The sequence below is a fragment of the Culicoides brevitarsis genome, chromosome 3 (assembly GCF_036172545.1).
Source record: "Culicoides brevitarsis isolate CSIRO-B50_1 chromosome 3, AGI_CSIRO_Cbre_v1, whole genome shotgun sequence".
Classification (NCBI taxonomy): Eukaryota; Metazoa; Arthropoda; class Insecta; order Diptera; family Ceratopogonidae; genus Culicoides; species Culicoides brevitarsis.
This window is the reverse complement of record NC_087087.1, coordinates 4,317,356-4,428,456: the sequence shown is the minus strand read 5'-3', so window position 1 is coordinate 4,428,456 and position 111,101 is coordinate 4,317,356. Positions and strand designations below refer to the sequence as shown.

General features: G+C 24.7%; 13 protein-coding genes across 13 annotated transcripts; 7 read left to right on the top strand and 6 right to left on the bottom strand.

Annotated features, from left to right (window-relative positions):
• The first annotated feature begins 31,735 nt into the window (after positions 1–31,735).
• On the top strand, positions 31,736–35,493 carry LOC134835116 (ATP-dependent RNA helicase SUV3 homolog, mitochondrial). The gene is made up of 3 exons (XM_063849981.1): positions 31,736–32,097; positions 32,157–32,660; positions 33,917–35,493. The coding sequence occupies exons 1-3, from the start codon at positions 31,815–31,817 to the stop codon at positions 35,443–35,445; spliced, it is 2,316 nt and encodes a 771-aa protein (XP_063706051.1). The 5' UTR covers positions 31,736–31,814; the 3' UTR covers positions 35,446–35,493.
• Positions 35,494–36,946: 1,453 nt separating this feature from the next.
• On the bottom strand, positions 36,947–38,616 carry LOC134834328 (probable dolichyl pyrophosphate Glc1Man9GlcNAc2 alpha-1,3-glucosyltransferase). Its single transcript, XM_063848954.1, has 2 exons — positions 38,439–38,616; positions 36,947–38,384 (listed from the first exon to the last, which is right to left on the bottom strand). Exons 1-2 carry the CDS (start codon positions 38,495–38,497, stop codon positions 36,971–36,973), a joined length of 1,473 nt encoding a protein of 490 aa, XP_063705024.1. The 5' UTR covers positions 38,498–38,616; the 3' UTR covers positions 36,947–36,970.
• Positions 38,617–39,897: 1,281 nt separating this feature from the next.
• LOC134833773 (uncharacterized) lies at positions 39,898–40,346 on the top strand. The gene is made up of 2 exons (XM_063848215.1): positions 39,898–40,112; positions 40,185–40,346. The coding sequence occupies exons 1-2, from the start codon at positions 39,954–39,956 to the stop codon at positions 40,260–40,262; spliced, it is 237 nt and encodes a 78-aa protein (XP_063704285.1). The 5' UTR covers positions 39,898–39,953; the 3' UTR covers positions 40,263–40,346.
• Positions 40,347–40,445: 99 nt separating this feature from the next.
• LOC134833772 (transmembrane protein 208) lies at positions 40,446–41,193 on the top strand. Its single transcript, XM_063848213.1, has one exon. The coding sequence runs from the start codon at positions 40,544–40,546 to the stop codon at positions 41,069–41,071; it is 528 nt and encodes a 175-aa protein (XP_063704283.1). The 5' UTR covers positions 40,446–40,543; the 3' UTR covers positions 41,072–41,193.
• Positions 41,194–41,198: 5 nt separating this feature from the next.
• On the bottom strand, positions 41,199–44,549 carry LOC134833771 (protein VAC14 homolog). The gene is made up of 3 exons (XM_063848212.1): positions 44,375–44,549; positions 42,491–44,311; positions 41,199–41,349 (listed from the first exon to the last, which is right to left on the bottom strand). Exons 1-3 carry the CDS (start codon positions 44,470–44,472, stop codon positions 41,199–41,201), a joined length of 2,070 nt encoding a protein of 689 aa, XP_063704282.1. The 5' UTR covers positions 44,473–44,549.
• A 1,153-nt stretch (positions 44,550–45,702) lies between these two features.
• On the top strand, positions 45,703–47,809 carry LOC134833971 (twinfilin). The gene is made up of 5 exons (XM_063848480.1): positions 45,703–45,844; positions 45,916–45,993; positions 46,130–46,241; positions 46,299–46,962; positions 47,590–47,809. The coding sequence occupies exons 1-5, from the start codon at positions 45,820–45,822 to the stop codon at positions 47,740–47,742; spliced, it is 1,032 nt and encodes a 343-aa protein (XP_063704550.1). The 5' UTR covers positions 45,703–45,819; the 3' UTR covers positions 47,743–47,809.
• A 47-nt stretch (positions 47,810–47,856) lies between these two features.
• LOC134833972 (RPII140-upstream gene protein) lies at positions 47,857–49,050 on the bottom strand. The gene is made up of 3 exons (XM_063848481.1): positions 48,794–49,050; positions 48,482–48,736; positions 47,857–48,421 (listed from the first exon to the last, which is right to left on the bottom strand). Exons 1-3 carry the CDS (start codon positions 48,964–48,966, stop codon positions 48,004–48,006), a joined length of 846 nt encoding a protein of 281 aa, XP_063704551.1. The 5' UTR covers positions 48,967–49,050; the 3' UTR covers positions 47,857–48,003.
• Positions 49,051–50,326: 1,276 nt separating this feature from the next.
• Positions 50,327–53,050, top strand: LOC134833092 (mitochondrial-processing peptidase subunit beta). The gene is made up of 4 exons (XM_063847285.1): positions 50,327–50,465; positions 50,601–50,813; positions 50,884–51,885; positions 52,726–53,050. Exons 1-4 carry the CDS (start codon positions 50,397–50,399, stop codon positions 52,864–52,866), a joined length of 1,425 nt encoding a protein of 474 aa, XP_063703355.1. The 5' UTR covers positions 50,327–50,396; the 3' UTR covers positions 52,867–53,050.
• Positions 53,051–54,004: 954 nt separating this feature from the next.
• LOC134833973 (probable insulin-like peptide 7) lies at positions 54,005–54,864 on the bottom strand. The gene is made up of 2 exons (XM_063848482.1): positions 54,669–54,864; positions 54,005–54,604 (listed from the first exon to the last, which is right to left on the bottom strand). Exon 2 carries the CDS (start codon positions 54,596–54,598, stop codon positions 54,128–54,130), a length of 471 nt encoding a protein of 156 aa, XP_063704552.1. The 5' UTR covers positions 54,599–54,604; positions 54,669–54,864; the 3' UTR covers positions 54,005–54,127.
• Positions 54,865–57,233: 2,369 nt separating this feature from the next.
• Positions 57,234–69,541, top strand: LOC134833481 (BCL2/adenovirus E1B 19 kDa protein-interacting protein 3). Its single transcript, XM_063847801.1, has 5 exons — positions 57,234–57,876; positions 65,906–66,104; positions 66,967–67,051; positions 68,901–68,983; positions 69,041–69,541. The coding sequence occupies exons 1-5, from the start codon at positions 57,810–57,812 to the stop codon at positions 69,246–69,248; spliced, it is 642 nt and encodes a 213-aa protein (XP_063703871.1). The 5' UTR covers positions 57,234–57,809; the 3' UTR covers positions 69,249–69,541.
• An 890-nt stretch (positions 69,542–70,431) lies between these two features.
• On the bottom strand, positions 70,432–71,890 carry LOC134834517 (integrator complex subunit 12). The gene is made up of 2 exons (XM_063849230.1): positions 71,746–71,890; positions 70,432–71,678 (listed from the first exon to the last, which is right to left on the bottom strand). Exon 2 carries the CDS (start codon positions 71,650–71,652, stop codon positions 70,939–70,941), a length of 714 nt encoding a protein of 237 aa, XP_063705300.1. The 5' UTR covers positions 71,653–71,678; positions 71,746–71,890; the 3' UTR covers positions 70,432–70,938.
• A 1,802-nt stretch (positions 71,891–73,692) lies between these two features.
• Positions 73,693–79,848, top strand: LOC134834516 (acyl-CoA Delta-9 desaturase). The gene is made up of 5 exons (XM_063849228.1): positions 73,693–73,826; positions 77,349–77,638; positions 77,697–77,827; positions 79,049–79,254; positions 79,312–79,848. The coding sequence occupies exons 2-5, from the start codon at positions 77,359–77,361 to the stop codon at positions 79,838–79,840; spliced, it is 1,146 nt and encodes a 381-aa protein (XP_063705298.1). The 5' UTR covers positions 73,693–73,826; positions 77,349–77,358; the 3' UTR covers positions 79,841–79,848.
• Positions 79,849–80,727: 879 nt separating this feature from the next.
• Positions 80,728–110,825, bottom strand: LOC134833688 (protein lozenge-like). Its single transcript, XM_063848101.1, has 8 exons — positions 110,492–110,825; positions 107,456–107,695; positions 100,752–100,865; positions 94,089–94,169; positions 93,085–93,327; positions 81,820–81,948; positions 81,202–81,758; positions 80,728–80,763 (listed from the first exon to the last, which is right to left on the bottom strand). Exons 1-7 carry the CDS (start codon positions 110,823–110,825, stop codon positions 81,235–81,237), a joined length of 1,665 nt encoding a protein of 554 aa, XP_063704171.1. The 3' UTR covers positions 80,728–80,763; positions 81,202–81,234.
• Between the last annotated feature and the right edge of the window lie 276 nt (positions 110,826–111,101).

Sequence of the window (111,101 nt, the reverse complement as noted above, 5' to 3'; positions counted from 1 at the left end):
AAAAAAAAAATTAATCAAATTTTTATAGAAAAAACAATTATCAAATTTTTACAATATTTTTTGTTGTGAAGAAAACTTTTAAAAAAACTCACAAAGATGATCTAAATGAACAAAAATTTTTGTAAAAGAAAAATTAGGTACATGGTTAAAGTTTAAACCATCATTAAAGCAATTTTCCGAGAAAAGTTCTGTCGTTCAAAGAATTCATCAACAAAGTAATTCTTGGAATTTATCGAACTTTTTTGCTTTTCAACTCGAAATTCTTACAAAACTTTACTAAAAAAGAACAATTCCAAAGAATTTCCTTACCACAGTTGAATTTTTCTATAAAAAAATCCCAGTAAACAATCGAGAAAAATTTCGCGCCAAAATTGATAAACAAATCAAACTGATTTTAATTCGTGATAATTTCAAATCAATCCATTTTTTTGTGAATTGATGAAAATTTTCGATCATTTATGCCGAATCACATGCGAACGACGCGCGTTTTAATGAAAATTTATACCAAACAATGCGATAAATAACGAAGCGATACACGATCTCATTATAGAAATATTCCGCGCCATTTAATTCGTGGGTGCACAAATATTTTATGCTAAAATTTAAAGATAATGCGATTGGCATTCATTCACTTTGTTGTGCGCCCGCTCGTACTCAAAGGCAGTAGAAATTAATTAAACATTGTTTTGTGTTGGTCGCCAGCAACAACAATCTACTTCGCGCGCTGTGTGTATAAAAAGGTATTTAATTTTCGATGTAGCTACGTGATAAAAATTTCAAAGCATTTATTTTGAATTTCAACCGCAAGCTATACGTATAACCGAAACACACACTCGTTGTTTTCGTAATTCTTTTTTTTTTTTGTTGTTTTTCAGCGGTATCGAATTTTCTCCTCTATTTTATCCGCCGCAAATGTGAAACCAATCTGTGTGTGTGTGTTGCTTTTTTGAAAAAAGCATTCTCCCTCGGAAAAAACCCATGTAAGTGTATCCAAATTAAATTTGTGACAATGAAACCATTTCTCGCAATGAAACATGAGCATTTTTCGTTTGCGAATTTAAAGGATATCGTTGGCATCAAGCAGCTTCAAATACACACAAAAGTGAGCAAGAAAATTGGTTGTCATGATATGACGATTATATAAAGCATGAACAAATGTTAAATTTGAATTCTCGCGGTAGAGGCGGGTGCCCAATTACACTGCGATACAAGTTTAATGAAACCTTTTATTGCAACGGAGCTGAATTTACATCACAATCGACTTTTGCACAGGAACCGATTTTCAATGGAAAATCAGAATATAAATTGGAATTATAGCTTGGCGTACCTAAAAATAGACTTGAATGAATTTTAGACAGAAATTTTTACATATTTTATTCTTACCTTGTATCTTGAAAGGATAAAATTTCGTCAAACTTTCAAATTTAATGGTTGAATTCCAAAAATTGAAGTTAAAGTCAAAATTTGACCTTGATTTGACCTTTAACGTTTTTTTATGAAAACTACTTACCTTGAATGTCAATTTTTAACCCATTTTCATTTATTTTTTCATCACTTAAATTTTTTTTCTGATATTTTCATTCTTCTAACAAATTTTAAAGCACAAATCGTCAAGTCTCCTAAAAAGAAAAAAAAAATTTTAGAAAAAAAAATTTAAATTTAAAGAAAATCTCACATCAATTGACATTTAATCCAAAAATTCACAAATTTTTATCACCCAAAAATTCTTTGCTCTTTTATTTTTTTCATCATCAACATTCAAGCGATAAGCAAACACGATAAAATTTTCGGTAGATTTGCACTTGAAACACTTTTATCTGCCATTTTTGCAAGTCGAGGACATGATTTTGTCACACAAAACCACAACAAATAACATTTTTCCTTGCCATGAACCAAAATAAAATGTTTCGTCTTTGTTCTCCGACTCACAAAACATTCCTTGTTGCACTTTTTTTTTGTTGTTGTTTGGTCGAAGCTTCTATCCAACAAACAAGCAAGCAACAAAAAAAAATGAAAACAATAAAAAAAAAATGTACAAAATTGTCTTGTTCTCACATGCAGTTTCCGATTGTGTGTCGTTCTTTCTTTTTAAATTTTTTATTTTCATTCTGGATTCTCCTTTTATCCCTTTGTGCTTAGCTTAAAAATAAAATAAAATAAAATTGAAAAGTTTTTTAGGGGTGACCGACAAACGAAACGACACAAAACTTTAAATACATTTGAAATTATTGAAGAGGAGACCAACGAGACGACGAGCGACGACGACGACATCGAAGGATGATGATGATCATGTTAGTTTTTGTTACTTTGTTCTTGTATGTCGTTTTTGTGCAAATACAGGCACACACGCGCCATAAAAGATAAATGGAAAAGATATTTCTTCGATTCAGACACAACAACATGGAGAAAATACACACAATTGTGCAAAACGATATCAATTTCTTCGAGTTTGAGAGAGAGAAAAATATAATAATGCAGGAATAATCAATAGGCATGTTCTGTGGAGTCGTTGTCGATAGTTGGCTCGGTTGGTTGAAAAGAGAAGAATTTCACTCGATAGTGACTTAAATTGAACTTTAGGAGTTTTCAATTTTACTTCTAAAGTCAAATTTTAACTCTAAAGGTTTTCAATTTAAGCTTTGAAGCTTTTGATTCGAACCTTGAAGTTACAAATTTGAGTTTCATAGTTTCAAAATTGAGCCTCAAGGTTTTCAATTTGAACCTTGAAGTTACAAATTTGAACCTTGAAGTTACAAACTTGTGCTTCATAGTTTCAAAATTGAACCTCGAGGTTTTAAATGTGAACCTTGAAGTTACAAACTTGAACCTTGAAGTTACAAACTTGAGCTTCATAGTTTCAAAATTGAACCTCGAGGTTTTAAATGTGAACCTTGAAGTTACAAATTTGAACCTTGAAGTTACAAACTTGAACCTTGAAGTTACAAACTTGAGCTTCAAAGTTTTGAAATTGAACCTCAAAGTTTTAAATTTGAACCTTGAAGTTACAAACTTGAACCTTGAAGTTACAAACTTGAGCTTCATAGTTTCAAAATTGAACCTCGAGGTTTTAAATGTGAACCTTGAAGTTACAAACTTGAACCTTGAAGTTACAAACCTGAGCTTCAAAGTTTCAAAATTGAACCTCAAGGTTTTCAATTTGAACCTCAAAGCTTTAAATTTGACCCTTCAAGTATTAAATTCAACTCTTCAAAGAACCAAAAACCTCAAAAAATACATTTTCTTACCTCTGGGCATCCTCCTGCTTCCCTCACTTCATTTAAAAACTTCAACCATGCGTCTCCATCGCACATCATCCCGAAAACAAAACACAAATCGACGAGCAGAAATAGTTCTGTAACCGGTGCTTGTAAAAGGTTCATAAATAGGTTTTAATCAAATATTCCATGAACGTTTCTCGATACATTCCTCGTCTTTCGCATCGTCATCGACGTCTTTTGTGCAAAGCAGCAACTAAACAACGGCGGCGGCGACGGTGAAATAAAATTAAATGTATAATTTAAAATATCGAGAGAAATACAAAACAACACAAAAGGAAAGGAGTCCCACGAACATCATAGCGTGCGACATATTTATGATGAGCAGTGTACATTTTGCGGATAAAACTTTTGTAGTGTGTTCTTCAATAATGCGAGAGAAACTTTTTAATCTAATCGAGAAGAAAATAAAATATTTTGTATTCAGCTAAATTAAAATAGAAGCACATAACAGTCATTACAGGCAGTGACGGTACTTGATGTTTCTAAAAAATTAAAAAATCGAAAAATTATTAAAAATTGGTAAGAAAAAAATATATTTATTAAAAATATAAATTTGATGAAAATTTTAAAAATAGTTAAAGCCAAATAAAACAAAAAAGAAATAAAAATTAAAAAAAAATAAATTAATTAAAAAATTATTTTTTTATTTTTAATTTAAATTTCTTTATTTAATGAATTAGTTGAAATTTTTTTACCGCATTTTTTACATATATAAAATAAAAAAAAATTAAATTAATAAAAAAATAAATAAATATTTAAAAATTTATTAAATTCAAAAAATTATCAATCAAAAATAAAATTCATAAAAAAATAGTTTTTTTTAAAAATATTTAAAAAAAATAAATTCCAAATTTTTTATTTAAAAAATTTATAAATAATTATTAAATTAAAAAAAAATTCATAAAAAATAATTTTATAATTATTTAAATAAAATTTAAATCAAAATTTAATAAAAATTAAAAATAATAAAATTAATTAAAATAAAAAAATATTTTTTATATTTTTTATATATTTTAAATAACGTAATAAAAAATAAATTCAATTTTTAAAAAGAAATATATTTACAAAAATTTAAATAAAATAAAAAATTATTACTTAATTAAATAAAATTCATAAAAAAATATTTTTTTTAATTAAAAATTAATTAAATAAATTAATTAAAAAATTAATTTTATTTTATATTTTAAATAATTACAATTTATTAAAATTAATTAAATTAAATTAATATTTTTTCTAATTTCAGCTTTTTAAAATTTCTTACCCCTTTGATGCCCCTTGTTAAAAACTAAACAACCTCCATCCCAACTTTTGAAGAACTTTTAAAGGAAGAAATGAGTAGCAGAAATCTATACACTTAATCCCCATGTATTATATCATCATCATCATCTCCGTTCGCAAAACAAATAAATAAATAGATAAATACATGCTGTGAAGACGATGCGATACAATATTACCTTGGAAATTAATTCAGGCACGTAGCGACATGATACAGAACTTTTCTTGTTGTTTTTTTCACCTTTTTCTCCTTTCAGATAAGCGTCAGTTCATCGAAACCGTCATCATAATAATGAGGCACGAAAGATTTGCACAAAAGTTCGTCAAGTCATGTTTTTCGCTTCTTCTCGAGACACACCTCTTCTCGTCTCGAAGCCGCCATTTCAATTAAGAGTCAATCAAAATTAATCATCATCTCGAAAAAAAAAGTAGAAAAGAAGGACAAAAGACTCCCACACAAGAAGAAAAAAAAACAAAAGATCATGACATCAATTACATTTATTATTTTCGAAATAATCAAAAAGAATCCGGGTCATGAATGTCATGCCAAATCATTAACAACATTATATTGCTAATGATACGGAATTGGACACGACGCCAAGCCAAGCCGAGACTTGATAGAAACATCACGAGTGCCCGAGATGCAAAAAAAAAAAAAATAAAAATATTGGACGACGAAACTGTGGGTGAAAAGGAAAAAAACTAATCAATTATTTCCAAGCAATTTCATACAATAAAAATATTATCATTCATTTTCCATTCCATTGTTTTCTTGTGTATGCTATTTTTTTTTCTTCAATTTCTCCGAAGAAAAAGAAGAATTATAAATACACAAGATGTGAATGGAAAGGAATTGAATACTACAGAGAGAATACTTGATACAATTTATACATATTTTAAATACAACGGAATAATGTTGAATATAAAATATTTATGAATTTTTTTAAGGGGTGACTTGAAGAGGAGACTAAAGTGCTTTTTTATGTGAAAATTTTCTTACAAAAAAAAAATTAAAAAAAAATTAATTTTTAAAAATTATTTAAAAAAAATAACTAAACTTCAGCTTTTGAATTTTTCTATGAAAAAAAAAAATAAATTAATTTTTAATTATTTCTTTTTATTTAAATTTAATATTTAATTTAATTTTTAATTAATTTTTATTTTGTATTAATTTTATTTTAAATTTCAATTTTTCATGAAAATATTTTTTTTTTGTAAATTTTATTAAAATAAATAATAATAATTTAAAAAAAAATATATGATTTAAATTTCTTTGATTAAAAAAATTTTTTTCGTCTTAATATTTTCAGAATTTATTTGATTTTTTAAAGAAATCAATTGTTAATTATTTTTTTGAATTTTTCAAATAAAAAATTATGAATTTTAATTATTTATAATTTTTGCTAATATTTCAAAATAAATTAAAGATAAATAAATAAAAATAAAAAAATATCTGTTAAAAAATTACTTTAAAGTAAAATCTGAAAATATTAAAAAAAATTAAAATATTCTTAAAAATTTTAATAAATTTAAAAATAAATTGAAATAAAAATATTCATAATTTTAATTTTTTTAAATTTTATTTTAATTTAATAATTTAAATTTTTTTTATTTTTTATATTATTTATTTAAATTTATTAAATTTTATTTTAAAATCTTTTTTTAAAAACTTTTAAATTTTTTAAATCTTTTTTTATTTTATTTTATTTAATTAAAATTGAATTAAATAATTTTTAAAATGATTTTTTCAAATAATTAAATTAAATTAATTAGATTAAATTATATAATTAATAAATTAATTTAAAAAAAATAATTTTATTAAAATTTCTAATTAATTAAATTTTTTTAATTATTTTTTTTTATTTTATTTATTTAAATTTATTTTATTTTATTTTAATTTTTTTTATATTTTTTAAAATATTTTTTGTTTTTATTTATATTTAATTTTTTTATTTTTTTATTTTAATTTTTTTAATTTAATTGATTTAATTTAATTTTATTATTTTAATTAATTACTTTTTTTTACAGACAGACCTCATTCCAAAAATATCATCAATCAAAAGAATAATGCTCTTCACTGCTCCCCGCCATGTGTAAAAAAGCATATTTGCTGCTCTGTTTCCGGTGCCTGCCGATGCCTTGCTCTCTTGTTGTTGTCTTTTGAACATTAAATATAGGTAAATATTATTCATATAAAATGTATACCCCGAAAAAAATCTGTTTGTTTTATAAATTATTGTTTGTTCTGAAGCGCGCACGAGGAGAGCGCAAAAGAAAACGCGTACTTTTTTTTCAAACTTGTAAAATAATTTATGATGCCACCGTGACTTTGTCATCTTTTCATTTATTATAAGAAAACGTTAAAAGTTAATGTTGAAAAAAAAAAACAACAACAACAACAATAATGAAAATGAGTAAATTCTTATCTATTATGTAAATGTATTAACAATTTTTTTCTTCTTTTTTTAACTTTGTATTCTTCTTTCATTGTCATCATCACATTTATTATGCAAATGAGCATGCAGAGTACTTTTTTTTTCTTTTTTTTAAGCTTTCGTCTGACAGCAAATGACAAACTTTTGATGTTTGATGACAGAGACACGAAAGATGGAGGAGAATTCTGGTATTTTTTAAAAAAATATTTTTTTTTTCGAATTGAATTCAAATGAAGTGATGCATCGAAAAATGACACCCCAAAAAAATATTTGGAAATCGGAACATCTTTATCATGGAAGTTTACCATGTAACAGCAGAAAAAAGTGGTAACGGTGTTTGTGTGCGAAGATTTATGGGCACACATAAAAACAATAAGTAACGAATGGTTAGGATGATAATGTAATTTTTTATCAGATGAATTTTACGGGCGAGAATGGAAAAATATTTTCAGCATGTTCTTGTCTTTCCTGTTACACACGCTCTTTCGTTCGATGTCGTTTTGGTATAAGCTCTGCGGTGAAAAAAGGGAATAAATTTAAAAATATTTTTTTTTTAAAATTATTTTTATTTTTTTTATTTTTTAGAAAAAAGTTTAATTAATTTTATTCTGATTTTTTTTTTCATTTTTAATTGTTTCATTTTATTTTTTAAAATTAAATAAAATAAAAAAAATAAAATTTAATTTAATTTAATTTTAATTTATTTATTTTAATTCTTAAAATTTTTTTCAATAATTTTAAAAATATTATTAAGCTCTTACAAAATTTTTAATTAAATATTTTTTTATTTAAATTTTTTATTAAATTAAAATTAAATTTTATTTAAAAAATTTAAAAATTTTTTTTTTTAATTTTTAATTTTTATTTAAAATTTTAAATTTTTTTTTAATTTTTTTTTTTTTAGAAATTTTAAATAATTAAATTACTTCTAATTTTTTTTTTATTTTTATTACAAAAAAGTATTTATTTAAAAATAAATAAATTTAAAGCATAAATAAAATAAAATAAATTTAAAATTTAATTTAAAAAAATCGAATATTAAAAATTATTATTTAATTTTTTAGATTTAAAATATTATTTTTTTTTTAATTTTTTAAATTAAAAAATATTTATTTTTTTAAATTTTTTAAATTTATTTTATTAATTTTTTTTTATTTTACTTCAAATCAAATTTTTATTTAATATTAATTTTAATTAAATATTTATTTTTCAATTTTTTAAAAATATTTTTATTTTAATTTATTTTATATTAATAAATTCATTTTTTTATTTTTTAAAAATAAGAAAAAATTCAGAAGTAAAATTAATTAATTTTTTCCCGCAAGATCGAAGGAAACCAATCGTTTGTAGAATATAATGCAACATATTTATGTTGGTTATTCTCAATTTTTTTTTCGATTTAACTTATGTACTCTCAGCTACACACTTTATTTCAGTTCGACACCGTTTTCATGTTCAAAGCGGGCAAAAATTGCACGTGAGCATATTTTCTCTCTCTCCGTTCTCCGTTCAAAATTTAAACGGAAGACAAACTCATTTTTTTACATGGCAGACCTTGTAAAAAATTTCTGGTTATTAGGATTAGATTAGCTTTTTGAATTCTTTGCAATTTTTCACATCGTCTGTTTTATAGATGATCACATTTATTTTTTCTCCTCTCTTGCCTCGCTATTTACTCCGTTCGTTTGAGTTTAAGGTATGCCTCTATAAATTACAGTTTCCTTGATAATTTTTTGGGGCGCAAATTTAAAACGACATAAATTTGCGACACAATTGTGGCGGCAATGGCTCACTTAAAAAGGCACGGAGAGACGAGTGCAATTATAAGCCATAAAAGGACGAAAGTCATAAAAATGCTGCATTGACAATAAATATTTTGTGCAGGCTTTTAGATCTTAACAAACAGAGACATTAAAAAAATATTTTTATTTCTCCCTTTTTTTAAGAAGAAGGAAAAAGTCTTGAATGACAAAAAATAAATAAAAAAATAAAAATAAAATGGAATGAAAATTTATTTTAGCAGACAAACATTTAAAATTAAGTTAACCATTCAGACGTTAACAACATATTTTTATGCTTTAGCAAGCTTATTATTGGAGATGAGACGATAATAAGGCGCAACGAGGGATGCCAATTTTGTGAATTAAGTCTCGAAACATTAACAAGGGAAAATTTTTTAAATTTTAAGGATTTTTTTTATTTAAGGTAAGATATTAAGTTTTTGTTTAATTTTAATTTAAAAAAAAAATTTTAATTTTTATTTTTTGACAAATTTTTTTTTAATTTAAAAATTTATATAATTAATTTAATTTATTTAAATAAATTTTTAATTATTTGTTTAATTATTATTTTAAATTATTTAATTTAATTTTTTTCTAAATAAAATTAATTTAAATAATTAATAATTTTACTTTATAATTTTTAAATAATTTTATTTTTTAATTCATTTTTTAAAAATAATTTAAAAATATAATAAAAAAAAATTTTTAAAATTTAAAAAATTAAAATTAATTAATTAAATAAATTTATCAATAAATTTTTTTATTAAATTTTTACAAAAAATCATTTTTTTTAAATTAAAAAAATTATTTTTTAAAAATTACATTTTTAAAATTATTTTTTGATTTTTATAAATTTAAATAAAAATTATTTTTAAAAAATTAATTATAAAATTAATTAAAAATTAATTAAATAAAAAATATAAATGATTTAATTTAATTTAATATTAATTTTAAAATTAATTAATCAATTAAAATTCAAAAATTTTAAAAATAAATAAAAAAAAAATAAAATTTAAGAAAAAAAATTGTTTCTAAATATTCTAATTAAGCAAATTAAAAAAAAATATATTTCGTAATTTTAATTTTTTTTTTTCAAATATAAGTTTTAAAAATTATTCCAACAATTTCTAAAAAAAAATTCAATTTTAGTAAAAATATTAAATTTTTTTTAAAGAATTTTTTACTTTAAAAAATGGCTCGTTTTTGAGTCTTCCAAAAATTTTCAATCCCGTCAACCTTTAAAAATACTATTAAAAACACATATAATATGACACAAAATCTAAAAAAAATACTTCTTCTCTCTTGTATTTTCAAAAATCCACACAAAACGACGACGACATGAAACATGTCTCTTTATTATTATTATTACGTTAATAATGCAATAATTTTCTGTTGAAACCAGAATTTTTCTCGTTATTCTCGTCGCTCCTCCGCATGTCTGGAATTTCGTTCGCAAACGCTTAGCTCGACAAAAATATAATTATTATCATGATTATCGTTCTCTGTATATGATGTTGCGAGCTATTTATTTAAAGAGCAGGAATTTTCAAAGATATTTAAAGGATTAGATTTTAAACGAAGAACGACACAACGCACAAATTAGCAACTTTTGTGTCTCTCTCGAGAGATATTTAGCGGCAACAGCAGTCAATTATCGCCATTTATCGTGGAAAAGAGACAAAATTATTCATTTTTCAGCATGTGTTGCACTTTCAAAACTTTTTTTGGTTCATTTTTATTCCATTACAGATTTTTTTTTGTGCAGCGAGAAACTTTTCATGGAATTTCTCTCTCAAGTACGACGAAATATTATCAAATTATATTGTTTGTTTGTGTGTTTCTTGGCTTCTTTTTTCTGCGTTTCGTCGTAAAATGTAATTTTTTTTAACATCCACACACGACGAGCGACGCCATTGAGCACACATAAACTTTTATTAACTCCACACTTTTTCGCCTTGCGAAGTTATTGGCACACACACAAACACACTTTTTGTCTCGAGAAACGAGGAAAAAAAATTTTTTAAACGATTTTTAAGAAAGTTTGTGCTCTTCGTACTTCATAAATATTTCGCGTATGGCAGTTTGTCTTCATTACTGACTTATATTTGGCTTTTATTTTACATTTCGACTGAAGTTTTAAAGTTGCGAGGAAAGAAAAGTTTTTTTGAATAATAATTTTCGTTGCAAGTTGTGACTTGTTCGAATGTGATTCGTCAATTAAGATGAACCAAAGTTGAGTTTTTAGGGAAATTAGGTGATGAAAATGAATTGTAAGGCTTCTGAGAACGTAGGAGTTCTGAAATTTTTGATGAATTGTTGATTTTTTTACGTAGGAGAATTGGGAAACCTAAAAAATTACAAAAAATGTGTTACAAAAATGTTACCAAATGAGATTTTTGATGACGTAGAATTAAGGTTTCTAAGGAAGTGTCGTCATTTTCGATGAATTTTCTGGTTTGACGAACAACTCAAGAATTTTTATGACGTAAAAGTAAAAATTTTCACCTTTTAATTTAATTAAATTAATCCAGTCTTCATTTAAATTTATTTTTTAAATTTTTTTTTTTTAAATTAAAATTAAAATTAAATTGTAAAAATTATTATTTTAATTTTGAAATGATTTTTTTTATTTTTCAAATTAAAATTTATTAAAAATTTATTTTAATTTTAAATATTTTTCAATTAATTTCTTTTTTTAAATTTATAATTATAATTATAAAATTTTTTAAAAATTAAATTTTTTATTTTTTTATTATTTTTTTTATAATTATTTTTTTTTCAAATCAAAAATAAATTATAAAAAAATTTAGGTTTTTAAAAATTTTTTAATTTTCATAGAAATTTTAACTAATTTTAATTTTTTTTAATTATTCAAATTATTTTTTTTTTAAAAATTCAAAAATAATAATTAAAAAAAAATTTAAAAAAAAATATAATTGTAGAATTTTTATTTCATTTTTAAAAAATATTTTTTATTATTTTTTTTTTATTAATTTTTTTTAATAAATTTTAATTAAAAAAAAAATAATAAAAATTTTAATTTTTTTTTTTAAATTTATTTATTTAAAAATAAAATTTAATTTATTAAAATTAAATTTATTAAAATTAAATTTATTAATTAAAATTGTAAAAAAAATTATATTAAATTTTTAATTTTTATTTTTTTTTAATTAATAAGAACCTCAGAATTTTAATGAATTTTTGCACAACAAAATTAAAAATTAATCAATTTCAAATCAAAATTTGACCCAAAATTTGTATATTTTGATAAAAAACTGCAACAATCAATACCAAACCCATAAAATTCTAAATGAATTTCCGATAAACGTTTCATTGGCGTCAACAATCGTCGCTTTTTCAAACAAAAATATCACATAACACTATTATTAACTACCAAACAAGAACCGCCCAAGATGCTTCTCATCAGTTCAGTTATCTGTAAACGCCTTTTATTCTCATTTTTTTCACTCTGCTCGCTTTTTGTCCCCCAAAATTTCAAATACCCAAAAAAAAAATCCTTAAAAAGATAATTTTCCATTAAAACGACAAACTAATAATAATATCTAATATTTGCATGAACGGTTCGCTCCGATTTTCGTACAATAACTAGAATTTAATTAAGATCATATGAGAAGATAATGATCGTAAAATGTATATTTATGACAAAAATTTTCCTCGTTGTACGGAGAGCAAAATGGCACCAATTTTATCGAAATATGAGAACTCAATCATAAATGACCTTATATAATTTATTAAGCCAATCTAGGAGCCTTTAAATTATTATTGCATGTTCCATTTTTAATGACACACAACACAATACGATAAATATTGGCTTCATATTATTTTTTACGACTCGAAACGAAAAATATGATTTTTTTTGTGTTTGTTGGTGCCATGTATCGGAAAAAAAAGGAATGCTCGATGCTCATTTAATCGTTTATGAATAATTTATCTATTCTTTTGCATGAATAAATAACAGACGGAGCATAAATATTTTTGTTGTAAGTTTTCTTCGCTCTTCACTGCTCCTCTTCAGACATTCATCATGCGAGCGATTTTGCTCTTTTTTTGTATCAGGCGAGTCAGAAAGTCAGTAAGCGTCGAGTGCAGTGTTGAATTTTTCGGGTTTTTTTAAGATTTTATGCTTGGTTTGGATTAAAAAGTATTTTTTATGCTTGGTTTGGATTAATTGAAATAATTTTTTTTCAAATTCTTCCAAAAAAGTCTTTGTTGAATAGCTTCAGGGCTCATTTTTGATGAATTTCGCTCTACAAAAGCTTCTTGATGATCAGTCCCTGTTCGAGAGTCTCCCTGAAACAAACGATATGTAATTTAATGATGTTCGTAAATGTGTGTAGTTTTTTTTCTCTCTTTCATACCCGGCACAATTTCTGCCGCTGCTAATACAAATGTAACACAAAAGTGATTTATTATGTAGATTTTAGATGTTGGGCGCCTGTCTTTTATTTTATAGCTTGGCATCTTTTCCATGTCTATTCTGAAATTGAAATTGTATGCGATTATGATAAACTGCTTCCGATTTAGTCTATTTCCTCTTACTGCTCTTTGCTCTCTGTGAATGTGTGTATCTGAAACATGAGAATGAAATTAGTTTAAAATTTTAGAATGGTTTTGTTTGTTTGCAAAGTCTTGTATGTGTGTTTTTGTCGCATTTGAAAAGATATAGAAAAGTCAAAGGGGGCTTTGATTATTTGTCATTAATTATGAGAGATTTGTGGCAATTTAAAGCTTTGTGTCATGGGAAATGACATAAAAATTAGATTTTTGGTTAATTTTGAAGAGATTGTTTCATGGCAAAAATTGTCAGAGGTATAATGGAAATTTTTTCTTCTTATAAATTGCTTGAAAAAAAAATGATTAATTAGAGATTTGAAATTGTTTTAAGGACTAAATTTAATAAAAATAAAATTAAGAAAAAAATATAAAATTAAAAATAATATAAATAAAATAAAAAATAAAATAAAAATAATTTAAAAAAAAATAAAAAATGTGATTAAATAATTAAATATTTTTGCGTTTAATAAAATAAATTTAAATTGATTAAAAAAAATAATAAAAATTTGAGAATAAATTATAATTAATTATTTTAAATACATAAATTCAAAAAGTATTAAATTTTAAATAATTATTTTTAATTTGAAAAAAAATATTAAAAAATTAAAAAAATAAACAAATATATTATAATAAATAAAATTATATTAAATTTAACAAATTTAAAAAAAAAAAACAAAAATTAAAAAATAATTTAATTTAAATAAAAAAATAATAAAATAAAAAATTAAAATAATTTAAAAAAGAATTTATAAAAAAAAATTAAAAAAAATTAATTTTTAAAATTAAAAAAAAAAATTTAAAAATAAAAATAAAAAAAAATATTTTAAAAATTTAAAAATTTAAATTTAAAAATATTAAAAATTAAATAAATTATTAAAAAATTAAAGATCAAACAAATTGAAAAGAAATAATAAAATAATTTTCTTACAAATTAAGCAAAAAAAAAAATAATAAAATTAAAAAAATAATATAAAAATTTATAAAATTAATAAATAAATAAAAAAAATAATAAAAAATTATTTAATATTAAAAAAATAATAAAATTTAAAAATCCAAAATAAAACAAAAAAATTAAATAAAAATCAATTCTATAAAAATTTAAAAATAATAATTTTTAAATAAAAAAAATAAAATAAAAATAAATTTTTAAAATTAATTAAAAAAAAACTAAAAAAAAATTAAATAATAAAAAATTCTTTAAAAGCATTTAAACCATTAAAAAATCCATTTCAGTAACTTACCATTTCCAATTTGATCTAAACTGATGTAAATCTCTTACATGTTATCCTTGCCAATTAAGTCCTTTGCACAAACACTATAATTAAAAATTATTTGCTTTCATTGACTAAACTTTGATAAACACTTTTGTCATATCCTTCAAAAACAAAACACGTTTCAATTATGTCTTTTCAATCGTGTGTCTCTTCAAAAAACAAAAAAGAAACAAAACAAGTCCCATTTCCCAATGGAATCAAATCGACACAAAAAATATTTTTATTGTGAATGCATTTCTTCGAGGCAATTGAATGGCATCTCTTAAGGTTTTTTTTGTTCTTTGTAACTCGAACAAAAGTACGTGATGTATTGGCGAGCAAGGATAGCAGCTCAGGCAATATTTTATCATGATGACAGAAGTAAGAGAAGGAATTGAAGAGCATTGGTGATATAATTTGAACACCTAATTGCATGACTTTTTATAAAGACAGAGAGAGAGAGAGAATTGTACAATTGGTGAACATAACAACAATAGATTGCCTACCTCAACATCACACATGATTTAATTTTATTGTTTTTTATCGTCGTTGTATTTATAAAAACATTCACACAATTTTGCTCGAAAACTATTGGATCGAGTGAGTGAGTGAATGTGCTTGTTTTATTTTATTTTTCAATTAATTGCAATCAATTTGGTGTTGTTTAATTGGAAAACTTTGCTATTATTTTATTTTTCTAGTTTTGCTCAGCTCGAAATACTTTGTTTATTTGCAATTTATTTTTCGAACAAACATAGTTATGGTATTTACTGGATGTGTCTACAACGAAAAAAAAAGTTAGAAATTAGTGCGCTTTGGATGCTGACTAATCTCTGTTCTCCTTTTTTGTACATTTCAAAAAAAAAACTGAATGTGTGTGCTCTCATCCATTAGAATCAGGTGCTGGCTCTAATTTAATTACATATTTTTATTGTCTGCTCCAAAGCATTCCACTAAACTAATAAAAGGGAATGCAAGAGAATGGAAGTCAGTTTAAACTTATACAAACATGAGATAAATTGTAGAAACTAAGTGAAATATATGGGAAGCATGTGTGTAGGAGAGTGTTTCTCTGTAAATATGGCAGACATAAAAAATAATTGTGAGCTGCAGATTTTAAGGGCATTTTAACAAATTTTGTGAAAATCTTTTTTTTTTGCAGGAGGAATTGGGTCTGTCTGTATTTGAATTTCGAAAAATTTATTAAAAACTGGATTTTAAGTTTAAAAAAAAAATCAAAGTTATTTTTTAAGGTTTTTAAAATATATTTTAAATTTTACTTTAATTTAATTAATTAATTTTAATTTATTTTTTTTGAAAAAAAATTAAATTAAAAAAATTTATTAAAATTAAAATTAATTTCTTCACAAAAAAATTAATTTGAATATTTTTATTAATTTTTTCTTCACAATAAATTGAAAAAAAATTAATTTAAATATTTTTGATAATTTTTCTTCGCAAAAAAAATAATTAAAAAAATAATTTGAATATTTTTCTTAATTTTTTCTTTATAAAAATTTTTTAAAAAAAATTAATTTTAATATTTTTGTTAATTTTTTCTTTACAAAAAAATTTAAAAAAAAATAATTTGAATATTTTTGTTAATTTTTTTCTTTACAAATAATTTAAAAAAAAATAATTTAAATATTTTTGTTAATTTTTTCTTCACAAAAAATTTAAAAAAAATTAATTTAAATATTTTTGTTAATTTTTTCTTCACAAAAAAATTTAAAAAAAATAATTTGAATATTTTTGATACTTTTTCTTCACAAAAAAATTTAAAAAAAAATTAATTTAAATATTTTTGTTATATTTATTTAAAAATATTTAAAAAAAATTATTTTTGAATAAATAATTTAATTAATTTTTTTTGATAATTTTTTTTTACGAAAAATAAAAAAAAAATTTTTTAATATTTTTTGCCGATAAAAAAAAATTAAAACTTACTTGATCCAAAATACGCTTTCACCCAAATCATGAAAGAACCTTCATTTTTTTTTTTAATTCTTGTGGTAAATTGTGTAAAAAGACAACTATCGACCATGGATTTTGCTACTAATTCGCACAATTTTTCTCAATCTCGTCGCAAACAATAAAGCTGTTAATGGAGGTTATGCGGCGTCTTTTTGTCGTCGTCGCAATCATAATTGTTCGTTCGTTCCTTGAAAGTCCTCCCATAACAGCTATCCATAGTAATAACATTAAAATTATTATTTCTCGCTCACACACCTGCCAGTCAGTGAGTTAATTAACCACAGCGGATCAGAATATGAGGCAATATGGAAAAAGATATAATTTTATTAAAATAAAAAAAAACTCACCGCATTCCGGGTGAAATGTTTTAAATGAATTTAATGGAGATGGCAAAAATAGTAAATGGCGCCTTTGCGTTTTCTAACGACTTTTTTGCCATTTTTTATTTTTTTTCGTAATGAGAAAAAATATTTTCACACTTCCTCGCGTTATTATTTGTAACATTTCGCAAACAAAAAAAAATTAAAACAAAAAAAAATTCTTATCTTCGCCTGATAATGGTCTCTTGAGTCACATTTCGTTGTTTATGGACTGGATGCTCGGGATGTTATCTATTTCTCGTAATGCTTCGTCGTCGTCGTCTACCGGAAACACATTTTCCTCCCTTTTCATCGTGATATTTTTGTCAGCAATCTGGCGCTTGTCACACACACCTTTTGTGCTCGTCTACATGCCGCACACTGACAAGCGACAACAAAAATAACACCTTTTGTATCACAGGCGCTGGCAACTTTTTTTTCTTTTTCATTGCCTAAGGTGTTACAGATTGCTGATGTAGCGTGAGAGAATTTCGAGGAACACAAGCAACGAAAAAAAAACGTCAACGATAAATGTCTCGCTTAAAGACTTTTGAACTCGAAATGTTTTAATTTATGTCTACAATTTCTTTTCTTGTTGTTCGTGTTATAATGTTATTATTAATAACGAAGACGTCGCACGAAAGACACTGAAAAAAGGGACAAGGACTAATAGGACGACATTGAGGGGAGAGAAATGTCTTTAAAGCTGCAAAAGAAAAATGAGGAGAAACGAGCGAAGACGATAAATATTATTTATAAAAAGTTTACTGTCCTACGTAAATATTGGTTGAGTTTCTTTGATGTCTACGTTTTTTTTTTCTTAAGAGATGATTTACAGCGATTTAACTCGTTTTACACGTTTAGTGAGAATTTCTTACCAATTTTGATGATTTCTTGTTGTTTTTAAAAAATTTTTGAATTCTGAAACAATAAAAAGATTAAAATTTGTTAAAAAAATTATTTTTGATAACAATTTTAAAATAAATAAAAATTTTAAATAATTTTTTAATTATTTTAATTTTAATAATTCCTTAAATTTTTGATATTAAAAAAATTTAAAAAAAATATTTTTAATTTATTTTACAATATTATTAATTATTATTATTTTTTTTAAATAAATTTTTCTTATAATCCTTTATTTAATGAATTAATAAATTTTAATTTAAAATATTAAGTCATTCAATTAATTTATTTATATTTAATTTTATTCATTTAATTATTTTTATTAATTTACGTTTATTAAGAGAAAAAAATATAAAATATTTTAAAAAATTTTGAGTCAAAAGAATTATTTAAATATTTTTCTTTAATTATTTTAAAATTTTGATTCATTAATTTTAATTAAAATTTTTCTTAATAATTTTTTATTAATAATTTTTTTAATTGAAAAATTAATATACTGAAAAAAAAGTATAAAAATAATTAAAAAACTTAAAATATTAATTTAATATTTTTTTAAAATTTTTGTTTAGAAATTAATGAAAAAAAAAATTAAAATACTGAAGAAAAAATAAAATAATTTTAGAATATTAATTAAAATTTAATTTAATTTTTTCTTAGATGATTTTTAAAGAAAATTAATAAAAAAAATTTGAAAATTTTAATTTTAAAATTTTAAAAATAATATTAATTTAAATTTTAATTAATGTTTTAACTGAAAAAAGTTTCACAAAAAATGCAAAAAAAATATTTGATTTTTTTTTCAGTTTTTTATAATTTAAAAAAAATAATTAAATAATTTCTTAAAATAATTTAAACAAATTTTTAAATAAATAAATTCTGTTGATTCAAAAAATTTTAAAATATTTAAAATATTAAAAATATTGAAAATTTTATTTCAAAACAAAAAAAATTACCAAATTTTAGACGAAATATATTTTTTAATTTTTTCATGAATTTTCTTAATTTCATTAATTTTTTAAATTTTAATTTTTTTTTTATTTTATAATTTTTTTTTTAAATTATTAAAAAATGATCTTCCTACTTACCATAAACCTCCCCAATTATCCTCTAAATAAATTTGAACGACAGCAATTCCATTTATCGCTCATCTTTTTATTGCCATTGCAGCTTTACCGCATCTCAAAACGTGCAAATGATATCTCGGGACTAACAGCACCTTTTCACAATTACCGACAATTTGAAAAGAAAAAAAAAAGATAATGAAAGGATCAAGTTTCTCAAATGTTTTAATTGTATTTTCTTCATCGTCCAATTACAAAAACGGAATTCTCATTAAATTGCACCGAAACTCATTTAATTTTCTTCGTCGTCGTCGTCGTTCATTCATCGAGGCATCGAGCCTTTATTTAAACTTATGACATTTTAATGCAATAATGGAGTGACTGGGAGCCAATTGTGAGTTAGTTGCTCGCTGAATTGAATTGACATAATATAATTAAGACATTTCGTGTTCTGCTGTGCGTTTCCTCTACTTTTCTCAGTTAACTACATAAATTATTATTTCGATTCACTCGACGAAGGAGGAAATTTCCTAAACCAACTTTAATAATAATAATAATAACTTTATCATCATTACATTAGTCTATTATTGTTACTTTGGCGTCTTGTGCTTCGTGCGACGTGCGAGAACGATTCCAATTATATTTTATGTTCCATTGTTAAATTACAATTTATTGGTGTGGTATTGCAAAAACACACACGAGACGTACGAAGGGAAAATTTAAATTGAATAACTGTCGTCAACGTTGCTACTTGCTACTTGCCATCTCATTGTCATTTATATCAGAATCCTATCACAATTTTGAGAATTTCCTTCCTTCCTTTATTAATTATCCAATATTCCATAAATGTTCTCGTTGTTCGTGTGGGTGTGTGTGTGTTATCTTGATTTGCTTTATTTATAGTTAGAATTGCTCGAGAATTCATTAGAAGTCACAGTGTTGCTAAAATAAAAAAAATATTTATTTAAAAAAAATTATTTTTTAATTTAATTTAATTAAAAAAAAATTATTTTATTTAATTTGAAGAAATTAATTTAATTAAAAAAAATTAATATTAAAAATTAAAATTTTTTTAATTTTATTATGAATTAATATATAAAATTAATTTAATTTAATTTTAAAATTAAATAATACTGCAATAAAATTTTTCAAAAAAATAAATTTAAGTTTTTAATATTAAAAAAAAAATTAAATAAAAAACTATTAAAAAATAACTAAAATTAACAAATTATTTTTAAATAGTTTAAAATTTATTTAAATAAAAAATAAATTTATTAAAAAATAATAAAAATTTTTTTTTAAAAAATAAAAAAAAATTAAGAAAATTTTTGAACCAAAAAATTTTCAAAAAAAAAAAAAAATAAATTAATTAAATTAATATTTAATAAAATATATAAAAATAAATTTTTCGCAATTTTTTAAATTTTTTAGTTTTCAGTTATGTTAAATATAAAATTTTTAAATGCTTCAATATTATTTTTTTATAATATCTGAAAATTTTTAATTTTTAAATTGAATTTAATTCAATTCAAAATTTAATTCAATTTAAAAAATTTTTATTTTAATTGATTTAAAAATTTTAAAATAAAAATTTTTTTTTAAATTAAATAAAAAAAATAAAAAATTGAACTTTTTAATTTTTTTAAATAAATTTTTAATATTTATATTAAATTATTAATATTTATGTTAAATTATTAATATTTTCAATTTTCTTAAAAAATTTCATACAAAAAAAAATCAACAAAATTTTCTTTTATAATTTCTAAAAATTTCATATTAAAAAATTTTTTTCTATTTATTTTTTAAAATAATAAACAAGTTTTAATTTATAATCAATTAAATTTAAATTTAATTATTTTTTATTTATTTTAGGTCTGAATAAATTTTTTGAATAACACTGTATCAAGGAAAATCAAATATTGATGAGAAGAGAGGCAGTATTGGACAGTTTTGAATTAAACCGAACGTAATTTCGAAGAAATTTTTGATTCATTTGATAAAGTTGTTCCTTTGAGTAATTTGAATGGTAATCACAGGTATGATTTTGATTAAAATTCGTAAGGTTTTCAATCGATTTTTAGTCTTTAGGGTTTGAAATCATCTTCTGTTCATGAGATTTTCTTTAAAATGTCAAATTTTCATACATTTTGAGGGAATTTTTTAATTAAATTTAAATTTTTCTTTTGAAATTGCCCAAAAGAAAGTAAAAAAATAAACTTTTTGTCATAAAACGAAAGAAAAAATAATTTCTTCAAAGAAACTAAAGATGTCAATTCACAACTTTCGAGTCAATGAAGGCAAAAATCTTAATTTTCCCATTAAAACAGCACTTTAAGCTCTAAACAAGTCACTTGAAAACCACTCATAAATGACTTTCAGCACATAAACATCTCGAGTACAATCCAAAACACTTATTTAATCAACTCTTTCAACAACCTAATCCTCACAAACATGCATCCGAGACACACATTTGATGCCTTTTCTGACACTCTGACATCTCTTTTTGTGCATTCCTTCGTCGTCGTTTGCAATTGCAGAAGGAAAATTGCCATTATTGAGAGCAAACACAAGAATTTATTAAACAATTTCTGTTTATTGTGTCTGTGTGAATTTGTTGACAAGTTGCAACTTTAATCAAACATCTTTACAGAGACGAATTTCCCCGAAAAGGCGTCGAATCAACACACGGAAACAAAAATAATGGGACGCCACAACCGCCAATAACAACAAAAACATTGCCGAATTTTAATTTTATCGTTGCGGACACACAAAACTCGGTCGACATCATCATCATAAAACTTTGCGCGCTGCATTTTCCATCAAATTTTACGTTTTTTTTTCTCGTAGCTCCTGGATAAATTATCGCGGTGTGCGTTTCGGAGGCAGTACCTGATGGTAAATATATCGTCGTCGTGCCTGTGTGGGATATTCAAATATTTGTGATGAATTTTCAATTTATTTGATGCAAAATAATAATAATGGTGATTGAATTTTCAATATGTGATGATGTGAAACTTCTCTCTCTCTCTCTCTGCCATTCTCTCAAATTGGCGACGAGCGATGAACAACAGAAAAAAACCTGCGAGAGGAAAAAATGCTTTGTAAATATTAAATAACGTTGGATGCGGAGGCAAAATATTGGCGGATTAGTGTGAAAGATCTAAAAGTGCATGGCGGCATGATGGAGTTTTTAGTGTTATTTTTATGAGATAGACTTGTTGCCAATGCACAATGGATAAGCTCGTTATGAATGTTGTAAGCTCTTGTTTCGTGTCTGTTTGTTGTTTGATGAAAAAGTATTGAATGAAATGAAAAATTGTAGACAAAACAAAAATTCGTTTGAAGTTTGAAATTTGGATGTTATTTGAAATTTTTCTTTTTTTTAAAGCAGAAAAAAATATTTTAATTTTTTTTAAATTTTATAAAGCTTGAAGCTTAATTTTTAAAATTAAAACATAAAAAATTATCTTTAAAAATTAAAAAAAAAAATCAATTTAAATAAAAATGTAAATTTTCTAAAAGCTTAAAAAGAATGATTTTTTTTTTTTTAAATTAATTATTAATTTAAATTTTTTATTAATTTAAAAATTAATTATTAAAATTTAAAAAAAAATAAATTGAATTGAATGAGTATTTTTTTAAATAATTTTTTTTAATTTTAATTTTTAAAAAAATTAATTAATTTAATTAAATACAAAAAATAAAAAAAAAAAATTTTAAATTAATTAATTATTTTTAATAATTTTATAAAATATTTATATTTAATTTTTTATAATTTTGAAAAAAATATATAATTTTTTTTTTATTTTTTAATGATTTTAAAAAAATATTAAAATAATTAATTAATTATTATTTTTTATTTTTTTAAATAATATTTGAATTAAAATTTACTAAAAGCTTAAAAAAGTAAGAAAATATTTTAAAGATTTTTTAACCGGTTTTTTTAATAATATTTTGTTCAAAATCATTCGAAAATATTTAAATTTTGGAAATCCAATATGATAATTTTAAGAAAAAAGAAGATATCCAAACATTTTTAGAAATGATATTGAAATAACTTTGCATTTTGTTAAATAAATAGATTTTGAAGAAAAATTTTCCTTTTTTAGAAAAAAAAATTGTAAATTTTTTGCTTGGTTTGAATTAATTGGAATGAATTTATGTTATTAAAAGTATTGCACAAAATTTTAACAGCTTGTTGTTCGTTAAATATTTTTTTAAGTTTTATTTATATCTGAAATATTTAATAAATTTTAAAACTTTATTTTTTTTTATTTAATTTTTTTTTTAATTAATTAATTGAATAATTTTATGCACTAAAAATTTCTTACCTTTTTAATTAATTTTATTGATAAAATACCAAAAATTAATCAATTAACCTGAAAAAACATCACATAACCTCAAAATTATACTAACGCCATTTTTCCCGCCTTTTTTCACGATAAAAGTTATTTTGACATATTTCTTCGAATTTTCGTACATTTCCGTAAATATTGAATGTTTATAATTTTTTTATAACTTTTTTCACATCACATCGACACAACAAAAAAAAGTTACAATAATATTTTAATGAGAAAACTTTCGCAATAAATGAGAATGTTTTTTTTCCGCCTGTTGCAAATCAAAATCTGAATATTAGCTAAACTTTTAATGAGACCAATATTCATCGTCCAAAAAGCGTTTTTTTTCTCCGCAAACTGAATAAATATTTGATCGCGTTAATTATTTCCTGTAACCGCAATAATTTTCTATTGATTAGTGTCACATGCGGGTTTGCCATCGAAGAAGCACTTAAGTGCGAAATTTACACCTTCGGATTTTGTTCCGTTCCGTTTCTGTGGCAGGATTTATAGCAGATGCGGTTTCGGATAAATTAAAATAAATTTACGTGCTTATGAATATTGAAAATGTAATAAAATTGAGCAGTAAAATGTGTGTTTGTTTGCTCTTCGACGTCGTAAATGCCTAATGAGAAGATATGAAAGTAATTCGAGAGCTTTTATTCCCACTTTTAATGGTCGAATGAAGAAATTAAACATTTATAAGGTAGGAATCTACTCAATTAAGCGATATCTAATATGGGATGATTCCTTGTCTTCCTGCCACGAAACGAGAAAAAAAGATAAGATAAATAACTGCCTTTTTATCCCGCGTGGCGCGCATATTTATTCGCATTCATTATAATCAGCACAATGTCAAATACTATTATCGTGACCATAAATAACGTTTTACGGGTGCGTAGTAAAGCCTCCGTTTGACACAGACACGACGCGTTGTTTTGGTTTTTCTGTTTTTGTGCCGAATTTGCCGTTGTAGCAGCTGAGAGAATAGAAGGAACTGCCATAGATAATTTTAACACATTTACTAATTTTCCGCACAATATTTCACGAGATATATCAAAAAGGATTACATGCATTAAATCAGGTCAGGCAGATTGTTAAATTAAATTTAGGTCATTACTCAATAGATGCCCTGCGTTAGTTTTGTACAGAGAAAAACGTGATTTGAGAAATTTTCTATGAATGGGAACAAATTTTAGTTTATGGAAAATGAAAAATGGAAAGTTTTGTGGAATTATTTGAGATTTTTTGATATTTTTCATTTAAAATATTATTAAAATAATTTTTTATTTGATAAAATTAACTTTTTAGTCTTAAATAAGATTTTAACAAAAAACATTTAACAATTTGAGGTTATGTTTAATAAGTCAATGCTCCAAAAATTTTTTAAAGAAATAATTCAAAAAAATATTTTGCAAAATAAGGTTATGTATACGACTTAATTTGATTCGTTTTAAAAGCTTGAGGTCGAAAAATTTAAATTTCGACATAAAATTTTTTCCCGCCCTTTTCTTAATAAAATTTTTAAAATGTTTATTTTTTGTTATTTTTGGATAAATGTTTACTAAAATTAATAATTTTAAAACTTTTAACTTAAAATTTAAGAAAAACTCATAAAACTTAAGCTTCAGCTTGAATAAAATTGCTCTATAATATTTGAGGTTATGTTTCAATAAGTCATTTTCTCGATCTTTTTTTGAAGAAGACAATTAAAAATTTTTGAAAATTCAAACAAATTTTGCAAAATAAGTTTTTGTATACCACTTCATTTGACTTATTCTTCAGCTTTTAAGTCAAAAACTTTTGAATTTCAACTTAAATTTTTTTCCCGCGCTTTTTTATTTATATATTACATATGTATTATTATTAATATTTTGACTTTAGCTAATAAGTAAATTTTAAGAAAATTTTTATTATTATTTTTAAAAATTATGGAAGTTAGGTTTTTATATTTGACTTTATATCCAATAAAAGTTTAAAAAACTTAACCAAAAAAATTTTTTAACCTAAAAAATTTTCCCGCCATTTTTTTAATAACTTCCTTCCATTTCTTAAATTGAGAAATGAAATTACAAAATGTTTCATAATACTCACGAACATTTATAAAATATCATTAAAACAAATAATTTCAATAATATTGAGCCGTTTCAAAACCAAATATAATAATAATGATGATGTTTAGATAATTATGATTGTAATTTTAGTATATATTTTGAAAATAAACAGAGCCTCGAGTAATTTTTTCTCATTTCTCGAATATTATTATTATTAGAAGTTCATCGTTTATGACCCGAAAATGAACTTTCCTCACGCGCCGCTGTAATGATCTACAATGTATTACATTACAAACAACGCTAAGTTTGCATTATTATCAAGTTCTAATTAATGCAAAGTATGTAACTAACAAAACAAAGCATTGTTGTGATATAATGGCTTTTGTTATTGAAATCTATTAAATAGAGAAACAATCGTGCCTACTGGTTGTAAATGTTAAATCATTTCCCCTTCTCTCTCTCTCTCTACCAAAATTGTCATGTTTTGATTCTAAATTTATTATAAACATTTAATAGTTTACCGATACAACAATCAACACCTCGAACAGTTTTTTGGAAATTGGAATGAGAAAGAAGCTGCTGGCGGAATAAATTTACATGGAAAATTTCGAGATAAAAGACAACAAGCCAGAAAAATGTTTTATCGCAGTCAGTAAATATTTAACTGAACAAGTGAAAAAATATTGTGTATGGCACTAAAAACAGCAGGACAGAAATACATCATGGCAGAAATATTTGCAAAAAAATAAGTTTGCAAGGACTCATCAAGGAAACTTATTCAAATTAGTGAGGTAAGCGTATTTTTTATCTTTTATTATTAAAGATCATTCAAAGTTTGGTTAAGATTTTTTTTTAAATTTTGAAAATTTTAAGTTTAAAAAAAATATTTTTTTCTTTAAGTTTTCTTAATTTAAATAAAAATTTAATTTTTACAATTTTTTTTTTTAATATTTAAAAATCTTAAAGTTTAAAGAAAAAATATTTTTTTTAAGTCAAAATTTTTACTTAATTTAAAATTTAATTTGTACAAAAATTTATTTTCTCTTAAATTTATTTAATTTTTTTATTAATTAAATTTTTAATTAAGTAAATAAATATTAATTAAATTTCATTTTTATTATTTATTTAACAATTAATTTTTATTCTTGCTTGATTTAAAAATAAAAGATTTCATGAAAAAAATTATTTTTTTCTTTATTTATTTATTTTTTTTTTTAATTAATTTTTGTAATTTGACCTTAATTTGACTTTGACTTATGAAAAAATTTCTAAAAAATAAGTTTTTATGTTTTATGGACCTTGATAAAAATTACCCTAAAAAAAAAATTTTCTTAATAGTTTTTAATTTATACTTACCAAAAGTATCCACGGAAAAACCAAAGCCTCCAAAGTACATTTTTTCTCGTCATTACTCAAATGCCAACCATATATTAATTCCGATACAAACCCACACAGCTTTTCATATAAATATATTTTTCATCTCGATATAAACAGTAATAACTGTCACAAACATTTCTTTTATTATTATGGCATAAAGAAAAAAGCAGTAGCACAAAAAAAATCATCATAGTGAAATGTCACTAAATTTTGCTTGAATAATCATATTTTCCAGTTGTTTGCATAAAAATAAAAATCATGAACACTTAGACAGTCATCGTACCATCATCAAGATATTGTCGACAGACAGTTTATTGTTTGCCTCTCAGCTATATTTAGGTCACAACGTTACAATAATGGAAGATATCGTTGATGATAACAATTTTAAACGAACACGTGGATGCAAATAACTTCTATGGCGATATGAGGCAATTCGTTATTAAAACCGGAAAGTCATATATTTTAGACAAATTATGTTGATAGTAAGTATAAATTTGATTTTTGATTGAAAAAAAGTTTTCGACTTGTTAATTTAACTGAATAACTTGATTCGGAAAAAAACTGATCAAAAGATCGATGATCAATTAACTTCGAGATCGAATCGAAAAAGAAATATCATTTAATCGAATCGAAATTTTTTAAATTTTGACAGTTTTTTAAATGAGGCGTATTAAAATGTGAAAATCAACTTTTAAAGATTTTCTCATTTTAATACGCCTCATTTAAAAACTGTCAAAATTTACAAGATATCGATCAAAAGAAAAAATAACTTATCCCATATTCAGCATGGATAATTGCATCATTGGATTCGTAGATTTGACTTGGGCATTCAACTCAATGTCAAAAAGTTTCTTTTTCGAAGCTGTATCAAACATTTTGGCATAAAAAATAAAATCTCCCGCCGGAACGATATTCGGGAGAACATTTTGCTTAACCTTGTCGATCTCGAAATTCATGTAATTTCCCTTGCCATTCACTGAGAATTGAAAAGCCATTAATTTATTTTTTTTTTGTTTTCCAAAAAAAATCTTACATGGACATCCATTCATAATTGCCGTGTCATACTTGTTGAAGAGATTCAGGAAGAGCTTTATCGCGAACGATTGCACATCCAAATTCCCCGAGTTAATTTTGCAGTAATCCACGGTGATGTCAACGAAGTAATTCATGTAGCGCCCGTTGGAGTTGCGATAAAAAAGTTGATATGTTGTCGAGAGACGCGGGATATTGTTGTATGTGAATGCGACGTCAAGTACACCTTGATGGCCGCGAACAGCACGAAGTCTGCAAGTGACGTTTGTGAAGGCAACTGGATCGATATTGGAGCATTTTATTCCGCGGATCTTTACGGAATAAAGTTCGTCCTTTTCTGTGTGATTTCCGCCGGGAATGCGACGATTATTGAACAAAGTTTGATTTTTTGTCTTCTCACAGATGGAGATAAAAGGAAAAATTAGGAGAACGGAAAAAACAAAACAGGTAAGTTTCATTTTTGACTGAATACTAAATTACGTCTCTTTGTAAAAAAATGTGTTAAGCGTGTCAAAAGATCGTTCAGACTGATAATTTTCATTCGCGCTAATTTATAAAAAGCGATAAATAATGATTTTAAAATTCTGTAGTAATTTTTTCATTGATTAATGATAAAATGCACGTGATTCAAAATCAAATTTTGAGTATAAACAAAACCTGTTTGAACTTTTAAAAATGAAAATTTTATCAAAATTTCATTTTAATGAAGATTAAAAGAAATTTTTTAAACTTTTTGATATTTTTTTATTTTTAATAGATTCAAAAATTGATGAAATTAAGAAAAAATTTCCACAAAAGTCATTTTTTGTTGATTTTTATTACAAAATTTTCACAAATTTATCAAAAACAGAAAAACTTCCATTTCTACTACAGAAAATTTTTAAGAGATAACCTTCGCCAAAACGAACCATAAAATATTCAACAAGATTATCCTACTTATAGTCGCCCCGAATTCGGATATTAGCATATTATTGATTCTCCGAAGCAAACCAATTGGAACACATGGTATATTAAAATAATCCATGGGTCGGTTTTGTTAGACAATGTATTCGAATTTGACCCAAAAATAGCTTCAAGCTCTTTTTTCACACGAAAACCTTGAAGCTGACTTTGTGCAATATGAAATTTTAAATCTAATTTCATATAAAGAACTCTCGAAAAATCTCATTTAACGTGAGATGCTGTGCACTTAATTTTGTCTTAAACTCGTAATTTTATATTACAAAGAAAATTACATGTCGAGACACAAGAACCAAAAACTCATTAAAATTTGTCTTTCCCCAAAAATTACAAAAGATTTTTTTTTTTCAAGAAATAAATAGTAATAATGTACGAGCTTAACAACTACTAACGGTAGTGTAATTTATAATTAATTAGCTCTTTTCATTATATTTTCTTTCTTTTCTCTATTGTTTTAAGGTTTTCACATAACACATACCTGAAGAGAGTCGCACGTCATGTAAATTTTTTTAATTAATTTATGGCAGAAATATATTCATGCCTTGGGTCTAATAAAAATCTTTTTCGGGGAAAAAAGTTTTACCGCGTCTTCGTCTTATGGAGATGTTGCGTTATGGAGATGCCAGGTGAGTTATTTACGAAGAAGAAATTGAAAGTTGTCGTGAAATGAATTAGGTACTTGAGCGTATTTTAATTTTTTTGGATACATTAATTTTTTTTAAATTTTTTTTTCAGGAATATCGAGGTTTAACTTAAAATACGATTAAAAGATATTCAAGGATCAACTAAATTAAAAAAAACGGAAGGATTTGATAAAGAAGCTTCAGCATACTTTCGATGTATCAAAAAAAATCTATTTCTATTAAAAAAAAAAAAGAATATACCTTGAAAGAAACTGTCACTAATGAAAATGATCCCGACATTATGAAACTATTCATTGGGATAAAACTAAGAAGGATCGATGAGGGGTATATCTGACGATGAGACTTCAATCTCGTAAACTAAAGTGTACTGTGATAGAGGCAAACGCAAAAAGGCACATTAGAGAAGATTGGAAAGACAATAATCAATTTTTTTTTCAGATTACATCAAGTACAAAAACAAAAACATGCTTCTATTTCTATATCGCAACCAACAAAAAATTGCTCAGTAACATAGAAAAGTAATATTTTTCAGTAAAGAGGACCTTAATTGACATCTTTCACAAGTATAACCATTTTCCATTCTAAAGTGAATTCGCTCAGTTCAAATGATTTTCAACAGAATTCATTCGGTCTTTAATATTTTTCAAAAAAAAAAAAAAATAATTTGAAATTTCGAAATATTTAATATTGAAGAAAAATTCTCTCCATATTTTAAAAATTTATTAAAACCTCGATTATATCTTTGTTATAATTAAAAATAATTTAATGTTTAATTAAATAATTTATTAAATTTTGCAAAAAAATTTTAAGATTTTGTTTCAAAATGCGCTTTTGTAAAAAATCCTCATCAGACAGACAGGAACAAAAACGCATTTTTTATCACATAAATATCTTCAAAATGCATTAGATAAAAAAAAACGAAGCATTCAAAAAAGTTTTCTTTCGTGAATAAATAAAATGATATAATAAAAATAATAGCAATATGAGAAAGAAGAAAAAGAGCTCCGAAGAAACATTTGACAATGTCAAAAGTGTATCATTTGTGTGAAAGTGTCAAGGAAAAAATAATAATAATCATCATCATAAAATAAAAGAAAAAAGTCAGAGTACGGGAAAAAACTTTTGTTTGCATCATTTTCCTCACACTCATGAAAGTTTTACATTACAAAGACAGTGACTTTACTCCGGGAAACCATAACTATAAGCAGAAGTTGCATGAGATGAGAGACAAAAGACATTTTCTATAAAAGTTTAAAAAGACAAAAGCAAACAACATTACTTCGCTGTTGTTGCTACTGCTGCTGCTGCAGATCCAGAATGGAAATCTTCATGCAACTTTTCACAGAATTACACTCGCAAGAACTTTTTTTTCTGTTGTGCAAAATTACTTTAGAAAGAAAATTTTTTGTTTCGTTACATTGACAGACACACATTGTTTCCTGCAATTACGATTTGCATCATGTGTATGGCTCGTTGTTGCGAGGAAATGACAATTTAGAAGAAAAAAAAGTAATTTTTCTCTTATTCAAAAAGAAAGTCTCAATAAAAGCGCATTCTTTGGTCTTTTTGTATGAGGAAATGTGTGAAAAATGACAAAAATTGAGAAGAAATGTGGAAAATTAGAACAGGATGATCTTCACTAAACATTTATTTGTTCTTTAAAATTATATTTGAGTTTGAACGATTCTTGTTTGCAATACAAGTGAAGCAAATGACAAAAAGTGAATCAAAAAATCGACAAAAATTGCATTTTTAATGAGTTTTCATGAACTTTCAATGAAAAGTTAAGATTTTTTGTAGTTTATTACATATTTTTTATCCTTAGTTTTTTAAATTTTTTTAATAAAAATAAATAATAAGTTTTTTAAAGTCTGAAAATAAAAAAAAATAAATTAATAATTTTTTCAATTAATTTTAAAAAAAAAATTAAAAATTAAATTTAAACAAAAAAATTTTTTAAAATTTTAAAGAAATAATTTAAAAACAAAATATTTGATAAATAAAAAAAATAAATTAAATTAAAAAAAAATTAATTAATAATTATTTTTAACTTAATTAAAAAATTAGAAAATTAAATTTAGGCAAGAAAAAAAATTTTAAATAAATTAAAAATAAAATAAATAATTACGTTAAATGAAAAATAAATTAAAGTTAAATTAAAAATTAAAAATAAAATAAATTAAAATTTTTTTAAATAAATTAAAAATAAAATAAATAAAAAATAATTAAATTAAATCAAAAAATAAATTAAATAAAATAAAAAATTATTTTTTAAATAAAATAAAAATCAATGCGGCGAGAATTGAAACTAATTTTGAGTCGTATAAAATTGATAAACAGAATTTCTGTCTCTGAATCAGCAAAAAAGCGAATTTCTTTGCTTTTGAGACGAATGAAATTGATATCAGTCATCATGCTGATTTGTTTACATGCACTTTCCAAAAATAAATTTCCTTAAATTTTACGTAATTTAAGTCGCAATAACCAAAGTTCGAGTGCAAAGCGCATCCAAAATGATCCGTCGACCCCAATCTCTTGCTAATTTGTGCAAATCACTGACAAACCTCCGTGTTTCACGCCAATTTCAGCCATTCCTCGTTCACACAAGAGGCAAAAAGAACAAAGTCGACCTCTCGCAACTTGTGACTCCCGTTCCCATCAAACCATCGCCCGATGACATCAACGTTGGCGCCGAACTATCGGGAAAAATCGACAAAACTGCCCTTCTGAAGATCCTGAATCAGTTTACGCATCAAAAGGAAATCCGGAATTTGTGCTTGGAAAATGCTCTTGATGGTAAATTTTTAAAATTTTCCTTAAAAAATTATTTTTTTATGATTTTTCGTAAATTTTAGAGAGTTTTCAACAAACCGCCTTCATGAGTTTCCGCAAATATTGCATGGAAATGGAATCCCTGCCCGTCGATTTGCACATCACAATTAGTGACATCCTTCAAGGCGCCGGTCATCCAACGGATCTCTTTCCGTACTTTCTGCGACACGCGAAGCAAATTTTTCCGCATCTCGATTGCATGGATGACTTGAAGAAAATCTCGGATTTGCGTGAACCCGCAAATTGGTATCCGAGTGCGAGAGCGATAAATCGGAAAATTATTTTTCATTCGGGACCCACGAATTCGGGAAAGACGTATCATGCGATGCAGCGATTCGCAAAGGCGAAATCCGGGGTTTATTGCGGACCATTGAAGTTGTTGGCGCAAGAAGTTTATCACAAAATCAATGCAAGCGGGACGGATTGCGATTTAGTGACGGGAGAAGAGAGAAAATTTGCACAAGGAGAGGGAAATCCGTCGCCGCATGTTTCGTGTACTGTGGAAATGACGTCGGTTAATACTCCATGTAAGTTTTAAAAATTGAATTTTGATGAGAAATTTTTCATTTTTTGAAAAAAATTATTTTTTATGTGCATTTTTTTGTAACGAAAAATTTTAATTTTATAAAATTTTGATAAAAAAATTAAATTTCTTAATGAAGTAATTTTATGATTTTTTTTTCATTTTTTAAAAAAATTTTCTTTAGATTCAAAATTTAATGATTTTTTTATTTTTTAAATTTCATATTTTTCAAAAATATTTTTTTTAATTAAATTTTTTTCCAAGATTTAAAAAAAAATTTAAATTAATTTCATTTTTTGATATTTTTATGAGAAAAATAAATTTGTGTAATGAAACTTTCAATATTTGTAAAAAAGTTTTTAAGATTTTATGAAAAAACTTTTAAACTTAAAGATAAATTTTATTTTTAAAAATAAAAATTTTAAAAAATTTTTTATGAAAAATTAATTTTTAAAAATAATTTTTATTAAATAAAAGTTCATTTTCAAGAAGAAAAAAAACAATTTCTATATAAAAATATTTGATTTTGAAGATAAATTTAATTTTTTAAATTTTCTATAAGAAAATTTGATTTCTGAAAAGAAATTTTTAATTTTTATTTTTTTTTATTTTGTTTAAAAATTTTCACTTTTAAAGATAATTTTTATTTTTAAGACAAAAATTTATTTTTTTCATAAATAGAATTTCTAAAATTTAATAGAAATAAATTTTTTTATGATTTTTATTATTTAATTCATTATTAACTATTTTATTCAAAAGAAAAATCTTAATTTTTAAAGAAAAAATAAATATATTAAAAAAATGCATCAATTTTCATTTTTTGAAGAAAAAAAATATTTTTTTCTGAAATGTTCAAGTCTTGAGTAAATTTTTAACGCTTTAAAATTGAACCTAAATAATTTTTTTTAATTCTTTTAAAAATTTATAAATAATCTGAAAATAATTTTGACAAAAATTCAATTTAAAATTCAATTTAAATTTTAAAAAATAATAAAAAAAATTAAAAAAATTTTTAGAGGATTTAAAAAAAAATATTTTTTTATTATCTTTAAATATTTAATGAAGAAATTTTTTTTTTTCAATTTTTTATTGTTCTAATTTTTTTTCTTAAATTGAGTTTTTTATTTTATAATAAAAAAAATTATTTATTAAAGTAAAAATATTTTTTAAAATAATAAATATTTTTTTTTACATGAAAAAATTAAAAAAAAAATTAATTAAAATTTTTTATTTAAATTAAATTTAATTTTATTTTTTTAGACGAAGTAGCTGTAATCGATGAAATCCAACAAATAAAAGACCCAGGACGAGGATGGGCCTGGACTCGTGCCTTTCTCGGCTTAATTGCTGACGAAATCCACGTTTGTGGCGAACCCGGAACAGCTCAATTGCTCCAACGTTTATGCGACATAACCGGCGAAACTCTCGAAATTCGTCATTACAAACGCCTCACAAGTCTCACAATCGAAAAAACCGCTCTTGGCTCCTTAAACAACGTTCAACCCGGCGATTGTATCGTGTGTTTCAGCAAAAACGACATTTACTCCGTGTCGCGACAAATCGAAGCAAGCGGCAAAGAAGTTGCTGTAATTTACGGAAGTCTCCCCCCGAACACTAAAATCGCTCAATCCGCGAAATTTAATGATGTGAACAACAGTTGCAAAGTCATGGTAGCTACCGACGCAATCGGGATGGGTCTCAATTTGAGCATTCGTCGCGTCATTTTTTACTCTTTAATCAAGCCGATGGTCAACGAAAAGGGCGAAAAGGAGATGGATACGATTTCGGTGTCGCAAGCCTTGCAAATCGCAGGTCGAGCGGGCAGATATGGGACTCAATGGGAACACGGGTATGTCACAACTTACAAACACGAAGATTTGCCGACGTTAAATAAGCTTCTGGCAAGCCCGACGGAGCCAATTACGCAAGCAGGACTTCATCCGACGGCAGATCAGATCGAATTGTACGCTTTTCATTTGCCAAACTCGTCGTTGAGTAATTTGATCGATATTTTTATCACACTTTCGACTGTCGACGACTCGCTTTATTTCATGTGCAACATTGACGACTTCAAATTTCTCGCGGAAATGATCCAACATGTCCCGTTGCCGCTTCGTGCTCGTTATGTTTTCTGTTGTGCGCCAATAAATCGCAAAATGCCGCTCGTTTGTTCGATGTTTTTGAAATACGCGCGTCAATATAGCAAAAATGAGCCCGTGACGTTCGATTGGTTATCGACCCACGTCGCTTGGCCATGGAGCATGCCAAAAACCATCGTCGATTTAGTCAATTTGGAAGCTGTTTTCGACACTTTGGACTTGTATTTGTGGCTCAGTTACCGATTTATGGATATTTTCCCCGACGCGAAACTCGTTAGAGACATGCAAAAGGAACTCGACCAAATAATCCAACAAGGCGTCTTCCAAATTACGAAACTTTTGAAGAATTCCGAGACCCCGATCTCGTCAAATACTCCCGATGAGGATAGTTTTGCCTTAAGTACGCGGAAAAATCAGTACAACAGAAATACGGTTAATGTCACGAAAAGTCTCTTTGAAGACGGGTTCTTCTCAGATGATGAAAAGATGCAAAGAAGAGGGAAGGAAATGTCGAAAAGTCCGTTGAAATATGGGAAGTTGTCGAAAAAACTCATTGAACAGGGTTTGTTGACGCCTGAGATGTTGGAAATGTTGAAGAAAGAATGGAGTGCGAATGAGAATAATTCAAATAATGACGACGATGGGCCCTTTCATGTTGGCGGAAGCGGGAGAAGAGGGAGGAAAAAGTAGAGTTTAGGATTTTTTTTAGGGTAATAAAGTAGATGACAATTATTCAATTATAAATTTTGTCTTTTTTGAGAATTTTCAGAAAAAAAAATTTAAGAGAAGTATCAAAATTTAAAAAAAAAAAAAAGAAATTTAAATTATTTTATAAAAAAAATATTAGAGAAAATTTTAATTTTTTTTGTAAAATATTATTTTAAATTAATTGATTAATTTTAACTTTTTTTTAAATATTTTTTTGCCTTTCTTTTTTTTAATTTAAAAATTATTTTTTTTTATTTTTAATTTTTTTTTTTATTTTTCTTGAAATACCTCTTTGGATTATCGTGAAAATAAAATATAAAAAAATGAATTTTTCTTCAAAAAAATTTAATATACAAATGAAATATTTTAATTTTCAAAGAAGCTTTCAGTTTTTAATTATTTTCGTTAAAAAATTCACAAAAAAAAATTTCTCATCACAGAAAATTAAAAAAAAAAATTAAAATCTTCTTCCAAATATCAAATATTTTATATATGTAAATTCAATTTTTTTTAAGAATTTTTTTTACAAAGATAAAAAAATTTAAAAAAATAACAAATTTTTTGAGATTATTTTTTTTTTCATTAAAAATTTTCATTTGATAAAAATAATAAAAAAAGTTTAAATAAAGTTCAATTAAAATTTTTTTTTAAATTTTAAAATTTCTAAAAAATTAAAAAATATTTTTTATTTTATAAAACTTTAGATTAATTTTTAATTTTTTTTTATTTTATTAATTTTTTTTATTTTTTAAATTATTTTTTTGTATGAAAATTTATTATACTTTTTTTTTAATTTTTATTCATAATTTTTTTTTCGTCACAATCCAAAAAGAAAATTTCAAAAGAAATACATAAAAATATAAAATTTTTCATTGAGATTAATTTTAAATTTGTTAATTTTCAATTGAAAAAAACAAATTAAATTTGATAAAATATCGATATATTGATATAAAAATTCTTCAAAAATTAATTTGTTTATTTTTTTATTTTAAATATTTAATATTTTTTATTTTAAATTGTTTTTAATTAATTAAAATATTTAATTATTTTATTTTTTAATTTAAATAATTTTTAAATTTAACTTCTAATTTTAATTATTTTTTTTTTTTTAATTATTTTTTTTATTTTAATTTTTTAATTTAATTAATTTTTTTTTGCTCTGTTAAAATTTTTAATAAAATTTAATTTTTTTTTTTTTTTTGATATGATATATTTTTTTAATCAAAAGGTAAATAAATTCATTTGATTTTTTATTCAAGTTTAAACTTTTCTTTAATAAATTTTTTGATATTTTTAAAAATTGTAATAACTTTTTATTTTTTAAATTTTTAATTTTTTCCAACTAAAAATTGATTAAATAAATTAAATTAAATTTAAAATAAATTTTTAAATAAAATTAATTAAAAAAATATTTTTTTTTCTTAAAAATTATTCAATTTTGCAGAAATTTATGAGAGAACAAAACGATAAAATTAAAAACAAATTTTTTATATTTATAAAATTAACTTTATTTCGTCTTAACTTTAATTTCAGAACTACTCAACCTCAAAAAATCCACGTAATAAATCAGCCAAAAGTACAGCACTCCTACCGCGCAATAAACGCTCGTCAACATCAACGGCAAAAACGGAAAAACTAAATTAAATTTCAACAAATAATGGAAGAAATTTTCATAAACGAACAATCCCAAAAGTCCCATCAGGTACAGCACCTCATGATGCCTCAAAAGACATTTTTTATTAAAAATCCCTTGAAAAGCAATCACCGTAAGCGCCGTATAAGCTCCAAACAACCCAATTTTGATGAAAATTAAATTCGTCTTGAACAAAAGTGGAAAAAGCGAATAATATCCGACAGTCCCAAGGAACAAACTCATCCGTGCATCGAATTTCTCGACAACGGAAAGCAACGAAAGCGGAATCAGCACCAATAAAATCGCTTTTTCGTGCACATGCCATCCGAAAAGGAACGAAGTGCAAGCACACAAGGTCACTGCTTTGATGAAAATTCGAGGCGAGGCGTTTTTAACGAAAAATAATTTCACAATGATCGGCAACATGGCGAGAAATGTGATCAAAAAAGTCATTAAAGGCGAAATTTGTGGCAAAATTTGATGTTCGTACGTTTTAACGAGTCCTCCGGTGCCTGCGGCGACATCTCCTTTCCTTTTCATGAGAATTGCGGCGAATTTATCGATGAAATTGTACACAGCCCAGAAGTTGGGAGCCCAATAAGCGTGCGACAAGCCTCGTTTAAACGGAAAAAGTCGCGCCACGAGTTGCGGAATGTGATTTACGAAAGGTCCCAACGAGATTGCCGTCACCGAAACAACTACAAGGCCCAATTTCGTCAAATTTAGGAAGAAATTTCCTCTTTTTCCGAGACAATAGACCTTAAAAAGGTAAATTCCGTATACCGGAGCGATATAAATGTAAATATGCTTCATATGGAGCAAATAAGCGAAGTAAAAAGCAGCTTGCAAATATTTTTCCTGCAAAATTCGCGCGATACTCAGCAACATAATCCCAAATAAGAGTCCATTGTACTGAAAATGCACGTGATCGACCATCAACAAGCCGATATTTCCCAATAAAAGTCCCGCTCCGATGAGTTTTTTCGATTTTTCCAAGTTCATGGCATCCAAACAGGCTTTCACGCCGAGCGCGTAAACGACATCCGTGACAATTACACTCAATCTTTGGAAAATTACAGTCATCGGCGAAGCGTAATCCAAATTTTCCACGTCAAGCATCGCCGGGTCGAAGAAAAATGCGATTTGCGAGAGCATCCATTCGAAATATGCGAAGAGCGGGGGATAGTCAAGGGTCCAAATGCTGGTTGCTTCGTAATACCATTTGCTCAGAGGTAGGGAATGTGTCAGTGCGAGCCAATTTCGGTGAACTTCAAAGTCGGTTGAGAAGCTAAAAAGAGAATTTTATGTGAAGAATGTTGAAATTTTGGTGAAATTTACTTACTAAGCCGGCATTAAGAGGAGTTTCAAGCCCGTAATAGCGCCAAATATCGTCCAAAACATCTTGAAACGGGAAATTAGATGTGAAATTAATGGATTTGATGATTTTTTGTGATGGTTGAAAAGTAACGTCAGCAATATTTGGATGAAATTTTTACAAACAAATGTTTTGATAAGGCATTTTTATGAATGAAACGTCGAATTAGGGGGATGCAAGTTGATTTTTTGTCTCCAATGTTTCGTTGAATTGTCTTTTTAAATTTATTTCTGTAAAAAAAAATAATTTTAAAATTTATTTTAGTAATTATTTAATTAAAATTTGATTTTTTTAATTTTTTATGATTTTTTAAAATTTGATTTTTTTAATTTTTAAGAAAATTTTTAAAATTATAGGTTAAAAATTTTATTTTTTTTTTCCTCAAAAAAATTATATAATGAGTAATTTTTGATTATTTCTCAATTTATTATAAAATTACGTTTAAAAATTTTTTCTGATATTTTTACTATTTTTTATTTTTCTTATTCTATTAAATTTTATTAAATTTAATTAATTTAAATGAATTTTAATAAAATTATTTTTTTAAAAAAATTTCAACGTTTTAAGTTTAATTAAATTTTTTATCATTTATTTTTTTATAAATTTTTTTTTTAATTTTTTTAATATTCATATAATTTTTTTATTTTTCATTTTTAATTAATTTATTTTTTTTATTTAATTTAATTTTTTTATTAAAATTATTTTTCATTAGTTAAAAATTTTAAATTTTTATTGTTTTTTTTTTTGACAAATTTCAGTATTTTCAAAAATTAATTTTTATTTAAATATTTATTTTATTTTTTTTAAATATTAAAAAAATTTAAAAATTATCTCTCAATTTATTAAAAATTAATTTTTTAAGATTCCTTTTCATTCTAATTCTATTAAATTTTATTTTAATTAAAATATTTAAAATTTTTTTTTAAAGTTAAAATTTTTTTAAATTTTGTTAAAATTTTAAATTTTTTTAAATTATTATTTTTTTTTAAATTTTTTAAAATTTTTTCAATTTTAATTGAATTTAATTAAAGAATTAATAATAACAAAAAAAATTAATTCATTTTGTTTTATTTTTTTTTATTAAAATTATTTTTTATTTTTAAAAAATTTTAATTTCAGTATTTTCTTGAATTATTTTTTATTTAAATTGATTTAATTTCTAATTTTAATTAATTTTTATTGAAAAATAATATATTTTTTAAATTTTTTTAAAAAACTTTATTAGGTATTTTTATTTTTTTTTTAAATTAAATTTATTTTCAAAAAATTAAATTAAAAAAAAATTTTTTTCAATTTCATAAAAAATTTTCAAAAATTATTTTTTTAAAAAAATCAAAATTATTAAATTTTAGCATTAAAGTTTGAAGTTTAGCTAAAAAAGTAACAAAATTCTCACTTGTATCATCCTTTTCACCGCTCAGCTGTTTCTTGTTTACATTTTTATTCGCTCTGCACGCAAAAAATTCAAATTTCTTTAAAAAAATGGATAACACTCCGAAACAATCTTTCTTCAAGAGAAATCTCGTCGCCATCGTGATGATCCCGTTCGTCATTTGTGCTCACATCGGTTGGCAACGAATGCAGTACGTCGAAGAATTGGTTCCTGCTCACGAACGAAAGATCGTCAATGTCGCTGTTGAGGTAAAAATTTCCTTTTGATTCGATAAAAACAGAAAAATATAAATTTTTAATCAATTTTTCGATAATTTTTAGGCTCCAAAGAAGGTTATCGGGAGAGTTTTGCACACAATATTTCCGAGCGATGAGACCGAAAAACCTGAGAAAAAATAATTTTAAGAAATTTCAAACAAAATTTGAGCTAAAATCGATTTTTGAGACAATTGTAAATAAATTGTAGATTATTTTAGGAATTAATTTTTCAATTTTTTCCTTAAAAATTTTCAATTTCAAAGCAAATTTTAAAAATTTTTAATTTCATGCATGACACTTCCATGGGAATTCCTCATGATTTTTTCACAGTGTCGAATTTTGACAGTTCGTTACGTGTCAATTTTTCCAAAACACTCAAAATTTTTTGGATTTCTTTCGGATTTTTTTAAATTCTCAGCGTCATGGAGTCGAAAAAGCCCGGAAAGCAAGGCACGAAGGGCGCCAAACAAATTGTCGAAGAAAATAAAGCCACACTAAAGTTCTATCTTTACATGATTTCGGGATCTGCCGTCGCTTACTTCTTGTTGCAGTTGATTTTCGGCTCGTTATCATCATGGGGCACGATAACGCTGACAGTAATTTCACTTTTAGCTCAAATCGCGTCCTACAAATTCATGGAAATGATGTCTCGACCGAACATTACGGAAACTGGGCAAGTTTTGGATGCCGGCACGGATCTCAATATGGAAGGAGGCATCGCAGAACACGTTAAAGATGTCATAATTCTCACGTCAGGCACGATGCTGCTCTCGATTTTCTCGCATTACTTTTGGTGGGCTTTGCTCTTTGCGCCGTTGAGAGCTCTTTACATGCTTTGGGGCAGCGTCATTCAACCTTGGTTGCAGCAAAAAGACGAAAAACCCGAACAAGTTGACGATAAAAAGCAGAAAAAACTTGAACGGAGGATGAAACGAACGAACGTTCGATAAAAAAAATTAAAAAAAAATTTTAATAGAAAAATTGTGTGGCTGCTGGGAATGTTAAATTTTTATATTTTTTTGCATTTTATTTTTTTTTTCTGTTAATAAAATTCAGTTTTGACTCTTAAATTTTTTACTACTTGCTGCGTTCCCATAATTGAATGTTTAGTTTTCTTTGTTCCTGTTTGTGAGTTCGATGCAAGGCTTGAACTTTTTTGAAGTGTTCCAATAAGTCGTCAAAGTTGATGTATTTGTGACTCGCTTCGGATGCTTGATTTTTTGAAGCGCTAAAAAAATTTAAAAAATTGATTAATTATTTTTTAATTTTTTTTTTTTTTTGACAAAAATTATTTTTGGATATTTTAAAAATTTATTTTTATTTTATTTTATTTTATTTTATTTATTTTATTTTTAATTTCAGTATTTTCTATTTTAGGTAAATTTTTTTTTAAATATTTTCATGTAAAAAATTTTTGATTAAAATTTTTAAATAAAAATATTATCATTAAAGTTCTTTTTATAAAAAAAAAATTTCGAAAAATTTCCAAAAAAAAAAAATAAAAAAAAAATTAACTCCCAAAAATTGAAGAAAATATACAAAAGCTTTTTAAAATTATTTTGTTCATTTTTGTTTCTTAAAAATTTTTTCATACATTTTCTTCAATTTTTGAGAAACAGAATTTTTTATAATTTTTTTTAAATTAAAAAAAATTTTTTTTTTATTAATTATTTAAAACATTTTCAAAAAATAAAATTAAAAATAAACATAAATATAATTAAAAATAAAATAATAAAATAAAAAATTTTTTCATTCTCATTTTTCATGTTTTATGAAAATTTTCATTAAATTCATCAAGTTTAAAAAATTTAAAATTATAAAATATTTTTTTTTTAATTTCTTTGAAAATTGTTTTACTTTAAAATTTTAAAAATTTTATCTTGATTTTTTTTTAATTTAATTAAAATTATTTTTTTCTAAATATTTTTAATTTTTTTAACGTTTGATTTTCATTAATTTTAATATATATTTTTTTTTAAAATTAATTTTGTATTTATACAAAATTTGTAAAATAATTTCAAATACAAAAATTTTAATATTTAATTTTTTTTAAGTTTAAAAAATTAAAAAACTTCAAAAAAATTTTTTTAAATGAAAATATAAAAAAAAATATTTAAATTTAAATTATAAAAAAAAATTTCAGTTTAAATTTTTTTTTTTTTTGAATTTATTTTTTTTTAAATAGTTAAAAAATTAAAAAAAGTAAAAATTTAAATGTTAAAAATTTTATTTTTTAAATGTTTTTATTTTTTTATTTTTGTTAACTTTAAATATTTTTTAATTTTTTTTTTTCAATTTTTAACGTCAAATTTTAATTAATTTTTATTAATTTTTTTTTTTTTATTTTAAAAAACAATTTAAAAACTCACCTTGCTTGTCCCCAATAATTCGGCACACACTGCAACCGATTCTTCAGCAAATGAAACGCCTCCGTTTGCGGCAACAGCATCAATATCCCGTACAACGCTTGAGCCAAATATTGCGCATCGGCTTGATTCTCGTGCGAAACCAACGTTAGTCTCAACGTTGCAAAAATCGGCGATTCTAACAATTGCACCAATTTATCAACTTCTTCCAACAAATCAACCGTTATCTCAATTTCACTGAAAATCCCAACGAGTTGCGAAACGTGCAAATAAGCATGTCCCAAAATGCAAAGCGCCAACGTACTAACGGGACAATTCGCCCACGAACGATAAAGGCAAACGAAGAGTTTCGAACTGGCTTCGTCATTTTTGGTGTCTTTCAGGGAAGTTCGTAGCTCGTAGAGTTCAGGCGAGGTCAAGAGGATGGAATTTAACGTTCGAACCATCGTCGAACTAAAATGCAAATTCGTGACTTCTTCTTGAAGAATTTCCGAGAAAGTTTGGTAGATTTTTTTCGCATTCAAAAGGACACAAAGTTGACGAATTATGAGATTTCCGCGTTTTTCAAGAAGATTTTTCTCCTTTTTGAAGCAAGTTAAAAGATTTACGAGGAAATTTCGATATTGGGCACGATGAACATCATCTCCTTTGGATTTCGTGCTATTTACGATTTCCGCGAGGACAATTAAGCTCTCGAGAACTACGTCGTCTGATGAATCCGAAGATAAGACATCTAACAAAGCAGGACTCAGATTATTCGCATGTTCTGACATTTCATCGTGAATTTCCGTGAAAAGATGATGAATCCATCGAAGAACTGCAACTTTTGTATTAACGCTACTATTGACTAAATATTGCCCCAAAACTTGCATCACTTCGTTCAAATTCAAATTTTTCAAGTTTTCCTCTTTTTCCTCCTTTTTCGTTACTAATTCAAGCAAAGCGGTGTTCACGGCGATCGCTGATTCGCGAATATGTTTCCTGGCGTCGTCATCATAAGCTAAACACGGAAGAATCGCTTGAAAAATCCCACTTGAGAATTTAAGCATCTTTGGTCCAGATAACGTCACGAACTCTCGAAGCCACGTAATTGCCGTAAACTGAATTAATTCGTGTTGCGATTGGGCATGAGCGATCAAAATGTTCGTCATACTCGGAATATCAGCGGAATTGGGATCATTTCGAACGTTTCTCAAAAATTGCATGAGAAGCGTTTCATTCATTCGTTGAATTTCTGTCGCTGTGTCATCCAACATTTGAAATAAACCATCCAAAATTTCAGGTAAATGCACTACCATATTAATTTCGGGCACAGCATTCAACACGGAAATCCACGAAATAATAAATTGTCGCGCAAAATTATTTTTCGTATAAATTCTTTCACGAATCAGAGGTAAAAAAGTGTTCAAATCGAACTTTTGATAGGATTCCGTGACGACATCTTTCAGTAAACGATCCAATAATTCACTTCCATTTTTCACCGAAATATCCGGGTCTGATGATAATTTCGCTAACGACGAAAAAATCTCAGGAAAAACTTTTAAAACGCTCGTTCTTGCGATTTTAACGACATTGTACAAAGATTCTGTTGCTGAATATCGAACTTTGGCATCGCCATCCATGCAGCAATTTAACACGGGAAATACAATTTCATTCAGATATTTTTCGCAATCTTTTCCTAATCCGATGGCAATTGAAGCCATTGCGATTAATCCGCCCTTTTTCTTGTTCGGATCTCGGTTCGAGCAAAATTCAGTTTTTACGACATTTAAAAGGGTTTTGATTTGATTGAAATTTTTGCTGGCATTGAAATCGATTACCATTCTAAAAAAAAATTGATGAAAGATAAAATTGCAAATTTCTTGCGAAAAAAGAGATAAGACTCACTTTTCTATTTCACTACTTGCTATTTTACGTTTTTCGTAAGTTTTGTCGCCTAATGCCTTGGCACAGGAATCACTCAAAGGCTCGTAAATGCTCTGCATTGTGTGAACCTGATTTATAGTTATTTGTAATTTGCGAAAATCTGACGAAAAATGATGATGATGATAAAAACTTTGGGTTGTTGTTTACTTTTAGGGCATTCCGTAAAAAAAATAAATGCTACTATGAATGTTTTTGGTCTGTCAGTTTATCATAAATTTAAAAAATTATTTTATTATAGTTTTTTTTATGTTAATTTAAGAAAAATTAATTTTTTTCTGAATTTTAAGAAATTTTTTCATCTTGGTTGCATTTTTGTTTCAGAAATTATATTTAAAGATTTTGACTTGAAAGAATTTGTCTCGTGTTCACTTGAAAAAAAAAATAAAATGTTGACCATAAAAAAATTTCTTATTCCTTTTTAACCTCGCCAGCATATTATTTTTTGAAAGCAATAAACATCTGCTTTTGATCATCAAATCTTTTCCTTATTTCAATTAGATTTTTAAATTGTGATCATGTAAATGTACTATAACCGAAGCATCTTCTACTATCAAACAAACATATCGGCAGAAAAAGTGTATTACTTCGATTGGTTGAGAATTTCGTTTAAGAGTTAAATAACGTTGCGTATTTTTTGATTTTAAGAAATTTCCTTGTTCAAATGTTGTTTTAAAATTAAAATTTTACGATTTTGGCAAAATTTTAGAAATTTTAGATTTAGGAAGACGCAAAATGTCTTCTTCCATGTTTCGGATGTCACATCGGATAAGACAAATATTATTTACTGAACTTTGACGAAGGATGTTTCTGCAAATGAAATACCAACGTCATACTATTAAATACTTCAGCTTTTTTAGTTATAGCTTGTTTCGTTTTTTTTTTATCTCAAGCTGGTTAGAATTCAGTTTATCTTACTTGAAAGAATACTAAAGTAAGGATAATCTTTTGTTTTTTGATCATCAAGCAATTTTTTTGAATCCAATAGGTATGAAATATCGAGCCTGTAAGTTCCTGAAAAAATAGCATTAGGTAATTCTTCAGTTTTTTTTTCATTAATTGTGTTGAATATTCTTTAAAAAAAATTATTTAAATTTTTTTAATTCTGAAAATTCAAAAAATCTTTTAATTTTTTTTATATTCAAGTTTTTCTAAAATCAACTTTAAATTACCTGCCTTACTGAAAATCAAAAAGCGCTCTCGTCATTTACAACTTTTTTCATTGATGAGTCATTCCAATTTGACACTTCAAATAATTTACGAATGACAGTCACTATCCGCTTTTGCCGCAGACAAGACGTCGATCTGCAATAAAAAAAATTATTTATCATTAAATCAAAGTCCCTCTGAAATAAAATCCTAAATTATAAGTTCACTGCCTGCTCAATTCCTGTTAAACTTGCCAAATTATGTCCCACCAAACCGGAATTAAATGTAAGTCTTATCTCTTGTTCTTCAGAAATTTTTATCTCAACTTTCTCTCTTGTTGATTTTTTTTCCAAAAGCCAATCCTGAGTTGATAAAATTCTTCAGCAAATGCAAAGATGGCAAAGTGCGCGTCGCAAAGATCTCCATTGAAAACGGTAAGAGGTCAAATGTCGATGCATTCGAGCGTAACGTGATTCTGAATGGAGGCGGATGCTATTTTTACGCTCGAATGATTCATCCATTCATTCATTGAAGTTTATTAACACTATTTTTATCAATGTATACTTACAGAGGAGTTGACACTCGTTGATCACAAACAGGTGCAAAAAACATGGTCTTCGGACTACGATACTTTTATGAAACCCCTGATAAAGCCAGATACTCCATGTTACATCTTATATCGGTATGATTTCACTGATTTTCACTAAAAATCCGAATTTTTAATAACTTACGTTTTTAGTTTGGATGAGAAGACACCATTAGGTTACGCTTGGCTTCTCCTGAGTTGGGTACCTGATACAGCGGCAATTCGCGATAAAATGCTTTACGCCTCGACAAAAGCCACGTTAAAGACGGAATTTGGTTCGGCGCATATCAAAGAGGAATTCCATGCGACACAACTCGATGAAACAACCTTCGACGGATATCAGAAACACAAAAAGGCATTCGCAGCTCCAGCTCCCTTGACGAGTCGCGAAGAAGAATTGGAAGAGATGCGAAAGCACGAAGTTAAAACTGACATCAGTGTCGATAGTAAGCAGCAAACTTTAGGCGGCGTTTTGTTCCCCATCACGGAAGCTGCGAGTAAAGCGATGCGCGATATGGTCCGTGGCTCGTACAGTTATTTGCAATTCCGCATAGATCTTGCGGAGGAAAAAATTCATCTTGTTAAGGCGGGAAATGTCGAAGTTTCGAAATTGGCAAAAGAAGTCCCCGAAGACAGTGGGAGATATCACTTGTTTTTGTTCAAACATACACACGAAGGAGATTATCAGGAAGCATTTGTGTTTATTTATACCATGCCGGGGTACTCGTGCAGCGTGAAAGAGCGCATGATGTATTCGAGTTGCAAGGGACCCTTTTTGGAGACAATTCAGGAGCATGGCATCACATTAACTAAAAAAGTAAGTTTAAAATCTCATATTTTCGAAAATTTGTTTCTGAAGCTTCTCATATTTTCGAAAAATTTGTTTCTGAAGCTTCTCATATTTTCGAAAAATTTGTTTCTGAAGCTTCTCATATTTTCGAAAAATTTGTATCTGAAGCTTCTCATATTTTCGAAAAATTTGTATCTGAAGCTTCTTATATTTTCGAAAAATTTTTATCTGAAGCTTCTCATATTTTCGAAAATTTTGAATTTAAAGCTTCTTATATTTTCGAAAAATTTTTATCTGAAGCTTCTCATATTTTCGAAAAATTTGTATCTGAAGCTTTTCATATTTTCGAAAAATTTGTATCTGAAGCTTCTCATATTTTCGAAAAATTTGTTTCTTAAGCTTTTCATATTTTCGAAAAATTTGTATCTGAAGCTTCTCATATTTTCGAAAAATTTGTATCTGAAGCTTCTCATATTTTCGAAAAATTTGTATCTGAAGCTTCTCATATTTTTTTTCGAAGCTTCTCATATTTTCGAAAAAAAAAATTTTCGAAAAGCTTCTCATATTTTTTTTCTGAAGCTTCTTATATTTTCGAAAAATTTGTTTCTAAAGCTTTTTAGTTTTTCGAAAACTCAATAAAAATTTATTTTTCAGATCGAAGTCGATTCGGGAAGCGAATTAACCGAAGAATTCTTGCAAGAGGAGATCCATCCGAAGAAAATTTTGCATCGTCCTGCATTTGCCAAACCCAAAGGTCCCGCAAATCGGGGTCCCAAGAGACTGACGAAGCCCACAACGCCCGAATAATGCGTTTTTATCACATTTTCAAAATTTTGTGTGCGTTTAAAATTTATTCACTATGCTTCCTATGTAAAACGCGAAAATCAAAAAAAAAATTATAAGCAGGGACTTGTTAACGCGCGGTTTCTTTATAAAAAATTGAATTCTTTTTTGACGTATTTTTGCAGATTCAGGTATTTATAATATATTACAAGTTAGATTTGTATTTCTACTAAAAAAAAAAATAAAATATTTAATAAACGAGCAATCACAATTTACTCTAAAAGCCTATTTCGTATCACTTTTTGTCGATTTTTCTTCGGCTTTTTGGAGTTGTTTGTCGAGCTCGTCGAGCACATCGAGCGACAATTTGTCTTCGCCGACGCGTAAAGTGTGATTCATCTCGAGCGGCGTCGGTTGATAATTCATATCAACAGCTGCAGCTTCTCTCGTGATCTTCAAACGACTCAATTGCATCCGGTGTTGCCAATATTGCACGTCTTCGACGGTATGTCCGCTGAGTTTGAGCAATCCAAGCGTCAATAAACCGGCAATTCCTCCCATAGCGAGACCCGCAGCGCCTCCCGCTGTCATTCCCTTGAGTCCCATGTTGACTTTGTAGATGGCGCCTGTCAATCCGCCGGCTGCGAGATATTCCCAAACTGAGGATTTGCCGCGATATGAAGCGATTGTCGTTGAAATTGCCCTAAAAACGTAAAAAAATGTCGAAAAATTTAAATTTTTCATTAAAAATTTCAAAACTCACGTATACGAAGTCGTGAAAAGTGCAACTCTCCATCCCCATTTCATCGCGCCGCGCACAAATCCGGTCGTCACGTTGTTCTGAAGCATCTTTTTCGCTTCGAAATGATTATCGAAAGCCGTCGCTTGATTCCGCTCCATGAAATTCATGTAAGAAATGCGCGAATCAACGAAGCCTCCGTACATGATACCGACAAAACCTCCAAAGAGACATGCCTGGCGGATGGAATTCAGTTCGGGAGATAATTCGCCAAATTCACTAAAAAAAAAGAAATTTTTATAAAAATTTCGGAAAAATTGAATTTCAGTAATTTACCTGATGGAATAAATTGCCCTCAAACGTTCCATCGGCGATTGTTGTGCCCGGAGTTCTTGAAATTTCGCCAATTCTGTCTTGTCGGGTATGATGAGGTCTTTGTCATCGATGTTAAAGTCGAAGCCCAAAAAGGCCATTGACACGGGAATTGTCTTTGATGCCGTTCGCAACATGATGATTTCGATAATTTACGGCAAAATAGAAATTAAAGAAATTTTTTGTTGCACAATTTTTTGGTCATAACAATCGAGTCGAGTAAGGACAATACAATTTTAAAATTTTCATCCCTTTTAAACATTTTTTTTATAATTTTTAGGTTAAAAAATTAAAACAAATAAAAAATACGTAAAAATTACGTAAAAATACGTAAAAAATACGTAATTTTTATTTTGAAAGCCCATTTGATAATTTTTAAGCTCCAAATTGATCAAAAATTTTTTTTTAATTTTTAAGGTTTCAAAAATTATGAAAATTTGAATGTCTTTTTGAAGGTTCTGAAGCTTGAATATTGACAAATAAAAAATACGTAAAAATTACGTAAAAATACGTAAAAAATACGTAATTTTTACTTTGGAGGTATATTTGATAATTTTTAAGCTTGAAATTGATCAAAAGTTATGAAAATTTCATTTGAATGTCTTTTTGAAGGTTCTGAAGCTTGAATATTGATAAATAAAAAATACGTAAAAATTACGTAAAAATACGTAAAAAATACGTAATTTTTACTTTGGAGGTATATTTGATAATTCTTAAGCTTGAAATTGATCAAAAATTATGAAAATTTCATTTGAATGTCTTTTTGAAGGTTCTGAAGCTTGAATATTGATAAATAAAAAATACGTAAAAATTACGTAAAAATACGTAAAAAATACGTAATTTTTAAAAATACGATAATTTTTAAGCTCCAAATTAAAAAATACGTAATTTTTAGGTTTTTGAAATTGCCCATTTGATAATTTTTAAGCTCCAAATTGATCAAAAATAACAAAAAGTGTCTTTGGAAGTCTTTTCGAAGGTTCTGAAGCTTGAATATTGACAAATAAAAAATACGTAAAAATTACGTAAAAATACGTAAAAAATACGTAATTTTTATTTTGAAAGCCCATTTGATAATTTTTAAGCTCCAAATTGATCAAAAATAACAAAAAGTGTCTTTGGAAGTCTTTTCGAAGGTTCTGAAGCTTGAATATTGACAAATAAAAAATACGTAAAAAAATACGTAAAAATTACGTAAATAATACGTAATTTTTATTTTGAAAGCCCATTTGATGATTTTTAAACTTGAAATCGATCAAAAATTACAAAAAATTTTGAAATTGAATTCGAAGTGAAATTTTTCGATCTCGAAATGAATTTAATGAAAATAATTTTTTTATAAAATCTCGAAACCTAAAAAATCTTCAAAAATTGCATTAGCCTTATTTTTTCGATCTCGAAAAGTCATAAAAAACTTCAAATTTCGTCATGGGACCTTCTTGAGTCGAATGAAATTGATAAAAAATCATCCCAAATGCCATTTAGGCTCAATTTTTTATCAATTTCATGCGTCTCACTCTCATCCGTGTTGCGAGAGGAAAAAAACTTTACAGAAAAAATCGCAAGAATGGCATCAAATATCCTTAAATTAACATCGACATTGCGTCTTGCGAATCGCGGAGCTGGTTTGATCAAGGTAAATATCAAAAATTAACCAAATTCTCTTCAATTCAACAAAAAATCAAGACTTTCAGAATTTGTAATTACGTAATTTACTGTGTTGGTTATTTTTCCTTGTGAGAAATTTAATTTTTTATAATTTTTTTCGCAGCGAACTGCATCCTCGCACGCTTCTGACTACAAACATGCCCTTTTGAATGTCCCCGCAACGCAAGTTACGACTTTGGACAATGGATTGCGTGTCGCAAGCGAAGATTCCGGAGCTGCAACTGCCACTGTTGGTTTGTGGATCGATGCTGGATCGCGTTATGAGACCGCTGCGAATAACGGAGTTGCTCACTTTTTGGAGCACATGGCTTTCAAGGTAAGAAATTTTCATGAAAAATGGTAAAAAATGTAAAAAATTGAAAATTTTAATTTTTTTTTTCAAAAAGGGAACCGCAAAACGCAGTCAAACCGACTTGGAATTGGAAGTTGAGAATTTGGGAGCTCATTTGAATGCGTACACGTCGCGGGAGCAAACTGTCTTTTACGCCAAATGTTTGTCCAAAGATGTCCCCAAGGCAGTCGAAATCCTCGCCGACATCGTTCAAAACAGCAAATTGGGCGAAGCTGAGATCGAACGCGAACGTGGCGTGATTTTGCGCGAAATGCAAGAAGTTGAGAGCAATTTGCAAGAAGTTGTCTTCGATCATTTGCATGCGACAGCGTATCAAGGCACCCCGCTTGGCAACACAATTCTCGGCCCAACCAAGAACATCAAGTCGATCGGCAAAAAGGACTTGAAGGACTACATTGAGCAACATTACAAGAGTCCTCGGATCGTTTTGGCGGGCGCTGGGGGCGTTTCGCACTCCGAACTCGTCAAATTGGCGGAAAAAGAGTTGAAAGGCGTCACAAACACCTTCGACGGAAAATCGCCGCAACTCGAGCCATGCCGTTTCACCGGTTCGGAAGTTCGTGTACGTGACGATAGCATCCCCTTGGCTCATGTTGCCATCGCTGTCGAAGGATGCGGATGGGCTGATGCCGATAATGTCCCCTTGATGGTCGCCAATACTTTGATTGGAACGTGGGATCGTTCGCAAGGCGGCGGCGTCAATAATGCGAGCAACTTGGCGCGTCATTGTGCCGAAGATCAAATGTGTCACAGCTTCCAGTCGTTCAACACCTGCTACAAAGACACCGGATTGTGGGGAATTTATTTCGTTTGTGACCCAATGTCGATCGACGACATGATGTTCAATTTGCAAGGCGAATGGATGCGTTTGTGCACGCAAGTTACGGAGGCGGAAGTTAATCGCGCAAAGAATTTGTTGAAGACAAACATGTTGCTGCAATTGGATGGAACAACGCCCATTTGCGAGGATATTGGACGGCAACTTTTGTGCTACAATCGTCGCATTCCATTGCACGAATTGGAAAAGAGAATCGATGTAAGTACCTGAAAAATTGAAAAAAAATTAATTAAAAAATTTTTAAAAATAATTCAAATTTAATTTAATTATTAATTTTTTACTGACTAGTTTTTTTTTATTTAATTTTAAACTTAAAAATATTTAAAATTTAACTTAATTATCAATGTTTTAAATGACTTTTTTTTATTTTAATTTTATTAAAAAAAATTATTTAATTTTATTTTGAATTTTTTTTTTCTAATTTTAAAAAATATTAAAATTTTATTTAATTTTTATTTTTTATTGACTTTAATTTTTTAATTAAATTTATTTAATTTAATTTTGTTTATTGAATAAATTTAATTAAAAAATGAAAAGGTAATAAAAATAATAATTAAATTATGTTTATTATTTTTTAAATTAAAATAAAATTAATTGAAAACAAAACTATTTATTAAAATTCAAATAAAAAAATTAAATGATCAAAAAAAATTAAAATTTAATTTAAAATTGAAAAAAAAATAATTTATTTAATTTGAAATTTAAAAAATAGAAAAAAATTAATAAAAATAATTAATTTATTTTTGAATTTAATTGTAATGATTTTTAAAATTAATTAAATATTTTTATCTTATTTAATTTTTTAAATATATTTTTATATGATTTTTCTTTATTAATATTTCTAATTTAAATTTTATTTTTTTTTTATTTAATTCAATGAAAATTTTAATAATAAAATTATTTATTAATTTTATAAATTCATTTAAAAAAATTATTTATTAATTATTTTTTTTTTTAATTAAATTTAAAAAAATAAATTTAATTAAAATAAAATTTTAATAAAATAATTTAATGTTTTCATTTTTTTTCTAATTTTAGGCTGTTGACGCTGCAAACATCCGCGATGTCTGCATGAAGTACATTTACGATCGTTGCCCCGCAGTTGCTGCTGTAGGACCTATTGAAAATCTCCCCGACTACAACCGTGTCCGAAGCGGCATGTACTGGGTTAGATTGTAAACGACAGACAGATCGAGTGTGAACGAAAACTAAAACTTACAAACAAAAATTAGAAAAATTTTAATTTCATTTTCGATGCAAAACTTACCTACCAATTACTAAATAAAAAAAAAACAGAACATGAGAGATGTAAAAAAGTAAAAAACTTCAAATAAATTATGATGAGCGACAAATAAACGACAAATCTTGTTTTTTTTACTTTTTTGAGTAAAATGGAGAAATTTTATTAAAAACAGGTAAGAATTTAAATTTTTTATTTAAAAAAATAATAAAATAAAAAAATTTTAAATAAAAAAATAAAAATAAATAAAATTTGATTTTTTAAAAATTTTATTGAATAAATCTAATAAAAATATTTTTTAACCTAAAAAAAGGATAAAAAAATATTTTTTTAATTTTTGAAAAAAAAAATTAATTTTAATTGTTATTTTAATAATTTAATTTTTAACTTTTTAATTTTTTTTGAAAGTTTTTATTCAAAACAAATTTTTTTAATTAAAAAAAATTCAAAAAATATTTTTTTTTTCGATTAAAAAAAATCGGCAATCATGAAATAACATTTTCAAACATATGTTTCGTAATTGTAGAGATTTTGCAACATTTTGAGATGTTTGAAATGAAAAAGCAGAATATAATTTTTTACATAAAACTTTTTGATTTTTTTTTACATATCTTAGTTTTAAAAAACGAAAAATTCAAATAAAAAATAGAATTTTTTTCAGTGAAAAAAATTTTTTAACCTTCAAAAAAAATTATTTTTTTTCTTGAATCTTTATTATCGAGCATATGGTTGCGATTTTTGACATATTCTTTAACATAAAAATATTTTTTTAAAATTTTTTAGTTTTTTTATTGTGACTTTAATTTAAATTTAATTTAATTTTAATTATTTTATTTAATTTTTCTCAATATTTAATCTCAATTTTTTAATTTTTGCAGAATTTAAAAAAAAATAATTTTAAAAAATTTTTTTGAGTTTTCAATTGTAAACCAATTTTTTTTTTCAATTTAATTTTTTTTTTGTAATTTTTAAAAATTAATATTTTAATTAATTTTTTTTTATTAAAAAAAAATTTAAGCCTTCATTTATTTTTAATTTATTTTTTTATTTTTGAGACTCAAAAGACATTTTTTTTTATAAGAGCAACAGATTTTATTTCCAAAAAAATTTTCATTTAAAACCCAAAATTCACGACAAAGGAGACAAAGACGAGAAAGAGAAAGAAATCGACGAGAAACCCTCCGAATCATCATCCGCAGCTTAAAATTGATTCAATCGCTTGTTCGACGGACAATATTCCGCGTATTCTTCCCACGTGCAACCGACACGCGTGCAACATTCCTGCGTTATTGATCCCGTTGGTTTCGCATTTCGTCTCGTCCGCAGCATGAGATGTGCCTCTTCGGGCGTCAACCACGGATATTCGAGCATCCCGCGTTCCCTCGACATCGCCGGAGCAGCAGATCGCTTCGAAACCGTTTCATCGGCCTTAATTCCGCCATTTCTGCGTGTCAAGCGATAAATATCCTTCTCGCAGGCCCAATAAAGATGCCGAATGAGCCGCTCACGACATCGCGAATGGTTTTCTGTGTGCCAAACTTTCGCCCAATCGTCGGGAGAACGCGACACGAAGAGCGATTCCAAGGCGTCTTCGCTTCGGGCACCGACATTTGCCTCCGTTAGATCCAGCAGCAAACATATGGTTGTGATTGCGGAGATTTGGAGCCACATTTTGAGCTGTTTGAAGGAAAAAATTATTTTTTTCTTATTTTTTTCACTTGAATTTTTTTAATTTTCTTACATTTTTTTTAAATTTTAATTTTTTTTTTTAATTTTAAATTTTTTTTAATAATTTTTTTTAGTTCATTTTTTCACTTTTTTGACGATTTTTTGCTAAAATCTCACAAAATCCGGTAATTTTCTTGACAAATCCATGGAAATTTTTGCACTTTTAAAAATTTTCAACCGCCAACGACAATTTCTTCGACCAAAATGAGTCTCTTTCACAGACAGGCGCCAACTTTTATACCATAAAAAGACCAAATTGCACCCACATGTCACGCCGAGCTACATGGCAATTCTGTAACGAGAAAAACAAATAAAGGTGATCAGGACAACGACGAGGCGCAATAACAAAACACATTGTTTGTTTGTTTATTTGTTAATTCAGAGTCGTTCGTTCGTTGTGTGAAAAATCTAATAAAAGTTAAGTGTTGACACAAAGTGTTTCGTGTTAATTTAATTCGTTAAAATTGTACGAGGAGCGAACGTGAGAAGGACGACGACGACGACAATGCGCGACAAAATGACCAATCGTCGAGATAATTTGCGGAAAAAAAAACGGGAAGAAAGGTGAAAAATAGCGCAATTGATGAATGGAAATTGATTTACGTCAGAAGGAAAATAAGAAATTTATTGTGAAGACGTCATCGAGAATGGTTCTGTTGATCTTTTTACTGTTGGAGATAAAAATTTTTCTTTTATTACTTTGAACTGAGTGAAGGAAATTTTTATTATGAGGAATATTCGTTAAATTGTATTATGTAAGAAATATTTTTAAAAAAAAAGGTAATTAAATATGAATTTTATTAGTTAATTAAATTATATATGAAAATTACTGAAAATTAATATTCAAAAATAAATATTTAAAAATAAATTTGGTAAAAATTGAGCGAAAAATACAAATTATTGAAAAATAAAAGCTTCAAAAATTTAAAACAAATAAAAAAATAAAATAAAAAAAAATAAAAAGAAAAAAATTAAAAAATAAAAAAATAATTTAAAAAGAAAAATAGTTACAAAAAAAATTTTCTTTATATTAAATTTTAATTTTTTTCAAACCTTTAATTTTATTTATTTTTAAATTAATTTTGAGCATTAAAAAAAATAAATTAATTTAAAATGAAGAATAAAAATTTATTTATTTTTTTTTAATTGTTTTAATTTTTTTTTTAAATAAAAATATTTATTTTGTCATAAAATCATTTATTTAAATTATTTATTTTGTTTAATTTTTTAAAAATTTATTAATTCTTTTTTCATTTCAATTCTTCTTTCAGCTAAGCTATTCACTTTTTGCAATTTTTTTTCATTTTTGAAAGCTTTTCATATTTTTTTATTTTTAATATTTTAGAAATCGATTAATTTTTTACTTTTTTTAATTTATTAAATTTAACTTTTTACTTTATAATTAAAACAATTTTTTTGAACTCATTATTCTAAAAAAATTAATTCAAGCAAAATTTTCTGTTTTTTCTAATTTAAATATTTATTTTTAATTTTTATTTTAATTTTCATTAAAGTTAAACATTTTTATTATTTTTTCTTATTTTTTAACATTTAATTTAATTTTTCTTTATTCATTATTTTTCATATTAAAATATTTTTTAAGGTGAATATTTAAAAAAAATAAATTAAACAAAATTTTCTTCTTTTTCTAATTTGATAAAAAAAATATTTTTTTTTACTTTTATTTATTCTAATTTTTTTTATAAATTAATATTTTTTTCAATTTAAAAATTCAAAATAATTTTATTTAATCAAATAATACCCTTAATTTATGAAAAACAATTAAAATTCAAGAAAAAAATAATTTTAAATATTTTTTTTATTTACTTATTTATTTTAAATATTTTTTTATTATTTTAACCTTTTTTTAATTTTAAAATGAAAAATTATTTTTTTTATTCAATTTCATTTTTCTTTATTCATTATTTTTCATATTATGTAAAATATTTTTTTAAAGCTCAATATTGGAAAAAAATTAAATTTTCTTCTTTTTTTAATTCAATTAAAAATTTTTTTTTTAAATTGTATTTTTTTTTTCAATTCAAAATAATTTTGTTTATTCAAAAAATACCCTAAATTTATGAAAAAAATCAAATTTTAAGAAAAAGATTAATTAAATTTAATAAATAATTATTTTTAATTTTTATTTTATTAAAAAATCATAAAAAAAATATTGAAAAAAAATAAAATTAAACAATTTCCGTTAAATCAAGCAATCATAAGCGGCAAAAAACTGAACTAAAACGACACTCATTGGTAACTCACAGTCACTCAAAAAACTCACGTCACGTCACTCAACCCCAATGCAAAAAAAAATAATTTCGGACCAGCTCACAATCAAATGTCGGTACGTGACCCAGCTCACAGAAAATGATTTTGTACATTTCCCAGCTCACAGAAAAAAATTCTGTACAAACACTATGCTCACATACGGGTTTCTGTAGCGACGTACAGACATCATCGTACCGTGTATGTGTGTGTCGTACAGCCATGATATTGGAATAATGGAAGCGCCATTGGAAAAATGGAAAAATTATTGGAAATCTTGGAACCATCCGTCAGTTGAGTTTGATCCATCGACCAGAAAGCATTGATTTCGCGACAAAATCCCTCAAAAAGTAAAAAAAATTCACAAAAAATTCAACGGAAAATCCCAAAAAATAAATTATTTCATCCCGAGAATGTTCTAAGTGTTCCTCGGATTTTCCGAAAAATTCACTTTTTCATAGAGAAAAGTTCTTTGTTTTGATTTTCATCAGACTCCATCAACAAACGGTGTATCGATAGGCGTGTACGAGTCATACGCGCAGTTCAAAAAAAAAAAAAAATAAACAACAACAAACGCAAAAAAAATAAAAATTTTACAGAACTTCCTTTGTTCGTATCGCCTGAAAATCCGAAGAAATTCAAGTAAAAAAGAATTTTTCGCAGTTTAACGGAGAAATTCGGAGAGAAAGGAAGGAATTTCATTCAGAAATTGAGGAAAAAAATTCAACTCTCAACTTAGTCGAGATATTTTTACGACGCAATTCAACGATTAGCGATACGTGTGTGCGTTCGTAGCAATTTTACGAGCTTTTGTTCCTCATATTTTACCTCAGACGCGTAAAATACACACGAGAGCGAAGCCAAAAGCATCAAGGCACAAGCAAAGATGTCCAACACACCCCCAATTATCGTCAGCAGATCCGGCAAAGGCTCTCTCGCGGATTTAATTGGAGGTAAGTTGAAGATTTTTTCAAAAATTATTTTTTAAAAATTCAAAAAAATCGCCTTTCCATATGTTACTCGTCTGGAATTGCTCATTTTTTGACGTTATCAACGACGTTATTGACGCAAATCCCATTAAAACTCGCCTATTTTTGTTTACTCAACACTTTGGCGACGCGACTTTGTTGTTAAATAATAATTTCGTGGCTTCCCTCAACTCTTCTAATCACCTTTCGTTCAACTAACTTATTACGACTCGCAAAAAAAAATCACAAACAAAAAATTTGTCGATAGAAAGTCACGTAGACCGTTCGTTGCCTCGTTTCGCGTGTCTGTCTTTGATTTTCGGAGGAGCTTCATATACGCATTCTCGGAAATTTTTTGTTTATATTTTTTTCCTTCTCTTTTTAAAAATTATAGGGGGGAAATAGGGATTTGATGACATGAAATAAAAAATAATTATGAGTCATCGTCATAGTTTGGATCAAAACAAACTTGAAGATTTTTATCACTTTTTGTGTACTTGTTGCTTATCGTGTTTTTTTTTATAAAAGCAGATGTTTCGACGTCGACGACAGACGTTTGTTTGTGTGAATAATAATAATTTCAGGTTGAATGGAAGGAAAAAGTTGATGGCCTTCAGAGTAGTTGAAGTTATCGTCAGATGGATTACTGAACTTTTAAGGTTTTGAGGGGTTTTTTTGACAATAGATGGCGCTTTAAAATATTTTTTTTGATTTTTAAAGAAATTTTTAATCATTAAAATTTTTTAAAAATATTTCTTTTATTTTTTGTGATTTTTTTTAAGAAAAAATCATTTTAAAAATAAAGCTTCGAATATTTTTTTGACAATAGATGGCGCTTTATGATTAATTTGTGTCATTTTAAGGGAATTTTTTATCATTAATATTTTTTTCAATTTTTTTTGTGAATTTAAAATTATTTAAATAAAAAATTTTTAATTTTTTTAAATTTTATTTCTAGACAAATTTATTTAAAAATGAAATTTTGAAGAATTTTTGACGTTAGATGGCGCTTTATAATTTAATTTTGTTATTTTAAAACATTTTTTAGCATAAAAATTTTTTGAAAATATTTTTTTAAATTTTTTGTGAATTATTTGAAGATTCTTAAGAATAATAATTCTTTTAAAAATGAAAGTTATTTTTTTTTTGACATTAGATGGCGCTTCATTCTTAATTTTAATTAATTTTTTAATAATTTGCTTCAAATTTTTCGTAAAATTTAAAATTTGTTTAAAAATTTGAAAAATTAAACAAAAAACCTGAAAATCATGAGAAAAAATGTTATGTTTGACTTGACAAAATTTGAATTTTCGATGATAGATGGCGCTTTGAAATTATTTTCATTTTTTATAATTTTTCTTTTTAAAAATATTTATTTTTTTTAACTTTTATATTTTATTTAAATAGTGAAATTGCATGAAAATTTTTAACAAAATATTTTTTTATGCAATAGATGGCGCTTTTAGTTTAACTTTTAATTCAATTCATTTAACTCAATTTTTAATATATTTTTTTTATATTTTATGAAAAATTTTAATTAAAATTTATCCGAATTACAGAAATATTTTTTTTTTAATTTTATTCAAATTTTAAATAAATAAATTTTTGCCATCAGATGTCGCTTTAATTTTTTTTTTAATCTAAAAAATACTTTCGAATTTTTTTTTCAAATCAATCGAACAAAGAAAGACGCTACAAATGTATCCAAATCCATCTTTTTTTTCTGCACAAAATTTTATAAAATATTCATTTTAAAAACAAACAACTTGAACACACATTTGCAGCAATAACCTCCGCTCGTTACATGGTCACCTACACTGCTGCGGAACAGACCAAAAAATAGTTGAAATAGTCGAGTTTTGCATAAATAAATTAGTAATAAAATAAAACGTTGCGTTGTGTGGTTCGAACAAAGCATTTCGTAATTCGAGAGAGCGAGAGATTGTAAACAAAAGTGCGGTTTTCGTAGATCAACTAACATCTTTTCTTGCGGTGCTTGGGGTAGAAAAAAAAACTCAAAACGAAATATTAACAAAATTTAATACAAAACAGAAAATGACTCAACAACAGATGGCGCTGTCAAACGAGAACTTCAAGATTGGCGAGAAACGGTAACGGAAGACATGAGAAGTCGATTCATACGAAATTTAGCACAAGTAATGACGTCTTTCGATCCGGAGATGAACGCGAAACGGATTGAAAGTCAATTGTATGAAAAAGCGACATCTAGGAGCGAGTATTATCAATTCATAGCGGAGAAAATCTACAAAATTCGAGAGGATTTGGAGAAAAGTGAAGAAATGCAAGTAGATGAAACAGCAATTGATGCAGCGAATCCTCTTAAAAGGGCGAAAATTCAATAATTTTAAGTTTAAAGCGCCATCTAACGTCAATTTTTTAAAGTTTTAATTTTAAAAATTTTTGTTAAAATGTTAATTTTTCGTACTTTTAAGTGTCAAGTGAATAAAAAAATGTAAACAAAAGCTGTCTAACAACAATTTATGCGAATTGTTCCGCTTTGGCACCCACTTCTACTGTAATTGTATTACTTTTGCACGTAAAGTTGCTTTGTTATGCTGCCTTTATGATTGCCACAGACCAACATTTGCGCGTTAAAAATAAGCCGTTATGCGTCAATGCGCTAATTTGAGCAACAAAAGCCATTTTTTAGTGACAAAAAGTTCGTAAGGTCATTTTGAAAGACAATGAAACTCATCTCCGGGGAGTCATAATCTCATTAAAAATATTTTTTGTTTCAGGATTTCATTAAAAAATTTATAGATCCGCAAATTTTGATACTAAAAAAACTTTTAAAGGTCAAAAATTCAATACTTGACGTTCGATAATGAAACCAAATTACTCCCAATTAAAGATCCGATCAAAGATTCGAACGTAAAACGGTCAATTTTCTTCAATGACTTTCATTTTCTCGGCACAAGTGACAGTAAAAAAAATGTTTCAGACAATCATTGAAGGTGTATCAACCCGTTTTGTAGCTAATTCTTGACTAATACTCGTTCATTCATTTCGAGTCACAGGGTATTAAGCCTGATAATCTAGATTGCAATTCATTGCATTTATATTGTTCCTTTGTTATCCCTCTCTTTCTCGATGTGTCTCTTTATCGCTATTTATTTATTTTTAGTCGTCTCTAGAAAGGCAGTTATTGTTGTTTTGTTATCAGGGAACGCTATAAACCCCGTTTGTTTGATAATGAGGTAGAAATGTGACTCAACTTGCGTTATTTTGTGAAATTGTAACATTTTTTTCTATTTATTTAACCTATAAAATGTAACAAATTACTTTTTATAAAATTTTACATTCAAAATTTAAAAAAATAATTTTTATGTAATAGATGGCGCTTTATTTTGAAAAATTTACTTTAGCGAATAATTTTTAAATATCAAAATAATTTTAGAAAAACAATTTTTATTAATTTTTTATACTGAAAAAATCTCATAAAAATTATTTTTTTATTTAAATATTTACAGAATAGATGGCGCTTTTTTAAATTTTTATTCCCAAAAATGAGCAAAATTTTATATTTTATAAAAGAATTTCCCACAATTTGAGATTTTGCATTAGGTACTCAAAAAAAATTATTTTTCGAAAATTTTCTTAAAGTCTTTGAATAATTGTCTCTTAATGAAATTTTGAACAAATTTTATACGTTAGAGGGCGTTATTTTAACGAAACACTCTTAAATATTTTTAAAAAGAATTTTTATTAATTTTTCAGAAAAATTCATGTCATACTGAAGAAAATTTTTTGAAAATTAAATTTTTTATTTTTATATTTGATTAATAGATGGCGCTTTTTATTTTTATTTACAAAAATGAGCACATTTTTATATTTTTGACAATAATACGTTAGAATTTGAAATTTTGCATTTCTGAAGAAGTTAATTTTCTGAAAAATTTTCTTACACTTAATGAGAAATTTTCTTAAAATCAATTTTTTAATTAACTTTACACGTCAGATGGCGCTTTATATAAAAAAAAAACTCTTCAAAATAAATAGTTTTTTAATTGTTAAAAAAAGATATTTTGTTGGAAACTTTCTTAAAAATCTTTTTTTAAAGTAATTTTTATTTTTTTAAATTTTCAAACTAAATTTGAACAAAAATTAAAATTCTTATGAATTTTTATACGTTAGAGGGCGCTTTAATTTTAATTAATTTTTTAAATTTCTCACAAAATTTGATAAAAATAATTTTTTTTTCTGAAGAAAAAATTTTATGATTTTTTTCTGAATTAAAAAGCAAGATTGAACCTAAAATCAACTATTGCAAAAAAAAAAATATACAGTAGATGGCGCTTTAAATTAAAAAAAATTAAAAAATATCAAATTAAATTTTAATTAAAATGTTTTAAAATAAATAATTTTTTAATAAAAAAAAATTAAATAAAAATTTTCAATAATTTTCAAAGTTCATTGACCTTTATACGAAAAAATATTTTAAAAAAATATCAATTTGGTCAAAAATACTCAAAATACGTAAAATAACGACCCATGATGTCTATTTGGCGATACCAAGTAGAGCGTAACATGAATAATATTTGAAGTTATTGTAACACTCGACTGCAATTTAACGATTATTTTAGGTGCAGCACGTTAAAAACACACAAAAACTCTAACAAAAGGTCTCGTACAGGGCGAATAACACACGAAAAAAGTTCAAAAGTGAAAGTGAAACTCACAAAAATCAAAGATTTTACTCGCCGAAGCCCTTTCTAAGCAACAAAAACGAGTAAAAGTTGCATCGCGACACCTCGTCACTCAATTATCTCCCCTTGCTGCGCTATTTATTTACTTTTTGATTAATTTTTCCCTCGCAAACAGCCTTAAAAGCCGCTTTTATTTGCATTTCCTGCCATTTTGCCTCAACTCATTCACAGTTTTACGCGATTTTTTTATTGTTTCATCAAATAAGTGGTCAAAAGTTGAATGAACGCGTAAAATCTCGATCGTTAATTAGCGCGTTGCGTGCAAATTAAACTTTTTCCGAATGTCTAAGACCGATTTGAGTAACCTTGAAATACTTTTTTGTCGTTTTCTTCCTTTCTTATCGTGCGAACGTGCCGTGCGACAGACAAAATTATCGATTTTCCAGCGTTGCAGGTTAATTTTAGCAGCAAAAACGTACGAAAATAGGCAAGTGCATGTGCTCCGGGTACACGGCATCGTGAATAATGAGGGTCAAGTTGGAGTGCGGATGTCAATGAATTGATAATGTGACTCACAAAATGCGCAGTTAAGACATTTTTTGCTGCGTTCAAAACGATTGTTTTGACATTATTTCAGCGGGAACATGCAAAAAACCCGAAGATTAAGCGGATTTTTAATGAAAACGAAAGATTTTTCACAACAAAACACTCGCCGACTGCATGATAATCGCGTTTCAGTTTCATTTTAATTGAATCTTTTTATAGTTTTACGTAATCTCGCGCGAGTAATTTGTCTTGTAAGAGTGTTTTTCTGTAAGATTTTAATGAACAATGAAGTAAAAAATGGAAAAAAAACGAGCGGGTCAAACGATGTTTACGTTGTCGAGAACGTTTTTTAAACTGTTTGTAATAAATTGTGACAGAAATGAATGATTTTCACTTAAAAAGTGATTTCACGGAGCGCGTGGATGCGAGAAAAATAGACAAATTGTAAATATTTTTCGAGAGTTTTTTGACTTTTGGAATTATTTTTGGTTGTTTTTAATGAAAATTTATTAAATTTTGATTTTTTATACTCCGTAAATGGAAATTTTAGTTAAAATTTGGCTAAAAATTTTACAGAATCAAAGAAAAAAAATTAAATTTTTAAAATAATTCCAAAAGTCGAAAAACTAAAAGTCTAAAAATTAATTAAATTAATTTTTAATTAATTTTAATTTTTTAAAAATTTAATTTAATTTTTAAAAATTAATTTTTTAAATTAAATTTTAATTAAAAAAATTAAATAAATGAAATTTTAATTTTCGATAATTTTAAAATAAAAAAATTAATTAAAATAATTAAAAAATTAAATTAAATTAATTAATTTTTTTTATTAAATTTTAAAAAAAATAATTTTAAATTATTTTAGAAATTTTTTTATAATTAATTTTTAAACAATAATAATTTTTTAATTAATTTAATAATATTTTAAATTAATTTATTTTTTTTTTAAATTTATAAAAAATAATTTATAAATTAATTTAACCAATTTTATAAAAATATTTATTTTAAAAAAATTAATTTAATTAATAAAAATAATAAATTTAAAATTAAATTAATTTTTTTTTAAATTTTATAGAATCAAAGAAAAAAAAATTAAAATTTCATCAATTTAACAAAATCTGAAATTTAATTTTAAAAACATTTAAAGGAAAAAAAAATAAATTCTGAATTAAAAAATTTTAATTTTTCATTAAAAAATTACAATTTCGATCATTTTTCTGTTAAAAAATTTCGTAACTTGATAAAATCAAGCAATTCAGGTCTCAAGTTTTGATATATTTTGTTCTTTAAGACTAATTTTTGGCTCATCGATGGGATGTTAAGTCCTTTGGAGTAAAAATCCTTATAAAAATTTTCAAATTTATCCTTGGTTTGGATTAAAAAGTACAATTTTGATGATTTTTATGCCTTTTTAGAATATTTTTCTTCAATTTGAATCCTAAATTTTCGATTTTTATCATTTTTAGTACCAAAATTTTTCAAAAAAATCTTCAATTGTTCCTAAAAATTAAATTTTTATGATAAATTTATCAATTTTTTTTCTCAAAAAAATTTTTTACCTCGAAAATGACTTTAAAGCAGCAATTTTCTTCATCATGAGGCCCGAAATCGTCTTTAAATCATCTCAGCTGATCCTGAAATTGAAAATTTTATTAATTTATAGGCTTTCAAAGAAAATTTTACCTTAACTGGGTCCTTAAATTGCTAATTGACATCGCCTTGAGCACCAAAGTCGTCTAAAAATCGCATCAAAAGATCCTGAAATCGTAATTTTAGTTCATAATTTACTCTTAAAATCTCTTCAAATCCGCAAAACCTTCAAAAAATTGCAACTTTCCATCAAATCCTTGCTCCTTACTCGCAAAATGTCATAAAAAGCACTTAAAATGTCACACAGCAAGCATTGACCATGACATTCATGCAATTATTCAACCATACTACTCGACGTACTCCAAGCAAAAAGACAAATTGCAGCAATTTAATTCATTCATTCGCGCGCCGGCTTCTTATTTCCGTCACAAAACTGGTCCGGGGAACGTCGTCATCCGATCTGCGCATACAATTTTTATCTATTTACGCTTTTATTTATCGTTTTGAACAAAAATAAACACTGCATTCGCGTTGTAAATGCATATCATGCTGCTCGTTGTTCGACTAGAAGTCTCGTAATTGCGTATTTAGCACCCAAGTTAGTCACTGACGACGTCTGGATTTATTTTTAATACAAAGAATTGTTGAATGTATGTTAATTTTTTAATTACTTTGATTGCCCGTCACTCGAATTTGCTTCCTTATGACCGATTTTTACTCAATTTCTCTCGTTTTTGTTCGTTTTCGGTGCATTCGAGTTCAAATTTTTCTATTTTTAGCACTTTTTATTGGGTTGATGGATGAATTATGGAAAATTTGTTTCACTGCTGGAAGGTCAATGACCTCCAAATCTCCCAAAATGTCGAAAAAATGCGCAGTTTAGCATCTCAGACATCGTAACAAGTTCAAAAAGTTGTTATTTGTTGACTTTCTTGTGTCAATTCTCGACAAAACTGTTCAAATATTTTGCGACTTCTTATCGCTGAGCAAACTCTCATCGCCTCGACTTGAAAAATCTAAAAAAAAAGTTAATTATTAGAAATTAGTTTTGTTTTGTCGGTCTCATTGAGATTCTTACGTCATTTTTCGGGCGTCAAAAGTAGGTCAGAAACGAGATTCAGTCTTATCTTATCATCGATTTTAATGAACAAAATTTCAAAAACAAAGGAATATTTTTAGTAATTTGAGATTTTTTCTTCTTTTTTTTGCAGAATCATGGATTGAAGTTCGACCGGAAGCCACAAGCACAATCCCAAAGTCGCCAGATCGCGTAACGCCTCTTCCATTTTCCGCGGGTCCATATTCCAATGGAGAGTTTATAAGACTGCTGGGCGAGGCACAAAAGGAATCCAATCAGTCGAGCAGAGTTGTGTCGCTTTGCAACTCGAGACGTGACTCGCCAAAAGGAAGGTAAGTTACGGGGAAATTTTTCTGAAAATAGAAAAATTATGAAATTAATTAATTTTTTTAAATTAAAGAAAAATTAAATTTTATTAAAAATTTATTTAAATTAAAATTTATTTTTTTTTTAAAATTTATTTTTTTGAAAAAATTTAATAAAAATAATTTTAATTAAATTTAATTAATTAATTTTTTTTTTTTAATTAAATAAAATTAATAATTAATTTAAAAAATGATTTAAAATTAAAAAAAATATTTTTAAAAAAAAAAAAAATTTAAAAAATTTTACTTAAAAAATTTTACAATTAATTAATTAATTTTTTAAATAAATTTAAAAAAAATAAATAAAAAAAAATATTTTTTTTTTTAAATTAAATAAAAAAATTAAATTTAAATAAAATAAAATTGATTAATTTATAAAATTTAAAAATTGAAAATTTTTTAAAAAAAAAAAAAAATATTTAATTTGAAAAATTTTTAAAAATTTTAAAAATTAATTTAAATTATTAAAAAATTAATTAAATTTAAAAAAATATATTTTTTTTATTTTTATTTTTATTTATTTAATTTTTTTTTTAAATGATTTTTATAATTTTTTTAATTTTAAAAAATATTTTTTAATTAAATTAAATTTTAATTAAAAATTTACCAAAAAATTATGAATATTTAATTTAAATTTTTTTTTTAATAATTGAAGTATTGAATCTTTTTTTAATTTATAAAATTATTATAAAAATTTTATTTAATTTAATAATAAATAATTTCATTTAAAATTCATTTAATAAAATTATTAATTAAAATTTTTATTTTTAAGTTAAAAAATTAAATAAATTTTAACTAATTAAAATTTAAATATTTTTTTTTATTTTAGCCCAAAATCCCCACCAAACAGCCCAAACAATGAATTATGCAGCGAAGATGCGTTCAAAGGGATTTACATCAACTATTCAAGCAAGGTACTTTTCTTTGTTCAAAACGTTTTTCTTGACGTCATATTTTCCATAATAAATAAATCTGATTTCTCAATCGGAATTAATGAAAAAACCAGATGTGTCGTGTCTTTGCTCGTCTTCTGCGCGACATTCATAAAGTTTTTATTTTTATTGAGGAACATAATGAAGCAAAAGCCTTGAAAATATCGGATTCGCATTCAGTTAATGAACAATTTGTACGCCATTTAATGCATTCAATCGGAAAGAATAACAACAAGAACGAAGAATAATTGCGAGATTGCATTTAAAGTGCATCTTATTGAAGCTGAGACTGAGAAGTGTAAAATTAAATTACGAGAATCGCGGTTAAGAGGGATTTTTCATGAAAAATTGATTTTTGTGCATTTTTTAAATATTTTTATTGAAAAATTTTTAAAATTTAATTTTTTTGCTATTTTAAAATTTTTTTTTAGTTCAGAAAAAAATTTTAAAGCTCATAAAGTGAACAAATTTCATTTAAAAATAAAATTTCTGAATTTTTCATTATTTTTTTCTTGCAAAAAATTTAAATAATTCAAATTCTTGTTCAAAAATTCATAAAAATATTAAAATTTGTTTTTTTTCTAATTTTTTTTAATTTTTAATTAGAAAAAAATTTAAATCAATTTTTTTTTATAATTTTCAATAAATAATTTATTTATTAATAAAAAAAATATTTAATTAAATTTAATAATTTTTAAAATAAATTATTTATTTGAGAGACAAAATTAAAATTAATTAAAAAATTTTAAAATTTAATTTTTAATTTAATTTAATTAATTTAATTTAAATTTAATTAAAAAATTTTTTTTAAAAATTTTTTTTAAATTAAAAAAAAATAATTTTTTTTATATTAAAAAAATTTTTTTTGACTTTCTGAAGACATTTTTATCTTAAAAAAAAGAAATAATTTTAATTTTTTTCATAAAATAAATAAAAATTTTTCAAAATATTTTTTAAAAAATCACACAAAAGACAAAAACTCCCTTGAAATCGTTCATTCCTACCTCCAATGAAACAAAAAATTCTATTTTATACAAGAAACATGCATTTTTTATGCACATATTTGAGTAACAAAGCGTGACTTTGTGCAACACAACGCCTCATATTACTCTAACAACGCGTACAAATGCAATAAACTTCTTTTTTTCGAGACGTATTTAGCATTTGCACGAGAATTCTTCGAATGAATCTCCTTTGTTTCAGCTCAATAAATTTTCTTTATGCTAAAATTGGCTCAAATTGAAGCTCAAAGTAAATTTTTTCAATAAAAATTTAACGAAAACAGGAAGAAATTTAAAAAATCGTCTCAAAAACGAAAAAAAATTCACTTGAAACTTGAAAAATTCAAGTAAGACAAGAATTTTTGCGACAAAAAAACTGATTAGATAGCAAAATCTCGTAAATTAAAATTTTTTTAATTAAATTAAAACGCAGTTTGCTTCCGCATTCGATTTCTTGGCAAACGATTCGTACGTAAATCGCATGAAATCTTTTAATTCTTGCAATTTTTCATGCCTTTTGTGACATTTTGTGGTTTTTTGAATTTCTTAACTACGCATGAAATTTTTTTGAGTGAAGATTTCGTTGAGATTTCGAGAATCAGGTCATGGCTAAGCGCCAAAAAAAGTCGTTAAAATCGCAAATGCGGCGTTTTTTGTGATAATTTTGCCGGTTTGACGAGTTCAAGTTCAATATTTTTATCGTAAACGGGTGTAATTTACTCGAGCAACGATGTGTGATGGATGGATTGTTTGTGATACGAGAGATTATTTCCTGTTTTTATGATAAAAAAATAAAAAAAATTAAATTTCTTCATTTTTTTGTGTTTTAGGAAGGAGATCTCGGCAGTTCAAGCGGCGATACCGGAGACTGGGTATGGGATTGGAGCTCTCGTCCCGATCAAAATCCACCAAAGTAAGAAATTTTCTTAATTTTTCTTGAAAAATTCCTTAAAATTTGATTTTTCAACAGAGACTGGAAATTCGAGCATCCCAAACAGCGTGACAACAAACCCGGTTACTCGATCCGCTTAGCTCGCGTCGGCAAAAATTCCTTATTTTCGCGCGAAGTGATCTACTCGTTGCTCCTCACGAACGTGATATCGGCAATTTTGGGCGTCGGCATCGGCGTTTGGCTCACACGGAAAGGATATGTGTTGACACGTCTTGCTGCTGAGTAAATTTCCGCCCGCTCGCCATTCAGGAAAGAAGTTTCAAGAAATGAAAATTCATCATAATCAAGAAATTATGACTAAACTTTTTTTATATCATAAATATTATAATATTAAAAGCTAAAATAAATAAAAAAAAATATTGAAATATTTTAAGATAAAAGCAAAATAGGTCAAAAATGGACTCAGGAAGGGAAATATTTTTGTAAATGGCAAAAATACAAAAAAAAAAAAAAATAAATGTTTTTTTTTGTTAGTTGAGTTCCATTTGATTTTTTGTTTGCAATTATTTAAGGTTTTAAGTTTATAAAATAATTTTGATATAGTTAAAAATTTAAAAAAAAATATCACAAAATTTCAATTTTTGATTGAAAATGTAATTTTAAATATTTTTTTAGCTAAAGTTTTAATTTTTTACTTAATTCTGAATTTAGAAGAATTATTTCAACAAAAAAAAAAATTAAAAATCGTTTCTAAAAATTGAAAAACATTTTTATTAAATCGATTTAAATTAAAATAAATTTGTTATTCATTTTTTATATTTTTATTAAAAAAATATTTTTATTAATTTTATATAAAACTTATTAAAAAAATATTTATAAATTTTTTTTTATAAAAAAATATTTTTTTTTTAATAATTCATTAAATAATTTTTTTTCTTAAATAATCATTTTTTAATAAAAATTAAATATAAAAATAATTATTTTTAGAAAAAAATTATTTTTAGAATAAAAATAAGTTTAATAATTTTTTAAATAAAATACCTTTGAAGATGGAAAAATTGAAATAAAATTCTATTAAAATTATTTAAAAATTCTTCTTTAGTGAAAATTAAAAATTTTCACATTAATTGTTGATTATTTTTTTTTTCGTTTGATAAAATATTATAAATTATCAAAATATTTAAAAAAAAATTAATATTTAAAAAAAATTAAAATAAATAATTTTTTTATCAATTTCATTTTAAATTTTAAAATTAATAAAAATATTAATGAAAAAAAAAATAATGAATTTTATTAATAATATAAAAATTATTAAATATTTTAATAAATGTAATTTAATATTTTTTAAAATATTTATTAATAAAATTTTTAAATTTTTCAAAAAAAAAATATTTTACAAATATCAAAATTATTTTATAAACTTACCCATAATTATTATTAATTAATTAAATATTATAAAAATAATAAAAAAAAAATAAATTTTGTTTACAGAAGAAACGTCCAGTTCAAAAAAAAAATTAAATATGAATCCCAAAAAATAGACGAATAATGTCTGAACAAAAAAAACAGACACAAAACAATTTTTTTTATTTATTTGACCAAAAATCGTCTGAAAAAAAATATCCATAATTTTTTTTTTAATAAATTTAAATATTTTTATTATAATAATTTTTTTTTACAAATTTTCGTGTCTTTAAAAAAATATTTAATAATAATAATTAAAAGTTTTGTAAAATTTTTAAACATTAAAAAAATTAAAAACAAGAGTAGAATTAAGTAATTTTTACATTTTTTCACGCTCTACTCCTCCTCCTCATCAATCATTCAAATCAATTTATTACAAAAATAATAAATAGAATCAATAAGGAAAATTTTGATATGTCTCGTGTGATGTGAAAGAGTCACGACAAAATATTCACAAAAAAAAAAAAAAAAAATATTAAAATAATAAAAATTTCTATCCGAAAAAATTACTATCATTTGTGTTTTCGTTGCGCTGCCTTCTTTTTCATGTTCTGGATGCGTTTGTCGGCACTCACGATATTGATGCTCGGGGTAGTTGTGCTTCCGCTTGAAGTTGTTGTCGCCACAACTGCGGGCGGAATGACTTTTTCTTTGCTTTTTTTGCTGCTCGACGACGAGGACTCGTAATTTTTCGTGTACGAACTGCTTGTGCTCGAACTCGAACTGGATTTGGCAGGCGAGGAATTTGTCGACGAAGCCTTCGAAATCGCTTTTTCCTTGCACGTGAAGCAATACCAAGAATTTTCCTGATCATTTGCATCCGTTTCGCTGATCGGCGGTTGATGACATTCCTGATGATACAACGAATGGCAGTCCGAGCACTCGACGAGACGATTTCTCGCACTCACATCCATGCGTTTGCAATTTTTGCAGAACAAGTCTTCGAGTTCTTTCAAATGATCATCTTCCACAGATTCGACACTTTCCTCCAGCTCTCGAGGTTTTTTCTCGATTTTTGGTCTTTTGACGGCAACCAAGTTGCTGCCGACAGCGTTTGATTCTTCATTTAAATATTTTTTCGACAAAATTGACGAAAGCAGCTTCGAGGGACCGTATTTTTGTGAAATAATGTCATCGATGGCAAGACGCAACTTTTCGGCACTTGTATTGTCGTTCGAATGCAGCAACTTTAGGCCGTTCTTCAAAACTGGATCTAATTCCATCATCTTGTTGTGTGAGAATTTTTTTTCCTCTACAAAGAATTTAATACAAAGAATGAATGCAAAAATTCTCAAGGTTTCCAAAAAAATTTTACTTACAAAAATTAATCTAATTCCGTTGAAATAAAACCCAAAAAGGCGAAATTTAGGGGAGATTAAAAGCTCGTTGTGCAATTTTTGCAGTAAAAAGAACCGTACTTGGCTAAAAATTCAATTAAAATGTCGCTAAATTGAACTTCTTTGCAATAACAAATCTAATTCATGAGGAATTCAGCATGAATTACACGTGAATATGGCAGTGAAGAGAGACAGAATGAACGTACGACTTTGAGGCGAAATTTGAATCACGTGTGGCGGTTATTTTTTATTTCGTTGATGTGAAGTTCATTGCATACTTTGTGATTTATTACCGTATTTCGGGGAAAAAATGTGGTTATGTTTTGAATTTTTATGATTTTATTTAATTTTTCACAGAATTTATCCGTAAAAAAATTTTTATTGTAAAATTAATAAATTTGAATAATTTTCAAAGTTTTCAAAAAAAATTTCTTTCAGTAATGTGAAAATTTTTAATTTGTGTTGAAAATTCTTTAAAAACTATTCAATCAAAATATTAACATTTTTTGAAATTAAATTAAAATTTAAAAAAAATATTTTTTTTTTATTTTTTATTTGCAAAAATACAATTTTTAACTAATTTTTTTAAATTGGTCAAAAATTTTTTGTTAAAATTATATTTTTTTAAAATCCAACTTACTTGATAACTTTTAATTTAAAATTAATTTTTTTAAATATTATTAAAAAAAATTATTGAATTAAAATTTAAAAAAATATATAAAATTAACAAAATTTTCAGTTCAACAAGTATTTTTTTTTATTTATTTCAAATATTTAAATTTTTAATTAAAAAAAATATTAAATAAATAAAATTCTCAAAATTAATGAAAAAATTAATAAATTAATTTTAATTAAGTATAAAATTTAATTTTTTTTTAATTTAAGATATTTTAATTATTAAATTTAAATAAAAAGAATTAAATTTAATTAATTTTATTAAATTTATTTTTTTAAGAGAATTTAAAAAATTTAAACTTAAATTTATTTAAAAAAAAAATTAATTTTATTAAATTTTGAATTATTAAGATAATTTAAAGAATCAAAAAAAATATGTTAAAAAATTATAAAAAAAAATAGAATTTTTTTTTTCTAAAATTTTGGAGAATTTTTAAAATAATAAATTTTTATGTTATACTTTTAAAAATTAAATAATTATTTTGAACCAATTTTTGAATAAAATTTAAAAAATTTTCTTTAATATTAAATTGAAAAATTTAAAATAATAAATTAAATTAAAAAAATTTTAAAAATATATTATTAATATAAAAAAATTAATTAAATAAATTAAAAATTTAAATTAAATTTAATAATTTAATTAAATTAATTAAATAATATAATAATTTAAATAATTAATTTTAGAATTTTTTTTTCAATAATTATTTTTAAAAAATCAAAATTTATTATCAACAATAAACAAAATCCAGATTCGATCTAAATTCCATCCTCTTTGTGGTTTTTCCAACATAAAAAACCCATTGAACATGCAGAAAACATAAAAATATAAAAAATAATTGATTGACATAAAAAATGCATGTCATAAACTTTTAATCAAACACGTAAATAACTAAAGTGTAATCGTGTAATAAAAATACAAAAAGAAAAAAAATACCAGACTATTTACTATTTTTTTTACTGCACACTATTGGACTGTATTGTCGTCGTCGGCGGTTTCGTTATGAATGAACTCGATATTTTTCTAACGTGAAAATTCGTGAATTAACGTTTGCCGCCGTCAAAAACCGACACGAAACAACAATAGAGCAGCTTATCGCATTTTTCCATCGCTCCAAACAAATGGCTACTACTTAACTTATAATATTCCATCAAAATGTATCTATTTCAACCAACACACGCATGGCTTATATTGCATAGTGTGCCAAGTAATGCGCCTACTAACGTTACACAGTTGAAATTGTTGCTCAGTTTGACAGAGAACTTGCGTGAAGTAACATCGCCAGACGTCGAAAAGGAAAAGTTTTAATGAAAAAAACTATTTTTAGTCGAAAATAACGAAAAAATTCTCGGAATTCGTCATAAAAATATCAACGAAATACCAAAGCAAGGTAAGTTATTGAACGAAATTGCTATTAAATTGGTTCTGATTTCGCTTTCGAATAAATTTCAATTTCTATTAATGAGAAGTGAGTGAAAAGACATTCTTATCTTCATCGAAACAAAGTGCCGTCATTGCTTAGTCTGTGGATGATGAGTCGCGAGAAATGCCGGTTAATTGTAGTTTTATCTTAATTGAGTGTTTGCAAACACACAAAAAAAATGTTTTAATAATAAAGACAAAATGCGATAAGATTTAATGAGAGATTAGGTAATTTTCCGACAAATTGACGTTTTTGTGAAGAAATTCTTATCAATTTTATGTGAAAAAAAATTATTGCACGTGAAATAATCATTAATTAAGGACTAAAATTAATTTTTTGATACATTTTGTATGGTCACGTGGTTAAATTTTTCAAAATGTGCATTGGGGTTAAATTTGAAAAGTTGCTCAGGGGCAAGAATTTTAACTTATACTGAAAATTTTGAGGTAAAATTGAATTTTAATAAGAATTTCGAATGTATTATGGGCAAAAAATTCAAATTATCTCTTGTGTAGACATTTTAAAATATGCATCGGTTAAAAATTTTAAAAGTATTCAAAATGTATAATGGGTTTAAATTTAAAAAATTTCAAATTTTTTTCAATATTAATATAAAACTTAAAAACATCAAAAATTAAATGTACATTGGGCAAAGACTTAAAATAATTTTAAATTGTGCATTAGGTTAAAATTTAAAAATTTGCTTAAGGGCTACATTTTTTAAAATTTAATATAAAACTATTAAAAGAAATTAAAAATCGGAAAAAAAATGTAAAAATTAATGAAAGTTTTAAATATGCATTGGGTAAAAATTAAAAAAAAAATCAAAATGTGCATTGGGGTTCAATTTAAAAATTTGCTCAGAGGTAATTTTTTTTAAATTTTAATATAAAACTTTTAAAATAAATCAAAAATCGAAAAAAAAATGTAAAAAAATTAATAAAAATTTAAAATGTGCATTGGGAAAAAATTTGAAATAAATATTTTAAAATGTGCATTGGGTTTAAAATTATGTCACGTGGTTAAAAATCAACTTTTTATATTTTTTGTTAGAAAAAATAATGGAAAAATATAAAAATTTATATCGATTTTAAATAATTGCCCCAATGCACATTTTAAAATGTCTACACAATAAATATTTTGAAATTTTTGCCCATGTCACATTTTAAATTCTTTTTCAAATTCAATTTTATCTCAAAATTTTCAATAAAACTTTAAAATCTTGTCCTAAAGTTAATTTTTAAAAATTTACCCCAATGCACATTTTGAAAATTTTAACCACGTGACTTATTAAAACTTATCAAAAATCGTAAATTTGTTAATTTTTTATGCTTGGTTTGAATTAATTGAGTAAATTTTTGTACAATTTTGTTCTACAAGACGTTCGTAACTTCAAGTTTCGCTATAATTTCGTTCAATATTTCCTCCAAACGACCTTGAAACAGCTTGTCATCGAATTTGATTTCCTTCTAATTATGTGTCAGTGCCGCTTTTCGTTGATTTATGTCTGAAAATACTATTAAGGACTCATTAATTCGTCATTAGAAGTCATGTAACGTGAGTCACTGAATTTCCCGAACGAAACCAAAACCAAAGTCTGAATGAATTTCAGCTATCAAAAATTTTATTGGGCATTGTCTCTAATTTATCATCGCGTGCGACATTTTTAATTTAAGGGAACTCCCTCGATACCTTCCTCGATTAATAATCACTTTCTACTCCAATTGTATCAACCAGCTGTCAAAATCAACGATCACGTGCTGTCTAAACTAAACATGCGATTAATTATTATTCTGTCCCTTAATTCGTTTCGCGTAAATAAAATTGTGACACGAAATTGCAAATTATTCAAAACTTTCACTGATTTTGCTGAAGCTTCTTTGGAAATTTTTATTGTTACGCAATAAAATCGCGTGGAATTGCAAATGAAAATGACTCACACATGAGATAATGAGCTTCGTTGCAGTTTAGTTCAAGGTCATGTTTGTTATGATTTTCAATTTGTAGCTGGTTTTATTGTGAATTGTTGTTGGAGTGAGTTAGAAGATGACGACATTGCCGGTCAAAAGCAACCTACGAGTTTTTTTTTTGTCTGAAAGAATAGAAATAGAAGTGATTTTTATCGCGTGAAATACTATTTTAAGGTAAAATATTACTCATTTTTGCTAAATTTAGTTAAAAGACGGCAGAATTGAGTCAGAAATGGAAAAAAAAAACTTATCTGAGTTGCTATTTTATGAAAAAATTCACAAAATTAAAAATAAATAATTAAAATTAAATTAAAAATAAATAACATTAAATTAAATTTTTAAAAATAATTTATTAATATTAATTAATTAAAACATTTTTTTCATTTATGTGATACAAAAAACTTATGATCGCTACTGTATATAAAATTTTAAATAATTTTTTTTGTTTTAAAAAATTTATATTTTTAATAAAATATGTATCTAACTTTTATTTTTTTTAATTAAAAAAATTTTTTTTAAATTTAAATTAAAAAAATTAATTTTTTAAAAAATTTAATTTAATAAAAAAAAATTAAATTTTAAAAAATATGATTTTAAATAGAAAAATAAATAATTTCTAAAATATAAAAAAAAAAATAAATAAATAAAATAAAAATTTTATAAATAAAAATTTTTTAAATGTTATTTTAATTAAATTAAATTTTTTATTTAAAAATATTTTATGTATTTTCTAAGAATTTTTTGAAAAATCTTAAAATTTAATTATTTATTTTATTTAATTTTTATTTATCTTAAAAATCATATTTTTTATTACTTAAATTTTATACTTTTAATTTAAATTAAATTTTTAATAAAATAAAATAAATATTAAAAAAATAATTTCAATTAAAAAAAATAAAATTAGATAAATTTTTTAATAAAAATATTTTTTTAAAAATTTTAATTTAAAAATATAATTTTAAAATAGAGCAAAGATTGTCATTTTGCGAGAAAAATTCTTTCTTAAATATTCATAAAAAAAAAAATAATAATAATTTTTCTAAAAATATTTTTATAATTTTTTTTTAATTTAATTAAATTATTTTTTGCAAAATTTTAATTTTTTTTTTATAACAAATTTAAAAAAAAACAATATTTTTTTTTATTTTTTTGAATTTAATTTTTTTAAGAATTGAAAAAAAAATTTTAATTTAAAAAAGTTTTTGCAATTTTCTCGCAAAATCTCCCATCAAAGGGCGAGTCATTATTCTTCAATTACTGCGCGACAAAAAACAAACAAAAACTGAGCAAAAGCAAACATTTCTCGCTAATTATCATTTTATTTCATTGCAAACTTTTGCGATATTCTGACGAATGCCAAACGACTTTCTTACGTAACTTTTCGTAATAAACCATAATTTATTCACGAGATTGATCGGCTTTTGTTGTTGTTGTCGTTGACCCGCTAATCATAGTTTACATACACAAAATCGTCGATAATTCATAATAATTTTTTTTATTCGATTTATTTAATTATTAGACAACAAATCATGCCGCCTCACACCAAAAACGTGATTGTCACAACTTCTAGTCACCCCGAATTATTCACGGACAAAAATAATAACGATGCGATCTCAGAGGAAAAGTCACAGGAAGACCTTTACGAAGCAACGCCGCTCATCAGAAGTGCTCCCGAAGCAACGCACGAGAAATTTATTCCACAAATTCGATGGCCTGACCTGTTCGCGCAACTTTTCCTTCACACTGGATGGCTTTACGGAGCTTTTTTTCTCGTTACGGGACAAGCAAAGTTCGAAACTTACATTTGGAGTAAGAATTTTTTTAATTTTTTTTCATAAAAATATTTTTTTTAATTGAAAATTTTCAGTTTTTGTCCTTATTTATGGATCAGGCTTCGGAATAACCGCCGGAGCTCACAGATTATGGTCCCACAAAAGTTACAAAGCTAAATGGCAGTTACGCGTTCTGCTGATTTTTCTGTTTACGATAACGGGACAGGTGAGTTTTGATGAATTTTTTGGGGTAATCAGTGTCATTGATGTCGCACGAGACTTTATTGAACATGAAAAATTTGTGTTTATGTTGAGGAAAATTAATTGATAGGTACACGAAGCACGTGTCACAATATTTTTGTCGATTTTTCGATCAATGCAATCCAGCGATTTATGAAAAAGTAATGAATGTTCGTTAAATGCGGTAAATGAATGAAGAAAAAAAAATTTAGAGATGGAATGTTGCCGGTTTTTTATTTTTATTTCTTAATTGATTTTTTTTAAATTAATTTTTTTTAAATTGATTTTTTTTAATAATTAAATTTTTTAAAATTATTTTAAAGAATTATTTTTTTTAATTTAAAAATTTTCGCTTCAAAATTATAGTTTTTGCTTAAAATTTGCTTTCAATTTCGGTTAATTTTTAATTTTTTTTTATGAAAAAAAAAATTATTTTGTGCGAAAAAAACATTAATTTTTTATTTTTTTTAATTATTTTTTTTTAATAAATTTTTTTTAAAATTATTTAAATATTTTTTTTAATTAAAAAATTTTCACATCAAAATTTTAATTTTTGCTTTTTTTACTTTTTGTGAAATAAAAATAATTTTTTTTTATTTTTTAATTAATTTTTTATTTTTTTTAAATTAATTTCAATTTTTTTCTAATTCATTTTTTTAATTATTTTTTTTTTTAAATTAATTGAAATAATTATTACAAAATTTTAATTTTTGCTTAAATTTTTTTTTACTTTCGGTTCAATTTTTATTTTTTTTTTTTTTTTTTGTGAAAAAAAAATATTTTTTTTATTTTTTATTATTTATTTTTTTTAATTTTAATTTTTTTTTTAAATTTAATTTTTTTTTAAATTTTTTTTTAATTAAATTTTTTAAAAATTAATTTAAAGAATTTTTTTTTTTAATTTAAAAATGTTTGCTTTAAAATTTTTTTTTAAAAATATTTTCCATGAAAAAAAAATTTCAAATATTTTTTTTTTTTTAGAAAATTAAACCAAAAATTAATTATTTTTTTAAAAATAAGTCAAAAATATCCTTTTCAGCTTTCAAATGTATAAAAATTAAAAAAAAATTTACCTAAAAAAAATATTTTTTTCAATTCCATACAAGAGTTCATGATGAATTTCTCCAAAAATGCGATGTTCATTGCATACTTTTTACTTCCATTCTTCAATTCATACGAAATTTCCTAATTTTTTATCATTTTTCAGCGCGACGCGTACACTTGGGCTCACGATCATCGAATCCATCACAAATATTCCGAGACTGACGCCGATCCGCATGATGCTCGACGAGGATTTTTCTTCGCTCACGTTGGCTGGCTCTTCCTCACGCCCCATCCTGAAGTCGTTGCGAAGCGAAAAGTCATCGACATGAGTGACCTTGAACAGGATTCGATTGTTATGTTCCAAAAAAGGTAAAAAAATTTAATTTTTTCATTAATTTTTAATAATTTTTTTTCGATTTTTTGTAGATTTTACATTCCGCTCTTCGCTTTATTGGCTGTTGCCTTACCCATTCTCGTTCCCTGCTACTTTTGGGACGAAAATTTATGGATTTCTGTGTGGACTTGCTTCAATTTCCGTTTCACAACGACACTAAATATGGCATTTTTGGTCAATTCCGTCGCTCACATGTACGGCAAACGTCCTTACGACAAGAGAATTAGCCCCGTTGAAAGTCTCCCCGTTGCAATTGGAGCTTTAGGCGAAGGATGGCACAATTATCATCACGTTTTCCCTTGGGACTACAAAACGGGCGAATTAGGAGCTTACATGTTCAATCCTTCGACAGGTTTCATCGATGGCATGGCGAAATTAGGGCTCGCGTACGACAGAAAATCCGTAAGTCGTGAAATGATCAAGAGACGAGTCGAAAAATACGGCGACGGAACACACGGCGGATGGATGGATGACGAAAATGTGCACAAAAATGCCGTTTGGGGATATGGGGATGGCGATATTGACGCCGAGGATTTACGAGATTTAAAGAAAATGCAATAAAAAAGTGATTTTTCAAATTTATTTTTGATTTTTTGTCTTTTATATTTATTTTTTGTACAATATGATGAGCATTTGCCGAGAATTTGTCTTAATTTCTAATAAATATCTGGATTTTTTTACATTTTTGTAATATTTTTCATATATATTAGGCTTAAAATTAACAAAAATAATAGAAATTTGCTTTAATTAAATATTAATTTACAAATAATTCTGAAAATTCGTTCTATAGAAGTAATCTCATGTCGCAGTTCGCATGGCATTTATGCTAAAAATTATAGAAAGTTGACGTTAAATGATTTAACTGCATTTCGATTCGAGAAAATTTTAATTTTTTTTTGACCCAGTGCACATTTTGAATATTTTCTCAATGCATATTTCAATTTTTTACCCCACAGTTCATTAAAAAATATAAAATTTTTATCCAATAAACATTTTAATTTTTTACCCAATGCACATTTTAAAAATTTTCCCAATGCAAATTTTGACTTTAAACAATTATAAGAAAATGCATGATTTTGTAATTTTTATTTATTAAGTTTTAAAAATAAATTTTGTACTTTCTATAATTTAAAAATTTTCATTGTAGCTTTCTATTTTTTTGTACAAATTTGATATTTTAACCCAATGTACATTTAAAATGTTTGTCCCAATTCACATTTTGAAATTTTGCCCAATGCAAATTATCAAAATTTCTTTTAATTTTTTCCCCGAATTCATCGTGAAATTAAAAATAAAAATTTTGAAACTTTTAAATTTATTTTTTAAGTTTTTTAAGAAATTTTAAAATGAACATTTTAATTTTTTGACCCGATGCGCATTTAAAAAATTCCCCCAATGCAAATTTTCAACAATATAAAATAGCCTAATGCACATTTTTTAATTTTTATCGAAATTAAATTATAAAAAAATAAATTCAAAATGTACTTTGGGTAAAAAAATTAAAATTCAAATTTTAAATTTTTCATTAAAGAATTTTTAGAATGTGAACTGGGCAAAAAAATTACTGAAAAATACATTGGGCAAAAACTCAAAATTTATTTTTAATTAAAATTTTCAATTTTTTTTATACAAATTTGATATTTTAACCCAATGCACTTTTTGAATTTTGTCCCAGTTCACATTTTAAAATGTTGCCCAATGCAAATTATGAAATTTTTTTAAAATTAAATTATTAATTTAATTCATCATGAAATTTCAATTAAAAATTTTGACGTTTTCTAATGAATTTTTTTAAGTTTTTGTCCCAATGCACATTTAAAATTTTCATCCCAATGCACATTTCAAAAATTCCCCGTGCATAATTCCGTAACTTTCTCATCGAAATGCGTTAAAAACGATAAATTTGTACAAAATTATCCAACAAAATTGCCGTAAAACTCATGCTGCGGTCAATATTATTCGCTAAAAGTTCTCCAATAAGGTCTTTCCATCAAATTATCTCCTTCGCGATTCTCCTGTCCCGTTTCACAAACATCACTGCCTTCGGTTTCCGGCATTAAACCCAATTGATTTTGATTGTCTCCGATGCCAACTTCGCTACTTGTGCTCGTTCTCGTTGCGCCAATCATCAAAGCATTCTCGCTGCCTCCCCCCAAAAACTGATCAAGCTTATCTGTGCCATGAAGATGCAAATGAATCTGATTCTGGTTGACGATGGAATGCACTTGCGGATAAACAACCAACGGAGCTGGCGGCATTCCGTATTGCGATTGAGCACAGGGCGCATAATTCGGAAAATTGTTGTAATTTGACCAATTGTTGTAACCGTAAGCGGAGGGATCGACGAGCTCCGATTGTTTCACGTGATGCGCGGGATATGAGGCATTGGCACAACTCGGTACGGAGCTTTGAACGACAGACGTGTTCGAAATTGGGTATTCGGGAGATGCATATGGGGAGTCAGAAACGCCGGGAATTACTGAAAAAAGGTAAATTTTCATTAAAAATCGAATTTTTCAGAAAATTTTGAAAAAACTCACCTGTCGGCAGATAATTCGAAGGATGTTCCATGAGCGCATTATCGTAAGTCGGATACGAAGGGTACGAATAAGGAGCTGCTGTCGTTCCTGTATATCCAGTCCATTCACTCGCATGACTCAAGTGCGTATCTGAAAATATTTCAAAGGAAAATTTAATGAATTTTTGCTCCCCTTTCTCGATAAAAAATTATTTTAAAGACGATAAGTTGGAAAATATTCAAAGAATGTCACTTTTGTCAAAGTTTGCAAAAACATGAGATGAAGATGTCAACACGCGCTCGCTACAACGCCTTAATTAATTGATTATTTGTCAGCTTAATTAATCAAAAATGTGTCAAAGACAGTCAATGTGTTGTTTTTCATGTTTGAAAATTTTAGCAAGATTCTCTTGTTTGAGCAAAACACGTTTTTTGACATTTTTTGTTTAGGTTCGTTCGATGAGAGCGGGAAAGAGGTTTGTTCGATGAGACAAAATTTTGTGTTCAGTGAAAAAAAAATTTCGTTAAAAGACAAAATGAACATTTTTCGTTAAGTTAAAAAAAATACATTAAATTTTTCTTTAAGAGACAAGAAAAAATTTTTCGTTAAGTGAATAAAAAAAAAATTAAAATTTCGTTAAGAGACAAGAAAAAATTTTTCGTTAAGTAAAAAAAAAATTCTTTAAGAGACAAGAAAAAATTTTTCGTTAAGTAAAAAAAAAATTTCTTTAAGAGACAAGAAAAAATTTTTCGTTAAGTGAATAAAAAAAAATTAAAAATTTCTTTAAGAGACAAGAAAAAATTTTTCGTTAAGTGAATAAAAAAAAGTTAAAATTTTCTTTAAGAGACAAGAAAAAAATTTTCGTTAAGTAAAAAAAAATTTCTTTAAGAGACAAGAAAAAATTTTTCGTTAAGTAAAAAAAAAAAAATTTTCTTTAAGAGACAAGAAAAATTTTTTCGTTAAGTGATAAAAAAAAATAAAAATTTCGTTAAGAGACAAGAAAAAATTTTTCGTTAAGTAAAAAAAATTTCTTTAAGAGACAAGAAAAAATTTTTCGTTAAGTGAAAAAAAAAATAAAATCTTCGTTAAGAGACAAGAAAAAATTTTTCGTTAAGTAATAAAAAAAAATTAAAATTTTCTTTAAAGAGACAAGAAAAAATTTTTCGTTAAGTTACAAAGAATTCAAATTTAATCCAAACCAAGCAAAAAATCTACAATTCATCTAAACAAAAAAAAAACTTTTTAGACAAAAACCTACAAAAAATTATTAAAACAAACAATTTTATTATTTGTGTGGTCTCTCAAATTAGCTCCGTTAATGATTTACACAATCTGCGGCATCAAATAAAATGCTCTTTAATGATATTTTTTTGTGATGCGCTCAATAATTGCTGCGTCGTCATAAAACAGGACATAGGAAGTGATTAATTTCTTGACCGGTGCAATTTAGATTTTTTTCTTTCGATTTAATTCGTCTGACAGTGAGTTCATAAGTAAGAGCTTCGTGGTCACGAAATTTATCACATTTTGCGGATCCTTATTATTTATGAAGCACCTTTTCCTCTTTTTTTTTCTTAAACAAGCAACAATCTTGTTAACAATTTTTTTTTTATTTTTCAATATCTCGCATAATGACATCTCAACCAATCTAAATAATCATATGAAAGAGTGTTAAAAAAAATAATCTAAATTTGCGAATTATATTTAATGACGAGAGATGACTTTTGTACGGACGGAATAAAGGTTATGAAAGATCATGTTTATGTTTATAAATGGGCTTGTTCGTCTGTTCAACTGTTACAGGTAGCAGTAATTTCACGGATCGGAAATCGTTTTGAACTGTGTTTTCTTTTTCTTTTGTTATGCATTTCGTTTTTGTTTTGCTGGATACGAAATCGGATCGATGGATGAAGGAAGGATAATTGCCTTAATAATATTCTGTCGAGTAAATTGTTTTTTGTTTCTCGTGTTTTGCCTTTTTTTGTTGTTTTGTTGAATGAGACGAGATAAAGTGCTTTGGAAGTGAACAATACTGTTGAATCAAAGTTGAAATTCGTAAATGATTGATTTTGAAGAATTTTTTAAGTGAAAAGAAGCTGAGATTGACAAGAAAAGGTTCGTTCAATACGAAAACAAGAAATCTTTCAAATTAACAAAAAATAGCTTCGTTCGACAATATAAACAAAAAATTTGTCAAATTGACAAGAGAAAGAGCTTCGTTCAGTTAAAAATTTGTCAAATTGAGAAGAAAAAAAGCTTCGTTCAGTTAAAAATTTGTCAAACTGAGAAGAAAAAAGCTTCGTTCAGTTAAAAATTTGTCAAACTGAGAAAAAAAAGCTTCGTTCAGTTAAAAATTTGTCAAATTGAGAAGAAAAAAAGCTTCGTTCAGTTAAAAATTTGTCAAACTGAGAAGAAAAAAAGCTTCGTTCAGTTAAAAATTTGTCAAATTGAGAAGAAAAAAGCTTCGTTCAGTTAAAAATTTGTCAAATTTATAAAAAAACCTTTGTTTTAGTAACAAATTTGTCAAATTAACGAAATGAGCTTCGTTCGACGATATAAACAAAAAAATTTGCAACAGCTTTGTTCGTTGACATAAACAAAACAAAAATGACAAGAGCTTCGTTCGATAAACAAAAAAAGGCGCTTAAATCAAAATTTTCAAAAAAAAAATCTTCTCGTTCTATTTTTAACTTCATTTTAACAAACAAAAAAAATAATTTGCCTTTCATATATTGCACGAAACGCATTTATTCGTCTCGATTGACACCTGAATAGAATCAAGGTCGAAATATCAATAATTTTCTTATTTATTTTTCGATCTTTTCACTCAGATGTTCATTTTTTTTCGGACAAACAAAACATTTTCGTGCATCAAAATAAATCCGCTGCAAGGAACAAAAGCGTGTTCTTTCCCAAGGGAATTTCACCTTTCACGCTCATTTTTTTTGTTGTTGTGAATTATTTCATCAGAAAGATGTTCTTTTTAACACGAATCTCATTAGCAGTCATTCGACCGAGAACCTTGCTCGGGATTGACGCAAAAGCTTTCTCGTCAGCGAGAAGTTGTGTCACCAAAACTCTCAATTCTGAGTAGAAAAGTCATCGTGATCGTCATTGTGGCTTCTCTTACGCGCGCAAAACAAAAGCTTCCTCGATGATTTCTGAGATTTTTGTTTGTTTTTGTGACTTCAAATAATGAACCTACGTGTTTTGCAAGCAAATGACTTAACACGCAAAACCGGTAAATTTCATCGAATTTGTTTGTTGAGTCGAGGTGTTTCCTTCGTTCGTACGGAACAAGTTCATGATGATTATTATTCAAAATGATTAAAAGAGCGACATTCCCCATGCTGATTCATTGAATTGTCTGTGAAGTTGTACGGAAGCGCTGCTCGTACAATACTCGATGATAGTAGTAATAATTTTTTTTTATTTTGTGTAACATATTTAACGTGACGTCAATTGCGCGTAAAATTAACCAAAAACAACAGTGGCATGTGTTTGGATTTATTTTTATGACAGAGGGTGAGTTTGAATTTTTTACAATTTTTTTAGTTATTTTCCCCGATTTAAAAAAATTAAATATTAATTTATTTAAAAATTTTTTATTTTATTAAAAAAAATATTTTTTTTTTAATTTAATATTTTAAATAAAATTTTCTTTTAAATTTTTTAAAATTATTTTTTTTTAAATATTTAAATTTTTAAAAATTTTAAATTTAATTTTTCATTCTTAAAATTTTTTTTAATTAATTTAAAATTTTAAAATAAAATAAATTTAATATATTTTCTTTTAAACTGTCAAAATTTGGGAAAATATTTTTTTATTTTATTATTTCCATGTAAAAAATTAATTTATTTATTTATTAAAAAATTTATTATTTTATGAATTTTTAATTAAAATTTACTTTTTATTTAATTTAATTTTAAAAATAAATAAATTTAATTATTTTTTTTTTAAAAAATAAATAAAAATTTGGGAAAAATTTAAATTTTATTTTAAAAAATTAATTATTTTATTAAATTAATTAATAAAATTAAAATTTAAAAAATTAATAATTATTTATAAATTAAATTTAAAATTTTTAAATAAATTAAATTTAAAAAAAAAATTTAAAATTTTCAAAACATTTGTGAAATAAATTAATTAATTTTTTTATAAATTTAATTTTCAATTTTCTTCATGATTTGTTTTTTTTTGCTTTAAAAAACTTATTTATTTTTTTAATTAATTTTTTTTTTTAAATTTATTTTTTTTTAAATTTTTTTTTAATTAATTTTATTAAATTTTTATTAAATAATTTTTTTAAATTTTTACATTAAACCAAAATTCAACAAAAAATTTTAAAATAAAATTCCAAACAGCCTAAAGTACTTTTTTGCCTTGCAAATTATTATCGCGCGCGAGACAACTTTTGTTTATTGACATTGGTGTTCCCCCGTTAATTGTTGTTGTTGCTGTTATGTAATTTTATTTATTTACACATTTTTTTTTATTATTGCAGGAGGCTCGTTCGGTGTTTCCCCTTAATTTACAATGGAAAATGCAGTAAAATTGCAAAAATCGAGTAAAAATTCACAAACTAACACAAATTATTTCTTCAGAATTAACATTAAAAATTTTTATTTATTTTTTTAGAAGCAAAAAAATTGACGGAACTGAAGAAAAATTTAACAAACCGGTAAAAATTGACAAATTAATCTCAAAATTCAAAACTAAAACGAATAATTAAGCAACATTTAATCATGACACACCTCATTTTTCTATGTCGTCGGCCCAAATCGAAGCCGATAAAAAGCATCTGTGGAATGTATCAACAAAATTTCTAAGAAGTAATCAAAATTTTGTCTCGAAAAAAGATAAAATTTATGCAAATTTTTAAAAGAATTGACGTAAAACTGATTTTTGGCCGAAGACATTGTCACCCACGAGGCATGTAAGTCGCTTTTTTTTAGAACATTAGAAACGCAAGTGCAATTATTTTTATAATTTTTCAGGATTATTTTTGGATTAAATTGAAGAATTTTGTATTAAAAAGCAAATAATGACCAATAATTTGGTAGCGCGCATTATTTTTGGCTCATCACTTGTTCTTTGCAGCATGTTGAAAGTATGGAACAATGTTGCGCGATACGAAAATTATCGAAAGGTAAGGCACTGATGAGCAAGTAAATACCTCGCGGATGGTAAATTAAGAACATGCGATTACATGTGATGCACGGAAATGTTTAAAAAGGAGTCATGAAAGCGGGTTTTGAGGGATTTTTTAAAAGAATTTCATTTTGTGAGTAATTTTTTGAATTATTTTTATTAAATTTTAATTTTTTTTTGAGGAGTGAAATTTTAACCAATTTTTAATTGAAAAAATTAAAATTGTGACTTGAAATGAAAAAAATTGTAAGTTTTTAGAAAAATAAAGTATTTTTAATCAATTTTTAATCAATTAAAATTATTTTTTTTTATAATTTTTGTAATTCAAAAATTAAAAACTATTATAAATTTTTTTTTTCAACAAAAATAATTTCGAAAGAAATTTTTAACCCAAAATTTAACACTCAAAAAATTTTTTTTAACTCATTTAAAAATTCCAATTTTTGTCTAATTGAAAACTTTTTTTCTAAAATTATTTTTTATAAATATTTTTAATATTTTTATTATTATTTTAAATTAATTTAAATTAATTTTTTATTATTTTGATAATTTTTTAATTTAAAAAAAATATTTTTTTTATTATTTAATAACATAATTATATTTTTTTAAACTATTATTTAATTTTCTTTTCTTTAATTTTTTATTATTTTAATTTTATTTTATTTTGTTTTTGTAAAATTATTATTTTTTTCTCATTAATTTAAAAAACAAATAAATTTTAATAAATTAATTTAAAAAAAAATTGAATTAACTTTTATTTTTTTTTAAAAATTTATTAATTACATATTTATTTATTTTTTTTATTAATTATTTTTTACTTTAAATATTTGTTAAATTAAATTTTCTATTTTTTTTAAAAAATTAATTTTTTATTTTATTTTATTTTTTTTTGTTTTATATATTTTTTATAAAAAATAATTTTTATATTATTTACAGCTAAAAATTATTTTTAAAAATTTTTTTAAAAATAACTTCAAATAATTTTTTAACAAATTTTTAATTAATTTTTATTTTTTAAATTTATTTTTAGGCAAAAAATCAAAATTTTCTCTCAAAACAAGTATCAGACAGACATCAAAACCCTCAAAAAAAAATTTTTTGCGTCAAAAATCCATCAAAATTGTTACAAATTCAATCATTCAAGGAACAAGAAACGCCATCGACGACGCAAGCCATCAACTTTCAATCGATCCTCATCCCGTCGGATTGTTTAATCTTCCTTTAGCTTGTAATTACGAACACATTTCACATGTTTTTTCGTGTAATATCTGCTAAAACAAACAAACATCTTTCCTCCGTGAGAACGAAAAAATCCAATATTGCGCCGCGAATCGAAATTAAGGCACGTACAAAAGTGATCAAGGTGTAAGAATCAGCAATTTAATGAAATAATTCAATAATCAAGCGGTACATGCTCCTCTTTTGCAGCGATATTTGTGGGAATTTTCGTACATGAGGCGTTTTAATGCCCGGCAATCGCATCGGGATTACATAAAATTAACTTATTAGACCACCGCAAACGACTTTTCGAAGCAGGTTAAGGGACCTTTTGACTGCCTGACGACTTAAAAAGTTCAAATTTAATCGAGTTTCGAGCGATTGAGCAACTAACATCCGTAAATTTTCTATTTTCTGTCGTTGCTGGATCGAATTTCGTTGGGAGGCGTTGACAAAAGTGGTTTTAATGGACAAACAAACTGAAGTCGTAAAAGTTTTTTTCCTCTTGAACTAATTTTTTCTGTAATTTTATCCGATTTTAGGCGAGAAAACGAGAAATTAGTGAAGATTGGATGACCTTGACCTGCGATTTGCCTCCCAAAAGTGAAATATCAACAAGTAACCTCGCTCACATAACCGAACGTTGGGTAATCCACTTCATTAGAATATTCAAATGGACGGTCTTGAACAGATTTATTTACGTTGCGCCGCGAAGTTGTACGGAAATTCCCCCATCGAAGAAGTTTTTTCGTCATCGCCAGTTCAGTCATCGTCGCATACGGCGTGCGGCTATTTATAGGCAGCGAACAGCTAATTATTAATGCAAGCAGGTTTTTTTCGTGTACGGATGATAACGACACGCGACAGAAGCGAATCAGCTGTTCGCGTAAAAAGTCGCGCTAAATTTAGCGGGTTTGTGGTTAAATTCGTTGACGTCGAAGAAGGATCTTGATTTCTTTTTAAAGATCAACAAATTAATGATTCAGAGAGATTTATGGTAATTAATGTTGGAGGAAAATGTCGCGAACTTGGAGTTTAATGCAGTTTTTAATGATTTTATGGTTAGCGGTTTCGATAAATTATGAGTAAAGTACGCACGATTTTCGAGGAATTGAGGAATATTACTATTATTTAATGTGTTGAAAGGGTCTTAAGTGTCTTTTGAAAGTCATTTTTAATATATTTTTATCTTTTTAGATGGAAAATCTTTAAATAATTAATTTTTTATGATAAAAAAAATCTTAAATTGTTTAAAAATTTCAGTTATTTTTTTAATAATAAAAAATTTTGATATTTTTCTAAAAAAAAATATGTAAAGTGATAAAAAACAAAAATTCAAAGACTCACAAAATATATTTTTTTTAAATTTTAAATATAAAAAAATTGAAAAAAATTTAAAATTTCTTAATTTTTCAAATTTATTTTTTTTTTATTTTAAAACTTAAAACTTTTTATTAAATAAATTTTAAAATTAAAAAAAAATAATTTTATTTTTAAAAAAATATTGGAATAAATTAAAAGAATTTCCAAATATTTTAAAAAGATTATTTTTCATTTTAAAAACTAAAATAGGTATATTAATTTTTTTGATTTTCTTTCAAAATATTACAAAATTGAATTAATTTTAAATTTTAATAAAAAATTGTCATATTTATGAATGAATTTCGATTAAAAATTATTAAAATTTAAGAAATATTTAAAAAAAATAATTTTTTTTTGAAGTAAAGAACAAATTTCAAAACTAAAAAAAATTCATTGAAAATATTAGAACTAAAAAAAAATTTAAATTTTGATAATTTTATTGATTTGAAAATTTTTCTAAAAATTATTTCTTATTTTTTTTTAGTTTTTATTTTTTTTTTAATTTAATTTTTTAATTTATTTTTTTTTTAAATAATTTTAGAAATTTTAGCAAATTTTTTATAACACGAAAATTTCACTTAGGCGCATTTTCGTTTTAATTGATAAAGAAAATATGAAAATTTAAAGAAAAATTTGTAAAAATATTAAAAATGCTTCAAAACTAACAAAAATATATAATTTTTTTTTAAAATTAATATTTGGAAAAAAATTTGAATTTTTCAAAATTTATTTTAATTTTTAAAATAAACTTTTTAAAAAATTTGGAAATACTTTAAAATTATTCCAATAATTTTTTAAAATTAATTTAATTTATTTTAATTTTAAAATTTATTAATATTAATTTCAGTTGGTTTAATTTTTTTCTAAAAATTATTTTAAAAATATAAATTTAATTTTTTTTTTATAAATTATTTATTTTTAACTTTTTTTAAATATTATTTTTTATTTTATTTTAATAATTTTCTATGTAACGGAAAGACATCCAAAAACCACAATAGGTCTAAATTTTTTAAAAATGCCTTAAATGATCAACCGATGTCAACTTGTGATTTCTTCAATTCTGGGTTTCTTGCTTACTTTCATTTATTTCTTTGTAATTTTTATTGTTTCGTTCAATTCAAGTCACTTGCTATGAATTTTAATTAAACATTTAGATCTGCATCGTCATTGTTTTCATTCCGCACAAATAGACAATAACGAAAAAAATGACAAATGAACAACAAACCTGAATGATTCACTCGAAAAACGGAAATTTCTCAAATAAATTCCTCGAATTTCTGATAAAAAATCCAAAATTTTATCAAAAATCCGCTAAATTTGGGAAAAAACTACAAAAAAATCCAGAACTAAACGATATTTCCGATCACTTAGTTAAATGTTCGTTACGCGAATTGACTTTTAATTGCCCGTCGTCGTTGATGAATTGCACGTAAAATTTACCCCTTTACAGCGTCTCGACGAGCAAAGTTCTTGCATGAAAGTCAATTGCGGGAAATACGTTGAGATTTGCACGTCGTCAGTTGAGTTTTTGCAAAAAAGGGCAACAAAACTCGGGCAAAAAGACGACAATCATCGCAGATAAATGAGAGCGACATGCAATGAGAGCCGATATCGAAATAATAATTTTTCAATCATAATCCGGGCAGGCAGGCAGACGAATGAATGACACGATAAGCCATACAAGTACTCGAATAATAATTATTAATATGAAATTTAATTTTTCTGTAATGTAGCTACCTACTTTAGCTTGTAAATGCACGTTTTAAATGAAGTGAGCGCGAGTGAATGAAGTATAGATAAAAAATTTTCTAGTTGAGTGATAATTGTCTTGGATTACGGAAATTTGAACCAAAAGCTCTCTTTTTATTTAATTCATAAAATATTTATTTATAATTTTTTATCGGCGCGACACTTTTTTTCGTTCGTTCGACGTCGCATGAAAAAGTGTCACAAACAGGATAAAAATTATAAAAAAAAATAATTATTAATTTTAATAAAAAAAAGGAATGCATTTGAAGTGATGATGCGGTATGGTTTTAAATTTCTCATTAGAGAAAAAAAAAAATAAAAAAATATTTGTAATGAATGAAAAAAATTAATCAGATTTTTTTTTTACAAGAATGTAAAAATCAGATGAATGAATAATATGTAAAAATGTTGCTTTTTACATGTTTCTTCGAGTTTTCAAGTAGTTGCAATGAAGAATTTGATATTAAAGCAAAGGGATTGATTACATGTCTTTTTGCATTAATTAATGTAAAGAAAAATTGTTGAAGTTGAAGGGACATGAATTTGCAGTAGAGTGGTTAATTTTCACGAAAATAATTAAATTTGAAGCTAAAATTATTTGTTTAAAAATTTAATTTGATTTTTCATGAAAAAAAATATTTTAATTAAATATTAATTTAATTTAAAATTAATTAAATTAAAATTAATTAATTAAAAAAAATATTTAAAAAAAAATTTAATTTTTTAATTAAATATTTATAATTTATAAAAAAATAAATAATTTATTTAATTATTTTAATAATTTTTTAAATTAAATATTAAAAGGTATAATTTAATTTAATTAAGTAAATATTTTTTTAAAAATTAATTAATTAATTAAATTAGCAAAAAAATATTTAATAAAAAATAATTATAATATTTATTAATTAATTAATTTATTTTTAAAAAATAAAATTTAAAATTAAAAATAATAAATTATTTAAATTAAAAATTAAAAAATTAAATTAAATTAAAAAAATTGAATTTGAATTAAAAATTTGATAAATTTCTTTATATTTTTAAAATTTGTTAAAAAAAGAAGCAAATTTTTAATAATTAATTTAAAAAAAAAACAAAAATTACAAAAATTGGGTAAAAATTTTCATTTTTTTAAATTAAATTTTATGCATAAAATTATTTTTGATTTATTTAATTTTTGTTACTAAATTTTTTATGATTTTTTTTTAAATTTAATTTTATTTTTTTTTTTCAATTCAGGTCTTAAAAAATTTTTTTTTTAAACAAAATGAGAAGAAATTATTTAAAAAAAATGAATGAAATTTTGGTTAAAAATAAAAAAAAAATAAATTTTCATTAAAATTTTGAACCAAAAGTTGTAGGTAAGAAATTTTAATATTTTTTAAATTTTATTTCAATTTTTTTATTAATTTTTAAATTTTTATTTCAGAAATTTGAAAATATTAAACAAAATTGAATTTTAATTAATTAATTTTTCAATTAATTCAAACCAAGCAAAGTCAAAATTTTTAATTTTTTGATGAATTTTTTAACATTTTTCATCAAAAATTAATAATTTTAAGAAAATTTCCAAAAAATCCTCAAAAAACGACCCTCTCTAACAAATTCTCGCTCATTTCCATCTCAAAACCCTTCATACATCGACAATTTCCAGTCAGTAGCTTTGCTTATTTACTGAAAGAAGTTAATCAGATGCCATTTAATTAAGTGAACGTGTGCCGTAGTTTGACATGGGAGACCACCCAAAACGCTCTTCATCTCGCAAATATTCAACGTTTGATGCGAAACAGACTTGAAATTCTTCTTACCTTGCGTTCCTTGTGGCAAATTGGGATTGTATCCTTGACAGTCGAGAATTTTTCCGTTTGTGCTTGTCACGGCGGCATTATTGTTGTTGTTATTATTACTACTGGAATTGTTATTGTTGTTGTTGTTATTTGTTGACGAGAGAGTTGTGCTGCTGATTTGTGCGCTGTTGCTTGCCGTCGACGAGGTTGATGTGCGATCCGAGACACTGTGTCGCTGTTTCATCCTTTCATATTCACGGAAATCTGAGGAGGAAAATTATTTTTTTTGTTAAAATTTGATTTTTTAAGAAGGTAAGTTTTATGAAGATTTTTGACAAAAAATTCAATTTAATAAATAATTTTAATTTTTAAAAAATTTAAATTAAATTTTAAGAAATTATTTTTAATTTTTAAAATTTTTTTTTCAAATTTTATTAAAATTTAAAAAATTTTTTAAAATTTTAATTAATTTTATTTAATTTTAAAATTTTAAAAAATAATTTTAAAACAAAATAAATTAATTTTTTTAAAATAATATTTTTTTTATTTAATTATTTTTTTTTATTTTTATTAAAATATTTTTGAAAAATAATTAAAAAAAAAATTTTTTTTAAATATTTTTTTATATATTTTAAAAACATTTTTTTTATTATTTTTTTTTGTGATTAAAAACAAAATTTAATTAAAATTAATATTTTATTAAAAATTAATTTTAAAATAAAATAAATTTAAAAAAAAATAAATTAATCTTGAAAAATAATTTTAAATTAATTTAAAAAAATTTAATAAAATAAATTTTTATTAATTATTTTTTTTTTATAATTTTTTAAAATTTAATTTTTTTTAAAATTAAAAATTATTTTTTATTTAAAACAACTTTTAATTTATTTTTATTTTTAATTTTTTTTATTTTTTATTAATTTTTTAATATTGTTTTATCATTTTAGGCAATTTCCTTAAAAAAAATTAAATTTTTTGTCAAAAACCTTCAAAAACTTCAAATCTGGATGAAAAATGACTCTTACGTGTCAAATGATGATTGGCGAAGTGATCGATGGGCAATCGACCGATTGTTAGTGATGAGAAACGATGACTATTAGTAGGACCTGCAAAAGCAAACAGATTTTTCTTTATCAATTTCGTGTCGCCAGCCGTCAAAATCAAGGGTAGCACAACAAAATCTATTGTTTCTCACGATAATTTGCGCGTGTATCGACGCCATACGATGGGAATTTGTTGGTTTTAATTTTTTTTTCAAACATTTGATAAGAAAAAAAAAATTCATGCAAAAAAATATTTATCGCTTGATGCTCTCTCGTCTGTTCTTGTTTGAGCTTGCATGAACGACGATAAAAAAAAAATATTTTTTTTTATTTTTTTAATTGTGAGTCATTGGCATCATATCAGCTGGATGGATTATGATGCAATAAATGCAAAATTACAACAAAATTCGTTTTCGGTCAACACATGATTCAATTTTCGAGATCGCTGCGAGCGAAGATCTTTCAACATGCCCAAAAAAAATAATTTTATCAAAAAATTATTAATTTTTTTACAACAAAAGGACTTGTTCCGTTTTATTTTTCGGGTCGTTTATTGTCTTTTTCCCAAAAAACAAAATAAAAAGGCTCAATTGATTCCGAACAAAAGGACATCGATCCCTCCTCTGCTTGTCTAAATTAATAACAACAGTCAATCATTCCGTTTTCATGTAAATTTACCTGCTCGTATCGTAAAAAAAATGTAAACAACAATAAAAAGATCATAAAAAAAATACGGAGGAGCTCCCATATGTACAAATATTAATAATAATACAGTCAAAACATTATTATGTAGCAAAAGGTTAAATACCAATTACATGCACGCAAGACACAAAATGTAAAGAAATGTTGTAAAATTCTGTGATAATGCGACTTCTGACACCACATGGCAACGGAGACGTTTGACGTTTGTATTAGGGGGAGGATTAAAATTTTTATTGTTTTGTTTTTCTTTTTTTTTACGGCATTTTTTGTGTTTTTTTTGTTGTTAGGAAATTAGATAATTGGGTATGAAATTGATTGGACGCCTCGTGAAGCGGGCGGTTTGTAAAAGAAATTCAATTGACGTTAATGAGATTAATTAGAAAATTGGGAGGAAGTAACGGAAGGCACACGAATTTTATGGTAAAATTTATTTTAATTTTTTTTTCAGTAAAAAAAAATTATTTTCTAAAAATTTGAATTCTATTTTAAATTTAATTTTTTTTAAAGTTAATTTTTTAAATTAATTTTCAAATTTTAATATTTTATTTTAATTTTTTAAAATTTTTTTTAAACAATTTTTCAAAGTTATTTTTTTTTTAAAATTTAAAATTTTTTTTTTTTAATTTTTTTAAAATTTTTTTTAAATTTTTTTTTTTAAATATTTTTTTTTAAATATTTTTTTTTAATATTTTTTTTAAAATATTTTATTTTTTTTTTAATTTATTTTAATGAGTTTTTAAAATTCTATTTTATTTTTAATTTTGATTTTAAAAATTTTTTTTAATTTTTTTTTTTTTTAAAAATTTTTTAATTTTTTTAATATTTTTTAATTTTTATTATTTTATTTTAATTTTATTTAAAAAATTTTTTTAAATTAATTTTTAAAATTTTTAATTTTTTTAATACTTTTTTAATTACTTTTTTAATTTTTTTTTTGTTTAATTTTTAATTAATTTTTAAAATTTTTTTTTGTCCTTTTATGAACATTTTTGTTCAACTTTTTTGAAAATTAAAAAAAAATATTGAGATAAAATAATTCAAAAATTCACGAAAAATTACTAAATTCGTTCAAATCAAATATAAAATTAATGAATTTTATAAAAAATCGCCTAAAAAATTCTAAAATTAGTTTGAAAATGAGAAAAAATATTATTAAATAAAAAAAATTAATTTAAATAGTTTACGTTAAAAATTTTCTTTAATAACTTGAGGGAGAAAAATTATAATGAAATTAAGGAAAATTTCTTGTCGAATTTAAATTGAAGGAATTTTTATGAAATTCAGTTCTTCATGAGCAATTATAAAAATCTTTTTTTGATGATTTTTTTTTTTAATTTTAATTTTAGCCCAAAACTTTTCTAAAAATAAAGAATTTTTATCATAAACATAATGTCTTAAATTTCGACTTTGAGAATTTAAGATAATTCAATTTAAATTCAACAGAAAATCAGTTTAAAAAAAATTTCGAAAAATATCGAAAATTAAAAATAATTTCATTTATAGAACTTTTACGTTATTTTCTTTAAAAATTTTGAGCTTGTTAAAAAATATTTAAAATTTAAGCTTAAAATTTTTTCATTTGATTGAAAAATAATTTTTTAAGCTATGAAAATTGAACTTCTAAAATTCACCCAACCACGCCTTCCGATCAAAACTGTATCTTTACTGAAAGTCATTCAACTATACATCAATTTACTGCTAAGCTTTCATAAAAAAATGAAAAAATAAAAAAAATATTTCTAACTTTTCATTCATATTGTACCTTAACAAAAAAATTAACGCAATGATCTAACCACAAAACATATTTTTCATTCTTTCTTCTCAATTTTTTCCATTTCTCTTCCTTTTTTTGTGTTTTTTGATTGACTCAACAATCAACATAAAAACACATGACAACTAACATAGAGACGAAGAAGAAGAAAAAAAAATGAAAATCCAATATATGAGGTGCTAATAATGTTGTCCATATACTCCAAACTTAACAATCGAACACCACAACAATGTTCAATTATGCGTCGGTCAGCCACAGAAAAAGAGAGAAAAATACTTCAAGAGTGATATATGAACGATTTAAATATTTTTTTTGTCTTTTTTTTACAATCTGGAGTACTTTTTTTTTGTCGGAAGGTGTTGTTTGCGATCTCCTTTCGTGCCCGTAATTGAAGGCTTTTCTTCCGCGCTCCTCATTAGCTCAGCCGAAAGTCTTCAATTAACATTGCCGTTATAGTTAGTAACGCGCGGTACTTTATGATCTCATTCATTACGTTTTCGGAAGCATTTGCATGTTTTTTGCGCAAAAAGCATCGCAAAACAGACAAAAGTTCTAATTATCGGTCATTTATTTGGCATTCCTCTCTCTTCAATGGACCAAAAGCGAATGAAACGACACAAAATTGAAAACGGAAATAACTCGTAAAAAGGTAAATCATAAAACCGAACGAAATTTGTCTCTAAATTGGAATTGTTGTTAATCGTCGACATTAGTTTTCGGTCGAACTAAAAATCACCTGGTTAGTTAAATTTGAAAAGGGTTCAATGCAGGAAGTTACAAGTCTGGAAAGACATCTCGGATGGCGCCTCGTTGAAAAGTCAAAAAAGGGGCGTTTTGTGATAAAAAAAAAATGTTTTTTCAATTGTGGTTGAAAGAAAAAAAAATTGATAAGAAATTGAGGAGGTTTCGTTCTCGTAACAAATGCAAGAGAAAAAGATAACGAGACGCCTTTGATACGACTCAGGGACAATTACATTGGGCAACAAATGTTGCAGTAAAATTGTTATATGAACCCCTAAATGACACGAACGCACATTTTATGACAGCAACAATGATTATAGTGATTTTAAAAGTCCTCTTGTGCAACGAGCTTGTGTCGTCTCAAAACGTGGGTTACATTAAAAAGTGCCTTTGAATGGATCATAGCAGGTTCGTGGAATGAGGATTTTTTGTAAAATATTTCAGACCTCAATTTTTTTTAAATTTTGTGAAAGGTTTCTTCATGAATTTAAAAAAAATTTGTTTTTAAGCTTTCTTTAGAATTTTCTTCAAAAATTTCTTTTAGACTTTCTTCAGGATTTTCTTCAAAAATTTCTTTTAGACTTTCTTCAGGATTTTCTTCAAAAATTTCTTTTAGACTTTCTTCAGGATTTTCTTCAAAAATTTCTTTTAGACTTTCTTCAGGATTTTCTTCGAAAATTTCTTGATTTTCTTCAAAAATTTCTTTTAGACTTTCTTCAGGATTTTCTTCAAAAATTTCTTTTAGACTTTCTTCAGGATTTTCTTCAAAAATTTCTTTTAGACTTTCTTCAGGATTTTCTTCAAAAATTTCTTTTAGACTTTCTTCAGGATTTTCTTCAAAAATTTCTTTTAGACTTTCTTCAGGATTTTCTTCAAAAATTTCTTTTAGACTTTCTTCAGGATTTTCTTCAAAAATTTCTTTTAGACTTTCTTCAGGATTTTCTTCAAAAAATTTCTTTTAGACTTTCTTCAGGATTTTCTTCAAAAATTTCTTTTAGACTTTCTTCAGGACTTTCTTCAAAAATTTCTTTTAGACTTTCTTCAGGATTTTCTTCAAAAATTTCTTTTAGACTTTCTTCAGGAATTTCTCAATAAATTTCGAAAATATTGAAAAACTTTGTTTTTGATCATCAAGCAAAATTTTTGAATCCAAAAGTTCGTTTGCCCTTCCTCCAATTTTTCATCCAGTTCCGCTCCTGCCATTCCTGTGAATTGTCCAGAAAACTAAAATAAAATAATAATAACGTCAAATCCTCTTTTCTCTGAATGTACCTGTGCAAAAACATTTGCAACACGTTCAAATATCAAGTTGAGCTTAAATTACAAAAGACGACGAGGAAAAGTCATATCATTTTATTTCAACCAATTTTCTATCCTCTGCGTTTACTGTCTATTACTGCATTTTCTGTTGCAATGCTAAATTTTAATGAAAATTGCATTTTATTCCGTTTGTTATGTGAGTGATGCAAAAATGGGGTCGGAAAACTAATCATCATGCCCGAAAAAGGGGAACACAATGCATTTCCGGCAATGTAAGTCGAATTAAAACACCTTGATGTCATTTTGATGTCAGTTTATCTCTGTAAGCCAATTTTCAATGTGTAATTTTTTATGTTGTGAAATTTCAATCTGTGATTCAGAATTTCTGACGTAGATTCTTTTTTTATCAGAAGTCGGCAAAAGAAGTCTTAATATAGTTCAGACTTTATTTATTTACGTAAGAAACGAAAATAGAATTTGATGTAATGAATGAGAAATTAAGTTGTGATAAGAATATGTGTCAGCAGAGTAATAGACTTTTAGTCTGACTATATAATTTTGCTTGATAAATTGTGTTTAAATTTGAATTGAAATTGGAGAAAATTTCACTTTAATATTTGCTGAGGGAGAAATTTGCACCTGAAATGCTTTTAATATTAATTAAAATTTAATTTAATATTATTTTAAAAATAAAAAAAAATAATTTTAAATTAATTTAATTAAAAAAAATAAATAATTTAATTATTTAAATTGATAAAAATTAAATTTAACAATAAATTAAAAATAAATAATTAAATTAATTTAATAATTTAAATTGATAAATTGTTTAGATTGAATTAAATTGATAAAAATAGTCAAAAATTCAATTAAAATTAAATTTAAAATTTTCACTAATTTTCATATATATTTTTTTTCAATGAGAAAATTATTTTTAAAAAATAATTTTAATTTTATCATTATTTTTTTGTTATAAAATCTTGAACTCATTTTTAAATAATTTTTATTTTATTTAAAAAAAATTAAATTCTTAAAAAAATTAATTAATTAAAAAATTAATTTAATTAAAATTAATTGAAAAAAAAATATTTTTTTTTTAATTTAAATTAAAATTTTTCTTTAATTAAAATAAAAAAAAATTAAAAATTTATTTAATATTCTATAAAGAAATTAATAAAAAAAATCATTAAAAAATTAATTGTTTTAGGTAAATGATTTTTTTTAAATTTAAATTTAATTTTTTTTAAATTAAAACAAAAATTATTAAAAAAAAAATTTAAGATTTTATAAAAAAAATTAATTAAAAATTTTTTAGATAATTTTCTCATTTTTATATAAAATAAATGTTAAAGATAAATTATTAAAAAATTTGTTGAAAATTTTAAAAATTTAATTTACTTGAATTTTTTAAAGTTTTTACCTTTTAATTTAGTTCTTGAAATAATTTTAAAAAATATTAATATTTTTTTTAATGCAAATTCATGAAAATTTAAATTATAAATTTGAAAATTGCAAAACAAAAGTTTGTTTTAAAAATTAATAAGTCACATCGTGAAAGTTTTTTTTCTCACGTTATCAAATCAATTCCAATGACATTTCTAAGTCGTCGACATCAGTCGCCGCCAACATTCCCGTCAATGGTGGTTTTCCGATACATATCCGTAATCTAATCATTTGTGGGTTGGTTCACTTTTTTTATCATTTTTATTTATTTACAATTTTCTCACTCACTCACATTTACTCGAATATTGATAAATTTCTATTCCATCGTAACTTTAGTGGTTAACTCCAACTCGACAAAGAATTTCACACATCCGAGAGAGAAAAGTTCCTTCATTCATTCATTGATCGAAGAAATGCCAAGAAACGTGTGGTTTCGAAATGTGTGTCAATTGTACCGAGAGTCGAGACGAACGAAGACGTCTGTCTGTGTTTTTTGGGGGAAAATTCATGCGGTTCCTCCTGTTTTATGCTCAAAATTGTTAAGGATACCAGTAGTTAGCATAATAATGATGATTATTAACTCGGTTCGATATGTGTATGTACCGTTTAGTGGTTTGGCATTGAATGATATTTATTTTTGGGAATCTAACCACAGACGTTTTCCGAGCAATTTGAGGCGTAAGACATCTGTTTGAAGAAAAAAAAAACAAAACAAGAAAAAAGTTACTTACTAGTTTTGGATCGCGGTTCTCTTGGTCCATCGACTGTTACTTTGATGGCTTTGCTGTAAGTTGCGACTTGCGGAGGATCCGTTTGAATTGTGATCGACAGAGTGAAGCTTTTACCTGAAAAAAAAAATAATTATTTTTTGTGTTAGTTTTGACTTTCAATTAGCTTCTGAACTTTTGTGACACGCGATAAATTTTTGCCGGCAATAATTTTTAGGTTCGTTCGCGGTGACTTTCGTGGTTTACTCTGAACATACGCTGACCAGATTTTAGAAAGTAAAATGGGGAGAAGGTAAGATCTTTCACGAATTTTCATTTTTATGAAGATTTTTAACTTAAATTATACAAAAAATCAAAAAATTTAGAATTTTTAAAAAATTTACATGTTTTTATTCCAAAATTATAAAAAAAATAGAATTTTTTATTTATTTTAATGGAAACTTTTATACTTTAAAAAAAAATTTTTTTTTTTTGGTAAACAGTGAGAATTTCTCAAGAAAAAAATTATTTGAGAGGAAATTTAAAAAAATTGTCAAAAATGTTCCTTCCAACATTTTTTTTTTGAAAAAAATTCAATAGAAAATTAAATTAAATTTCGATATAGGGCATATAAAATATGTAAAATTAAAAATTTTTCAAATAAATTAAATTAAAAAAAAATTAAAAAAATTATTATTTTCAAAAAAAATAAAAAAAAAAATTTTATAAATTAAATTAAAATAAAAAATTTTAAAAATTATTTAAAAAATTAAAGATTAAAAAAAATTTAAAATTTTTAAAAAATTACAAAAATTAATTTAAAAAAAAATAAAAAAAATAATTTAAAAAAAATAAATTAGATTAAAAAAAAATATATTGAAAATTAATTTAAAAAAAATTAAAAATTAAAAAATTATTAAAAAATTTTAAATTAAAAAAATGTATGTTACAAAAAATTTAAAATTATTTAAATTATTTTCATCAAAATCTATGAAAAATATTTTTTTTATAATTTTTTTAATATGATTTTGAATGAAAAAATTAAATTTAGTCGAAAAAAATATTCAATTCTCTTAATTTTTAAATTTTTTAACAAAAACATGTTAAATTTTTAAAAATTTTAATTTTTCAGTTTAAAAATTCATAAAAACAACCAATGGTCACCCTATGAAAACATAACCTCAAAGTTGAAAGTTGAGTGAACAAACCCAAACCACCCAAGAAACCGCGACAATTTTGGTTTAATAATATAATTTATCGCTCAAATCGTCGTTTGTTGCTTGGTCGCCAAGAGTAAAGTGCAACATTGATGCTCGCTGGCACGTAATTAAATTTAAAAAGTCGTAAAATTGTGAGTTATGGCGGATCGGATTATTGCAACAGCTACATTGTAACGACGCGATGCTGCACGGGAAAAATTAACTTCAAAGCACCTCATTGATTGATTTGAATGGCTTTCGCGAGCGAAAAAAAGGTGTTTACGGCGTTCAGGTGTTGTTTCGCGTGTTCCTTCTTTTTGATGTTTCCCGCCTTTTGTTCATTTTTTTTTATCGCTCAACAAAACAAAGGATTGTTCGGCAGACAAATTGTCTGCATTCAACATACAAAGTCGTCGCATCATTTAATAAATTCATCAACTTTTGTCTAGTCGCATCATCACGGAAAATGGTCTCAAGAGATGCCTTTGCTTTTGTTTCAACAACGTTTCGACCACAAAATAGTTCAAATTAGTTATTAACGCGATACATTATTTCGTTGTCCAGGCAAATTAACCGAAAAACAACTCAATCACGAGATGGGTCGCTGGAGAGAGTGCGGCGCGCATTGTTTGGAGGCATCATCGAAGATAATCGCTCGAATGGTATCTTATTTATTATTTCTGAAGCATAAAATATGTTGACAAATTGTTAGTCATTTATCACATTTATTGTCCATTTATGATGCGGATGATACGAACCCGATGATTTTTCAAGTGATTTTAAATAATAATGAACTGGTAAATGGCAAAAAACTAAAAAGGGTTCCTTTTGTGTGCGCGTTCGGCGGTAAATATTATTCGAATGCGATGATTTATGGACGAGATATCAATCGTAATTGTCAGGGACTGACAGGCGGGAGAGTATTTAGGAGATGCATTGTTATTAATCGTGCTTCTGTGCATCGTGAACTTTGATTTTTGAGGATGGAAGGGCATTAAAATGTTGAAATTGATATTGTTGGAGTAATTTTTCATACAGTTTTATTGAAAAAGGTAATTTTTTGTTGAATTTTATCTAAATTTCTTTAATTTTTAGAATGCATTATTTTTTCTTTTAAAAATTTTTTAAATTAAAATTTTTAGTTTGAAGAACAATTTATAATTTTTTTAAAATTTTTTATTAAGTTTTTATACTCAAGGAACAAAGGATCACAAAAATAAAATTTGATTTTTGAAAATTAATAAAATAAAATTTAAAAAAATAATAATTTAATTTTTTAATTAATAATAATTTTATTTTAATTTATTTAATTATTAAAATTTTTATTTCAACAATCAATATTAATTATTTTTTTAATTTTATTAATTAAATTTAATTTTTTTATTAATTTTTATTAATTAATTTAATTTAAAATTAAAAATATTTTAAAATTTATTTTTATTATTTAAATAAATTTTTTTTTTTGTATTTTTTAAAATAAATTCTTCTTCTTTATTTTTTTAATTAATTTGAACAAAAAATAAATTATTTAAATTTTTTAATTATAATTAAATTTCAAGTAAAATTTGATTTTTAAGATGCTCATTTAATTTTATAAAATAAAAAAAAGATGAGTAAAATTTAATTTTTTTACTCAAAGTTTAAAATTTATTTGACTCCTGAGTGTCAAAAAATCATAAAAAAAATAAATTTAAACATATTTCGTGTTAAAAAATTTTTTTCGGTTTAAATTAAAAATCTTCGAATTTAAAAAAATAATTTTTTAGACAAAAATTTTCCCTCGCAGCCCTTTTTCGACCTCTTTCACGATACCAATTTGTCTTCTCGTTCAATTTCTTTCAATCTTCCAGATGATCATCATCATCATCATTGTTATTAACTTTTAAATGAAAATACCAGTCTTAATAAATATCTACTGTGTACTCGTACTTGACTCATACAATAAACGAGCAACCGTCGTTGATTTCATATAGAAATAAAGAACTCTTTGATGAAGATGTAAAAATAATAATAATAACCGTATTAAGGCATTTAGGATTTAAATAACTGACACGCGCCATTAATAAACTTGAAGTTTTTTTTCTGTACTTTGAATTTATTTGTTCAAAGGCGAGATTTTTATCTTTTTTGTTATGAAAGGGTTGAAATTCCATTGAATAAAAAAAAGTTATTTAACGAAAATTTTGATTTTTTAAAAAAATAAATAAAAAAATAAAGAAGAAAAAATTTATTTAAATTTAATTTAATTTTTAAAAAATATTAAAAACAAATAAAAAAAATAAAATTAAATAAAAAATTGTTTAAAAATTTTTAATTAAATTAAATAAATTAAAATTAATAAGATTCTTAATTAATTATTGATTATTAATTTAAAAAATAATTTATTTTGATAATTTTTAATATTTTATTTAAATATTAAAATTTTTAATTAAAATTAAATTAAAATTAAATTAAAAGATTTAATTTTTTAAAAATATAAGAAAATTTAAGAAAAAATAAGATAAGAAAAACAAAAAAAAATAAAAATTTTATTTTAAAATTAAATTTTTAAATATATAAATTTTAAAATTAAATTTTTATATTTTTTTAGTTTTAATAATTTTTATTAATTTTCAAAAATAAATTTAAAATAAAATAAAATAAAATAATTTTATAAAACAATTAATAAAATTTTAATAATTTAAAATTTAAAAGCCGAAAAATAAAAAAAAAATATTTAAAGTTTAAATATTTTTTAAAATTAAATTATTCTTTAATTTAATAAATATCTAATAAATATTCAAAATATATTTTTTTGCATTAATACACCGTCGGACAATAAAATTTTCATTAAATATTAACAAAAAATGTAATTTCCTATTAATTTTTCAATCATTGTTAATTTCCCGCCATTTTACAAAGAAATTTTTTTGAGGTTATGAAAAAAACCGCTAAAAATGCATCAATTTTTTTTTCGCATATTATTATTTATGCACACACTCGCACGGATAATTATAAATTATGGGGGTGATAATTAGAACATTTTAGCTTAATTTTAGCGCCGTTAAATTAATTGTGGTGATGGTTCCGGCGGTTTTGGCAAAAATTAATGTTTTAATGTTCCGTATTAGCAACATGAATAGTTTGAGGTTATTTTGATGATAGTTTTGTGGTAAAAAATTTTTTTTTGCTCCTCACAACAGAAAATCAACAAAAATCAAGATTAACTCGTTTCTCCTCTCTCGTTTCAGATATTCAATCAAAATCATTGGGCAATAAACACAAAATTGAGGCAATTGATGCAATTTCAGTATCAAACTGTGTGTTTATTTACTATCATCATTGGGCATCAAGTACATTAAAATATATCGATTTTGTTGCAAAATTTCTTGAAAATCAATTTATTTGTCTGTCTTTTCCGGATTCTGGCCAATAAGTAATTTCCGATGCATGAACCGCTCAAATTTTGTGACAAAAAAGCGACTTTTTATGATCTCTCGAAATGTCAAAAGTGATGAACATGTCAGTGGTTGGTCACAGTTAGTAAATCTCTGAACAACGAGAATTTTTTTTGTTGCAGCATTTTTTTTTTCGTGCGTTTTTCGTCAATTGAACAAGTTGACAAAAAATGACAACAACACAATAATTAAAATGTTTTCGCAGAGCGAATGAACGTAGTGAGAGAGAGGAAAATGTTATTTACATAACTTTAAACGGTCATTATAGCAGCGGGCGGTTGACGATGATATTGAAGTATCAGTTGCAGATTTGTTGCGTCGCTGTTTGTCGTTTGACATTCGCGACAGCGGCAAACAGAAATTATGTTTGGGCGTTCGTTTAAAAGGGAGAAATTTTGAATTTTAAAGGGTTGAAGGTTGTCTGAAAGATTTTTTTTTAATTTTTGGAAATTTTTTTGGAGATAAATATCTAACTTTTGGTAAGTTTTATCAAAAAAATTTTTTTTTTAAATTATTATAATTTTTAAAAAATTATTTTGAATTATATTTTAAATAAATAATTAATTTATAATTTAATTAAATAATTTAAAAATTTTTCATTTAAATGAAAACTTTAAAATGTATTGAATTATTTAATTCGTTTATTAAAAATAATTTTATCAAAAAAAAAAAAAATAAATAAAAAAAATAAATAAATAATATAAAAAAAATTAATTAAATAAAAATTATGAATTAAATGAAATAATTTAATATGTTTAATAATTTTTATTTATTTATTTTATTTTTTTTATTTAATTAAATAATTAATGAATAAGTTTTTTAAAATAAAAAAAAAATTTTTTTTGGTCAAATTTTGATTAAAAATGTAAAAATTTTAATTTTTTTTTCATCAAATTGAAGATAAATAATTAATAAATTCATTTTTGTGAAAAATTTTTGTTGAAAAAATGTACAAAAATTTAATTTTTCATAAAATTTTGATATTTTTATTATAAAATATCGTCAAAAAAATAGCAAAAAATTGTAGCAATTTTTTTTTCATAAAAATAAAATAATTAAATTATAATAAAAATTATTAAATTAAAAATAATTTAAAAAAAAATTAAAATTAATTGAAAAAAAATAAATAAAGTTTTAATTAAATAGTTTTAATTAACAAATTTTTTTAAATTAAAATTTTTAAAAATATTTTTTTTATCAATTTGAAGATAAATATTTAAAAAATTTACTTCTTTGACAAGTTTCTGTTCAAAAAATTTACAAAATTTTAATTTTTTTTTATAAAATATAATTTTTTTAAATTATTATTCAAAAATTAATTTAAAAATAAAAATTATTCAATTATACGATTGAAAAAAAAATTAAATAAAATTTTTAATGAAATAAAATTTTAATTTAATACTTTTTAACTAATAAAATTTTTTATATTAAATTTTAAATTTTTTAAAAATTATTTTTTTTTTATTTTTCAGCAATTTAATGAATTTTGATGTTAAAAAGATAAAAAATCATCTAAAATACGCTAACGTTTCATTCACAAGCAAAGTTTCATCGATTAAACACTCATCTGTTTCACAAATTTCAATCAACTTGTGACGATTTCATGCGATTTCTACTCACAATACGACACAAAACAACGGTTTCGATGAATAATACTCGCCATACAAGGTTTCTCCAAGGCAAGACGCAACATGAATCACTTTTTTTTAAACTAAATATTGACTTTTTTCACTTATTGAGTGTCAAATCTTCGCTGATTAACTTATCTTGAGCTTCACAAATGACTTCATACGTAATTTTTTCCTAACTAATTATCATAATTATTGCTACTGATATCATTTCTTTCAGGGAATTGTACGACAAGGAGCGTCATATGGTCTCAACGAACGTCTTGCGGAGTAGTAACAAGAAGCAATAATTATGACATTGCGTGCCTCACAATTTAAAACAATTTAAATTTTCAATTGTTCGGGTTTACGCACAGGAACAAAAAAAAACTAAAATAATGGCACGTGGCGTTTGTTTCTTGAGCCATCGGCTATTGCGTTTGCCATATGTGAGATTTTCGCAAGGACATTAAACTTCGACTTACCTCTGCCGCTGCGTCCCACGAATCGCAAATCATTGAATTTCGCGACACGATTTTTCATCACAGCATTGTTGTTGCGAAGCTCTGAACTGTAGTTCTCGTCATTTCCAGCCTTGACATTCACGACAGTGCCATCCATGATGTCGCAAAGGGCAACAACTTTGAAGGCGACGGGCAGCGTTTTGTTGGAGCGCCAATGTGAGGGTAACTGTGAGCACAAAAAATACGGATTGCCGGTACGAACTGCAAGGAAAAATGAAAGAAAACGGTTAAAATTGGATGAAACCTTACATAAAAATGATCCTGCGATCGGGCAAGTAAGTTTATTAAAATCAAATTTCAATCTTGAATGACCTTCTGCTTTTATTATTTTTCATATTTTAATTTTTTTTTAGGAACAGAGACGTAATGAATTGTTCAAAAAGGTCCCAAAAGAGCCTTTAAAATTATTTCAATTAATTCAAACCAAGCAAAAAATTTTTTTTCAGTTAATCCAAACCAAGCAAAAAATTATTTCAAAAAAAATTTTTTGAAATAAAATTATTTTTATTTTTAATTTTTTTTAAGATAAATTTTTTTATCTTAATTTAAATCATTTTTAAAAAAAAATTTCTTAAATTATTGTTTTTATAAAAATTATATATTTTAATATTAAATAATTTTTTTAATTTAAAAAAAATACAATTTAAATTATTTTTCTTTTATTAATTTAAAAGTATTTTTAAATTTTTTTAATTAATTAATTTTTATTTAAATTAAATTTCATAATTTAAAAAATTAAATAATTAATTATTAAACTATTTTTTTTATTTTTTTAAGAATTCTTAACTTATTTTAATTTAATTTAATGTTTTTAAATTCAAATTTTATATTCAAATTTTTATTTATATTATTTTATATTTTTTTTATTTCAAAGAAAATTAATTAAATTAAATTTTTAACCTTTCTTAATTAAAATTTATTTTTTTTAAATTAAAATTTTTCTCTTCTAATTTAAAATAAAATTTTATTTATAAAAATTAAATAATTTTCAAATTATTTTTTAAAATATTTCACCTTTTTTTATTTGAATTTTATTTTTTTTTTATTAACATTTTAATTTAAATTAATTAAAAGTAATGTTTATTTCTTTTTAATTTAAAAAAAATAATTTCTAACATTTTTTAAATTATTTTTGAACATTTTTATTTAAAAAAAAAATAATTTTTAATCCGTTTTAAATAAATTTTTAACATTTTTTATTAAAAAAAAATAAAAATTTTATAAATTTTATAAATTCTGTTCAATTTAATTTTAAAAAAATTATAATTAATTTAAAAAAAGTCCTCAAAAAATTCTAAATCCATCACTGCTTAACACACACACACAATCAAGCAAAAAGGGGATCATCAACAAGATATCGGATAACATGTTGTTATCGAGTTGACGGACTTCTGATGCATCGTGCATCCAATAATAATAAAAATATTTCCAAATCACTGACCAATTTTGCATTATGTGCCTGACTGAATATTGCAGCGACGAACGCAGGACATGCCAAAAAACATAAAAAATTGTTGAAATCTATCCCGTGTGACCCGTAAAATTTTATGGATTCATCGGGCGACGTGTTTGCAACAATCAAAGTTGACAGTTTCTCACACAATATTTCACCTTTACATGATTTTCTTAAAAAAAATTAAATTTTAAGATTTTTCGCTTAAAAAGACGACGAAGGATGAGAGGAAGTATCAGAGACGAAGGCACGTCAACAGCGACACAGCAGGTGTTTTGTTTGTTTTTCATAACAATTTGAAATGAACGGGGGCACGCGTTTCGATTGTACGGATTTTAAAGTGGGTGTAAAATTTATGATTTAATATTTGCGATGATGATTAAAGAGATGTGTGTGTTTTGACAAGAAGTTAATGAGGAATTGTTGATTTTGAGGAAATTTATTGATTTTATGAAGAATTTTTTAAATATTGAGCTTAAATTTTTATAAAATTAAATTATTTTTCTTCAGATTTTATTTCAGAAGAGAATTTTTCGATTAAATTTTCAACAAAAGCTTTTGATTAAAAGAAAAAAATTAAATTTTAAAAGAAAAAAATGAAAAATTATTTATAAATTTTATGAAAAAACTTCTATTTTAAGATAAATTTACCTTCATATGAATATAAGAGACTAAAAATTTTCAATTGTAGACAAAAATTTTTCCTTTAGAATTTTTTTATATGAATTAAATTAAAAAAATAAAAAAATCTATAAATTTTTTTATAGATTTAAATTTTTTTATAGATTAACCAACAACAATAAAATTGAAAAATATTAAAAATTTTTAACTCAAAAATTAATTAATTTTAATCAAATTAAAAATAAATGAACAAATTTTTCAAAAATCTAAAAATTTTGAGTAGTTAAAAATGTCAAAATTTTATTTAAAAAATTATTTTTTTTATCACTAAAAATTTTCTTCAAAATAAAAAAAAATATTTTAAAGTAATTTTGAATTTTTTCAAATAATTTTTTTTTTTTTGTCTCATAAAACATTTAAAAAAATTATTTTTATAACAAAATCACTTAAATCCTTATTAAAAACTCATAAAAATCAATAATTTCATAAAAATAGAAAATTTTGTTCCTGCGTTTTTTTTTCAATATAATTTTTAACCTGAACTTTTTCAAATAAAATTAAATTTAATAATTATTTTTCATAAAAATTGAAAAAATAACGATTTTAGTTAAATATTTTTGTCTTAAAAATCAAATTAAAATAATTTTTTTAAATAATTCAAAAAAACAATCTTTAAAAAATTTTTATGAGAAGATTTTACGTTAAAATTGTCAAAATTTAAAAAAAAATTTTTATCATTGAAAATTTTCTTAAAAATAAAAAATTGTTTCAAAATAATTTTTTAAATTTAAATATTTTTTTAAAATTTTTTATATTTTTTCATATTTTTTTTTTTATCACTTTAACCCTTCAAAAAATAATTTTTCTCTCAAAATTCACTTTCACTCCTCAATAAAAATCCCTTCCGTCGCTCAAATACTCACTCAATTCATGGGGATATTCCTGTTGGGCTTGCGCTACCAAAGGATCAATCCACCAAAGCTCATCTTGAATCGCAACGGGCGAACTACTGCTGTTACTGTTGCTCGGGGGGTCCATAACCTGATGTTGTTGGCCCCCCTTCAGGTCGTTCAAGGCGCCGGATCCTTCTATCGTCTCGCTATTATTGTTGTTGTTGTTATTGCTCCAATCCTTCGAGATCCACTCGTTGTTGTTGTTATTGTTGAGAAAATCGCTCGAAGCGAGTTGCTGCTCGATGATGGTTTGCTGATGCTGCTGCTCTTGTCGATGATGCGGATGGGATGTCGGCAAATGCATTCGTGCGCTTGTGTTGGGAGCTATTTTGACGGTTTTTACACGCAGTTTGACAAACGAAAATGGAGCAATTTACACTTTTTTGCTGATTTTAGAGCTACTAATTAACACAATTTGGTTGATTCATTCATACAAATTTCGGGAAATCCCCAAAAGTTTGTGTCTCTATTTATGTTCGATGCTTATTAATATTTTTTTTATTCACTTCTTTTTTTATGATTAATATTTGCGAAGCACTTGAACGTTTTTTATGAGTCACTGTTTATAAATTTTATTTTT

Excerpts from the sequence above, each read along its gene's own strand:
- LOC134835116 (XM_063849981.1), top strand. The coding sequence starts at position 31,815 with ATGATCCGTCGACCCCAATCTCTTGCTAATTTGTGCAAATCACTGACA. Across the intron at positions 32,098-32,156 it reads CTTGGAAAATGCTCTTGATG|AGAGTTTTCAACAAACCGCC; the intron begins GTAAATTTTTAA and ends CGTAAATTTTAG. Across the intron at positions 32,661-33,916 it reads GACGTCGGTTAATACTCCAT|ACGAAGTAGCTGTAATCGAT; the intron begins GTAAGTTTTAAA and ends TTATTTTTTTAG.
- LOC134834328 (XM_063848954.1), bottom strand. The coding sequence starts at position 38,497 with ATGTTTTGGACGATATTTGGCGCTATTACGGGCTTGAAACTCCTCTTA. Across the intron at positions 38,385-38,438 it reads CTCCTCTTAATGCCGGCTTA|CTTCTCAACCGACTTTGAAG; the intron begins GTAAGTAAATTT and ends TTCTCTTTTTAG.
- LOC134833773 (XM_063848215.1), top strand. The coding sequence starts at position 39,954 with ATGGATAACACTCCGAAACAATCTTTCTTCAAGAGAAATCTCGTCGCC. Across the intron at positions 40,113-40,184 it reads TCGTCAATGTCGCTGTTGAG|GCTCCAAAGAAGGTTATCGG; the intron begins GTAAAAATTTCC and ends GATAATTTTTAG.
- LOC134833772 (XM_063848213.1), top strand. The coding sequence starts at position 40,544 with ATGGAGTCGAAAAAGCCCGGAAAGCAAGGCACGAAGGGCGCCAAACAA.
- LOC134833771 (XM_063848212.1), bottom strand. The coding sequence starts at position 44,472 with ATGCAGAGCATTTACGAGCCTTTGAGTGATTCCTGTGCCAAGGCATTA. Across the intron at positions 44,312-44,374 it reads GCAAGTAGTGAAATAGAAAA|AATGGTAATCGATTTCAATG; the intron begins GTGAGTCTTATC and ends ATTTTTTTTTAG. Across the intron at positions 41,350-42,490 it reads AATTATTGGGGACAAGCAAG|CGCTTCAAAAAATCAAGCAT; the intron begins GTGAGTTTTTAA and ends AAATTTTTTTAG.
- LOC134833971 (XM_063848480.1), top strand. The coding sequence starts at position 45,820 with ATGTCCCACCAAACCGGAATTAAAT. Across the intron at positions 45,845-45,915 it reads CCACCAAACCGGAATTAAAT|CCAATCCTGAGTTGATAAAA; the intron begins GTAAGTCTTATC and ends TTTTTCCAAAAG. Across the intron at positions 46,242-46,298 it reads CCATGTTACATCTTATATCG|TTTGGATGAGAAGACACCAT; the intron begins GTATGATTTCAC and ends TTACGTTTTTAG.
- LOC134833972 (XM_063848481.1), bottom strand. The coding sequence starts at position 48,966 with ATGTTGCGAACGGCATCAAAGACAATTCCCGTGTCAATGGCCTTTTTG. Across the intron at positions 48,737-48,793 it reads AGGGCAATTTATTCCATCAG|TGAATTTGGCGAATTATCTC; the intron begins GTAAATTACTGA and ends CTTTTTTTTTAG. Across the intron at positions 48,422-48,481 it reads CTTTTCACGACTTCGTATAC|GGCAATTTCAACGACAATCG; the intron begins GTGAGTTTTGAA and ends TTACGTTTTTAG.
- LOC134833092 (XM_063847285.1), top strand. The coding sequence starts at position 50,397 with ATGGCATCAAATATCCTTAAATTAACATCGACATTGCGTCTTGCGAAT. Across the intron at positions 50,814-50,883 it reads TGGAGCACATGGCTTTCAAG|GGAACCGCAAAACGCAGTCA; the intron begins GTAAGAAATTTT and ends TTTTTCAAAAAG. Across the intron at positions 51,886-52,725 it reads AATTGGAAAAGAGAATCGAT|GCTGTTGACGCTGCAAACAT; the intron begins GTAAGTACCTGA and ends TTCTAATTTTAG.
- LOC134833973 (XM_063848482.1), bottom strand. The coding sequence starts at position 54,598 with ATGTGGCTCCAAATCTCCGCAATCACAACCATATGTTTGCTGCTGGAT.
- LOC134833481 (XM_063847801.1), top strand. The coding sequence starts at position 57,810 with ATGTCCAACACACCCCCAATTATCGTCAGCAGATCCGGCAAAGGCTCT. Across the intron at positions 66,105-66,966 it reads CGTGACTCGCCAAAAGGAAG|CCCAAAATCCCCACCAAACA; the intron begins GTAAGTTACGGG and ends TTTTTATTTTAG. Across the intron at positions 68,984-69,040 it reads CCCGATCAAAATCCACCAAA|AGACTGGAAATTCGAGCATC; the intron begins GTAAGAAATTTT and ends ATTTTTCAACAG.
- LOC134834517 (XM_063849230.1), bottom strand. The coding sequence starts at position 71,652 with ATGATGGAATTAGATCCAGTTTTGAAGAACGGCCTAAAGTTGCTGCAT.
- LOC134834516 (XM_063849228.1), top strand. The coding sequence starts at position 77,359 with ATGCCGCCTCACACCAAAAACGTGATTGTCACAACTTCTAGTCACCCC. Across the intron at positions 77,828-79,048 it reads TGTTTACGATAACGGGACAG|CGCGACGCGTACACTTGGGC; the intron begins GTGAGTTTTGAT and ends ATCATTTTTCAG. Across the intron at positions 79,255-79,311 it reads ATTGTTATGTTCCAAAAAAG|ATTTTACATTCCGCTCTTCG; the intron begins GTAAAAAAATTT and ends GATTTTTTGTAG.
- LOC134833688 (XM_063848101.1), bottom strand. The coding sequence starts at position 110,825 with ATGCATTTGCCGACATCCCATCCGCATCATCGACAAGAGCAGCAGCAT. Across the intron at positions 107,696-110,491 it reads GGAATATCCCCATGAATTGA|TTCGTACCGGCAATCCGTAT; the intron begins GTGAGTATTTGA and ends TTTTCCTTGCAG. Across the intron at positions 81,759-81,819 it reads TTCGAATTATCTGCCGACAG|TAATTCCCGGCGTTTCTGAC; the intron begins GTGAGTTTTTTC and ends ACCTTTTTTCAG.